This window comes from Paramacrobiotus metropolitanus, unplaced genomic scaffold (genome assembly GCF_019649055.1).
Source record: "Paramacrobiotus metropolitanus isolate TYO unplaced genomic scaffold, Prichtersi_v1.0 Parri_scaffold0000114, whole genome shotgun sequence".
In the NCBI taxonomy this organism is placed as follows: Eukaryota; Metazoa; Tardigrada; class Eutardigrada; order Parachela; family Macrobiotidae; genus Paramacrobiotus; species Paramacrobiotus metropolitanus.
In genome coordinates this window covers 24,497-165,762 of record NW_026570334.1, presented here as the reverse complement: position 1 = coordinate 165,762, position 141,266 = coordinate 24,497, and the positions used below count along the sequence as shown (strand labels likewise).

General features: G+C 42.6%; 13 protein-coding genes and 1 long non-coding RNA gene across 18 annotated transcripts; 7 read left to right on the top strand and 7 right to left on the bottom strand.

The window, feature by feature from the left end:
* Positions 1 to 14,232: 14,232 nt before the first annotated feature.
* LOC129598110 (uncharacterized) lies at positions 14,233 to 16,212 on the bottom strand. The gene is made up of 3 exons (XM_055495863.1): positions 16,000 to 16,212; positions 15,113 to 15,877; positions 14,233 to 14,422 (listed from the first exon to the last, which is right to left on the bottom strand). Exons 1-3 carry the CDS (start codon positions 16,119 to 16,121, stop codon positions 14,233 to 14,235), a joined length of 1,077 nt encoding a protein of 358 aa, XP_055351838.1. The 5' UTR covers positions 16,122 to 16,212.
* Positions 16,213 to 20,038: 3,826 nt separating this feature from the next.
* LOC129598104 (papain inhibitor-like) lies at positions 20,039 to 20,621 on the bottom strand. The gene has a single exon (XM_055495859.1). The coding sequence runs from the start codon at positions 20,560 to 20,562 to the stop codon at positions 20,188 to 20,190; it is 375 nt and encodes a 124-aa protein (XP_055351834.1). The 5' UTR covers positions 20,563 to 20,621; the 3' UTR covers positions 20,039 to 20,187.
* Positions 20,622 to 26,968: 6,347 nt separating this feature from the next.
* Positions 26,969 to 28,738, top strand: LOC129598109 (uncharacterized). Its single transcript, XM_055495862.1, has 5 exons — positions 26,969 to 27,009; positions 27,090 to 27,267; positions 27,444 to 28,133; positions 28,356 to 28,514; positions 28,586 to 28,738. Exons 3-5 carry the CDS (start codon positions 27,615 to 27,617, stop codon positions 28,736 to 28,738), a joined length of 831 nt encoding a protein of 276 aa, XP_055351837.1. The 5' UTR covers positions 26,969 to 27,009; positions 27,090 to 27,267; positions 27,444 to 27,614.
* Positions 28,739 to 30,130: 1,392 nt separating this feature from the next.
* Positions 30,131 to 35,304, bottom strand: LOC129598097 (uncharacterized). The gene is made up of 11 exons (XM_055495849.1): positions 35,055 to 35,304; positions 34,524 to 34,958; positions 33,527 to 33,894; positions 32,472 to 32,989; positions 32,015 to 32,046; positions 31,861 to 31,910; positions 31,721 to 31,777; positions 31,499 to 31,620; positions 31,273 to 31,354; positions 30,895 to 30,986; positions 30,131 to 30,553 (listed from the first exon to the last, which is right to left on the bottom strand). The coding sequence occupies exons 2-11, from the start codon at positions 34,934 to 34,936 to the stop codon at positions 30,458 to 30,460; spliced, it is 1,830 nt and encodes a 609-aa protein (XP_055351824.1). The 5' UTR covers positions 34,937 to 34,958; positions 35,055 to 35,304; the 3' UTR covers positions 30,131 to 30,457.
* Positions 35,305 to 37,756: 2,452 nt separating this feature from the next.
* LOC129598105 (uncharacterized) lies at positions 37,757 to 39,254 on the bottom strand. The gene is made up of 3 exons (XR_008691647.1): positions 38,774 to 39,254; positions 38,584 to 38,709; positions 37,757 to 38,319 (listed from the first exon to the last, which is right to left on the bottom strand). It is a non-coding gene; the product is annotated as an uncharacterized LOC129598105 (long non-coding RNA).
* A 5,721-nt stretch (positions 39,255 to 44,975) lies between these two features.
* Positions 44,976 to 46,224, bottom strand: LOC129598100 (uncharacterized protein DDB_G0288805-like). The gene is made up of 2 exons (XM_055495852.1): positions 46,088 to 46,224; positions 44,976 to 46,013 (listed from the first exon to the last, which is right to left on the bottom strand). The coding sequence occupies exons 1-2, from the start codon at positions 46,143 to 46,145 to the stop codon at positions 45,319 to 45,321; spliced, it is 753 nt and encodes a 250-aa protein (XP_055351827.1). The 5' UTR covers positions 46,146 to 46,224; the 3' UTR covers positions 44,976 to 45,318.
* A 9,733-nt stretch (positions 46,225 to 55,957) lies between these two features.
* On the top strand, positions 55,958 to 57,442 carry LOC129598106 (uncharacterized). The gene is made up of 3 exons (XM_055495860.1): positions 55,958 to 56,436; positions 56,506 to 56,746; positions 57,158 to 57,442. Exons 1-3 carry the CDS (start codon positions 56,042 to 56,044, stop codon positions 57,179 to 57,181), a joined length of 660 nt encoding a protein of 219 aa, XP_055351835.1. The 5' UTR covers positions 55,958 to 56,041; the 3' UTR covers positions 57,182 to 57,442.
* Positions 57,443 to 65,842: 8,400 nt separating this feature from the next.
* LOC129598102 (uncharacterized) lies at positions 65,843 to 67,656 on the top strand. 2 transcript variants are annotated; one of them, XM_055495857.1, is made up of 4 exons: positions 65,843 to 66,383; positions 66,818 to 67,061; positions 67,178 to 67,236; positions 67,370 to 67,656. In XM_055495857.1, exons 1-3 carry the CDS (start codon positions 65,947 to 65,949, stop codon positions 67,199 to 67,201), a joined length of 705 nt encoding a protein of 234 aa, XP_055351832.1. In that variant the 5' UTR covers positions 65,843 to 65,946; the 3' UTR covers positions 67,202 to 67,236; positions 67,370 to 67,656. The 2 variants fall into 2 exon arrangements, with proteins under 2 accessions (XP_055351832.1, XP_055351831.1); XM_055495856.1 differs by having other exon boundaries at positions 67,178 to 67,656.
* A 111-nt stretch (positions 67,657 to 67,767) lies between these two features.
* Positions 67,768 to 70,553, bottom strand: LOC129598103 (uncharacterized). The gene is made up of 4 exons (XM_055495858.1): positions 69,876 to 70,553; positions 69,552 to 69,695; positions 69,107 to 69,347; positions 67,768 to 68,405 (listed from the first exon to the last, which is right to left on the bottom strand). The coding sequence occupies exons 1-4, from the start codon at positions 70,172 to 70,174 to the stop codon at positions 67,842 to 67,844; spliced, it is 1,248 nt and encodes a 415-aa protein (XP_055351833.1). The 5' UTR covers positions 70,175 to 70,553; the 3' UTR covers positions 67,768 to 67,841.
* Positions 70,554 to 72,431: 1,878 nt separating this feature from the next.
* On the top strand, positions 72,432 to 75,223 carry LOC129598094 (uncharacterized). Its single transcript, XM_055495846.1, has 3 exons — positions 72,432 to 72,746; positions 72,905 to 73,015; positions 74,673 to 75,223. Exons 1-3 carry the CDS (start codon positions 72,671 to 72,673, stop codon positions 74,909 to 74,911), a joined length of 426 nt encoding a protein of 141 aa, XP_055351821.1. The 5' UTR covers positions 72,432 to 72,670; the 3' UTR covers positions 74,912 to 75,223.
* Positions 75,224 to 79,248: 4,025 nt separating this feature from the next.
* Positions 79,249 to 86,442, top strand: LOC129598087 (uncharacterized). Its single transcript, XM_055495836.1, has 7 exons — positions 79,249 to 79,431; positions 79,906 to 80,241; positions 80,955 to 81,332; positions 82,258 to 82,635; positions 83,458 to 83,823; positions 84,500 to 84,961; positions 85,979 to 86,442. The coding sequence occupies exons 1-6, from the start codon at positions 79,396 to 79,398 to the stop codon at positions 84,953 to 84,955; spliced, it is 1,950 nt and encodes a 649-aa protein (XP_055351811.1). The 5' UTR covers positions 79,249 to 79,395; the 3' UTR covers positions 84,956 to 84,961; positions 85,979 to 86,442.
* Positions 86,443 to 86,727: 285 nt separating this feature from the next.
* LOC129598089 (cytosolic-abundant heat soluble protein 94205-like) lies at positions 86,728 to 88,617 on the bottom strand. Its single transcript, XM_055495839.1, has 3 exons — positions 88,299 to 88,617; positions 87,362 to 87,793; positions 86,728 to 87,030 (listed from the first exon to the last, which is right to left on the bottom strand). Exons 1-3 carry the CDS (start codon positions 88,483 to 88,485, stop codon positions 86,951 to 86,953), a joined length of 699 nt encoding a protein of 232 aa, XP_055351814.1. The 5' UTR covers positions 88,486 to 88,617; the 3' UTR covers positions 86,728 to 86,950.
* A 2,663-nt stretch (positions 88,618 to 91,280) lies between these two features.
* Positions 91,281 to 127,079, top strand: LOC129598084 (diacylglycerol kinase beta-like). Of its 4 annotated transcripts, none has more exons than XM_055495832.1 (16): positions 91,281 to 91,668; positions 108,378 to 108,470; positions 108,685 to 108,967; positions 109,023 to 109,056; positions 109,712 to 109,791; positions 110,492 to 110,725; positions 112,218 to 112,797; positions 113,637 to 113,788; positions 115,589 to 115,783; positions 115,868 to 115,987; positions 120,263 to 120,818; positions 123,703 to 124,412; positions 125,107 to 125,332; positions 125,497 to 125,617; positions 125,763 to 125,823; positions 125,945 to 127,079. In XM_055495832.1, the coding sequence occupies exons 3-16, from the start codon at positions 108,815 to 108,817 to the stop codon at positions 126,155 to 126,157; spliced, it is 3,435 nt and encodes a 1,144-aa protein (XP_055351807.1). In that variant the 5' UTR covers positions 91,281 to 91,668; positions 108,378 to 108,470; positions 108,685 to 108,814; the 3' UTR covers positions 126,158 to 127,079. The 4 variants fall into 4 exon arrangements, with proteins under 4 accessions (XP_055351807.1, XP_055351806.1, XP_055351809.1 ...); XM_055495831.1 differs by lacking the exon at positions 91,281 to 91,668 and adding an exon at positions 98,136 to 98,681; XM_055495833.1 differs by lacking the exon at positions 91,281 to 91,668 and adding an exon at positions 108,182 to 108,252.
* A 984-nt stretch (positions 127,080 to 128,063) lies between these two features.
* Positions 128,064 to 131,690, top strand: LOC129598096 (uncharacterized). The gene is made up of 4 exons (XM_055495848.1): positions 128,064 to 128,459; positions 129,294 to 129,455; positions 129,525 to 129,642; positions 130,871 to 131,690. The coding sequence occupies exons 1-4, from the start codon at positions 128,193 to 128,195 to the stop codon at positions 131,590 to 131,592; spliced, it is 1,269 nt and encodes a 422-aa protein (XP_055351823.1). The 5' UTR covers positions 128,064 to 128,192; the 3' UTR covers positions 131,593 to 131,690.
* The last annotated feature ends 9,576 nt before the right edge of the window (positions 131,691 to 141,266 follow it).

Sequence of the window (141,266 nt, the reverse complement as noted above, 5' to 3'; positions counted from 1 at the left end):
GTACAGATAGGTATTAGCGTAGCCGTGCATTAGTCGAAGTATTCACGCTCTGATCCGTGCAGGCTTGTTCGTTGCAAGAGCAGCTTTTCGAAACCGGAACCCATTTTTACGGAACACCGTTGCAAGCCAAATTCGATTGCTTGATGGATCGGAATGCTGTGCATGACTCCGCCATCAGCATCGGTGGATTTTTCCGGATTGACAAACAGTTTGTGCCAGCGGTACGTGAATGTTAATGTTAAATAGCCCATCAGAAAACTCACATAAGTTTATTCCCATTTGCGAAATAGCTGGCCGGGATCATCCTGGGCTACGGCATCCTCATCTATCAAACGCACGATACGAAAACGGATATGCACACCTTAGTTTCTCGAGCCGAATTCACCGCTCTGGCTTCGCGACTGGGACACTGTCTCGTCGTGAATTTCACGGTGCCTGGATAGTGTCCAAGTATGCACCCACGACCTTTCTCTATCGTAGACCTCTTTTTCTTTCTTTACTGAATATCGATTGTAATGTGATGCTGTTCGGATATTGGCTTTCGTTGTCTTTGTTTTCCCGGAAGAAAAAGGAGGAAAGCCCGAAGGTGAATTAAAGTAATGCAAGTCGCATTCTGTTTCCACAATCTTCGATTTATTACCATGCACTCCAGACCGCTTGTTAGTTGTCTAGTAATGCCGGACCGCGTGACCTGATACGCGTTTCAAGCTGTCCAATTACACATGAGACAGCATCACTCTCAGTACTACAGTACTCTCAGTACTATCACTCTCCCGTCTCTCCGTATATCTCTCTGGTATCTGTTACCCAGGAACGAGCACGAACCGATATTGTCTGCCCATCCGTTCCCTGTTAGACAATGTTGAGTAATTAAAAGCCACGTTTGTAATCTGCCCATGGTAAATAAATGTACAACATAAAAGTCATGTTGACACTGGACATCCGAGAACGAGCGCAAACGGCCTCATGCTTATGCAGTGAATTCAACCTGCGATGCGCTTCCCTAAAACCAGCGCTAAAAGAAAGGCTTGAGTACGCTTTGTTATTCGATACCATGCGCGATTCCCGTATGAAATGTTCTGGTAGGCGAAGGGCAACGATTTCGTTTTCTTACTGTTCTGGTTTGACGAATTAAAGTTTACGTTGCACTGCAAAACTTCTTTGATTCCAGGCTGCTAGAAATATAGTCAATACACTTGTCACGGTAAGAAACATGTCGTATGTGCAGTGGCGGTTTCGCATCTTGCAGCTGACCGGCGTGTTTCCTTATAAGGAAGGCAGGCAATAATAAGGAAGTAGGAAGCCAATAATTATTGCCTTCCTTCGCTCCAAGACAGTAGTAAACCATGCTGCACAACCACACGCAGCCGTTGGCTAATCTTTCTGTCTGTGCTCCTTGTCCATGACTCCGGTGATCAACACCATATTCATCTACACCGACAATAACCGAGCTGATCTACAAACGCTGGAGTTTTTTACGCTCATCCGCATGATCTTCGTGCTCAATGTGTTCTTGCCACCGGCGCTGATCATTATCACGCTGAATTTCAACTTGAAGAAAATGTTTAAGCTGTACTACAAACTGAACTCGCAAAGGTCGTCTATGGCTCCATTATATCACGGAAAAAAGTGCAGCACGCGCTGTAGTGTTTTACTATGGACATGGAGTGGTTTGTACATCACCGCATTTTTACTGACGCTCTACGCGATAAATAGCGCCGTCATCCAGATCAACCCCGGTGCAAAGTGGTATGACCCGATAACATTTTTTAAGGTAGCCCGTTACAGATGTACCAAGGCGTTATCATTATGCTTTGTGCTATTGGACTGGCGGCCATCAGTGAAATGGCTCCGGAGATTATTTTAATGGAACTTTTGTTAAGTGTTCGCCGATCATTCCGTCGACTGCGAGACAAAATGTCTCAGTTAGACCAGCAATCGGATACTAAGGTTACTTTGGCTGTGGATGATATCGAACTGGAATATCGAAAACTGCGTTTGCTGTTAACTAGTACAGATCAAGCGTTTTCTGGTTTTCTTTTGCTAACCTTTGTGAAAGATTTGGTGTGTGGGCTGGCTGTATTCGGATATCTGTTTACGCTGCTGGATTCCGGGAAAAAAACCCTAAGCGAGGTTGTGGATCAGAAAATGGCACAAACTGTGGACGGCGCTGGGATCTTGAACGCCTGCATAAAATACTGGACTGGATTTCTGTGTAGTGCAGAGGTAAAATTGAAATTTTTCTCGAAAAGTTTTTCTGGCAAGGAGCTATATACGTGACTTTTGTTATATAAATTTTGCATAAAATTTAGATACTCTTAAGTAGGAGTAAACTTCTTCCTAAACCGTTTATTTGACCGGTCCAGACTATCCAGTATTCTGTTAACATGCTTCTTTTTGGTTCGTAACGCTGTTCCTAACTTCATTTATGAAAAAAACTATGTTTTCTTAGAAAGTCACGATTCTGGCTGACTGGATAATAAAATCGTATAGTGGTCATTGACTGGTCACCTTCTGCTCCTAGTTAGGAGGAGAATATACCGATATGCATGTTTTTTTATATTGCTGTACTGCATTCCCAATTTGCGGTTTTCAATGCAGGCAAGCTCGTTGCAAGAGCAATTTTTTGAAACTGCAACCCATTTTTGCGGTACATCGTTTCAAGCAAAATTTGATCGCCTTATGGAATTCTGTCGTGTACACAATCGCGCCGTCACAATCGGGGGATTTTTCAACATCGAAAAACAGTTGGTACCAGCGGTAGGTATTTGTCCTGAAAAGTCCACCAGCCGATCGTCACGTACTGTCAATTATTCGCTTATTTGCCTTAGCTCGCCGGCATCATCCTGGGCTATGGGATCCTTATTTATCAGACGCATGATACGAAAATGGATTTGCGAACTTTAGTTTCTAAAGCTGACTTCGCCGCGTTGGTTTCACGAATGGGACACTGCCTCGCGGGAAATTTCACTCTGCCTTCATAGAATTCCTTGCAACTGCGTTACAAAGAATTCCAGGCGGGTTTGACTTCATTCGCTGTGGGACTTATCGGTGTCCCCGAAAAGTGAAGTAAATAAGGCCCGAAAAACTGAGAGCCCGGAACTCTGGCACTTGATTGTTTAAGGTTAATTTCTGCATTAGAATTATTACTTGGTAATTTGTATTACATTTTATATGTATGAACAAATGCTAATATATAATTTCAATCAAGTACATAAGATCTAGCGCTCAAGGTGGCTACTTGCTAACGATACCTCAAATCTTTGCAAAGTATAATTATTATTACTCTCTTTATTTGCAGTTGCTAACAAGAAGGTCGTGTCAAAAACGCAATAACTTCCGAACATCCGTGCTGTTATTAGCCGGACACTAAAAACAGTGATGCGCTATGCATGGCTTATCGCTCAAGATCGAAATGTTCTGAAGATGCCAGTAATGAAAATTAATGTCTTAAGGTAGCGAATAAATCAGTGTGATGTACACAGATGGCACAAGTAAATGTGATGACCTTGCTGAAATCCAGTGACAAAATCGACAACGTATACATTCGCCTGGTAAATTGTTACCCAGCAGTCATATATGGAATCAATAAAATGCACGGCCGGCTAAGTTATATTTGCACTCACTTTACCTAATAGAAAATGACCGGATCGATTCAGATTCAGCTCTGCCTATCCAGCAGCGAAAAACAAACAGATACTGCTCTGCTTTCTAGAGCGAAGCTACGTGGCAAGTAATGCAAGATGTGGTAGTTTCGGTGTGTTCTTCGGATATACGACATCTGGCTACTTTATTCCCTACTTTCGTGAAGGCACATCTGTATAATATTTATCACACAAATGTTTTTCTTCCGGGTGTTGTTTCGCCCGATGCAGCTTTTGGGATTATTTCCTTATCACTTAAATCCGCTTCATCTTAACCCCAAACGAAGTCGTTTATTGACTCTGTGGTCGATCGGCCTGGGTTGCATTTCCCTCGCTCCCTTGGCCAACACTATCGGTGTGTACACTAGCTTCAACAGGAACGATTTGATTAGACTGGAGTTTTTCACACTAATCCGAATGACATTCATGGTTAATATGTATCTGCAGCCAGCGCTCCTTGTTGCTTTATTCAATTTCTCTTCCGCTAAACTAGTGGTCGTTTGCCAAAGACTAATGACACAACAGACAGCCGCTACGTGGGTGGCAATTTCTGGCAGACGCGTTCGTTTACTGCTGAGCTGGATTGTGCTATTCGTTGCGGTTTCCGGAGTGGCTGTTTACGCTATGTTTAGCACGATTGTCACGTTTAACGGAATTCGCTGGACTTCACCACTAAGGCTGACGCTGTTTACTGCTGTGGATATGCCGATTTATGCCGGGTGCAGTCTTTACATGTTGGCAGCGGTCTTTGCGGCCACTTGCGAAATCATCCCGCAGACAATTTTAATAGCCATTCTTCTGGATATTCGCGCAGCATTTCGTCAATTACGACAGCAACTCCGTCGGCTGGAGAAGGAGACAAGCGACAGTGAAAAGGTTGTAGTGCAGCTGTCGGATGTAGAACTGCAGTATCGACGGTTGCGCTGGGTAATCAGTGACATGGATAAAGGATTTTCGGGATTCCTGCTGTTACTTTTCGTCAAAGAATTAGTGGCGTTTGCGGCGTTAATGGGTTACTTGTTTACGCTGTTGGATGCACGGAAGAAGGGTATTACGGAGGCGGTGGATGAAAATGTTGTGCGCATCGCCGGCAGCGCGATGTTGTTGAATGCCGTCATGAAATACTGGATCGGTATCCGGTGCAACGAAGAGGTGCTGGCGCAACGTACAGTGATTTCGACAAAGTGTTTTGTAAAACTTTGATCCAACTTTTTATCTTGCATGATTTCTTCTGTGCAATGTATTGATTCCTTCCCTTTAGGTTGTATCGCTGCGACAGCAACTTTTCCATACCGGAACGCATTTTTACGGCACTTCTCTGCAAGCCAAATTTGACCGGTTGTTGTCGTTATGTAGCGAGCACGATTGCGCGCTGACGATTGGAGGATTCTTCAGCCTTGATAAACGTTTTGTGCCGGCAGTAAGAAGGCCGTCTGGATCGGTTTTAGATTATATTAACGGTCGGATATAAGTTCGAGTATATAAGATAATAATTCAAAACACTAAGGCACGCTATCTGTCAGATGCACGCAGGTTTCCATCGGCATAACGTATAAATTGGCTTTCTTTATCTTTGTTTTTACAGGTTGCCGGTCTGGTTCTGGGTTATGGAATTCTTATCTACCAGACACACGATATGAAAATGGATATGCGCATGCTACTCTCCAGTGCTGACTTTACAGCATTTGTATCCCGACTAGGACACTGTCTACCTGGAAACCTTACCGTAGATCAAGTTTATTAATGCTGTAGTTGTAATTTATCGTCGGTAATTTTTTTGCAGATTAACATTATAGTCGACGCGTTTAATGAAACTTAATCAAAGCAGTTAAGTTATTAGACAGCATTCGCGTTTTGTTTGCGGGTTGTGTGACTGTGTCGAGTCTTGAGGCCTCGCAAACATAATGCTTTTGCTCCGGAATGGCTAACAAATGTCTGCAATGTGTGGCGATTCTAGTATTCTACTACTTCTTTCGGTATTAATGTGGCGTTTGCGTTAAATATGTCAGGTCGTCTCCTTTGCAGGTCGTGCTCGAAACAATGCGCATTTCAAATAATACTTTTTAGTTTCGGGCATAAAAAGCCTACCACGAGAAAGCAACAGTAAACAGTTTTGCCGATATACAGAGTATAAATTCACAATACTCCGCTAGCACTTTATATTTCTTATAATCATGTATAAAAAAAACGACAGCTTTACGTCAGGTAGTTGCGCACGTGTAATAGAAATGCACAATACTGTACTAAAAAAATGGAAGAATTGTGCAAGTAAGTATTTAATGTACCAACAAACCACACCAATCAGTGTTCAGCTTCACATTAGACTGCTAGAAACACGATCGCTAACCAATCCTTGCGACAACACTCCATACGTACAAAAATTTCGAAGACCATCACTTAACAAACGAACAGAATCGCTACCATTGCCGCAATACTTATCTTGCAAACCCAAAACAACGGGGGTCAGCTTCATCTTAAGCGTCGCTCTATATATCTTAAGCTTCGTCGTCGTCGATTAACCAGGAGTAGTCGCTCTATATTATATTATGTAGCTCAGAATTCCGGTTCTTCCGTATTATCGCACTCATACTATCTTTTCTTGGCCACTTGGTTTCTTTTTCGCTGCAGGAGAGTTTCAAATCACGCACAACGACGCGCAGCCGATGGCCTAATGTCTGGCCCTTCTATTTCCGCTATGTATTTACACTTCGATGTATTAAACGATGACTTAATAATAATTAATATGTATCCATGACTTACCGGTACGTAGCGTCAAAAATGGGATATTTTCGGGTTCGCCCACTCCGAATCACTTTTTTGTAATACTTTATGTCATTCTAAAGCTAAATGATTTGTATCTGTATACATTGTTCTGGAGACCGTTTCTGCGCGCAACATCCAGTTGCGCTACTGTGCAGTATCAATAATGTTAACTGATCTTCCCATGCTTCCCACTGTTTTTACCGCACAAACGTATTTGTAACGTCTCTGTAGAGCGCCCAGTGTTGTTTTTTTTTACGAGCAATTCCCACCGCCTAATACTGATCTACAAAGGACATTCCAAAAATAATTTTCCCTGTTTTACCTCTCCGTCAGTTGACACAATACAGAAATGATATATTTTTTCTTGGATAAACCATTATGTAACCTATCCGAGGAACCGACAATTAAAAGTTTCCGTGAAGAACAGGGAAAACGAAAACCCGAAAACCTTGAGGTACGTTTGCAGTTTTTTCAGGTCCTTTTTTGAAAATCATTCTTTTTATTGCCAGTTTCGTCTTTGAAATTATTTCGACGATTACTTTTAAGTATCAACCGCAAATAGTGTTAGTGTTATTACGAAGTTAGCAAAACGCTTTGAAAACCTCCGAGATTAAGGTAAACTTTAATTTTTTGTAGGAGACCCAAGTTCTCGGTTTTCAGCCTTCTCGCTTCCGTGAATACATCGTTTTATGTATTAAAAGAAAACGCATTTTATGGCCACTCGTGCGCACTTAAGTTACTAAAGAATTTTAATTTTCACCGGCAACAATGAATTTTTTATTGAATTTTGTCACTTTTTTACCGTAAGGATGCTAAGAAGCTTTCTGGTTTTGGCGCCTACTCCCAGACACTTTCAATTTTCCCTCACAAGCGGATTGAGCACATCATTTTGTTTTAAAATTTCTTTTGCTAGAGGAAAGAATTTCTAACGTTACCACATTTTGTGTTTCTCAAAAAGTTAGCGAGGCGATTGAGAAAAATTGCAAAATAAGTCCGTGGAAATCACGAGAAAAAGTGCGTAAGACCCTTTATGGTTTCCTCCGCAGATTTTTTCTGTTTTAGTGGAGTTTACTGGAGTTATGTTTTCTTTCGGTTCCTTAGTGAAGGACGTTTCTAACAATATGGCTAATAAAAGCTGAATGCATTTTTGAAGGGAGATACAAATTAGGGAAAATTATTTTTGGAATGTCCTTTGTATAATTACTCGTACACAACTGTTATCTATACGAGCTATTAATTACTGTCTTAACACAACTGCATTATAATTTCGATGAGAGGCTCGGGTCGTCACCTGCCAGACTTAGTGTCTTATTATTCAGATTCAGACTTTGGGATTCAGATTCAGAGTTCCAGGAATCAGAATCAGGCTTTTAGTATTCAGACTCGGACTTTTAGCATTCAGAATCAGATTCAGACTTTCAGCGCAGGCCCCGCTTGGCCTGCCAAAAGTGCAGCAAGTGCAACGTGAAATGCGTACAGTTTATCGGACGAGTGCGCAGTGAAAGTTTTGAGAAGGGATATTTTGAGAAGTTTTGAGAAGCATCGTCTGTTTTCTGTGTTTTTTTTCATGTCGTTGTGGTCAAAATACATGCAAACAGGTTTTGACAGTTTTTAACTTTCTGCTGACCGGTGTACGAAGTGCTGGATACTTAGAAGTTAGAACTACTGCTTGAAACATTTTTGTGCTATTTAATGAAGTTATTGCTTTAACGTAAATAATGGTCGCGCACATATTAAAAAAGTAAACGTGTTGTAGTTGCTCAGGCAGGCACACCTTGCACTTGCTCCCGTCACCTCAGTGGAGGTTTACGTTGTGGCTGAACATGGTGCTTATGTACCGGCAGTTTCGCGCCTGATTTTCTCTAATCTATTAAGCGGCTGATGGAGGAACGCGACCGCCTCCAAATCGCTCTCATTGGTCAGAACCAAAACACATACTAAACAAAGTGAACCTACTGAACATTTTTAGTAAACAAGCTGAATCCGCTGAACGTCCTTCTTAAACAAGGTGAACGTGCTGAACAGAATTACTAAACGAACAAAAGATACTGTACCAACTTATTAAGCTAACCAAATTTACTAAACAAACTGAACTCGCTGGACCAACTTACTGAAACACACACTTTACACTGAACGTAACCACAAGAGGGTGAGCGGCGCAACGTAACCACAAGAGAGTAGGCGGCGCAATGTGAGCACAGGAAAATGAGCGATGTATAGTATCCACAAGAGAGTAAGTAACCACAAGAGGGTGAGCGGCGTAACGTCACCACAAGAGAGTGCGCGGCGCAACGTAACCACAAGAGAGCCAGCGGCACAAAGTAACCACAAAAAATTGAGCGCCGTAACGTAACCACAAGAGAGTAAGCAGCGCAAAGTAACCACAAGAGAGTAGGCGGCGCAACGTGAGCATAGGCAAAGCGATGTATAGTAACCACAAGAGAGTGAGCGGCACAAAGTAACCATAAGAGCGTCAGCGGCGCAAAGTAACCACAAGAAATTGAGCGGCGTAACGTAACCACAAGAGAGTAAGCAGCGCAAAGTATCCAGAAGAGAGTAAGCGGCGTACCGAGAGCAAGCGAGAATTAGCGGCTTAACATAACCAAGCGAGACTAAGAGCTTTAACGCAAGCGTGCGAAAGTTAGCTGCGCAACGTTACCACGCGACAGCAAGGAACCACACAAGAGTAAAGTCGGCACCGCAACCTTCGGTGGATGCCGCGGCGCGTAGCGCCGCGGTCGTTTCTAGTACCATATTACTGCCTAAACGTCACAGTCCAGCCGGCTAACGGCAGCATATACTGGCAGTGCAGTTTATTTAACAGTTTGAAGAATAACTGTCTTCCGTTTTAATTTTTGGAATGTGACGTTGTGCTTTGCCATGTGACGCAATGCCATCAACGAAGGCCGTACAGGGTGTTAAACCGTGTACTCGGGTTCGAATAAGATTACAACGATAAAATCATCCGGCCGGAAATTTGGCCCTCAAACGAACGCCTTAGGTTTGGGTTTACTCGGCAGTATCGCGCCTGCTGCTTACGGTAGCACGACAACTCTATGACCTTCATTTCGCTGACCGACAATTTGATGACCGACTTTGTTGCTGACTACCACAACTTGCTGACCGACAAATCGCTTACCGACAGTTCGCTTTTTCACAAACTGGCTGACCGACATCTTGCTGAAACTAATTTGCTGAACGACAGCTTACTTGTCGGTCAGCGAAATGTCGGAAATCGACAACTCGCTGACCGACAACTTGTAGAAGACGAAAACTTGCTGACCGACAATTTGCTGACCAGTTCAACGCACATTAGCGATATTTACGCCAGAACTAGAATCTTCGTTGGTTTCATAAAAAGGAAGCAATACTATGACAGTTATGATTGAAATATAGCTTTTGCCATTTATTACCCCGTATTAAGTTCACGAGTATGTCATTGTCTCATCCAATATTAATTATTTATTATTAACTGTTAAAAATGTTTTAATAATTACACCGGTTTCTCAGGTTTCTTAGGTTTCTTAGTTTTCTTAGGTTTTTTAGGTTTCTTAGGTTTCTTAGGTTTCTTAGTTTTCTTTGGTTTCATAGATGTTTTATGAAATTCACTCGTACGCGCTTGCAGAAAAAAAGGAGAAATGGACGACTGGAATTATCAGATCGCTGCATTGGCCGGCAGCTGTTAATAGCAGGAGAAGTGGTTATGGTATCCGATCATAATCACCCAAATTGAGGGTACCGTTGAAAGAGCGGAAATTTTTACTGAACGTTTGTTTCTTTAAATGTTCTTAAAACGTAGTTAGGTGAAGTTTTGAAAAAAAACGCGTGATAAAAAAATTGTGTTTATCAAGGATTTGATGGGTAAGGGAATAAATTTGTGGTCAGCGAGTTGTCGGTATTTTCATTAAACTTCCGTCAGTAAAATGTCGGTCAACAGTTTAGTAAGTAAGCAAATTGTCGGGTAAGCATTCTGTCAGTCAGCAAAATGTCGTTCAGCGATTTGTTGTTTCAACAAACTGTCGGGTCAACATTTTGTCGGTCAGCAAGATGACCGTCAGCGAGTTGTCGGTGTGCCGCTGCTTACTGCTTCATTTTGTTGTTTATTGTGACACTCTTGGTACATTTTCCAGTACATGATGTGAATTCCAGATTCTGTCAGAAGTCCGAATATTATTGTTGGGCCGCGTGTGGTAATATTACCGCTTCTGTTGAAAACATGAAACCGAATCAGGCATTAAATATTCTAGTTGTCATGCGGCAAAGCAGCTGCCTAAGCATCAAAAGCGATATGGTTTTTGCTGCTGCTGTTGGGTATCAGCACCAGTCGATCGTGGAAATGTGGACGTTTTATAGTTTTCGTATTTGTTGAAATCAGCCAGCAGTCAGCTCAAGAACAACCGCTTATATCATGGTACCGGCTGTCCTCTACAAATTCTCACCTCCGTGTTGACAATAACCGAATTCTTTAACAACCACAAATATGTCGTTGTTCCGGGTGTTGTTCCGCTGGATGCAGGTACTCGGACTGTTTCCATATCGCTTGCACTCGCTTCGAATGTATGCCAAACGAAATCTCCTACTGACTCTGTGGGCGATCAGCCTGGGCTGCATTTCCCTCGCTCCTGTTGTGAACAGCATCAGTGCGTACATTCGCTTCAGCGGGAACGATTTGGCCAGGCTGGAGTTCTTCACTCTAATCCGCATGATCTTCATGGTTAACTGTTATATGCAGCCTGTGCTCTTTGTTCTTATTTTCAATCTCTCATCGACTCACTTGATGGTGGTTTACCAGCAACTCATGACACCGACAACAGATCCTAGGTGGCTGGCAGTCCCTTTCAGTCGCTTCAGACGTTTACTGGTCATCTGGAATGTGTTGTTGTTCTTGGTTTCCTTTGTGGCTGTTTATGCTTTGTTTGGTACTATCGCCACTATATATGGATCTAACTGGGCCAAACCAATACCGCTGACGCTGTTCAGGGCTGTGGAGATTCCGATATATGCGGGATGGATTCTCTTCATGTTGGCAGCGGGATATTCAGTGTGCTGCGAAATCATCCCGCAGACGATTTTGCTAGCCATTCTTCAGGATGTTCACGCGAGATTTTGCAACTTAGGACAGCAAATCCAGCTCATGGAGCAGGAGATACCGGAAAGGGAAAAGGTCACAGTGCAGTTGGCAAACATTGAACCGCAGTATCGCAGGTTGCGGATGTTAATAACGGATGTTGATAAGGCATTTTCGAGCTTTTTGTTGGTGGTCTTTGTGAAAGAGTTGATCGCGTTTGCGGCGTTGGTGGGCTATTTGTTTACCCTTTTGGATGCCGAGCAGATGAACATGACGGAGGCGGTGGATGAGAATGTGGTGCGTATTGTCGGCAGCGCCGTGATTCTGAATGCCTTCCTGAAATACTGGATCGTGATTGGATGCCATGAAGAGGTACAAGCAACGCGCAGAATATTTATCTGTAGTAACACGTTCAGCACCTTGTCATACATAGTTTATTCTGTGGGTCAATGGGTGTAATAATAACCAAACATACCGATAACGCTCAATTTTATCGAATGTTCCTTCTTTTAGGTAATATTGTTGCGACAGCACGTTTTTCGTACTGGGACCCACTTTTACGGAACTTCTCTGCAAGGGACCTTTGACCGGCTGCTGTTACTTTGCAGCGAGCATGACTGCGTTGTGACAATTGGAGGATTTTTCAGCATTGACAAGCAGTTTGTGCCAATGGTAGGTTTGCAAACAGCGTAATCCGGACCGTGGAAGAACAGGAAGGTCAAACATAACTGAACTTGTAATACTTGGCCTGATGCAGGTTGCCGGACTCCTTCTGGGCTACGGAATTCTCATCTACCAGACGCATGATATGAAAGCGGATATGCGGGCGCTGCTTTCCAGCGCTGACTTCACAGCGTTCGTATCACGTCTAGGAAATTCTACTGTGGCTAACGCTTTATAAAAATATTATGATGGAACCGTTATCGTTATTGTGACTCGATCTGCGCCGGATGCTAACCTGGAACGGTAGGACTTTCCCATATCAGATTAAAACACATAACTTTGATAGTTCGTATACATATTAAGCACTAAATTTCGTTTTCTAATTTAATGTCTGCACCATTGTCGAATCTTCCACAATTCTGCCCTTCAGTCTAACTAACTAACTGTATTTTCAAATAATAATGTCATGCATCGTTCAGAATTGTTGGGAACCTACTGATTCAAGCAAGCAGCTGTTCTGACCATGATAGGGAGGAACATTGAATTTGCGCGACAGCAGGTTACTGTTAAAAATCCAGTCCGAGGTACAAAGATGGCACAAGCACATTATGATGGTATTGCCGAAGCATACAATTGCCTGGCCGATGGCTACCCAGCAAAGAAGTACTGAAATCAATAGAATGTACGGTTAGTTATCTTTACACTCACTTTAGCTAATCGAAAAAGATCGGATCGATTCGCATTCATGCGGCCTCTGCCTGTCGTTCAGCGAAAAACAAACAGATCCTGTTCCCCTTCCTAGAGCGGCGCTAACTTGGCAGGCAACGCAAGATGCGGTAACTTTCGTGCGTTCTTCGGATATAGTATTATAGGAGGGTTTGCTGCTTGAATCTTTACTTCGAGAAGGCGCATCCGGATTATATACATATTAACCGCACAAATGTCGTTCTTCCGGGTGTTATTCCGCGCGATGCAACTTCTGGGACTATTTCCATATCGTTTAGATCCACTTTAACGTAACCCGACACGAAGTCGTTTACTGACTCTGTGGTCGATCGGCCTGGGTGGCATCTTCCTCGCTCCCTTGGCCAATACCATCAGTGTGTACACTAGCTTCAACAGGAACGATTTAAGTAGGCTGGAATTCTTCACGCTAATCCGAATGGTGTTCATGGTTAATACAAACCTGTAAGCAGCGCTTCTCGTTGTAGTCTTTAATATCTCTTTGGCTAAGTGATGGGTATTTACCGAAGACTAATCGCACAACAGGAAAGTGCTGCATGGGTCGCAATTTCTGGCAGACACGCTCGTTTACTGTTGAGTTGGATTGTGCTTTTTGTTACGGTTTCTGTTTACGCTATGTTTAGCACGATTGTCGCAATTAACGGAATTTGCTGGACTTCACCGATAACACTGACGCTTTTCACCGCTATGGAGATGCCGATATATGCCGGGCGCTGTTTTTACATGCTGGCAGCGGTCTTTGCGGTCTCCTGCCAAATCATCCCGCAGACAATTTTCATTGTCATTCTTTTGGATATTCGCGCAGCATTTGGCCAGTTACGAGAGCAACTCCGTCGACTGGAAAAGGATACGACGGCGGAAAGTGAAAAGGTTACAGTGCAGTTGATGGACGTAGAACTGAAGTATCGCCGGTTGCGCTGGATAATCAGTGACATGGATAAGGTATTTTCGGGATTTCTTACAATAATCCAGTTGCATTTGGGATTTCCTTGAAGTAACATTAAAGAAATGGCAGATTTCAGACAAGTAGCTGTGTAGTGCGTAAGTGTGATAAAAACACACAGCAATCTACTGAAAAGAAAAGATTATACAAATAGTGTACCAATCAACCAATCGGCGTTCAGCTTTGCTTTAGAACGCTAAAAAAGCAATCGCTCACTTGTCCTTGCGGCAATACTCCATGCATACACAAATCCATAAAAACGAAAATTCATACGTTCAAAAATCCATACAAACTAAAGACATGCAAAAAATACTTTAAAGGTCATTATTTTAAAAAACGAACCAAATTGCTGCCATTACCGCAATACTTATTTTGCAAAACCATAGCAACTGCGGTACGCCTAATCTTTAGGCGTACCAGGAGCAGTCGCTATATGTAGTAGCAATCGGAACTATTCCAATGGAAGGATTCTTCAGCAGCTCAACCACTAGCTGACGCAACCATTTCGGGAGCGAAAGAATATCGTTCAGCGTCAGTCCCAAGGAGCCAAGCGTAGATGCTGCGCACACGCCAACAATCCCGGGCAAACTAACCCACCTATAGCACACACAGTCAGTGTTGTTTGTTAGCTTTATTTATCGACTAAGCGTACATGTATAGCGCGCAGATACTGTCTTTGCCCTATGCATGACAGAGCGCAAAGTCCGTAACAGTTACGCAGTAATAATTATTCTAAGCTTCTCCTGTCCAGTGATACAAACATAAAATGTTTCTGCATTTGTAACTGCTTGTATTACTTGTCTAATGGCGTCATAACGAAGTGAGGCGACGGGACCAGTCTAGCCTGTTCTCCGTGGACAAGATTAATGAGAGCCCCTTTACGCTGGCTACGGATAAACGTAACCAAGCAGTTAACTGAAGTCAGGGCAGATTCTATCCGCTGCATATCATTTAAGCGCAACAAAGCTTTACAAAGCAGAAACGTGCAAAATCGGTGTTCTGAGTAGGGACCGAGAAAATAAAATTTTATCGTATCATCGAGGTGCTTCTTGGATACCCATTAACATGATGATCACCTGGATACTGCTTAGAACTCTGTTAGAGGGCCCGAACCGCCCGATGGAAAGAGAATGTTTTACTTTCTAGTAGTAGTGACGATCTCCTAACAGATTTTGGTTGTACCACTGTCATCCAGGACCGAACCGTTACACTTCGACTTATAATTAAGTGAACAAATTTTCTAGTAAGATAATCTCAAATTTCTTGATAATCTAGAAACGCGAGTACCTTCCGAAGTAAGATGCTAGCGTTGCACCCACGGGATCGTCCGACAACAGCTTCGCGCTGATGAAGTCCTTTTCGGCATTCGAAAAATCAGCTGGCAAGAATCGCTCAAAAAACGCGAAGGAGTGTTTTGGTACGTTGCCCAGGAGATCCCGTAGCCGTATATCAAACGGCCAGCTACCATTCTCCGGCAAAATCACGGCTTTCTCCACAGCGACCTCGAGAACCACTTGGGGCGGAGACTGATAACCAAACCGTCCCGTCGAAAAGTGGCAGCGCATTGTCACATTCTCCATTCGAACGGCGGTGATGGTGAACGGCAGCCGGGCAAAGTGCCACCCCAGATCGCGCAACGAGTCCGCACAGAGATGGACATTCTGCAGCGTCAATACCACATCCCGCCGCGGCTTCTGCGGCTCGGGCTGCGGCAGATCTCGATCAGCCCGGGAACACAAGCCGATGGAGCAGTCGCCCAGTACTCTGCCCAGCTCCTCTCCGACATCCGACCATCGATAATCCCAACAGGAGGCCCATGCGATCTCGGTTAGGGCCCAGTCAGCACGAGGTGGCGGTGAGCCGGCTGGTCGACGTACGATCAGACAGCGGGTTCTTCGCGTCAGGAAGCGCTGAAGCAGTGCTATATGGTGTTTCCAAATGTCCCCCATTGTAAGTTCCCGAGGGCGGTAAGTGGCCCATTTCTGCAGGTCGACGATGGTGGATTTCTGCTGTATATCGGTCTCCGTGATACGCTTCCATCGTCGACAGACCCTGTGGTGAAGATAACCAATTTAAATCTCGTAAGGCCAAATAAAGCGTACGCGAAGCTTACAAAACCTTGCGATCAACATTAAATGTGAGCTTGAAAACCAGAACAAAAAGGTGCTACTTACACTGAACAGTTTGTGACATCAAGGACGTCCAGGAACGAGAAAATATGCAGCACTGATTCCTGGGGAAGAGCGTGAAAGTAGCAGGGAACTTCGACAAAACGGTTCGCTGGTTTTTCAGCCATTTTAATGAACGAAGTGACTGAATCAATCTCAGAGCTGCGAAAGCGTTGTTTGACAAAACGAAGAAGAGTTAACGTGGTCTCAGTCAAATAAGAAAACATGGACTGCAAGGAGCCAAACAAACCAGAAAGCATCTCGCATTTTACACTTTACAGTACTTTCTCGTCATGCGCTTTCAAACCAAATGTACCGCCGCCCCTTGGTAAGTAACGCTACACCTTAGCAACGGGCGGTGATTATTCCAACACGACGTCAAGAATAGATGAAGGCTGTTGTTTGGCTCTGCCGCACTACGGTCAAACATTCTTTAGCTCACAGCGTTATTCTGATCTGCTTCGATACCGTGTATTCAACCCGAACAAATGTCAAATGCCTAAAGTGTTTTTTAAAGTGAACCTACAAAGGGCGATCCGCTGCAGCGGCAAGACGAAGCAGACGCTTCGTTTCCATTTTTCCATTACTTGGAAGGGAACATCTACACATTTCCCATTGACACTTCTCTGTAGTAAAAATTTGTTCAACTTCGATTACTGCAAAGAGCTTGAATGCAGTATGGCAATCAGAGGATGTTTCAGCGTCGACAAGCACTTCGTAAATTAACTAACCTAAATAACCAGCGGTACATATCGATTCTACCATACACACACAAGTGAGACAACTACCGCCAGAAGATTTTGAGAAACAATGACAAAATCGTTTCCAGCGAATTGCGCGCCATTTTGTTCGCCGCTGTTACGACCAGTCTACAGAGTAGTGAGCTGCCTCAGTGCTCTCTCAGAATTGACATTTGTAGTGGCACCTAACCAATACCAAAGTTTAGTATGCCATATCATATTATGGACGCAGGCGGGAATATTTACCCACGCCGGACGACTAGTGTTAAATCCACTGGGCAGCGTTCAGGTTATGGAGCAGTCATTTACTAAAGTTTCATTGCAAGTCATCTCAGCAGACATTTGGACATTTGTTAAATAAATACGCAGTTAAATACACCATATTTGTTTTATGTGATAGGAGAGATCGGAACGAGGAAGTTCGTAAGCACATAACAAGCGCTTCTCTGCATGCAGCCTTCCGAGCATCAGACACAGAGAAGGAGAACCGTTTTACAGAACTTCGTAGGAGGAAGCATATTATTTTCATGGCTTTGACGTTCCTCCTTATCATTCTTTCATTCAAGTTTTTTTCCTGGCAGGAAGTTGTTGCAGATGCGATTGGTGTGCAACTAATGAATTTTTTTAAACGAGGGCTTATTTTCTGCTGACTTACTTGCCAGACACCGAAACGGCCTGCAAAAGGTTACCGCAAAGCATTTGGGTTCTGCGATAAACGGCCAGAATGTCATTCTTGCGGTTGCTCTATCGCTGGATGCAAATATCTGGGTTGTTTCCTTATCGATTTAGCGTCGTTCAAGAAGGAGGCACAATCTGTAAAATAGAAAGAAGTCGCCTTCTGATCCTCTGGTCCATTTTCTTGTGCTGTGTGTCGCTGACATTGGTCATCAATACCATTCTGGCATATACCACGAACAATCAACGAAATCTACAAAACTTGGAATTCTTCACGTTGATTCGCATAATATTTATGGTTAATGTGTTTTTACAACCAGTGCTCCTTACCACCGTATTGAACTTTGGCTCTAAAAAACTGATGAAGCTGGGTCAGAAGCTCTGCGCGCACGCGCCCACTGCCTTCTCGTCGGAGTTGTCAGACCGATTTCGCTTAGCAAACGTTTTCTTATTTATCTGGAACTTGTTGTACATTACGGCATTTTTTGTGACGGCTTACATTATGAACGTCCGCATTATTCACTTGAAACAAGACAATGACTGGTTCACCATAGTGCCGTTTTTTGGCGTTGCAAGTCTGCAGATTTATCAGGTCGCTGTCACTATGTTTATCGCTATGGGACTGGCAGCCAACGCGGAAATCGTCGCGCAGAGCCTGTTATTACGGATTTTGCTCCATGTTCGACGGTTATTACTTCGATTACGGAAGGGCATTCGTCAGTTAGTCAAAGGCTCCGACGATCATGCTGTAGTAGAACTGGATAAAATCGAGTTGGAATACCGGCGCCTGCAGCTACTGTTGAACGCTACAGATAAAGCTTTCGCCGGGTTCCTGCTAATAACATTCATTAAAGATATCGTAAGTCTGGAAGCTATTTTTGGCTACTTATTTACGCTGTTTGATGCCGACACGCGGAGCTTGACCGAAGTTATCGATCAGAGTGTCGTGCAGATTATCGGTGGGGTCGGAATTGCAATGCGATGGCAAAGTACTGGACTGGAATTTCTTGTCACGAAGAGGTAAAGCATCGCCAAAAGTGTTATATTAACGGGTGATTCAAGGGCTTTTACTTGTCAGCTTATTTTGCTAATACATATTTAGGGAGGAAGAATTAATTTACCGACATATGTATAAAGTTGTCAAGCACATATATGTATTTGACCACACTTATGTGTCTATACATAAATGTTTCCTCCCAAATTTAGATGACGTTACTCCAAAAGCAGCTTTTCAAGACCGGAACCCACTTCTACGGTAGGCCGCTGCAGGCCAAATTCGATCGTCTGAGGGAGATGTGCAGCGCTCATGATGGCGCCGTTACAATAGGAGGATTTCGAAGAATCGACAAGCTGTTCATACCCGCGGTATGTCTCAATCGAAAACTCTATACAACCGAAATATGTATGTATTAAATTGGATTCTTTGATATTGATTTGACTGTACTAGCTGGCCGGCATCGTTCTGGGTTATGGAGTGCTCATCTACCAGACGCACGATATGAAAGTGGATATGCAGACCCTGATGATCCAAATGAAATCCCTGTCTTCTGCGTCGCAATTGGCACAAGGCGTCGGTGCAAATCTCACCCTATCGGGACAGATATAGAACTATTGTTCTTTTATTGTACTGAAGATTCGTAATTCGTAACCTAATACTCTGTACATCCATGTAGCTACAGCGGTCATGCAGTACTGCTACTCATAATTTGCAATTTCACTATATTAGCTGCAGTTCGTGTAACAAATACAGAAAGGCTACTTAGTGTATTCGTACAAGAACGAATCAGCGCCTTCTCTTGTAACCTGAATGAAGGTTTATAGTACATGAAGTAATGTGTATCCTGCCCTTCCAATAATTTCCTTTTTTTGTCTTTTGTCATTGTCTTCTTATCAACCTTCTTCTGTTATCCATGTTCTCGCTAGTAACGATTCCTCAGCTTCCATGCAGCCAGTAGTTTTTTGACCAACAAGACACAATAAAGTTACGATAATATATTATACCAATGCTGTTTAATACATGGCATGCACACTGCACTACTTTCGTTTTCTTTGTTCTTTTATGCACTTTTTATAGCTTCCGTTGTTTTTACTATCGTTTGAACGAATTAATACGTAGCACTGCCTGCTTCGCGTCATGCAAGTAGACATTTACTATGCCCTTATTTGCATCATTAATTACAGCTCGACAGCATCGGTTTCTTTATGCTACTGCAAACCTCTAGCTTGTCATAGCTTCCGTGTCTGGGTTTTCTCTACTTTTGAAGGAAACACTAGTCACAATGTTTGCCTTGCGGCAGGAAAGTGGACATTTGGGCTGCTGAAAACTCTTGTTCGATTACATAGACCGTTGGTTGATACTGAGTTGACATCTTGCAGTTTAAACGTTTAACAGAATTATGTTTTCTGTCTTGCGCGTACCCTGAAGTTTACGTAAACCAATACTTAATATATCTCTAGTTTTTACCAGCCCAACAGCCTGGGTTTTTATTTGAATGCATCTTGGGGAGACACTTCTCTTTGCTACTTATTATGTTGGGTACTGGATACCTTGCCCGATAGAAGCATAAATGGAGGCGTTTCGTTTCTAATATTTTGTTACTGTTTGCCAGTTCTTAATCTTCGCATGCTATCTAGAATGCAAAAAATAAAAAAATTATAAGGGCGGAAAAACGGAAAAAGCGCTAGTATTAAAAGCGGCAGAGTAGCCACATTGGAACATAACACGCATCTAGCAGAAGAATAAAAAAACATGGAAGAAACGTGGCAAATCACAGCGAACCTAGCATTTCACGTAATTCCAGGTGACCTGGGTGACACCGAGGTCCTTGGGAGCCAGCGACTCAAAGGCAGCCGGGGACAGATCGATGGCGCCACTGGCACATCCCTCGCAGCGGTCGACCACCTTGACCTTGACCTGCTTTCCGGACTCCACATCTTTGACCAGGGCGCACTTGCCGCAGACGGGTGCCTTGTTGGGATTCTTGTGCTCTCCGTACTGATGCTTGCTGACGGCCATCACCATCTCGTCTTCGTGGTTGACCTTTCCGCAGGCTCCCATCGCCGGAAGGTAGAACGTCGCTTTACCCTGGAAACTCAGTGCAACCGCACACAAACCTGCAAACACAGCAACGGCGAAAAGAAAACGAGCGGCCATTTTAGAGAAAAAAAGGTTGAATATGGATAAAGTACAGAATCAATCGTGGGGCTTGTTAAAGCAGAACTTTTGTTACTGTTACTAAAGGAAAATATTGATGCTTATATAGCTTTTCAGATCGTAGATCTTGCAGTCATGACACTATTTCCTCAAACCACTCGAAATTCCCTCGAACCACTCGAAATATTTTCCGGTAAAATGCCTTATCCAGCTTAGTGCTTACTGAGAAGAATCGGTAATTTTTGTTGATTGAGCACGGTAGCATTGCACCGATATACCTTCTAAAAGCACTTGATATTTAACCTTCGCAGAAGAGCGGAATGGAAATGATTTCACTGGTAACACCACCTACAGGAATCACAAAAAATCTGCTTTTTGCTTGGACTGCAGCTTGCCGCCACCGACTGGAGTGGATTTCAATGTAGGCAGACGCGTTTTTGCCGGTAAACGCTCGACTCAAGCGTACCTTTCTGATGCTCACAATTAAAATTTTTCATGAATTGCTAGAAATCTTTTTTTGCTCAAACGTTGAAAACCTATTAGCGCAACGAATAATTTCAAATACAGTTCCCTTGGGTTGTAGAATTTAGGAGATTCCAATTATTTCATTGCCAATTCACTGGGTGCGAAAGCAATTTTATAGCGTAGCCAACAGAACATTTTTATATACCCTGTCTCGGACAGTAATTGTGGCAAAAGGTTAGGCCACCTCAAGTTTTGATTTAACAACTTAATACGGAAACATTTCCTGCATTTTTCGTGTATGACACTGATGATAATAAGGTAGTTATAGCGCATAAAGCCAGAAAAATAACGCGTAATATGTTTCATTAGCCCTCGTCAATAACAAGACCAATATGACTATAATCCGAATCATGTTGTTCGAAGCATTGTCTGATATCCCTCGTGCAACTTAAATTTCAAACTGCGCTTGCGGTGCGATGCGCTTGTGGTTAACAGTTCTGTTCCTCAACCACATTATTCTCTCCACGAGTTTAAATGGTCGTTTATGACAGAATGCTGTACATAATTCGGCCGTCTAGAATGAGTATGGCAGCTGAACATAATTAAATATATCTGAGCATTAAAGTGTAGCACTGGACGCTAGCACTAGATAATGGACAGAATACAGATGAGTCATCTACAGTACACTTCCACAGTTCCACTTATACGTAACTCAATTTCTTGCTGTCATGACTCCCGAACCGGATGTTGCGCGCACAAACGATTTTCACGCTAATGTATACAAATCATCTACAGTAGCTGCAGAATGTCATCTACATATTTGTGCATGTATCTGTACACGAATTTGGTACCGTGTACCGGGATACTTTCCTTAAGTGAGCATGTAGAACATGAAAGAATAAACTACCGTGAAAGAACTGGTGGCTCGAAAGAAATGTCTACGTTTCCAGTATCGATATGTACATATTCAACAGAAGTAGCAAAACACCAAATCGGTTTCATGATGTTTATGCAGTTCGCTGCCGGCATGGCAGTTAGAGTGGTTGATGCCATGGTTCGGTATTCAGTTTCGTATTCTGGGCAGAAACACGTAACGCACGCGGTCGACCAATAATATTTCAGTGACAGTCTGTTGACAGTGTTTGTTATAGAATCCCCATCGTTATACTGGAAATGTACCAGCATGTCGTCACAGTTAACGCATGGCCAAGGTTCAATTCTCTACATTTGCGTGACCTTGGAAATTGTTAAATGGGAGTGCTAATTTTGCATGTCTTGTGTTTTGTAACGTCTTTCAAGTACTTACAGAGTACTGTAGCAAAAAATCATTTACAATATGGATGCATCATGCTTGACCTTTCTATTGAGATTAGAAGGTATCAGGGACGCATCTTCTACAAAAGCCAGTGATTATCTGACGTACGGCAATATTCAACGACCGAATTGATCAACGGATGAAATCACCTCGCGGAAGGCTATTAAGTACAGTATATCTATGCAGCTTTCCGTCATATTGTTTACTTGACAGGTGATATTGTATATATAAACGCGTTGCTATTGTTGTCTGGATTTGCTTCGGATGTATGACAACCACCTGCCCACCGGATCTCCTGCAGGTATTCACATCCATGTAAACTAGGGAATTTTACTGTTAGTCTGAAACGGCAACTTCCTGTTGAGTCGGTGTTAACCAGTCGATAATCGAACGGCCACAATAATGTCGTTATTCCGGGCGTTGTTTCGTTGGATGCAGCTTGTCGGATTGTTTCCATATCGCTTGCACTCGCTTCGACTAAATGCTAAACGAAGCCGCCTGCTGACTCTGTGGTCGATCGGCCTGGGCTGCATTTCCCTCGCTCCCTTGATCAATAGCATCAGTGTGTGCATTAGCTTCAGCGGGAGCGATTTGGCCACGCTGGAGTTCTTTACACTGATCCGCATGATCTTCATGCTTAGCCTGTACCTTCAGCCTGCGCTCCTTGTTGTTGTCTTTAATCTCTCTTCTACTCAGCTGATGGTTTTTTACCAAAACCTGATGACACCGAGAACAGCTGCTGGCTGGGTGGCAGTTCCTGTTAGCCGCTACCGCTTACTGTTCATCTGGGATGGGTTGTTGGTACTGGTTTCCTTTGGGGCTGTTCATGCTTTGTTTAGTACTATCGTCAGTTTTAACAGATTTAGCTGGGCCTCACCTATAACGCTCACACTGTTTACTCCTCTGGAAATTCCGCCATATGCAGGATGCGCTCTGTACATGGTGGCAGCGGGATATGCATCCTGCTGCGAAATTATCCCACAGACAATTTTGCTAGCGGTTCTTCAGGACGTTCGCGCGGGATTTTGCACGTTAAGACATCAACTCCAACGCATGGTGCAGGAGAAAACGGACACAGAAAAAGTCACAGTTCAGTTGATAGATGTGGAACTAGAGTATCGCCGGTTGCAGTTACTAATAACGGACGCTGATAAGGCATTTTCGGGATTTTTGTTGTTGGTCTTTGTGAAAGAACTGGTCGCGTTTGCGGCATTGATGGGCTACTTGTTCACGCTGCTGGATGTCGGACAGAAGACCATGACGGAGGCGGTGGATGAGAATGTCGTGCGCATTGTGGGCAGCGTTGTGATTTTGAATGCCTTCCTGAAATACTGGACCGTCATTCGGTGCAATGAAGAGGTATCTACAGTAACATTTTCAGTGTTTTTTAGTAGTGTATGCTGTGACCGCTGACTGTTACGATAAGCAACCAAAACTGACTATTAAATTTTTCCGAATTCTCCGCCATCCAGGTAATATTGCTGCGACAACAACTTTTCGCAGTGGAACTCATTTTCACCAATTTTACGGAACTTCTCTGCAAGGGAAATTTGACCGGCTGCTGTCACTGTGCACCGAGCATGATTGCGTTATAACAACTGGAGGATTTTTCAGCATTGACAAACAGTTTGTGCCAACGGTAAGCGTGCAAACGAGTTCATCCTGGACCACGGAGACACAGTAAAATAAAATAGAACTGAATTTGTCTTGTATTACTTGGTGTGTAGGTTGCCGGGCTCCTTCTGGGCTACGGAATTCTCATCTATCAGACGCATGATATGAAAGCGGATATGCGGGCGTTGCTTTCCAGCGCTGATTTCACAGCGTTCGTATCACGGCTAGGAAATCTTACCGTGGTTAGCGCTTTATAAAATTAGTATGACGGACATCGCTATCGTCGGCGTGATTCGATTTGTGCCGGACATTTTAAACTGGAGCAGAAGCCCTTTCCCACATTAGATCGAATACATAGTTTTGATAGTTCGTATACGTATTAGGCATTACGTTATGTTTTCTGGTTTCATATTTTCACCATTGCCTCTTCCACAATCCCGCCAATCGGTCTAACTAATTTCTAGAAACAATGCCAGGCACTGTTCAGTACTGATACCATCAAGCAGCTGTTATGACAAAGATAGGGACAGCGAATCACACTGAATAATTTGCGCTACAGCCGGTTATCGTTGAAAATAACCAAGCTTTAAACTCCTGAATTTGCAGTATGAACTAGAAACAACAGAAACAGGAAGCCGCATCTCTGCTGAGTATAGAATTTCTGCATCAAAGATACGTCGCAGTGTCTCCAAGTTTGACACTGGCAGTTTCTTGCCGCTAATGTCGATCAGTTGGTTTCGATTTCGTATTATGGACACAGGCGGTAATAGGAACTGACGTGCGCCAACCAGAGAGCTTTAACAGCTGCTCGGTTGCGCTTTTGCTGCTTTTTCTCGCATCTGTTTCCGTGCTGGTAAACGACGATGTCGCCGCTATGATCAGCCATGTGTCCGCTACAAAAGGTTTTTCCGGGGTCGCCGGTTCTACAGATTATCTATCAACTTTTTTTCGCTTTGGGTAGTCGAACGCGGTGCCGTTTGTCAGATTATCTATCATCACCGTTGGATAGTCGAAAGCGTTGCTGGATGTGCACTCGTTTATCTAGTGGACCGTAACGCTCCGTGGCTAAAAGAGATCATTAGCGATTTCACCAAGCAAATCAACAGCAAGAAATACGAAGAGTTAGCAAAAGTACCATTGACCTTTTGAATCAAACGTGCCTTTTACCTAACCATGGTGCTCTTTATTTCCCTACGCTATTTTTGGTTCCGAGTGTTAGGCCTTAACCGTGATAACGAGGATTTAGAACGGTATGCAAGTATTACGCTAAAACCATTTCATGTGCCGCAATGGATAATGCCGGTAAGAACAAGATCGCCTCTGGCATAATCATCGCATTTCCTTCGTACACCTCCGGGAAATTTCTGCAGATTGCATCGATAGCTGTTATCTGCAGGGTGCGTGTGGTATACCGTATACGCACTCACTACCGCTCTTCAGTGCTGCGTTAAGCGTGGACAATGCTGTTGGGGAACTAGAAAAGAAACGTCTGATATCATCACCATATGCGGAGAAGATTTGGAAATTTCGCGAGCTGCGCACACGGATATGCAGTGCATTCAGTGAATACAACAATACGGTTATCATTTTGTTCTGGCGTACGTTCCTTGCATGTGATATCTTGGTGCACTTGGCTAACATATGTGGGACGCTTCGAAGAGTTGATTCGTGCCTGCATGTATGAAGTTCACGGGTTTATATGGGATCTCATATTATTAATCTCCACTTACGATTACAGTAACTAAAACGGTACTTTTTTACGCATACTGCTGTACTGATAAATTTCTAAATGGATACAGATAAAATTTGTACATGTACTTTGGCATTGCGAAACAGCTTTAAATTCGGTTTTAGGCTGACAAGCTGTGCAGGTGCATGAAGAATTACTCGTGGCCTACTGCAACGTCCTAGACAGTTACTGTGAAAGAGCATTTCAATATTTGAATGACCTCAACCAATAATACATAAACCAGCTATTCTGTCACACAGATTCTGCTAAGCTGCAGTGGATTTATTGTCTTCCTTTACGAGCTAGAAAGAAATTAGCCGTTGACTGCATTGTCTGCCCAATAACGTAACCTATGTGTTTGTGAAATAACGAACGATTTTGACTCTTAAGATGTCGGAATATGCCGATTTGGTTGGTGTTCGAGTAGGATGCGCAGTATTATTATCAAACCATCAACGTCTACAGTTACCACAGCACATTGCATTACACCAACATAGCACCAACAAGAGCGACCTGACTACACTGAAATTTTTTACTGCATTCAGCGTGATCCTTGTAGTGCATGACTCTTATGGTTTCCTTCGGATAAACTGATGATAATATGTCAAAAAGAACTGTTTCGAAGACAATTACCGCCTGGGTGACAATTAGCTTCTGCCAGCGCTAAGTTCACATACCGAGTATAAGTACTGCCGGTACCGTGAAAAGAGCCGGCTGATGGAAAACCGACAGTGCTGTTAAAAATAAAGAAGCTGCAAAAAATGCCTGCATTTTCACTATTGATTGGTGCATAATCCACAGCAGCAACGAGAAACCGTATCGTTTTTATAATTTTATGCAGTGCTCTGCCGCCCTTTTCCACCGAGATTGACATTGCCAACTACAGTAATCGATGCGACGATGTCATGAATACTTAATCATTTCTGGTTCCGGATAGAAGCAGTAAGATTCTCGAGAAAAGCGGTAAGTAGAGGAAGTTTTCCGTGCAATACAAAAACGCAGCTGTCATGACAAAGTTACAGACAGCCAATCAAAAATAATCTCCTCGACAGCCGGCTCAATCGGGTCTGCCGGCTGTCGAGCAGTTAAGCAGTACGAAAGCAGGATCTCGCCCACAAGTACACTCTCACCATGGTCAGTATCAACTAGTAACGAGAAATTTCATGTATCGCTCTATTACGGTCTGCAGTATATGTCGCAGTGTTCAGCCAAGATTGACATTGGCAGCTAATTGCTGCTAATATCGATCAGTTTCGATAAGCATTCGATTTCTCATATTATGGACACAGGCGGTCGCCATTTATTGACGTGCGTCGCATGACAGGTATTTAATATTGCATGAAGTACTTAATCTGCGCAAACGTTACCGCTTATTATCGTAGTGAATTACAAAGTATTTTGCAGGGTTGCTTTGCGGCATTATTAGCAACACACTGAAACCTGTTTCAGTAGTCGAGGACTTCGTTAGCAGAAGTGCTGTACTTGAAGAAAATGCCGTTCTTGAAGCTTTTCTTCCGCTGGATGCAAGTGTCGGGATTGTTTCCATATCTCTTCGGTGATCTTCAAAAAGACGTCCCACTCTGTAAGATCAAGAGAAGCCGCTTTCTGGTCTGCTGGTCCCTTTGCTTGTGTTGCGTCCCACTTATATGGGTTGTCAACACCATTGTGGCGTATACCACTAACAATAGCAGCGATCTGCGAGACCTGGAATTCTTCACGTTGATTCGCGTAATATTTATGGTTAACTTGTTTCTTCAGCCCGTGCTCTTGATCATCGTACTGAACCGCAACTCGAGAAAAACAGCCAAACTGCAGCAGAAACTCCTTCCACTGGCGTCTTATTTTTCAGACCGCAAACTCAGCTTAGGAAACGTTATTTTGATTACATGGAATGTGCTGTACATAGCTGCGTTTATCGTAACAGTTTATATGATGAACACCCATCTTATGCGTTTGAAACGCGACTATGATTGGTCCACCACATCGACGATGTTATCGGTTGTGCGTCTGAAGAATTATCAAGTCACTGCCACGATGTTCGCCGCTATGGCATTGGCAGCCAATGCGGAAATTGTCCCGCAAAGCTTGTTTTTGGCCACTCTGTTGCGCGTTCGACGACTGTTCCATCGACTACGGAAGGAGGTGCGCCAGTTAGCCCAACGAGCCGATAACACCTTAACGGGACTGGATAATATCGAGTTGAAATATCGACACCTGCAGCTACTAATCAGCGCCACTGACAGAGCATTTTCCTGGTTTCTGTTGATCACTTTCATTAAGGAACTCATTAGTGTGGCGGCTGTATTTGGCTACTTAGTCACGCTTTTGGATACCGGGAAACGGAGTCTAACCGAAATCGTCGATGAAAGTGTCGTGCACATTGTAGGCGGCGTCGGGGTTGCCAACGCCATTATGAAGTACTGGATCGGGATTTCTTGTAGCGAAGAGGTATGATGTATGACAACGTAATAATACTCGTATATCTGAAAGGTCGCCGCAAAGAGCGATTTTATCGTGATCGAAGTACAGATTTACCACTCGTTTATGATGAGGTAGTCTGGTGTATATGAACTATGTGACGCCTAACGAACAGATTCGTGGTGTAAATGTGCAAGCTGAAGTGCCAGTGAAATATGTCTTGACGATCGCATATTTTCTTTGGAAATGTAGGCATCGTTATTTCAAGAGCAGCTTTTCGAGACCGGGACCCATTTCTACGGTAAACCATTGCAAGCCAAATTTGATCGTCTGCTGGAGCTATGCAGCATGCACGATCGCGCCGTTACCATCGGCGGATTTTTGCGAATCGACAAGCAATTTGTACCCGCGGTAAGTAACGTGCATAACTCTCCAATGAGGAAATTAATGGATGTCGTCATTTGGTCACATGATATTATTAGTTGGCCGGAATCGCTTTGGGTTATGGAGTGCTCATCTACCAGACGCACGATATGAAAATAGATATGGAGACGCTGATGTTCAAAGTCGAAACTCTGACATCTACTTCGCAAATTACATATGGTGATGCAACAAATCTCACCTTACCTGGATAGATGCAGAATTGTAATTATGCCCGGCGGCGATGCTTGCTTTCAACCTGCTGCAGTGGTTATGCCTATCCTTATAATTATAGTATATCTGTATTTTCATAGGGCTGTAACCTATAATAATGCAGGAAACAGCTTCGGCTTCTCCTCCCCGTTTCTTGTGGTATGCGGTTACATACGTTTCAGATTTATGACTTCGAGCGTAATCGGCAAGTAGTGATGGTAGCTGATTGTTTCAATCTGTATGTGAATGTTCAGTCATTCCCATAATTATTTATATCAATACTAAACATCTCTAGCAGGTGTTCGGCCTCTCTTCATTGTCCCGCCTCATTTCAGCTCCTACTAATCCGATTTTCCTGCTTCAAAATATTTTAGAATCCTCTCAGGGCGGCGGGTGTTGTGAAACTAATAACCTTTTGCTGTCTTAAGAATCCTGTGGCTAGTGGTCACTCAAAATCTTGTTACCATGGATGTCATAAGGCTAACATGGGCTGGTTTGTTACCACGGTCACACTGTACTTGCTATACTCTCTCGTACTGTGACAAGACACAGCTTGTTAGAGTACGAGCTTTTTGCCCTTTATTTGATACAGTAAAGTGAGTTGCAACTACAGTCTTTGGAAAAAGTAATAAATTGGCGCGGCATTTACTGGCGGCAAATTTGACAGTTAAGCTCTAGATTATTAGAAGGGCGGAAAACAATTCATTGGGGAAGCTGCAAAATACCATTTCCGTTTAAAATTAAACTTTTCTCCGAAATCACAAATTGATCCGGCACAGATGCAGCAAAATAATGCATAACAATGCATAAGAAAACGCATAATAATGCATAAGAAAACGCAAAAGCAAACCAAATGCTAATAGTCGTAAGCCGATATTCATCCGTGCTCAGCTTTATATATACATTCTTACCGTGCTTCTGCTTTCGAAATTCAAAGAAACAGCGGCATGATCAGAAATCTGATCACCGCAATCTGCTAGAGTTATACTGATTTTATAAAGGTTGCGCTTGCCCGCTCCTTCACCAATTATCTTTAAGGACGTGTCTAATTCTAACCCGGGACGCCCATACTGGACGCATGGGTGTTCCGCGATTATTCAGGGATAGCTAAGGATGTGCATATATATGCTGCGTTCAGTTTTCATCACCAAACATCGTTGGATCAAAGAAGCGGTACAGTACGGCGCCTCGTAGTTCTCTGTAAAACCACTTCTAATGGCTCCAAGGCAGTAATTAGTTGGCGAGCTATGACATGACAGACTAATCATGTTTAGCGCGCCACGCACAGCATCACAGCTGAAGTACGGTACTCAGAATGCCATATAAGTAAATACAGGAATTACGAATCGAATGTAATCGTATATGGAGGACTGTTATTCGACAGCGTTGTTAATCAGATATTGTGTTCCGCACTCGAACGCGGAGAGAGACAGAATCTTCTGTATTTAAAACTTACATATTAGTCAGATTACTAACACTGGTTTCTTTAGCCGCAAAATCAGGTGGTCCAAAAGTCAAAACGTTCATATCAGCTTTTACGAGTATTACGACGGGGTGCAAGAAATAAGCATACGTTTTTTCGGCAGTCTACCATCTTCGTTGTGCGTATGAACTGTACATGCACGGCGGGTTATTCCATTAGTCAAATTTAGGTTTATCGTTACATATAGTGTGATTCGGAGCACATATAAATAAATCTCCACTCGATCCGCCGCTTCGATTCATCTTTCTCGGTAAGTGCAAAAACCCTCCTTCTCAGTATCGAAGTGAAGATCTTCTTTTCCAGTCAGCCAGTAAGTCTTCATTACATTTTTTCCCTGTAAAGAAAGAAAAAGTTTTGAAGAGTGAAAACAATTTTAGGTCTTGACAATTTAAATCTAAGCCTCCGAGAGGTTCGCTACAGTCTGAGCGCCGCGAGTGTGACAAGCTTGCATGCGACGCGCATAGTCAAATGCGACTATCTGTACATTATACTTTCTTCGTGCATTTATGCTTTCTTCGTAAGCATAAAATAAGAACTGGGGTGCTACTTGCTTCAATTCATATGCTCACAACGACTGAAAGGAAACGCTGCTTCCTTCTGTCAGATAATGAACGCGTAAGAGAGAAAAAATTGAATATATATCAACTTCAGTCTTCAGGTAATTAACATTGATACCTTAACTTGCGTTTCCCCTCTGTACTCCACGTAGTAGCCGCCCAGTTCATCTAGCAGTACCTTCGAAGCTTCGCTCAGATGAATTTTCAGCTCTGCGGAGAATAACCGGAAAATGTGAACTCTGACATTAGTCACCAAGTACGCCAGATAATGGTGTAGGGTGGTCTTAACTATTCAGTTAAAACCATTATTTAGTGAAAAATTACATATATTAACGCACAGCGACTGAGAAAATTCATGTTGGTCTCGAGAGATGACCGGTAGCAATTTATGACTATAAATCTTCAATATCGAGCTGGATGCAAAATAATTTATGGCAAATGCATTCAAAAAAATTAACAGGAATATTAGCTAGATGGCAACATTCACTACGAGTACCTTCTCCCGTAGACTCCATTCTGCTGGCCGTATTCACAGCGTCCCCAAATAAACAATACCGCGGCATCTTCAACCCCACAACCTGGAACGTCATTCACAAGTTTTCTCAACTTTAAAGTAGTGGCTGATTGGAGCGAAACGAAGGTCAACAAATGACACTCTGTGGACCAAGGCGTGACCGAGGCAGCCTATAAGGACGTGATCGGATAAAGAAACATTACCGTACCCCCGCCATCACCATCCCCGAATGGAATCCTATCCGTAGCAGTAATTTTTGACCAGGCATATGGGGAATTTGAAAATCCCAAACAAGGTGCTGAAAATCCAGTGCTAACGTGGCGATTTCTCCTATAAAGCACAGCACTCGTACAGTCGTACTGAAAGCTGGCAATTGGTTCAGATCGATACATGTATATCTTGGTTTTAAAAAGTACGAATTCTTGCTTACCGGCATGTCGTCGGCCATTGCGCCTTGGAAGACCCGATACCAACATGTACGCATCACCTGCATTAGACAACGACATAATAATGTCAATAGAATGTGAGCATCCATATATTCCATATTCCATATTCAAACAATGAGGTTACCTATTGTTTCCACTTTGTACACGTCGTAGAAATCAATTCTGTTGTCAAACCTAGAGAGCTCAACGCTAGTTACAGTTCATGTCTTTGCTGAATGTCTCAACATATGGTTCTGCTAAATCAGCCTACAGTTACACCGCACGACGAGATTGCTTACTTTGTGTACAGTGCGTTCAGGAAAGCCACCACCTGAAATACATTACAGCAATCTCGTTTCTGCTTTTATGTAAGCATGGTCAAAATTCCAGTTCCGTGACTCCAATTATCACCAGAAGCTGATCCGTAAGTATTCCGACGTTTTTCTCATTCCGGACATTTTCTCAGTTTTGAATTCGTGCACCGGTACCAGCGACACGGAGTTCTATGCGTTGTTCCACATTAGAAAACTTGATAATTTTTTATTAATCTACTGTTGTACAAGCTTACATAAAAACGGTGAAATTATTATCAGGTAATTAATTTTTGAAAAAAAATGCCATGGGGAACAACGCGGAGAATACCGTGTTCGGAATCCATGCAATCCATATTGTGAAAATGCCCGGATGCCAAAAACGTCGTGTCCTTTATAAAAAATGTTTTCAGTTTCTGTTGTTTATTGTCCAACTGTCTCTAACCTCAAGCGGAGTTGATATTGCTGATATCTGTTCTTTGAAACCGACAATATCGGAGAAATAAACCGTAACCGAGTCGAATGTTTCCGGTTGAATGGGGATGAATTTGATCAAACTCTGCGCTACGGACTCCGGATAAAGCTTCAAGAGCAGGTTGTCCGCGCACATCTTCTCCGCCTTCAAGGCTCGCCGGGAAGCGATTGCCTCTTGGAGCTGGTTTGTTAATTTAACGGTCTCCTCTCGCAAGCGTTTCCAGTTCCAATAGGACAGCACCGGAAGAAGAATCAGAAGTACCATCACGAGGATAATGATGCGCACGGCACTACCACCGGACGACAGTCTGGCGCCTTCCAGTTGCTGAAGTTGGCAAAACAGCAAATGCCCTTCCCGAGACTGGACTGCCAGCAACCGAGCGGATAAGCGGCTGAAGTATTCAGGACTGGTGGAACTGGGCGGTAGATCAAATACAGATGCGTTGTGCAAGAGCAGTTCCGTGTGCTCCCTTGTTACCGTTAGGTGCTCTACAAGTCAGGAGATCGATATATTGAAAAATTTTGTTCAGTCAAACAGCTCTACCGCGAAAATACAGTTTCCTCTGATCAAACTCGTTTGCAGACATAAAATTTGCATTTTGCTCGGGACGTTACGTGACCGGCAACGCTAAATTGATATCTAAAGCAAGCACTTAATTAACAAAAAATGCAGTCAAAAGCTGCATTTGTCAAGTAAGTCCTTTAATATGGAATCAATTTCGTTTACCAAATCCTTCTTTAACAGTAAAGTCTCTATATTTCATCTATTGATCGAAAAATCAGCTTTCCGGTCCTTCATGTCATGGTGAGAGGTGACACGGCAAGAACGTTTCCCCCGAACGTTTTTGATTAGCAGATACTTCAGTTAAACTAACTGCAGTTAGCAGAAAGCTTTTATAAAATGAAGCCCTCGCAATTTGTAACCATGAATTGCTCCACAAAAGTTGAAAGCGCCGAGCAGTGGGCACCTTCAACTTAATCACATGGGCAATGCCTTGGCACGTTATCAGGGGGATTTCAGCTTACCCAGCACAGCATCGAACGAACTTGACCAATCTCGGTATTGTGCAGTGCAAACTCCCGTCAGATGGAACATCTGCGATGAATTCTGCACCTGGAAGTCTATCCGTAAGTATCGCGCAGTGCAATCCCAAAGCCGTAAAAGGTCAGCATTAATCGGTGGTGGAGTTGTGCTGTAGTTGCCATTTTGCGGTACTAGGTACGGTTTTGCGGTATTAGGTACAGTCCGATGTACCGGGCCGCATGTTTCCGTGAAAGCTTGAAGAGATTCAGTAAACGACGATGGACAGCTGTTTAGTGTCTCCGAACGGTTTGAATGGGGTCCATGTAATCCAGGATTAGCTACTGAACGGGAACCATCGGCACCGCTAGGTCTGCAATGTTACAGATTACTCGAAATAATTCTCGGCAGTGGTACGAATTCAAATACAAATTATTTGAATTCAAACTTTTAGCTTGTTTTCTGTTTATGATATTAAACATATGTTAGTGAGTTTTTTACGGGCTAGCCTTGAGGCACGAATTTACACGCAATTTGGAGCTGGCATTTCTGTACCTGCAATTTGCAAGGTGTACAGTATGCTGCATAAGCATGCAATAGAAATTATACAGTGCAGACTGGATTCAGTACCAGCAACTATAAATTACCCGTACCTTATAAAACAAGACAACACTTATGAGATACCGTATAATTAAAGTCTATTTGACACTCCTAATACCGATGCAGCTGATCGGAATTAAAAGCCTCGAAATAAGCCTCATCAGTGGTTACGTTACGCAATGTCGTGCATGCAGTGCTGTCAACGATCGGAACAAAATTAATTTATATTTATACCGTGAAAGTAAAAAACGTTTAGCTGAAGTGCAAACGGTACGTTAAGCGGTACGTTAAACCTTTAGTCAAATCGATGGACAGAAAGGAATTTTGAAATGCTAACAATTACGTCCTACCAGATACGCCTTTATGTTCTGACAGTTCTGTTACTTAATTTTTATTTTTCACCTTGTGAAATGGAGGTGGAACGCTTTGACCTGATTTTTATCAGATGCGCCTGCCAGATTCCACTGCCCAGCCATCGTGGCTAAATATCCCAGTAATTCCATTCTTTCGCAGTGACTGTATTGCACCGTCGTCGCTTTACGTAGCGTAACCTTTTTGGCTTTTTCCGAATCGGCAATCACAAAGGCCATCTCCAGCATCACAACTATTGCGATCAGGGCCAGAGCGCCGAGAAAAAGGAAATATCGATGTTTCCAGAACCGCCAGTTATTAGGGTGTAATCGTGGGAAAGCACCTGGAAAACACCGGGCGGGGGCCGTTGTGACTGTTGACGGTGTGGGTACGGGCTTAACATCATTCTGGGATCCGAGTGTCCACGTACGGCGACGGACCGAAGAATTGAAAGGTTTCTCCATTTGTCAACCTGACCAATCGGAACTGCGTGGGTCAGTCAAAGAGCATTTAAATGTTAACGTATGTACAGATAGGTGTTATTTATGACAGTTCAGTGCATAGATGACTGTAAATACGTACTTCTCAACCTGACAATGTGCTTATCCTCCAATACTGTTTCCAACAACTGCACCACATAAGCTCATGTCCAAGGTGGCAAATAATAAATGGCGAAAATCAATGGCATCCGTGTCGACGTATTTTCTCATCGGTATTACCAACAACACAAACTTTCAGCTAACGAACTTTGTTGGCGAGGCAGTTGCATTAAAGCACTCCGTCCTCGTGCTTACAAATTGTTAGGAATATCTCAGCATTAAGACCACAACCAGGTACAAACGAAGGTACACACTACTACCATCTGTGAGTCTTGGAAATATCACAGGCAGCTGCTGAGCCACAAGCGCAGTATGTCAATATTACTTTTGTATTCTGCCAAGTTTTGCGGGAAGATGGATATGTCAAAGAGCAAGATGATTCCTGAGCAAGGTTGATCAGTACTTCGCTGTTGACATTTGCATCGATAAACCCTGTGACGGCGTCGCTGAAGGTATTTGTCGGAAAGCAACACGGCAGGACAGCTAAAGGTAGGACAAATAATTTGTATTGATCTATTGACACGGAGGTCAAAAGCTACACTATCGGGACTGCAGTAGTTGTTTCCAATGCACACAGCACTTGATCACTCATTGATGCACGAGTCACAAATACGTACTACGGCAAAGGTGGGTTTTCTACACTACAGCCCAGCGAATCACGATAAGTTCCAGCAGCTGTAGCCTGCAATTTGCCGATTCATCGATATTGCAACATCGAACAATTGACTAAGCAATCTTTAATTGAGCGACTGCTCTAAGTATAAATGGTAAGTATAGACTGTACAGCTAATCGAAGCAACACATATCTCGTGGTAATAAAATGACTGCACAGTTGATTATTCCCGATACTTGACGAAAAATATCATTTTTGTGCAATTGTTTACTTAACTTTTACCATAAGTTGAAAAAATTGCGGCTCATATTGCGCAATTTGAGTGGCGGATTAACGTGCTGCACACCATGGGGGCCAGGCAACATGGTACAGTACAGGACTTAGCTTTTCTGGTCAGTTGAACTTTACGTAAGAATGATAATGTTGACTAATCAGGTGCGACTCTACTGCTCGGTTTTCAATAACACCGCAACAACCGTTCGCCTCCTTATCAGGCCTGGTAATCCGTTTGTCGCCCGGAACCAGCGTGACAACTGGCAAGAATGCTTGGATTGGGGCTGGTCCACAGCGATATGCTGAGGTACACAATGCCTTGTTGAGCGAATACCGACTGTGCGCTCGGGAGAAAGTAGATCCGCGTATTCACTTTTGCATCATCCGCCTGATGTTTAACATTACCCATTAGAACAGTCGCCAAACCGGCTGCCGTTTCGATAGGCATATTTTGACGTTTTACCAATCCAAACATTATCGTTATTTTCTGTACACCGACGGCAGCCCGTTGCCGAACGTGTTTTGGACCTGACTGTTACTGTTGACCTGCACGTTTCCTACGCTGGATGCTGCTCCAGCACCGTAAACGAAGCCGTGGCTTATTTGACCTATGCGAAACGTTGGTTTTGATTATAAATAAGCAGTCAACACAGAAGGATCCCTTATCAGTTTACCCACATGTTACCTTGGACGAAATGAGAATAAGCAAGAAGGACTATAAGAAAATCAGCAAGGTGGACCATGGTACTGGATTGTTAGATACAACAAATAAAAAACTCAAATGATGATGGTGATCGCTCAGGACAGTTGTGTAGAGTGAACGCCCGCTGCTGCAGTTGTTCTTATTTTGGCCAGGATTGTTCAGTCGCACCATGGCATACTAAACTGAGACATGGCAAACTTGTTAGGCAACTTCGGTTCATTTGGATGCAAAAGGAAATGTGTACGACAATTTTCATTGCGGGCATAAATTACATTTCAAACTGCCTAGTAATTAGGTATGTGTACTTAATTATGCTCTAGTCCACATCCACTTCCTTGTATCGCACGCAATGTTAAAATATTAAGTACTGCGTCTTACTAGCATCCTCTAATGCGTATATCTTTGACCAGGTAAAAAATCATCTTGAATAAAAAAATGCGTTTGTAATTGTGTGTACTCGTACTGAGGTAATTGCGTACACAGAGGCACTCGATTGTGCAAATGACAGGCTTCCGTCGCTGTGTTTTTATTTTTATACGTGATTTTCGGCTCTTATGCTGGTCATTTTTTAAAAGTAAAATTTAGGTCTCAGACTATGTGAGGTCGCCTGTTTTTAACGGTGAAAAATGGATAAAAAAAACAAAAACATTTAAAAGCCAGAGAAAAATTGTGGAATCTGAGAATGTCATTGACCTTGTCGTCAAGGATGTTTTAATGTTTTGAGCATTTGTATAAGAAATGGTTTTTATGAAGCACAATCTGTATGGATAGCGAAGGAAGTATGGATCGCATTGGCAGTAAGATTGCTTTTATAATTACAGCGCTTCTCATTAATAGCTTAATAAAACACTTAAATTGTACGACTGTTTTTTAGTTGCACTAAATACTTCCGCTTCAGTGCGCACACTGCCATATGATTCACATAAAGCCAAATAGCCAATACAGTACAATGAAGGATGAACCAATATAAAAAAAAATCTGCTATATAACAATATATAAATCGAGAATAGCAGTTAATGAAACATAGTAGTTTTGTTCTGATATTCAGTACAACTCTGTAATTCTTCAACCTTTTTTGCGCGCTGTGAGATATTACAATTATACAATAATTTGTATACCTATCTACTAGAACTACTTCCATTGCCAATGCATTCCATACTTCCTTCATTCAACAAACAAGATGTGTTCCGTAAATTAAATGAATGTATTTTATTGTGTAACTACCAAAATTATGTTTTCATACAGGCCAACGAGGAAGCAACGGCTGTTTCTGGATTAAAAATAGTTTTTATATTACCAAAAACCATGCAGATAACTTTTTTATTGATTTCGTTTTTCTGCGCAATCAGAATCGCCATGTATCCAACCTCCAGCGGAGGTTGAATGAGAAATGGGCGTAGTTCTCCCCAATCCGCTCGACAGGGCCAGACGCACTCTGAGCCCACCGGCATCCCCTCCAACAGCGCCATGATTGCTACTGAGCGCCTCCTCCAACGCCGTGGCCAGTTCGGTTGGTAAAGCGCCATCGTCGCGTGTAGCAGATACGAAGGCCAGGCCGACGTTCGTCACACCATTTTCGGGGGAAAAGCTGCTGGGGTTACACGACCCGGGACTATACTGGCCTGCTGATAAGCCGGATTTGTTCAGTAATTGCTCCATCTGAAATGCTACATGATGATCACAAGGCACCTTCGCTCACGTACCATATACACTATAGTACTCGTGCAGCTGCATTCTGTTCATTTACAGTATTTTATTTCGACATTTATCTGTTTTCTCGGCATGACTTTTTTGTTACCAATAATTCTGCAAGGTGATGGCAAAGGTCTGGCTTATTGTTTAATATGCATGTTATTGTATAAAATAACGGAATGTAAATATACGGGTATATATACATATACAGCCATAATGTTCTGCACTTACTTCATTGCACACAATAACCGCTAACTCTTGAGTGACTGGTTGAGAAATTTGACATGTAAGACTGGAATAAAAACGGTTTCCCGCACAATCCAGAAATAGTTAGTCCAAGGCTTTGCTGGACGGATGCTAAACATATACGTTGAAAATTAAATGCTGACTTGACTTTGTTTGTGTAATAGTGTAAGCCCACCTTGACATTTTTCTGTAATAGATGTGCGAGTTGAACCCGGCAGACAATCACATCGGCCCGCCACACTATTGCACCGTTCCGTTGCATTAACATCACAGTTGTTATCACATCTCTTAATATTTTGCTGCAGACTGGTGTAGGCCTTCCTGAATAACTCCGGGAAGCAACTGTACATCGTTACAAAGGGGATGCCGGGGTTGCCGCTGACCCCCTGGTTGCTGGTGTTCCGCTGCTGCGGATCCACGTTGACACCGCTGTTGGCTTGGCCGCTGATGGAGATACTCATTAGCAAAATGAGAAAAACCCTCCGTTGCATTTCTTTGTTTGCGAACACGTGGAAGTCTGGTACTGTACCGTAAAAAGCCTGCGTTCAGTAGCTGGATGCGTAAAAACATAAATTTTATATCCGTTAAGCCATTTTATGGCACTATCTTTATACTGCATGGCTGTGCATGCAATGCTATATGCATTACATGCATTGAAGCGGAAGTGTATAGTGCACCAGTATACCAAAAAAATAATGATCGCAGCATTAAGTGTCACATAAGTACCCAGTAATAAGAAGTGATCTACTCATAAACCGGACTGTCAAGGCAATCAGATTCTATACTTCCTTATTTAAGTGCGCAGTTATGTTTTGTAAAAACTGGTTTGAGGATGCATGGACGCATAGGCACAAAAATCATCCGAAAAGAAATTACAGTTCTTTAGTTTCTTTGGATTCTGAATTTGCAATTACTCAATTATTCTCACAATCAGTCTAAGTAAGAAAAAGGACACTCAAGAAAGCTTATAAAGTTCTCACAGAAAACTACATGAAGTCGCTCAAACGTCGCAGGAAAAGTTGCTCAAAACATGTCACCTGCCTCCCTTTAATGCCGGTTTTCTTGGAGCGAGTAATGCTAATCAAAGTTTATTTGCTGTATTTGCGCGATGTTTCTTATTGAACGTACAATTTAGTGTAGCTGTGTAATGGAAGTGAATAAAACACTTATTTGGCGCGGGAAACATGCCAGCAATCAATTTGTTTAAGCCGAATTCATTCATATACAGTGTACGAAAAACAGCCTCGGCTTCGCCTCCGCGTTTCTTGGGTTCTAAACTCCTTGGCCAGTTTACGGATTGTTAACTTAGAACGGATAAATCTGAAGAGCCCGATAACAAAAATTTTATAAAAAAATGGATGTTTTGGTTTCGTGCAGTCGAACGCAATTACTTTGACTTTACAGATCATTTTTTGTTAAATTTTCTTAGCGAAAAACCATCCGAATCTAATCATCCACGAGAGTATCACATTACAAACTAAAAGGACGCTAAGACTGGACAGTGGTGCTAGATAGGTCACCCATTAAGAACTTAGCAGGCGCTGCTCTATTTTGCTCAGTAATATTGCAGTTTGGTCATACGTTCACCTAACGGGCTCTGTGCACTGGATAGCTTTGGTAGCTCGGTCACCCACCTACCTAACGGGATCTATGCAAAGGACAGTACTGGTAACTCGGTCACTAGATCACTTAACGGAGTTTATGCGCTGGACAGTAGTGCTAGCTCGCTCATTAGATCACTTAACGGAGTTCGTGCACTGGACAGTAGTGGTAGCTCGGTCACGCGTTCACCTAACGGTCTCTGTGCACTGGACAGTATTGGTAGCTTGGTCACCCATCTACCTAACGGGATCTGTGCACTGGACAGTAGTGGTAGCTCGGTCACTAGATCACTTAACGGAGTTTGTGCACTGGACAGTAGTGGTATCTCGGTACTCTTTCACCTAACGGGTTCTGGGCACTGGACAGTGGTGATAGCTCGGTCACGTACTCACCTAGCGATTTTTTGACGCACTCAATCACTAGGTGAGCGACTGACCGAGCTCAACCTGTCCAGTAAGAAATATCGCTAAGTAAGGAGAAAAATCGCTAGGTGAGGATGTGACCCTGCTACAACTACTGTCCAGTGCACAGAGCCCGTTAGGTGAGCAAGAGCAAAGCCCGCTCGATGACTCACTCACCTAGAAATTTCGCTCAGTGGGCAGTGAAGGTGTTTCGGTCACTCACTTGTCTAGTGATTTTTCTTACTGGTCAGTGGTGGTAGCTCGGTCACCCACTCATCTAGAGATTCCGCTCGGTGATAGTGATAGTGGTAGTGATTCGGTGATAGTGTTTCGGTCACTCACTCGTCCAGTGATTTTTCGTATTGATTTTATATTTGATATTTTTACATTTTATATCGGTTGGTTTTAAACGTGTTTCGAGCTCGGCAACACCGGCAGCAGTGTTTGAATAACGCGAGTGTTTGAATAAGTACAATAATTTATTTATTTTTCGGTTTAATTAGTGTGATAATTATGTCAATTGGTATTTTGTATTGTATCTGGGCAAATATTTCTAAGTTTCAAGGTGACCTTTATGATGGGTTGATCAATCTGGTCTTGATGCCGGCTTGATACCGGCTCGATATTTTCATAAAAAAAAAACACATGCCGGCCACTTCTGAACTATCCCGGATCTAATGGCGTTGTCCGTTTTTCCAGAAGTTTTATGGTTATGGAGATCTCAAAACTATGGGGCGCGTAGTATAGATCTTGTACTTAATATATGAGTGGGGTTCCTTATGACCTCTAAATCTAACGCTCTGAAGGGTACGTACCAGCCACCAGATATTATTAGGAATGATAATACAGAAATATGACATCCAGCCACCGGCAGCCGGAAGACACCCACGTCATGGCGGCTTGAACAGTATTGTGTGCCGGTTAATAATGTCAGCCGGCATCCCTGCTAAGTTGGAGTCCAGGGGAACGTCCCACACATCAGATCGTCGCCCCGATTGATGTATGACCTGCGCCTGGAAACGCGATCTGGGCTTGGCATGGGACCTGTGTACAGTAGGTAGATGCTGTCGCCCTGTCTCAGTACAAATCTACGTCAGTTACAGTCGGACCCGCCGCAACTCAGTCCCAAGATAAAAAAGCGCGACGGTACTCGTGCCTGGTGGGTACAGGTACTTCTCTGCACATAACTTTCGAAACACTCGGACCACGGTAAAAGTCAGCTACCGCCTTAGTGAAAGAAATCGGTAAGCGACCTCACCTGCATACTGCTGAGCCGTGTTCTCATGGTTTCCTCCGCCAACGGTTATCGATGGAAATTCAGGAGCGACAGTTTTAAATGAATTTTATTGTCCGTGATTAACTGTGCTTGATCTGTTAAGTACCCATAATTTTTGAAATAAAAGACATGGCGTTACAACTTTGCTCCATCAACTGCTTTGGAAAATAAGTCGGACAATTAGAAACAAATTAATGATAAGCCCGGCCGGTCCCGTCGTCGAATTTGTTGTTAGACACCTGCTCAATCGGAAGCTCTGCGCCTGCGGCTAACTTTAAAAACGAACGGTGCAGTGACTATAACGAAGAAACAGTTTTCGGTACGACGCTGACCTCTTTACAAGTACTTATACGGCATTGTGGAACCACCGACAAAGTTCGTTCCCTTGTGTAATACTCCATTTTATTAGGACACAGTCGCATAGTTTTGGTGATTGTTGGGAAGGCGGTTAGTAACACGTAATGCAAGATCAGAATATCAATGTTGCCACAAACTACAGTTTCAAAAAACGCATACCACAAAATCACGCTACACTCGTCTCCTCACATTTCCAGGCAAAGGGGATGGCACAACAAGAGACTGCGATGAGTGCGATCTCAACTGCCCACGTGATCGTTGCAGTGTATTCGAAAGAATGTTCCGCTCTCGTGCTCGCTGTACAGACGACATTCGGCTCTTCACCGCAGCCAGTTTTGGTCCGCTGCTGACACTCGGCGCATTGTTTGATGCCTCAGTGTCAAGCGGGCACGCACAAAAGCAACCCGAATAAAAACACGGAGAAGAACATGGAGGAAGTGTGTCGCATGTCCTTTGCATCGACGTTGTAACCTCGTATTGGATGGCGTTGGAATCGACGTGGTTGCTGATGCTGACACCGGTGCCGTTGCCGGTGATCTCCGAATTGCCGCTGACGATCAGTCCGTAAGTGTTGTCAGAGCTGCTGTGGTCGCCGGTGGCAACGTTACCGTTGGAGCTGGCGGTGCTGTAGCCGTTGACCACCTGGAAGCCGTTGGCATGTTTCTGTTGCTGCTGCAACTGCTGGTCCACGTTGACGCCGCTGTTGGCCTGGCCGCTGATGGAGAGGCCGCTGCCGCCCGCGTTATTCATCGACTGGCTGTACGTCGATGACAGACCGCTGAGGTACGTTTGACTGGCTCTGACTGCTCACCTGTGCGTTTCCCACACCGGACGCTGCACCATTCCCGTTAACGTAAATGAAGTGCCACCCGAAGAGCCTTAAGGGATTTGGCCCGGTACATAGCACCAAATTCGTGTACATACACGGGAATATTCGCTTTCGCGCACTTCCAAACGCTTTTTTGGGTTGCTTTTTGACATTGTGTAGCCAAATGATTTGTATACATAGGCGTGAAATTGCGCGCAACATCCGGTTTGGGAGTTATGGCTGTCAGAAAACTCCAATAAGTTTAAATGCATTCAGGTGTACCAAAAGTCTCATTATGGACCGTTCCGTTTCAAATTTTGCACGTAAATGCACATAACCATGAAAATCGTTCTTACACGGATCCAGACTTCCACGATTTTTTTCGAATTTTAAAATGAATTTTAAAATTTTTGAAATTCATTTTAAAATTTGAAAAGCATGCTAGAACATCGGATCGGTGTAAGAACGATCTTCATGGTCATGCGCATTTACCTGCAAAATTTGAAAGGGATCGGTCCATAATGAAACTTTTGGTACACCTGAATGCATTTAAACTTTTTGGAATTCTCTAACAGCCATAACTCCCGAACCGGATGTTGCGCGCAAAAACGGATTTCACGCCTATGTATACAAATCATTTGGCTACACAATGTCAAAAAGCAACCCAAAAAAGTGTTTGGGAGTGCGCGACAGCAAAAGTTCCCGTGTATGTACACGAATTTGGTGCTATATACCGGGCCAAATCCCTTAATCTATGAGATGAAAGTAGGTCTGGGAAAACACGAATAAGTTTAAAACAGCTGAAAGATCACTGTTTCCATTGTTCTGTCTGCATGCGCAAAGGGTTTGGCTATACAATGGTGTGCTGCGATCTTGTCTGCGCTCTCTCTAGACAGAGCTATTCAAGAAACAAAGAAAAAACTTTGGAATCAAAAGTTGAATGAGAAAGTTTTCTCGAATTAGATGCAATACACATCATTGGATGTGTTTTAGCCTGAAAAGCTTATATTCTCCAACATGCTAATAAAAAATGTTGTTAACTTAAAAAAAAACTGAGAAAAACACTTTTGAAAAGTGTTTTTTGGAGTTTATTCAAACATGCTTTGTTGGACTATAGCGGAGTGTCGGTATATAAGCTTTCTAGAAAATAACACATTAGCTGATGCCCATTTTGAAAGTGTAGCAAGTTTTACAATGAAGTTATCGATTTTTAAAGCCCTTTAACTAGTTTTTGGAAAACGGCAGCTGAATGGAGGGCTTGTGGACTGACCGGCAGCAATGTGTGCCAGAGCCGGCTACCCATGCCCGCGCTTGCAGAAAGAGATCAGACAGGACATAGCTTGAGAGGGAAGAATGGGTATGCTCCGGCCACAGGACAGCATCAGGTGTTCTGTCTGAGATCTTCTGTGGCATATCTGCCATGTGACTGGCCATGGCTAGCCGATAGCATCACTGCATTTACTGCGCCGCTGCTGACCCAGCCTTGTTTTTTTACTTATAACTTGTGATCACAGTTTACTGTGCCGTATCGGGACACACTCTCTGGAAGCCCGAAAAATTTCCTACAAGCTGATGTTAAAATTGGAAACATATTTAAACGCAAAGTCATCTCATAGTGGTCCCCTTAAGTTAAGCACACAGTTGCAGTAATAAAATAATCGATAGAATTCATCAATGAGACCATCTTATTAAGCACTACTGTACTAACCTTGAACAACTGCGGTGGTGCAGAACAGTGACAAAATAATTTGTAAAATTCGTTGCATTTCTATATCATGTACGTATGGATAGGTATGCAGACACTGATTTTTAAGGCCAGTTTTCTTGCGAGTGATACATTGCGACGTGCATAGCAGTGCAGACTGCATACCCACCGTCGCCGGCTTCCCGGCCTTGAATTTGTTTAATTAATTTTATTCGGGCAGTGGCCGAACAACATAACAAAGGGCCCTGCGCTTATTGACAGTCGACACTAAAAATTTTAATTTTATAATTATACACATTGATGAAAACCAACAAAACTGCTACTGCTATTTTCCGACAATTAGGCTTTCCATTCTGCTATTTCCGACATTTAAATTCAAAACGATTCCGGTTTAAAATTAAGACCGTGAGATACAGAACAACTTGCCGGCGGATGAAAGCTCTACAAGGTTTTCGTCGGAGAATAACGTTGCCAGGAAATCCGAAATTAAGACTGGAATATCGCTGGAAAGGTGTGGAAATTTGGGATGTGCCACAAATCACAGTTTGGAAAATACAAGTACCGAATACCCCTAAACTCGTCTTCTCAGATTCGCCGGTAAAGCGGATAGCAACACAACAGATTGCGATTTCTGCTGTCCCCGTGATCGCTGAAGCGAATTTCTCGGTATGTTCCGCTCACGTGCTCGCTGAACAGAGGACGCTCTGCTCTTCACTGAAGCCAGTTTCGGTCCACTACTCGCACTCGGTGCACTATTCGATGCCGCAGTATCAAGCGGGCAGGCACATAAGCAACCCGAAGAAAAACACCCAGGCGGACAAGGCGGAATTACGTCACACGTCATGGGTGTGGTCGTCGTTATCGGGTACTTGTTGACATTGGAATTAACATTGTTGCTGATGCTGACGCCGGTGCCGTTGCCAGTGATTTGCGAGTTGCCGTTGACGGTCAGTCCGTTGGAATTGTCGGAGTTGCTGTGGTCGAGGTTGTTGAGTGAGCCGGTGGCGGCGTTGCCGTTGGAGTTGGCGTTGCTGTTGCCGCTGACCACCTGGTTGCTGGTGTCCTGCTGCTGCGGATCCACGTTGACGCCGCTGTTGGCTTGGCCACTGATGGAAATGCCGCTGCCACCGGCGTTGTTCATCGACTGGCTGTACGTTGAAGGAAGACCGTTGCTCCACGTCGACTGGCTCTGACTATTCACCTGCGCGTTTCCCACACCGGAAGCCGCTCCATTCCCGTACACGTAACCGTTGCTTCCGGGTTGACCTATTCGAAAAGCGCATGTTTATCATTACAGTCAAATAGACGAAGAACAACACCCTCCTCCTGGTCGAATCTACCTTGGACTAGATGAGGGTACGCGAGAAGGGCGGCAATCAAACTGGCGACTAACATCATGGTCAACCGTGCAGTAACAACTTGCTAAGCTCAACAAAAGCGCGACCGTTGTGAAAAGTGAATACCCGCTGCTGCGCTTGTTCTTATTGTGGGCAGGGTACGCTCGGTAGCGCTGTTGGGCAACCGGGGTTCATTTGTATGCAAACGGAAATGTGTTCGACAGTTTCACTTAACGCATAAATTATGTAGTTGTCAAACTGTCTAATGTGTGTGTAAATGTTCTAGTTCATATCCTTGCGCCCACTTCCTTGTTCTGCGCTGTAAACAACAACAAACTGTCAACGAGAGATACATACAGACTCAATTTTTTTATGTTACCGCCAATTGCCTTCAAGCTATCTGCCGGGATAGCAAGATCAAATTATTTGACGTTGACCACTCCATTGTGTATTTAAATGTGTATTGAATTTGTCCAGATATCTATAGACGTATAGACGTCTATATATCATAATTATGTCTGTATATCCAGATATCCGTCTGGATATCATGGTGTGGCCGGAGTTGCTCTTGTCAACAGGTTCCTATCGGGTATCACTTTTTCGTTTCCACGTTCTTTTGGCGCTCTAAGCTTTTCAAAATTCAAATTCATTAATTTATCTTTGAGAAGTTATAAATGTAAAGCTTTTCGAGTGTACAAATTTTTTTGTGCTGAAAATGATAGAAGAAACGCAGATTCAGAATCCAAATAAAGTAAAGAACTCTATTTTTTTCTAATGATCTTTTACCTGTGTTTCCATCATCAAACAGGTTTTTACAGACCATAACCGCACAGCTTACAGAGGAAGTATGGACTGCATTGGCAGTCCGGTTGCATTTCTAATTAGAACACTTCTCATTAATGGGTGCTTAATTAGACACTTAATATTGTGAATGTGGTTTTTAGTTATACTGCCTACTGGTGCACTAAAAACTTCCGCTTCGGTGCATGTTATGAATGCAGTATAAAGCCAATGCCGTATGATGGACAAAAACCAATGTAAAAACATCTGTCTATTTAAAAGTCGAGTTACTGATCGCAGACTTTTGACGAAACCACACCCAGGATGTCCGTATATCTGTACCTCTGTAAAAATGCAGCGTAAAATTGTCTTTTTGCTTTGTCCTTTTGCTAATCTGCGCAACCGCCGTTCTTCGGGGTTCGTAGTGCGATTTCCTATTTCTTTGTGCATTTCAAACAGTGTATAAAATATTGCTCACCGGGTCAACCAGGAAGCAATGGCAACGTGTACGGGAGTGGAGCGGCGTCTGGTGTGGGAAACGCGCAGGTGAACAGTCAGAGCCAGTCGACCTGGATCAACGGTCTGCCGTCAACTTACAGCCAGTCGATGAAAAACGTCGGTGGCAGCGGCATCTCCATCAGCGGCCAAGCCAACAGCGGCGTCAACGTGGATCCACAGCAACAGGACACCGGCAACCAGGTGGTCAGCGGCAACAGCAACGCCAACTCCAACGGCAACGCCGCCACCGGATCACTCAACAATAACGATCACTGTAACTCCGATAATTCCAACGGGGTTGACCGTTAACGGCAACTCGCAAATCACTTGGCAACGTCACCGGTGTCAGCATTAGCAACAGTGTCAATTCCAACGTCAACAAGTACCCGATAACAACGACCACGCCGTATAGTTGTGACCGTGTTCCTATTGCCTGCCCGGCATATTGCTGCTTTTCGAGATGCGGCTGTGCCAGCCCGATTAACGCTCCGGGAGCTGTAGCGATAGCTGCAGGAGTGCCCCAGAGCGGGCCCAAAGGGACATCGTTGGTCAATGGTAAAACGCCACTGCAGCGAAGCAGACAGCGCGGAAATATGGTGCAGCGGTCGCGTGCTATGTTGTTACCGCGTGACGTTAATCGTGCAGCTGTTTCAAAGATGACAAATTCGAGGAAGCGCTCATAATTTTTATTCTTCTGGATTCTGATCACTGCAGAGATATTATTCATTTTATGACGGCTAATATTAGAATTTTGTCACGTTTTCCAGTAGGAATTCCCGTTGTCTGTGCAACTGTCTGTGATGCATCACAATAATAATATCATAACGTGGTAAAGTAGAGATATAATATATTGGTTTTTTTGCGATCGAACCTTAGAGCAGAGTTCCTTCATCTGAGAACTACCAGCTCTCTTATGTAATAATAAAACGTTTTACGATTTATTCAATATCGGGGTCTATCGTTCTGTGCCGTACTAACTTTATTACTTATGCATGTGGTCCTTTTTAATTTTTATAAATAAGATACTGCAGCCAAGTAACACAATACAGACTTATGTTAAAAATTGCCAGCAACCGGCTAATTCCTTTCTAGCTCGTAAAGGAAGACAATAAATCCGGTGCAACTTAGCAGAATCTGCAATAATTTAAACGACTTTGTAAAACCCAATTAGAAATCTACGGTAGTTCGCGCTTGGAAGAGGATAACCGTTACACACTGCACACGAACCCGTTACTGGTGTTGGCCAATCGGTGTCTGACCTGTTTTTTTCATACATACCGATATCAAATGCGACATTCTCATCGCCCCCAACTTTCCGACGTAAGCAGCCGGCGTTTCCAGTGAGCTGGTGTCCAACCAATTTTGTACGCAAAAGTTATTGTTAACAGCCGTGAGGAAATTATTGTCAGTATCAGGCAGCTCTTCCGACCATTTAGAATTCGTTGCTGGCTTCAGTAGCGCCTTGCTGCGGCTCTGCAAATTGATGCTGTATGTCTATTGCGCTGATTTAAACGCTACTGTAAGTTTCTGCTAAAGTAGAATTTGTAGGACTTTACAGCTAGTTTGATATAGTACGAGTATATACTGGCTGAGGTCATATAAGTAGTGAAATATTTTGCCCTTACACAGTCACTGCCGAGGACGTTGCAATAGGCCACGAGTAATTCTTTCATGCACCTGTGCAGTTTGTCAGCCTGTAACGAAAAGTTGTTTCGCAATGGCAAAGTTTAACAGTTCAGTATTTCCGTAGAAATTAGCAGTACTGGCACGAAAAAACATCCAAATAAACCGCGGGTGCTGTCAGCTTTGTTAAGTGTCAACTAATATAAGCAGAAACAATCTTTAGTTATTCATATGATCATATCAATAGTTTATAAAATAAATAATAGTTCATAATATTCAATACAAATATGCGTTACAATGTACCTCTTTAGTCGATCGTAAATGCACTGCAATCAATATGATATCCCATATAAACCCGTGAACTTCATACATGCAGGTACGGATAAGTTCATCCGAAGTTAAAAGCGAAGGATCCATTATCCACGTAACGTCAGCCAAGTACACCAAGATATCGCAAGCAAGGAACGCAAGAACAAAATCGGAACCGTATCTGTTGTAATCTCTGTATACACTGCATATCCAGCTGCACAGCTCACGAAACTGCCGAATCTGTTCGACATATGCTGCTGGTAGTAAACGTTTATTTTCTAGTTCGCACAACAACAGTTGTCCACGCTCAACACAGCAGTGAAGAGCGGCAGTGAGCGCGTATACCACAGTGCAGATAATAGCCATTGACACAGTTTGCATAAATTTCCCGGATGTGTATGAAGGAAATCCGACGAAAAAATGGTAGGCCAATGGAGACCGTGTCCTTACCGGCATCATCCACTGCGGCGTTGGAAATGTTTTTAGCGTAAGATTGGCATTTCGTGTTAAATCCTCATTATCGCGAATACAACCTCGCACTCGGATCAAAAATTCAGGGAAGAAAATAAACAGCGCCATGCTGATGTAAAAGGGACGTTGCATCCGAAAGGTCAGTGGCGCTGTTGTCAACTCTGCCCATTTCTTGCTGTCGATTTGTCTGGTGAAATCGCTAATGATCTGTTTTAGCCGCGGACCGTTGCGATAGGTTAAATAAACGAGTGAAGAGACCGCAACGCGTTCAACTATCCAACGGAGATGATAGATAATCTGTAGGACGGCGATACTGGATAAACCTCTGGTAGCTGACACATGGCTGATCATAGCGGCGACATCGTCATTTACGAGCACGGACACAGATGCGAGAAAAAGCAGTAAAAGCACAAACTGAGCTACAGTCAAAGCTTTCTGTTTGACTGCCGTTTTTTCTTCTGGATGATCGGTTAACGGGATCAGTTCAAAGATTTTCCATACCAACAGAAAAAATTGCAAGCTTTGCTGCAGGTTTGTCGTGCTGCTTGCCTGCATGTTTGCCAGCAGCCAGCAGGTAAAGACAATGCTGCTCAATACTAAATACACATGTTTTGGATGTTTTTGGTCAAACTGCCGCCATTAAATGGATAAAACTGTCTTGCAGTTTCTTTCGCTGTAGTACGCGCGTAGAATGCAAGGTAATTCCGAATATCCGCAATAATACGCTGCTCGGGACGAGAGGGTCCCACAAGTATACAGTTTTGTTGTATTAGGGATACCAGAAACGTTAGAAAATCGTCAAACGTAACGTCAGCTAACAGCTGAAATGCAGTAAGATAAATAACAACTCTACCGGTTCGCCATTTGATAATACCTCTGTATGAACGCACGGGTGGGATTTAGCACTGTAGGCACCTAATGCCGAACATAGTGGTATTACGCTGCCACCTCTTGGTGCAGCCCGTATACTCGATTGCAGTACATACGTTATTCACACAACAGCACTTTTCCGGGAAATTGGAATAAACGGTTGTAAGGGCGAAACCGCGTACTACAGATATCATCACCTCCTTGATATTGGTAACAAAGGCAGTCTCAGAACAACCATTAGTATTTTGCAAAACTGACAAAACAAAAAACAGGCCCACGAAACTCAGTACGTTTAAATGAAGCCCCAGACGTCGACGCCCTTTAAGTACTTACCATAATTACCGTGCGATTACATACTGTACATACGAATTCCTCATACACGATTATACTCATATCGTGTCCATTACATCACGATGCCTCATACATTAAATCTATTCGACTGCCCAACGAAAACATCTTACGGCTAACGTTGTAAATTTTTCCACATGCAATGATTCCGTTTTCTGTTAAGAAAACTGTAAACACGAATTCATACGTTTCGCCTACCGTCGCCGGCACAAAATGTTTGTCAAGAATAAAAAAATCTTCCAACCATAACCGAACCGTAGGTTGCATAAGGACAGCAACCGGCTAATTTAGGTTGCAGAGAAGTGCTACCGTTCAAAGTAATGGATCCATTATCCAGGTAAAGTCAGCTAAGTACACCAAAATAACACGTACAAAAAACTGCAAAACAAAAGCAGAACAGTATTTCTTGTATTCGCTATCTGTACTTCGAAAATCGCGATCTTGCCGTTTTGTCTTTGAAATAATACAAGCATGTCAAGGCAAATATACAATCGAAAATACAAGCATGTCAAGGCAATACGCATACTTACCCATTATGGGAATGTCTGAAAATTTAAATGAGAGAGCAACTAGCTACAGAGTAGATCCCTCACTATTTGACGGGGACATTCGAAATCAAAATACTAAAACGGCATAGGTATTATGGCAAAGACTGCAAATCCAAATAAAAGCAACTGACTACATGTAGATTGCAGATCACTAACTAGTAAACTACGTACTTGACGGTCATTGAAAGAAACGTGGTAGCGATGCAGAAGCTATTCTTTGAACGTAAATTTTACAGTTTTTGAACAGCGTTTGAAAACACAAATATTATAAGAAGGTAGAACTAGAGATATGGTGCATAACCGCTATGCCGCTATGGCTAAATAAAGAACCACATAACAGTTACAGTTCCAACGCATCATCCATCCATCCATAATCGAAGCATCCGTAAGAGATGCATTGCCATAATTACAGTTCTGCTTCTATCCAGGTAAGGTCAGATTTGCTACGACACCATATGTAATTTGCGAAGTAGATGCCAGAGTTTCAACTTTGAACATTAGCGTATCCATAACCACTTTGATATCGTGCTTCTGATAGATGAGCACTCCATAACCCAAAGCGATTCCAGCCAGCTAATAATATAATATTACCAAATTACAACGTTGATTAATTTTTTTAGGGTCGTGCACGATACTTACCGCGGGTACGAATTGCTTGTCGATTCGTAGAAATCCGCCGATGGTAACGGCGCGATCGTGCATGCTGCACAGCTCCAGCAGACGATCGAATTTGGCTTGCAAATATAATAAATTAAATAATTAGAGCTGGGCGCAGGGCAGGGATCCTGTCCCTGCAGGACAGTTTCAGGGTAAAATGCTGCCCTGAAATCTGCCACAGGTTCAGGTTCAGGGCAATTAAACTTCCTGAAAGTTCAGGGACAGGGCGTAACTCAGTCCTGCAGGAACCTGAATTTTTTAAAGAAAATCAAAGTTATCGGAATTTCAGTTTTGTGGAAGACAAACATGGCACCCGCAAGTTGACAATTTTGCGGGTGATGGCCCCAAGAAGTGCATCACGCGCTAAAAAGTGCATAAAAACACACTACCTCAGTACGTTACAGTAAAAATGCGCGCGCTACGCGCGCGTTAGCTCGTTTCGCTACTGTCTGCTCATCGACTTTCCAATGTGAAAATGCGGAAAAAATTTTATTACTAAAATTTAATTTCAACACGCTCAGGTTTCCAGGTCAGGCTCAGGGTGAAGGGCATGAGGTTCAGGACAGGTTCAGGTTGATCGACACGGTGAGTTTCAGGGACAGGACAGGTTCAGGGAGAGAAAAATTAAAAAGTACGGGTTCAGGGCAATGTAGCCGTCCTGTTCCCAGCCTACTTGCAATGGTTTGCCGTAGAAATGGGTTCCAGCTTCGAAAAGGTGCTCCCGAAATAACCGTGCCTACGTTTCGAAAAAAATTAGGTGATCGTCAAAATACGAGTACATTTCACTGGCACTTCAGTTTGCAAAATTCACTACACTACCTCCGTTTCGATAGGCATTAATTACTGTAGTTCCTGTACACCAGATCGCCTGATCTGGCTGATCATGAAATGAGTGGAAAATCCTCACCTTTACTTCGGTCAGACGATAAATTAGGCTTTTGCAGCGACCATTCAGAAATATTAGCACATTGCCATAAATCATACCTCTTCGCTACAAGAAATCCCGATCCAGTACTTTATAATGGCGTTGGCAATCCCGATGCCGCCCACAATGTGCACGACACTTTCATCGACGATTTCGGTCAGATTCCGTTTCCCGGCATCCAAAAGCGTAAATAAGTAGCCAAATACAGCCGCCACACCAATGAGTTCTTTAATGAAAGTGATCAACAAGAACCAGGAAAACGCCCTATCAGTGGCGCTTATTAATAGTTGCAGGCTTCGATATTGCTGCTCGATATTATCCAGTCTCGCTACAGAATTATCGGCTCTTTGAGCTAACTGGCGGACCTCCTTTCGTAGTGCATGGAACATTCGTCGAACGCGTAGCACAATTCCCAACAACAGGCTTTGCGGGACAATTTCCGCATTGGCTGCCAGTGCCATAGCGGCGATCATCGTGGCAGTGACCTGATATTTCTTGAGACGTACCGATAACAGCGTGACTGTAGTGGAAAAATCCTTTCAAACGCATAAGGTGCATGTTTATAATGTAAAGTGTGACGATAAACGCCACTATGTACAGCACATTCCAGGTTAGCAACACAACGCTTTCTAAATTGTATTTCCGGTCTGATAAACAAGGTGCCATTAGAAGGAGTTTCTGATGCAGTCTGATCATCTTTTTCGAGTTGCGATTCAGCACAATGATCAGGAGCGCTGGCTGAAGAAACACATTAACCATAAAGACCACGCGAATCAACGTGAAGAATTCCAGATTTTGCAGATCGCTGCGATTGTTATTGGTATACGCCAAAATTGTACTGACGACCCATGTCACTGACACGCAACACAAGCAAACGGACCAGAAAACCAGAAAGCGACTTCTCTTGATCTTGCAGATCGTATCTCCGTTTTGAAGGTCAGGAACAGATATGGAAACTGACCGGATACTTGCATCCAGCGGAAGAGCATCCTCAAGAATGACATCTCTCCAAGTACCATACTAACAGTGTCCTTTGACTATTGAGAATGGTTTCAGTATGTTGCTAATAATGCAACAAAGCAGCCCTGTGAAAAACTCTGCATCTCACTACGGCAATAAGCCATAACCTTCGCGCTGCCAACAGATTAAGTACTTAATACATTATTAAATACCTGTTATGCGAGTGCGACGTACATCAGTACATGCGACCGCCTGTGTCCATAACACGAAATTGAATACTTATCGAAAATGATCGATATTAGCAGCAATTATCTGTCAATGTCAATCTTGGCGGAACACTGCGACATATCACTGCAGACCGTCATAGAGCGATAGAATTTCTTTTTACTGTTGTCGTCAGTCGATATCGAGAATGTGCTGAACTTACTCGTAGACATGTTGTATCTTTCGTACCCCTAAACTGCAGCCGGATGTCGAGCAGATCAGATTTGGTTTGCTGCCGGTTACTTTGTCATGACAGCTGCTTCTTTGTATCTGTAAGTGTAGTCACAGAAGTGTTTGTGCGATGCCCGACATTGCTTTAATTAGACTGGATGCCGGAATTGCGGAAGAATTATGCAAACATGAAACTCAGCCGAGGGTAATGAGACTAATGACATTGTATGATATTACATCATATCGAACATACTATGTTCGATCTAATGCGGGAAAGAGCTACTGATTCAGGGTAGCTTCCAGTGCAAATTGTGTTACATCGTCGCTAACGACGCCTGTCATTGATACACTTTCATGGCCGCTCAACTCGTGAGTGCAGTGCATCAGATTGCAGTGTAATCCTTAATAGAAATAAAACTTATGCCAATCCAAGTATTGTAGTCATTTTTAATGTTTATTACGATAAAAATGCGTAGAAAACTCGTATATGGGCTACCTACACTCGAATATTACGGCCTTTTTTCATATAACGCATCTACGTTTTAAGTAATACTTGAAACACCCTGGTAAAGGTTTGTACGAGTACTTCCACAAAACGTAGCGGGTTCTACGACGAAACGGCACTCATACTGTTATAATACTCGTACGTTCCAACAATAATATTAAAATATCACCGTTTTCGTTGCTGTTTTTACTCCTCGAAGGAAGCATGAAGAAAGTAACGATGCCGTCGATGCGTGCCTTCGTAACAGGTAAACATGGCTACTGCATTTGGCTGGTGCGATATTCTGCTCACTGTTGCCTAATCACATGCGATTGATGCAAAGGTCCTGATGGTAATATACTAGTGGCCACTGCGCTTCCGCTTTCAGGTCCGTACTTGTTTCATCGAGCAACGTCTACAGGAGCAGGGATACCACCCACTCTGTTTTAATGTTTAATCGGGTTTCACTTTGGCGTTAGTGGTGTGATAGCGCATAGTAAAGCTGCTGCAGTATCGACTGCAGAGCTGTCTCGCTCTTTGCGGTTAACTCGATTTAATCCAGAATAGGGTAGATGCACCCGTTATCCTTGTCTTTGTACCATATATAAAGATAGTGCCCTTTCTCCTGGGTTCGGGGTCGGCCCACTACAGTATTCCTTTGCCGTTCTTTTGCTTTTTCCGTTTCAGTGTTACTTACGCATCGTCCATGAATTTGTTGGTGATAGTTGATCACATTGGAGAATATCAGGATTCATGAATCACGATGTACATCGTATAATAAATGAGATGTTAGTGAATGCGGGCAAGGGCAAATATCACTAGAAGTATATCAGTAGAATGCAGCTGAATAAGACTGTAAACAATTTACACCGTTTGGCGCGCCATACTCGTATGCAGCGCTTGAGCATTCAGAAATTCGAAAGCAAGCGCATCTCGTAGTCACGCGACAGTCCTCTACACAGGTTTTTGTTTACTTACTGAGATTTGTGAGTTTTCAATTTCGTTTGCGGAAAGAGAAAGATTCCCAGAATTGTCTTTTCAAAATAAAAATGGCATTTTTAAATCGTGATGCTCATCTTTTCGATTCCGGCAGAAGCTCTTCGACGATGAGGGAAGCATTGGTGCCAAAAGTGCGTGCCGTCGTGGAGGAATCGCAGGAACTGGTTCCTCAGGCAGCAGTGCATTTCCAGCTGCGATGGCGCTACAAAAACTTTCCAGCCTACCGTGACGAGATGCGAGAAGGAGAAACAACCTTCTCCGATGGCATCACGATGACGGAACTCGGCGTGAAGACCTTCAAGGGACGCTGTCGCCTGCGCATCACACCTACCGATCGCGGACTTTACGGTCCCGTAGTACGTGCTACCGTGTGCTTCACGGATGAAGAGCTGCATTCCACCCGCTACACCGGAGAACAGACCATCCATGTGAAATACAAACTGACGTTAGTTTTTCCACTGGTTAGTCATTTCTACCCAGGTTTATCCTAAACCTGTTCGTGTTATGTGTGTAGGATTGGCACGGATACACAATCAGTTGCGCGCGGTCATTATGTGAATGGACAGTGGTCGGAAATGCAGATAGTATCCAAGCACACTCAACATGACGCGACTAATTCATCTGGTGCGGCTAGTGCAGCAGCCTGTGACCATTCGGAATTAAAAGGCGACTGTGTGACTATTGTGGCCGATGCCATTGTGTATCCTAGACCAGAGAAGGTGCATAAGGTCTCCAAAACCACTGACTCGATTCGGGTAGGTCTTGACATTCAGGTTTTTGCATCCTTGCCGTAGCGAGTAGGTTGTGATACTGATAGCTGATACTTAATCATATTGTTCTTCCTTTGACGTTTATCGCGTTTCGGAGACTTTAACAGCACGAATTCCAGCGCACCAGAGAATGCTGTGTCTTCTGCGTTGCTCAAAGTTAGAAAGCCAGAGGAGTTTTGTTAATCTCGTGTACAAGCTCGAATAAACTATTACATAATAAGTTTTCGAAAAGTTTTTGTCCTGTGAAACAACACAGAGAATACACCGTCGTTGATTCCCCGGACGTGAATAAATGTCCAGCATGGTACGAATGGTATCAGGTTATCAACTATGAGTGCAAGAAGCAGTCAGTTAGTTCGTACACGACAATTGACGAAATCTTTGCTTTACACACAGGACAATCAGGGCCATGCGGCCTGAATTCTGTTGGAATGGTTGCACCACTGGACTGGGGAATATGGAATACAAAGAGTTGTCGAGGCGTTGACACATTTCCAGTACAAGTACTCATCATGTTCTGCATTACCGCTTAGCCAGTATCAGCATTTGCCAATATCAAAATCAGTTAGCGTCTTTGGAAACTGTATGCGTTGCTTTCATTGTTTTCTATATTCGTTCTTCTCATTATTTTGTATTTCTTCTGTCTCATTAATGGATTCTTACCTATGTTTTGATTTACGTTTACGGCTTTCGAGATCATCAGTGACTATGCTGTGGTTTACCGAATAAAATAATTATTTTGTTATGGGCGTTTTGTGCTTTTTGAAAATGGAGTAAATAAAATAATAATTTACGGTTAGTGCAGTAGAAGTACCTATAGAGTGCGTGGCAGAGCAAGTAGTCGCTATATCTTACGAGCCAGAATATCACGCGAACTGCATGCAAGTTAATCGCACCACTAAGAGCATAACATAATGTATGATTCAGCAGCCGGCTATATGTCGTAACGAAATAAATCCGCAATAGTATTCCGCACTTTGCTGCTCCCAAAATTCGAGGAAATCGCCCTGGTTCACCGGCGATACCAGCTCGTCGCGCTGCTATCCGACTCGTGGCGGCCATCGCTACCACATCATCGCTTTCCGCCAGGAGCGAGCCAGACTGAAAAAGCGTTTACGAAACTGTTTGTGTGTGATGAAAAACAGCAGAAAGGTCCGGGAATGATTGGCGTACAGCGACACATTGCACCAATACACAACGCAACCATCTACACAACAACTGTTGTAGGAGCTTCAGTTATTTACAGGAAGAATGTGCATGCAACAATTACAAAAGAACTATGATGGGTTGCCGGTTTATAGCCAGATTAGGTACCACGTTGCGCATCATCTGCGATGGCAAGAAAATATTTCTTCCCTTTACTTCTATTCAGGTAAAGTGAGATTGTTATCAAGCCATGTCCAAACTGCCGGACAGATGTCAAAAAGCCCATTCCAACGCCTGCATATCCATTTTCGTTTCCGGTTTTCCAAAATCCTCCGATAGGTAAGGTTGCGATTGTTAATGCTGCAAAGCTGAATCTGATCAGGATGCAAAGCAGATCCCATTGGCCTTGTAATGACCTACCGTAGAAGCGGGTTTTATTCAGCCGCTTTCGAAATAATGACACCTTCATTTGAAAGGAGAAGGATTATTTATCGGCATGCACAGTAACTTCAACAACGTTAAATGCTTGCTGCTTGTTGCATATAATACATAATTGAGTAAATGTCCTTATATGTATCAGCACATAGTATCAATTTACGACTACCATCCACAATCTGGAAACAGGCACCTTTATGGATTTGCCGCTTCTAGGTAATTGCCCCTACGCTACCAGCACGATACCAGCACGATATTACCGTGACTGACGTTTGCCCGATATTTGACCAACGCGAAATTTTTTATTCCGTGTACATTGTAGCTGCTAGGTCGCCCAGTTTCGACGCCGATGGAATAATACCTAAATCTGCATTGAAGTTCTCAAGTGTATTCTCTTTTCGGCGTTCGGGAAAATCCCGCTATTGCATTACAAAAGAGACACCGCATGCGCCCACGAATATGCGAAGAACTTTTGGACAAGACTCTAACTGATTTTAACCACACCAAGTTTTCTTTAACAGTGTGTGCAAGTGTTATTCGTCGTTGCGCTGAAACCGTATTTGTGCTAGAGGTTCAGTTCGCAATTTCTTAAAACAGTGCGTGTTGCAGTTGCACAACCTTGTATACCGTAATAAACACTTCCAACTGGAACCACGGCACATATGTCAACAACATGCACATAAACGGGAACCGCGGGACACACAACACGTGCTGATTTTACTTCGAAGAATCCACATTAACGAAGGTAAGTTAAATTACAAATAGCAAAGGATATTGATTGTGACGCAAATAGCAAATGACACTTTAAAATCAAGACTTATGAAGAAAGTTTCTAAGAGAATTATCACCAATCAAAGTCCAAAGCACACAATACGCCAAGCCAATCATAAATCGTTAGTTCTACGAGTACTTTAGCGCATATTTGAGGTTTATTCGGCCGACCCGGTCTCTCAGGCTTTACGAGCCTTTTGTCCCTTTCCATCACACCCATCGTAAAGGCCGAACGCTCTTTCCCCCGGCCTATTATTGTACGATTTGCAGGGTGATTCTGTAACTGGTCTATAACGACCACCGGCACGACGTGCGCGCTTCAGTGCTCCAGTCTTCGCCTGGTTTTCGGGGGAGGTTGTGTCGTTGGTGATGGCGAGTTGGACTGCAACGGTAGCATTGCTTGCATGCGCGGATACAAGCCCGGTATCCGCGTTCGCCTTGGCCGGATAAGCCTGCAACAGATTACCCGCGTTGGCATATTTTCGCAACTGGAGCCAGTTCGCAGGTTGAACTCCGTTAACACAAAATTACCCGGTCTTACTAATAATTTTACGACTGTGAAGATGAGTCAGCATTGCTTAAGAAAACAACAAAAAAGATGGGCTTCCAAAGATCTAAAGTTCTTCAAAAATTACACCTCCTTAGACTTATGACGAATTTCCCGTTATCTGAAGTTTAAACAGTATAGAATGTCGTTAGATGTGTCGTTCACTGTCGCAGTGAAAGATGAAAGTTTCTCCTACACTATACACAACGGAGAATACTGTGGAATCTGTAGTAACTGTACACGCTCATGACAGATACTAATTTCTCAATCACAACTTCAGCATAGCGCTGAGAAATAATCACAGAGAACAGATGTCTTTAGACACAGATAACTACATGAAGATAGTTCACAACAATTGCATAAACACATGTGTTATACGCTAATGAGTGCTACTGTAGACGTACGTGGCTACCCGTTACATAACAGTAATACCTGAAGGTGAATTCCAGAACAAAACGGAACATTTAATTTTTATTTAAAACAAAACAATATTTAATTTTTATTTAGAAATGTGCCCATTAAACATAACTCGCCCTCCTTAAAAAGCTATAAGTGCACTGAATCCAAGATTCCTGCTTAAAATTACGAACTCACCAACTCACCAGCTCACCAGCAAAACCGCTGCAGCGGAAACAATGGGGTAACAGAAAATTTGCTCATGATCCCACGTTCACGGAGTGTTTGTTTTACTTGTCGAAGAAAACTGTCGCAAACTTTTAGTAAATGAAAATTGTTATGCTGCGGAATACGAACTTATTCCTTTTCCGGTATGGTTTTATATACGAAAGTTCAGGCTGTTTCGATATTTGCCATATCCGATGCTTCAGCGGTTTTCGAGTGTTCCAGAAAGTACGGGTATGCAGCTTTTACCGGGGCTGTTTGTGGAAATTTGTTCTGTCATAAAACAGCCATTCTTTTAACAGGTACCGATCTCTCAAATCATCTTCCGGGTATTAATAGCACCTTGCAGTCCTTTATGCTATGCTATTCGGAGTATACCTCGCAAAATTCTGACATCTGCAAAAACTGGAGCACATGCATGTAGTCGTAAGCTGACTTAGCGCGTAGTTGTACTTTTTTCTTGAAAGTCAGCCTGAGAGTGATTCACTTAATGCTGCATATTACGATACATAGTAAAAATGCTAACAATTGTGATTAAAATTATTCTTTGCTTCAACGAGCGTTGTCTTGCTATCTACTTGCCGGCATTACGTCCTAAATAGTTAGCAACCTTTACAGCGGAAAATGTTACGATTTGAGGTTCTTTCTCCAAGCGTAACGAAGAGTATTATTGTAAGCAGATGCAACTTGTTCGGGACAAAATGCCGAAACCAGGAAACCCCGAGGCTTCCAAACGTAAAATATGTAAAAAATAGGGTTAAAAATTGTAGTTTTTTGTCTGATTAAAAACTAACTTATGTCTGTTGTGTGCTGTAATGGGCCAACGATACACTTTTTATTCAGGGAAAGAATCCTGCGTTGAGAGATTACAAGGTGAATAACGTCGTACACAGAATAGGTCAATAACGTCGTATTGTACACAGAATAATCGGTATCGGTATTTGTATCAGCTTTTCCAAGCGTTTTGACTACGTAATAATATCAAGGACCCCAGCAGCATTTATTATCATAAGGCACTGCTTAAAACGTTTAGAAGGGCGAAGACAAGAAATAAATCAGAATTCTACAAAAAAACGAACATGATTAACATGGTAAGAGTAACACAAGCTCAATAATTTTGCGTTTCTGTAGTTCTCCATTGAACCTTTTAATATCTATATTTGATATTACAGTAGCTTATAAAAATAAGTTGTGTGGCTAAATATTATGGCTTTTATATGCTTAAAGTGGCACGGAAATAAAACAGGGAAATGCGCTTCTGCAATGAAGGATATTTAAATGATTGTAACATTTTCCTATTTAAACTAACTATTCATTACGTTACGCCTGTACAGCAGAGAGCAAAACAACGCTTGTTGACCCTCCAGCGGGCAGTACCCAAAGGAGTGTGAGTATCTTTTGAAAATCGGGATTTCCCGGTACAACAACCAGCAAAAGAGAAATTTTTGTGAGCTTGTGCTGATTATAGGTTATGACAAGATGACCAGACTGTTTGCCGACACCAATGTGCATGGACGCTCTAAAGCATAAAAATATTCAATTTTGTAATAATTAGGCGAACATGAATTACGTAAAAACAATACGTAAGTACTGTATCACAAAACTGAAAACATTTTTTTTTCAAAAAGTTGGTACTAGTCAGCAAAATTTAAAAAATGGTAAATGTATTAGTGGCCGCTAGAACTTTCTGGAGCGTATTAGCGGCCGGAAGTAATCCGTAAGGCTACCGCAAAGGTCAACCTCATCAAGGTGCAATAATAATGAATCAATGTAGTTTACAATCGCTAGAGGCTGATCAAATTTCCAAATTTAAATGTTTCTCAATACTGCGCTGCTCCGTCGCTTTGTTAGCCCAATCCATGCACCGATATCACAGGTACGTAGAAACGCTGCAGAGCGCACAGTATTTTGCCGCCCTTTCACACTATATTTCAATGGCCCTAACCGGTAGGCCGCGTTCGGCTTCCCTAAACGTTTTGTTTTCCGAAAGCAGACAACTTTTGAAACGATTTTGCTTTTTTTGCGACCGCCCAGAATATTGATCAGCAACAGCGCTGTTGCCAGCTTCCGACAACCGGAACCGCGTCTTCTAGTTCTGGTGCTCAACTTACAGAACCTGCGTTAACCGCTTTTGGGTAAAGCGTTTTCTATGGTACTTCGCTGATTTATCTCCAGTTTAATTATTCATCCTATAAATAGTTAATTAGCAAAAACTACGAGTTCAGGAAGATCGATATTCGATATTAGCCATTTTCGCGCACCTTCCGTTAACAGTTAACCTAACATGCCAGTTTAAATTATCACTTTATTTCGGTTTTAAAGTCCCTTATTGGAAGTTATTGCTAATTATGCTAAAAGATATATGTTCGCGATAACTGGACAAAAATTTTAGACACCATGTTGTGCCTGACACCAGTGTCCGCCAGTGGGTTAAAGCAAAGATTAATTCTTAGTATTTCTTACTAATATGGAGGAACCAATTGAGTCAGCTCTCTGGCCGCCGTTCAAGTGAAAAGTACGTACAACTATGCGCTAAGTCAGCTTACGACTACATGCATGTGCTCCAGTTTTTTGCAGATGTCACAATTTTGTGAGGTATACTCCGAAGCGTAGCATAAAGGAATGCAAGATGCTATTAATACCCGGAAGATGATTTGAGAGATCGGTACCTGTTAACAGAATGGCTGTTGTATGTCAGAACAAATTTCCACAAACGGCCCCGGTAAAAGCTGCATACTTTCTGGAACACTCGAAAACCGCTGAAGCATCGCATATGGCAAAATATATTGAAACAGCCTGGGCTTTGGTATATAAAACCATGCCGGAAGAGGAACAACTTCGTACTCTGCAACAAAAAGTTTTCGTATACATAAAGTTTTCTACAGTTTTCTTCGACAAGAAAACACTTCGTGAACGGTAGATCATGAGTCAAATTTTGTCCTACCGCATTGTTTTCGCCGCAGCGGTTTTGCTGTCATTGGTGAGTTCGTAATTTTAACAGTAGTCTTGGATTCAGTGCATTTATAGCATTTTAAGAACTGCTAATAATGTTTAATGGACACATTTCAAACTAAAAATTAAATATTGTTCCGTTTTGTACTGGGATTCAAATTCAGGTGTTACTATTATGTGATGGGTAGCCACGCATGTACTGTACACAGTGGCACTCGCCAGCGTAAACAAATGTTTAACTGTTTATGCAATTGCTGTATATTAGCTGCAGGTACATTAGTGATCTGTGTCTAAAGGCGTCTCTTTTCTATGCTTATTTCTCAGCGCTATGCTGAAGTTGTGATTGAGCTCAACGATTATCTGTCATGAGCGAAATAACGAATACAGGATTCGACAGTATTCTACGTTGTGTATAACGTAGGAGAAACTTTCATTTTTCATTATGACAGTAAATGACACTTCTGACGACATTCTATACTGTTCAGACTTCAGATAACGGGAAATTCGTCATAAGTCTAAGGAGGAGAAACTTTAGCTCTTTGGAAGTCCATCTTTTGCGTTTTTTCCTAAGCAATGCTGACTCATCTTCACAGCCGTAAAATTATTAGTATTAATCTTTTGTTAGCGATGTTACTGTATATGAGTTCAATCTGCGAATTGGCTCCAGTTGCGGAAATATGCCAAAGCCGGTAATCTGTTGCAGGCTTATCCGGCCAAGGCCAGCGCGGATACCAGGCTTGTATCCGCGCATGCAAGCAATGCTACCGTTGCAGTCCAATCCGCCATCACCAACGACACCACCGCCCCCGAAAACCAGGCGAAGACTGGAGCCCTAAAGCGCGCACGTCGGGCCGGTGGTCTTTATAGACCAGTTACAGAATCACCCTGCAAATCGTACAATAACAGGCCGGGGGAAAGGGCGTTGGGCCTTTACGATGGGTGTGACGGAAAGGGACAAAAGGCTCGCAAAGCCTGAGAGACCGGCTCAGCCAAATTAACCTCAGTAGAAACTAGCGATTTATGGATTGGCTTGGCGTATTGTACATTTCGCACTTTGATTTGTCATAATAATTATTCTCTTAAGAACTTTCTTCATAAGTCTTATTTAAAGCGTATTTGCTATTTGCGCCACAGTTAGTTATCAGTTGTTGTTGTAATCTAATGTGAATTCTGCGAAGAATTGAATCATGTAATTGCAGGACATCAGTTTGTGTCAACGTCACTTGATCAGAAGACATACCATACTGTACCTACCATAGTCGAATGCATAAGACTCCTTTTTTCTTGTTTTGTGTGTTTATTTCGAAACGGCTCTTTAACATCGGAAGTTGAATCGGAACCCCGCTTTTACGGTAGGCAATTGCAAGGCCGTTTCGCATTCGCATTTCGATCTGATGGAACCTGTACAACATTGACGATCGCACCATGACTAATGGAGTTGTTCTGTTTACTTGTAATGTGTTGAACACGTTGGCGTTTATCGTAACAGAATACATAATGAGCAGCAATATACATAATGACCATTTTACCACCAATCTTATACGTTTGACGCGCGGTTAATATTGTCGTGCACGTTGTGGGAGATGCGCTGTATCGGGGTTCCCGATCCACTTGTAAAGCACTGACTTCGAATTTCTTGTAGCGAAGAGGTCACACGACAAAGCCGTCTATTTCAGCATTCAATCGAAACCAGCTCCAATGTCATGATTAACTGTGTCGCACTACTGACTCTCCAGTGCGCAAGCTTTGTATGAGCGTAATGTATTAATACTTGGGTCACAGTTGAATGTACGTACTTTAAGTAACAATATGGGAGAGGGAATAGTAGTTATTGTCCCGATCCTATCATCGTGCCCCACTGGGAATGGCCTTTGCGTTGTACTTAAGGTCACAAAAACGTTAAATAATTTGTTCGAGGGTAATTGTATATTGCCTGTCGCATGCGCCGGTAAATCAAAATGAGTTCCTACATTCTGATTGCGCTGTGGGTGTGGTGATTCATTGCTGTTATCCGCAAGCGGGTTTTCGAGACCGAAACCCACTTCTACGGTAAACTAATCTTAGCCAAATTGGACCGTCTGTTGGGGCTGCGCACCACGCAGAATCGCGCCATGCAGGATCGCGAGGAAACACTGTGGTCCATCCTGTAAGTTCATAAGATGACATTTGTTACGCAGTTTGGACATACAAAGCAGATGTCGCAACAAATCTCATCATACCTGGATAAAAGTACAGCAATATCTATCTAAAGTACAATCTTGTCTTCCTGACCATCACAGATGATGCGCATCTTGTTATGTAGCAAAGCTGTAATATACTGTATCTTATTCAGATCGGTGACCAGTGCACCGTTTTTTACCCTATCATATCGCACTTGTTCGAATGTGTCGTATTAATGCGTGAGCAAAGACTTCATAACATAAATTCATAAATTTCCAAATTTTGCATAGTCGGTGTCTGCGTTTGCACCGTTCAGCGCATCACAGTTCACATTATCACTGCCAAAGCGCTCGCCAGGCTGAAGCTACCTGCAATGGTAGTGCATAAAGTACTCGTATAAACTGCATATGGACAGATGGCGTGTTTATCAATTGTGTCAGTTTCGTGAGTTTTCAACTCGAGCAGTCTGCGCATCGAGAACCACAACCGTCTGTGAAAACTTCTTCAGGTTGTCGTTGCAAGCCTTATTGATCCCGTCACAATATCTTCCACAATGAGTCAAATAAACGCGTCCGTGGTACGCGCCGTCGTGCAGGAATCGCAAAAAGTCATCCCCCAACCGTCCGTTCAATTCCAGTTGCAATGGACCTTCGAGAACTTCTCGGCCTACCGTCCCAAAGAGCAAGCCTACCGAGGCCAAGAGCGAACCTTTCGCGGCAGAGAGCAAGTCTACCGTGGACAAGAGCAGCCCTTAGGCGGGGAGATCTTCACCCATGGCATCACGATGACGGAACTCGGCGTGAAGACCTTCAAGGGCCGCTGTCGTCTGCGCATCGATCCCTGCTACAATGCTGTGCCGCTGGAGATGCGTCCATTCGTTCAGATTGGCTACGGTGGCATACTGCGTGTGATTTTGTGCTTCACGGATGAAGACCTGGATTCCACCAGCTACAGCGGAGAACAAGAAATCGACGTCCAATACAAGCTGACGTAAGTACCTTCTTCGCTGACAAGAACACTTTCCCCGGGTGTTCCTTAGTGGCTCTCAAGGCGGTAGCTCATCCCCTAACAGTATTGTTTATACGCTTTTAATATATTTTGACGTTTATCGCATGCGGGACACTTTCACTTTATGGGTTCACGTATCTGGCCACAACTCAACGGGTATTCTCTGCGTTGTGCCACATTTGGATAGGTTTTTTATCAGTCGGGTGTACAAGCTTGTATAAGAACATGAATATCACGTAATCAGTTTTTGAGAAGTTTTTTTATGTGGAAGAACGCGGAGAATACCAGTACCGTGTGTCTGGTGTCCCCTATGCGAATCCATAATGTAAAAATGCCGAAAATGCGAAAAACGTTGAGGTACAGACTGTCCGCAAATCCATCGGGTTTTCTGTTCTTTTCCATGTTATGTGCCACAGCATCGGTACGCGTGTGGATCCAAAATCCACTCTGTACGGCATTACTGTGGACCGACAATGGTCCGACGTGCAGGCAGTATCCAAAGAGTCCGCCGATAACGTTGGTGAAGCGCAAAGTTATTACACGAACTTGGTCGTGGATGGTGGCAAGATGGCCGATATGGTGACCATTCTGGCGGACGTCATTGTGTATCCTAAACCGGATACGGTGCACAAGATCTTCAAGAACATTGATCCGATTGAGGTACAGTAGATTGTTCGTCAGCGTTATTGTTTTTGCAATCGTATTAACGTAGTAACGTAGCTGGTTATTAATGTCAGCTACTAACGTGACTTACACGCAATCACTACGCATTGCAGGAGGACGATGGTGATGCGGCCTGAATCACGTTGGAATGATTGTGCTGCAAGCCTGTCCGGTAATTTCTGCCTGTTTCATACAGCGAAATTATTATACAAATTTACGTGTTACGCCAAACGTAGTGAAGTGGCCATCGTTTTAAGCGCAAACTTCGCGCTAGCTGTATCTTTACGACAGAAATTACCGGACAGGCTTGTATTCTGGATTGTGGAATAAGCGTGGCGGAATATGTCGAGAAGTTGACCAACGAGTTTTTCATTATTTGCAATTGCATAATCTGGTGATACCGTGATGGTATCGATATGAAGTTAAACTTCGATATAACTGGCTCCGTTTTTTCTTCATACGTAAGAAAAAGCACTTTTTTCTCATTTTTCTGTATCCATATGTGTCGTTTACAGACTGTAGTAGTAATATGGGATTCTTCATGACCTTTTGTTGAAAGTCGTGGCTTACGAAAATAACGAAAATAATACGTTTACTGTAACCAATCGCCATGCTTTACTTTGTCGAATAAAACATATGCGTACGTACACCATAATGATTACCCATAATTTATACGGTACAATAACAGAAACCAGAGTGCAGAATCTCCTACAAATTGCGTTGCATGCTGAGTTAGATAGTTCATTAATTGCGAGGTAACCCAGACTAAATTATAATTCAGGATGCTATGTGCCGTAAGGAAATTAAGTCCGCAATGTCTTTCCGCATTTTCCTACTCCCAAAGTGCGCGAAATGCGAGGAGAACGTACTGGTCCGCCGGCGATACCAACTCGTCGTGCTGCTATCCGAATCGCGGCGCCCGTTGAGCTGCCACACCATCGCTTCTCGCCAGGATCGAACCAGACCGAGAAAGCGTTTACGAAATTGTTTGTGGGTGGTGAAGAACAGCAGGAAGGTCAGGGAGTAATTGGCATACAGCGACACATTGACGAAGGGCGCAGCGAACTGTTGGGCCGATGGTTGGAAGTCATACAGGTGGTGGTCATCGGCGATAATCAGGCTATGGTACACGATGCTAGGGATCCGGGTCACCAGGAACAACATGGAGCTGCTGATCAGCACCAGGTTGCTGTAGCGGTGGCGGGCCGCGTTGGAACCGGAGCGGACAAACTGGTCCTGCCGCATTTTGGCTATGTCGGAGTGCTGTTTGCGGCTGATGAAGCCCATTAGCACGATGTTCTCCGTGGTGATCAGGAAGAAGATTAACAAGCTCATGCACACCTGTAACAGCAAGCGACAATATACGTTAAATTTTCAATTAAGACGACTGTGCCGAACACTGCACTACGGCACGGAAGCAGAGCCGCTGCGCAGCTGCTTGTGCTGATACAAAGTACAGGAAATTTAGTAAAAAAAACTTAAGATTTTGTTATAATTTTTGGAGACAGGTGGAAGTCGGAATCTTCATGTCTGGTGACTTCGCAAGCCAGGGAAAGTTTACGTATGGGTAGACAAAGAGTACAATAAAAAAAGAGAACTTCGACGCTTTTCGCATCGGATATTTTCAAAATATACAGTAAGTTCGCGTATGGCGTATCGGACACTAGAATCACGTCGACACATGACAAAAACTTCTCAAAAGTTGATTATGTAATAACCGTTGTTTTTATACAAGCTTGTACACGATATTAGTAAAATATTATCAAGTTCTCTAATGCGGAACAACGCAGTCTCTGGTGTCCGGTACGCAAAAAGCTTTGAAGCAGCAGTCAACGACTCAACGGTATCAGTGATGTGCTCCACTCTATTAGCACATACCGCTTTGTGCTGCCAGCATTCTGCTGCTTTGTGCTGATGCAGCTTTCAAGATTGTAAATTAATTAACTGTAAGGTATTTGTCGAAAAGCTGATAATACGCCACGCGTGATGGTCATAAGGTTTTGATAAGGCGTGGGTAGTTACAGCAGCGAATTAATCCTTACATCAGCCGGATCCTGCAAAGACTTCCAATCCAATAGCCATTGCGGGCGGGGACAGGTAATTTTCGCCGCATCGTTCTTGGAGCAGTAGACATTGGAGACGAGATCATACAGGCGGAACAGTCCCGACGAGATAATCAGTATAATCACCACCACACGCGCAACACACAGATGCTGGAGCCGTTCGAAGCGGAAGGGTCTGATAATGACTAAGAGACGTTCCAGCGAGAAGACGACCAGGATCCTAACATAAACCGACAATTTAAGCCTGTATACCATAATGGCCAAGATAATTAGTGTACAGCCACTGTATACTAATATATAACACTATTGAGTGTCTCGATTATTCTCGAAAATGACAGAAGCAGTTAATTGCTTATGTTCCTGCGCACGCTGCCACAGCTTCTGTGTCTAAGTACAGTAGTTTGGTTTATAATTGCGCTTTTACCAGTCGGCAAGATGGATGCTCGTCTCTTGTAGCCACAAGGCGGGGCCGCGAAGGTTAAGGGTAACGACACGGTTTTCCGGTGTATAATACGGTAATTTAAACGTGGAGCTCATGTTCCATAGGAATACCGGGAAGGCAGACCATCTAAAAACCGTTTACTCGTTTTTAATATACAGTGGACTTTTACCTATGCTGTATACGTGTAACCGTTTATCCGATAGAACCATAAAAAGAAAAATTATTTTACGTTTGTACTGTAACTTTATAAAATATACTTGTATAGCAAAACCATTTTTTTAAAAAATGTAGCGCTGATGTATTTACAGTATGGTTAGGTTGGCAATGGCGGCAGTAAACATGTAGCAGTGCACCGAGGATTTCCGCTTGTAAGAGAATATCACCATCAAGTTGAGGAAATTCCCGACGTTGCAGGATATGAGCAGGGTGAAATAGGCCACCACGTAGAAGGTATACGACAGGCGCAGCTGATCTTTGGTGTAGCTTCCTGAGCCGGCGACGGCAGCGCGCCAGGAATCGGCATCCGCTACATTGAGAGCTTGGTTAATGATAATCGGCGCCGAAGCATATAACGCGCTTTGGTTTATGAAATTATTCGTATTCATCCTTGCTATTCGCAAATGTGTATGTCATCAAAGTTACAAGACAATAAGCCGGTAATAAATAGCACACTTTTGGGAAATAAGGTTTAATCGGAAGGGGATCACCAAAACTTTTTTGAACGTGAATCGAAGTTAAAGGAGCAAAGATTATGAAATTCCAACCATACGCTAGCTGAAGATACTAGTATAAAAGGAGAAAATGTTGTCCATCTACGCATCAGTAAACGGGCGCATAATAAATCTTATGGAGATTGCATAACCATTTCCGGCTGAAATTAAGTGGATCCATTACACTCAAATCCATAATTACAAGCTGTTTCTGCAGAAATGTTTATATATGTATATAAGCGCGCACAACCAGCGTAATGCACAACAAGTGCATCGATCCCGCGATCTGCGCAAGACGCTTGTTGTGATGGTTAAAGACCATCGTTAGCGTTGATCCCCCATCTTCCCGCTACAGTATCCCGGTACTTACTCTGCTGCATTGCCGCCCGTATGCTGTCTACAGCATTAGTGATCCCTCTGACAAAACATTACCGGTTAAATGCACCGCTTGTGTATATGTACAGAGGACTGCGTATTCCCAAGAAACGCTTGGTCTCCGTGTTCAACAAGTAGTGTAAGTTAATGATGGGAGCATTCAAAACAACTTTTACGACACGGCACACAAGGAATCCGGAACTGGCGCGCGCGCTTGATGAATGATGCACTCCAACTCCCTTAAGTTGGCGCCCGTGTTCTCCGCGGGAGCATTAAAGACGGTCGAGCGTGCCGGATAAGTAATAATCAACGCCACCTTGATCCTGAATCCGAGGAGCGGGAATACTGTACCGCAATCAGCGTCAGCCGGCTCTGGTATCGTTTTTCCAATTTGCGCTGTACTTTCAGTAATTATACGTGACGGATTACGCTAGATGAAAGTGCGTGTAATTAAATGTGGAAGATTGCTTTGTAGAACGGTGGAAAAAGTGCTATGCCGGCTCTTAACGTTTAAAACCCGAATTATTGGGATTATTTCTTTAATATAATTATGACGTCAGTTTTGGCGCGTAACTGTCGTAGGTAAAGCAGAAGAAGACAGATTAACAGAGCGATCGATTGAAGGATGTTTAATGAACCCAAAAGCTGGTAAATTTTGGAAGGTAGTGGACGTGCCATTGTATTCAAATACTGTCATGTTTTCGCCTAAAATTAACGATGGCGTTCCTGTAATTTTACAGAGTTTGTCGGTTATCTAGCTATTCTAATCGGTAGCGTTGGGTATTTCGTAATGAATTAAATGAATACAGTAAAAATACAACAGCAGAAAACATATACTGTAGTTCATGATCTTCTTGTTTGTTTGTTTGTTTGTTTAATCAGCTTAACGTCTACCACATCAGGTAAACACCTGCACGAGGTTGCAGACAAACGCTCAAGATCAGCTGTCACAAAAAATGACAGCCCCTTTCAAAAAGTCTTCGAGCTACCGTAATCACAACGCATAGTACACAAAGTTATTTCAGCATGTAACATAAAAAAAACAAAAGATATCACAATAGTCAACAAGATCAATCAGTACACCCATTCTCGCACAAAAACGTTCTTACTTAAGTAACGTACGTATCTGTTTGTAATAAATAAGTACCCGTAATACTTATTATAAACACAGTAAGCCCATTTTTATTGGGTTAATTTAGCATTAATTAAACACAAAATTATGCGCCAAATTATCGTAGTACGTAATGAAACAATACACAAAACATTAATTAAACATTAATTTAGCGGTAAAAATGCAGTGGCACATAATTTTATTTTTAAACGTTTTTTAATTCGTTCCATGTAGAGGATTTTTACTCTAAGTAAACCATTTTGCCAATCTCATTGAGTCACGTATATCATTGCACAAATATATATGAGTACTCTGTACTTCTGAAGTACAGTTGATACTTGTACCGTTGTACGTCGACTTCAAAAGTGTTTCCAGTTTTTTTACATTGTGCTTGTATTATTGAGGAAGCGTGTTTATTACGCTTAGAATTCATTTTACGAAATTCTTTCGCATTAATAATGCCTAAGAATTTCTCTTGATGTACTTTGAAAGATTACTAATTAGGTACAGTAATTTCTAATGTGTATTATGGATGTACATTGTACAGTACTTCTACATAAAGTGCCGTCGCCTGACTGTATCAGAATACCGGTTATACCAGCCGGTTTTGGTTTTTGATTTCCTTTGGGTATGTCTCTGATCGAAATTCACAATTAGCTTTGCAGAACTGAGTTTCAAATGCAATTATCGGTTACGAGGTAAATATTTTGCAGCCGCGGTTAAGGAGATTCTGGAAATAACAGCAGTAACTGCGGTAGTTACCGACTTACCGCTTACCTCACTACCGCGTAGCTGCATTCAGTCTCGAGAGCAGTTTATGTGAGCGGCCTATATCTTGTGAAGACGTGGTAATATGTGTACACGTGGTAATATTAATATTTTAATAATTTACACCACGAATAACTATGTTAATTTCCATATTATTGGGTGTATCCCTCCTCATCCTCGGCGCCAGCGGAGCCACGACAAAACCGGCAAAAGGTAAACGTAGTGCAGATTCAAGCACATGTAGTACGGAATATTCAGATACAAGTGGCACCTAACTCATTAATGCAGCTGATATGAAATAGCCTGCAAATTTGTAAAGCTATTTTTGTTGGGGAAGCTAAGTATTTCCAGTACGTGCCATTTTCGTGTAGATGCTAAAGAAAAACAACTCACTGCGAATCCCTTGGAAATAACTTATGAAAATGCCCAGGTGCTGGATCAAAGAAAGCAAGCAGTTCTGCAACGATGGAAGAAAGTCATGGGTAAAGCAACGGCAGATAGTAGCTCTATAAAATCAATATTATTTTAATATATCGTATACCGTAATTATCGGATTTGGGCCCCCCCCCCGCAATAAGAGCCCCCCCCCGTAATAAACCCCCCTCCCCGACCCTGTTTGAAAAATAAGACCACCCCCCGAAATTACACCCCAGGGGGCCGTTAATAAATGTCGAGCGCCGCAAAATGATTGGTATACCGCAAAATTTAGCCGCAAAAGTTGTTGTAATTTAATGAGAAACAGTTAACGGACATCAATATAATGCGGTGTTCGTTGGCAAACAGATGTATAAAGAGGTATACACTCCAAAATGTTGCTCCTAAGGTAGTGCAGTTGCATATACCGCCGATAATACCGGTAACTACTGCGTTCAGTTTCGCTAAAACACGATGCGCAGTTGTTTGAAAAATAATGCCCCTTTCCAAAATGTACCGTTTGAAAAATAATGCCACCCCCCGAAATTGCGCCCCCTCCCCGAAATAAGCCCCCCTCCGCCATGGCATTCGAACTATTTGCACCCCAGGGCCACAAATTCGATAATTACGGTATATAGATAACAGATATGCACATATATATCGCAATTGTTAGAATTTTCTGAATGTACGAATATGATTTAACATACAGGTAAATATTGCAGATGCGTTTGCTGCCGATACTGTATATTGCTAACAGAAGCATTTTTATGGTGGTTAATAACTTTTGTACTTCGATGTTGTATAAATTTTTAAGAGTATGTAAACTTATTTATTATTTTTATAGTACTCGTACATCAGCAGGCCATAGGTACAATTTTTGCATGACTTCAAAATAATAACCTCCAAACTCCAGTGCTTGAAATCAGGTACATAATTTCGATAAGCAGTGTACGTCAAGCAGCTTTGGGCCTCTGGTCCATAATTTTTCTAGCTAATGGTTGCCAAAATGTTCGACAGTACGAGTATAAAAGAAGGAAACCGTTACAGGCGCCCCTCGCACCCCCGTTTATTATAGGCACCCCTTTTCGGACCAGTTAATAATGATATAGGCATTAGTCACCCGTATTTTTAATGAGTGCAAATCGGTGAAATACTGGACTGCTGTCACACTTCAAGACGTCTACAAGTACAATCATCCCGTATTTGTTTCCGGTTGGTACCGACTGAGTCTACTGGAAACAACGATACAGGTCAACCATTTTAGTCAGCCTGGCGAAAACCGATTAGAGTGTCGCTTTTAGAGATACATAAAAGAAACCAGGTTCGGTAAATTTTATGGTTTTAATTTTATTGTGTTTAAAAAAAACATGTTTATTAGGAATAAAAAATTGAGAAACACTTGAAAATGATACTAAACGAACGAACGCTTTATCCGGTACTTACGAGTATTTAGCCAGCTATATGAGTCACGTGAACGATCGAAGCCACCACTCTACGAAAACGCCGTAGATTTTGTCCTGCGTTGCAATATATCAAGTGCAATAGAGCAAGCACAGGGCAATTGCAATCAAGAGCACACATAGATCTGCAAATACTCTACGCAGTTTGAGTTTTAGTTCTCGTTCAAAATTGACTCTAATCTTAAATTAAACCATATAGTAAGAAAGCTGAACACAAATTTGCAGTTTAGCAGTCTGTGGAAACGCGTGTTGCGTGGTGTTGTAGGTGACCTCGGTGGCGGCGCAACGGGTATTAAAATAACCAAGGATACCGCCAGTAAAGCATCCCATACGATCAACTACGACGTCACGTACACCGTCAGTGATGCCGGCAAATTCAACGCCAAAGATGCCGTTAGTCAGTTCGACGCCAGCCTACAAAAAGATCCCATTGCCGGTGTCAAGAGCTCCATGACCCTCGTAATGAGGCCGGAAAGCGTCAGTGCGGATGTGGTGCTGGATTAGCTCTATATTACAACTGCATTCTCAGCGAGTCAATAATTAATAATTATTGTAATACGTAGTTCAGTTGGCTGTTAAAATTCCTGTTCAAATTGCGATGATTGCTGCTATCTACTTTACTATATGTTTTTATGTGTAGAACGGTTTTGACCATTTTGCTCACATACCAAGACAGTTTGGCTTTTTTCGTAAATAATGAATTACGCGTATCTGTACAAGTCCATTTTGCTAGTTTTAGCTTTTTCTCAGTCACGTTTTAGCTATAAAGAAATTAGGCGATGGCCGATGGTGTATAAATAAAATTACTTGTATTGATCTTTTATTTACTTGTGTTGTCCAGAAATTATCCGACGACTTTTAAACTCGGTGGGCCGTTGATGACCTTAAAATTGAGCCGGATTAAGACGCCGTCCACATGTCCCTTTTTCGCTGGTTCGGTCTCAAAATCGTCTTTTAATTTCGTGAGAATACCGTATATAGAAACAAGCCCGAACTCCTGATGATAAAAAACTGCACAATGAAATCTTATTTATTCCTGAACGTGTCCGCTAATTTTTGGATAATTTATTACTGAAAAATTAGGGAAACTATTAGAAAACGACAACGTTATTACACAGTGAAACGTTTTAATTTCTAACAGGGTGCATTGATTATCACTGTGAATACTTATAGGCGCGTACACTACACTGCCACTACTCTACCCTATCTTCCCGTGATACGTGCAATTTGTGCAGTAGGAAGCAATGTACCCTGTATTTAGACGGGCGCACGATATCATCCTAAAACATTTTTCTGAAGGTTTAAACTTTAAAGAATACATTGACTTACGCTTAAAATTTTAAATGACAATTTCGCGTGACATTAACGTTACATTACCAACATTAACCCATTTAACGTTACTTACTTTTCGCACTATAAATCAGCGATAAATTTTGCTTCGCTTTAAACCTAGCCGGGCACCACTGACTGGGGTTCTTTAAACGTTGACAAAAATTTAAGAACACAAATAAAAAAATTGGAAATAAAACAGTACGATTGCACAATGCACGGCTCTGCGTGTGCGATCCGAATTGGAGCAAAATCGTCTTTGTAACAATTTCATATAATCTTTCTATAATTACAGTGTAGTTAAATAAAAAGACCTATTTCGCGGAATGGCTATATATTTTTCAATTTTAAAATAATTCTTAAAGAACGTTTATTACCTGCAACCTTGCACGTGCTAATTTTTAATTCGCCATCACACTTCAGTTTTTCGATAAAGTAAGTAATGCGTCACTCCGTTCGCTCTCATACACCGAAAACTGAACTAATTTCCAATTTTTCAAAAAATTGTAAGAAAAGTCACCTATATTTTTGTGAACATACCGCACGGTTTGCCAATGATACAGAAATCACCAGGCAGTGAAATTACATATATGTAACTATAACAAATTTCGCATATAAACACCGATGCCGTTACAAGAACTTCACAAATAAGTACTTAAGTTCTTAAATAAAGAAATATATTGCAAATTATATTGCAAAATATATATTATTACATGAGGTTAAGGTCATCGCACGAATTCAATACTAGCGTCTTCGTATTCACATATCGGACCGGCAGATATTTTTTTCATTAAGTATACTTATGTACAAATACGCATTTTATTAATTTTATATTTAATAAACAGTAAGTTATAACAGAATAAAACGATGATATCGTTCAGTTATGTATCTGTATTTGGAGACATTATGGACGCGCTGCTTCTTATACAATATGTGCAATACAACATCATTAGCTAATAGTTACAGTAAGTACATAATTTCCTGACTGCTGAGGTATAACCACCAGCACGCACCGTGTGATTGTACCGTAGTGTAGTGGCAGAATAAAGAAACGAAAAATGTGGGTTTGCACTATTGCAAAAATATTTAAAAAGTAAAATAATCGCATATCGGCGTGACGCAAAAGTGCAAAATTTCCTATACTGTATGCGTAAGCCGTAATCTAAAAACTCGCAATAGTCATGTGCACATCTCATTTTTACTTTGGATTCCGATTTAATTCTTTTAATAATATCAGTAAACGGGTTTGTACGTCCAGTATGTAGCCACGTCCAATGTATTGTACACTGAAAATTAATTACGTAATGCAACATCACGCGTATTTTTGCACGTAAAGCCGCCACTGGAGCGCATCGCAACAATGGCATAATCCATACAATTGCGCTGCATTTGCGCAAATACAGTTTATAAAGCAATGCTTGCATATTGAAATGATAGACAATGCACAATTTAAATTTTCATCCGTTACAATATAAAAAATTTTAGCTACGTTAAACGATGCGCTCACGTTTAATGCGCCGTTCACTGTAAGAATTTACGGCGTATTTAAACCGCACTGGCGAAGCTTGCCGCACGCCAGTTATATATGCCATCCATATCCGGTGTGGAATATCCAGCGGATCCAGCGTTCGGCTATTGCACCCGGCATTTTATTTCAGTACTATAAATATTTTTTTACTATTTATTTATTTGTACTTTTCTATTTATTTCTATTTATTCATTTTACCACCATGCACTTCATTCCTTTCCTTCCGGTTGTCGTGCTGCTCTTCGCCGGTGTCCAGGGTCTGGACGACTTCCCTCCCGGAGGCGGCAGTGACCTTCCAACACCGGCAACATCGCCCCTGCAGAAACAGTGCCATTGGCGCGGGGATGCCCCCTTCTGCGATCTGACCGCCGCCTGCCAGGAGGGCGAGTACGAGGCGGAGCGGGATGCGGCGGGCGACGGGAAGGTGTGCTGGACGGGCTACAAGCAGAAGTGCTGCCGGGAGGTGGACGCCGGCAAGCTCCTGCATTCACGCCGCTGCCGCACCGTGGGTAGTGTCCCGTTCTGCATGGCGGAGTGTGCCGCCGGGGAGTTCCAGAAGGGCCGCGCTGCGGAGGGCTGCTGGACCGGGACGCGACCGGTGTGCTGCGTGAACTGATCGACCGGTCGGCCGAAAATTATTTTTAATTGGTCTGGGTGATGCGATTTATTCCTTTCATGTTGTCAGTGGATTTTAATGTGCAGTTTATTAACTTGGATTTGTTCCTCTTGGTGCTGGTTAATTATTTAAGATTATTATTTGGCAATTGGCAAATATAATAATATTAATATTTGCTACTGTTTGTGCTGGAGCCGGCAAACTTTTCTTTTACTTTGATACGAATAAAAATGTTAATATAAAATCAAAACGAATGCATTGATTCGTAAAAAATGACAAACTATATTTTTATTAAACTTTGTGCGATACCTGTTACTTCTGCCATATAGCAACAACCGCGTCAGCTAACTGAAGCCACCACACTACGATTACGCTATACATTCCGTTCTACGCTGTAGAGTAACTGCCCAATGTGCAATGTGTCAATAATAAAAAATTTAGCGCACAATTAAACGCCCGCTGAACTTAACACGTCATTAACAAATACGTATAAATTCTACGCACGTACATATTTGTAGGATATTTATCGCGTGCGCAACGCTCTCCACCTCCAGCATAAGCAACCCCTCTAGCGCGCCGTTACGTGAACAACGACAGCTGACGGAAGTCAGCTAGCAATCAATATCGTCAATATTTACAATTTTACACAAATTTTTCTATTTATTCCGTTGTTCTTGAACTGGAATAACAACTTTCTCAACGGTTACAAATCATTAAATAAAAATCGTTAAATCATTAAATACGGTGATAAATAATTGAATGGCGTGGTTGTACTTACAATACGTTACGATTAACTGCCAGCGTTTGCTTCACAAGTTGAGAGCTACGAAAGATATAATAACTGGTAACGAACCGGCAATTTTTAATGAATTATTTACCGTACTGGAGAAAATCAGTACTCGTAGACATGTAAATAACACAAAAAATCATCCAGTACTGTGCATGTGCTTTATAAGTAAATAAACACAGTTTTGAGCAGAATAACATTATAACAGCAATAATTTAAATAACAGAAATAATTTAAGAAATTATGCATTCCTAATATGCCTTTTCACGGAGAAGAGTAGATCACAATTTCAATAAGCGCCGAATAAACTTTTTCACACATCGCCGGAAACGCGGTAAGTCTGAGACAGAACAGTAATAAAAGTTACCCGCCCACTTCCGCTAACTGGCCCCACCCGCATCATCGCTGCGAGATTATCCCGCCATTCAGCGGCGCTATAATTTATTCCAATTCTGATTGGCTGCCCAGGCGCATGGACCAATCAGGCCAATTTTGGCCTAATCGCTTGGTGGCAATCAAACAGCATACAGACAAGAAAGCGCGCTGGGTCGGTTCTCTCATTCAAAACAATCCACGCTGATTTCTAACCGCGTTCCACACTGTGGCAGACACGCTGCAGCGAGTTCTTGGTATTCTGTGATTTACTGATAAGCAAATCTTCCATCCCTTCCTAATATTTGTTTTGAATGATATTCTTCAATAATCTGTCCTGCTGTTAATTGAAGAAGATGCAGGCTAGCCAGCCTATTCAGGCCAAACCACAGGTTCGTTCTGCTGCAGATGTAGAAAATCAGAAAAATGTTAAATTTCGTATTTCATGTTGTCTAGTTTAATCCCAAAGCACTGCTTATAAGAAAATCAAAAATGATAAAATTTTATCCTCTATAAATTGTGAAACTATGGGGTGTGATTTAGAATGGTATCCGTAATTGAAAACATGATTTTAGTCAAATAGAAAGGCTTTTCGCAGATCCTCGCTGTGATGCAGTGAAAATAAAGAATTTCTCGGCTGTACTGCGCGGCGTGTCCGTATGCGCCTTTAGCACTACCAGAACCGTGTACAGGGAAATTACACTCACTTTTGACTTTTCACGCCTAGTTCGTGATTATGCATCGTTTCTTTGTTTTTTCCCTATGTCATCTCGAAAAAATATTTTTCTTATACCGTCCCCATTACAGTCCAGATTTACACTATGAACAAAAACCAAACTTTTGGCTGATGAGATGGTGCTTTGCAGGTGAGCAATGGTCCGGTGGCGGCCGGAGGACCGGTGACGACGCCGTCGACATCCGCGGCCATCCCCACCCCGCCGCCGCCTGGCCCGGTGGTCACCCCGCTGAAACCGATTATCAGCACGGTGGGCAATGCCCCGGTGGGCAGCAAGGGCGTCTCGGTGGTGACGCTGAGCGCGGAACGGCCCAGGAACCCCGGCGGCCAAGTCAGCCCGCTGACGGCCTTCGTCACGAAAACAGGCGCGGGCGTGGCGCGCGTCACGACGCCTCACGGCATAGTAGGGCCCACGGGGGGACAGATCCGGCCGGGGATCACCACCAAGGTCCAGTTCCCGCAAAAGGTACGGTGCGCAGGTTGTGCGGAATTTTTTATGGATTTTTCGCGTGATTTTTCCTATTTTTTGCTGCTGATTTTTCCTTTTATCTCGATGCATTAATTTTCTTCTCCATGAAATTTATAATTAATGTTCAGTTATTGGCTTATGTAAGCTGAATTAGAATTAAGTCAGTCTTTGTGAAAGTTGGTTTTGAAAGAAAAGTACGGCAGTTCTAGCGACAAAAATTTTTTCGGTAATTATATCCAATTTTTATCGTGATTATTCCTGCTGGTGCAGTATTCCCTTTTTGTTTCGATGCTTTGGTTTTCTCTCGATGCTGATTTAGTGTTAATGTTCGTTAATGACATCTGTACGCTAAATCAAAATTTATTGATCCCAAATCTTGCGTTTTAAAAAGCGCGACATTTATGACGAAGAAATAATAATTCCATAATAATTATTCAGTAATTAAATTCGATTTTCTCTTGATTTTGACCATACCTACTGCGTTAACGTTTTCCTAAGTAAGGTAATAATTTCCCTTACAACTCCTAAAAAGCAAGAACGCGATTTACATTTTCCAGTGCAGTTTCTCATTCATTGTTTTTTTCATATTTCTTAAAAACAAAATGCTGAAAACTTCCTCATTCATATTTTTTAAAAACAAAATGCTGAAAACTTCCTCGTTTTCGTCCATTTTTTCCGTTTTTCGTTGTACATTTTGCCCCTGTGTCCAGGTTTTGAATTTATCCGGCGCCACCTTCCCCGCTGGCTACAAGCTGTCCCCCCTGACCTTCAATATCGCCACTAGCGCCAACGGGAAGAGCGGCGTGGTCCCGCTGGTCCTGGCCACCTCCTCCTCCGGGAACACCGTCTCCCTGGTCCCCGCGGGGAGTGCCGCCGCCTTAACCGCGGCGGGCGATGAGCCAGCGAAAAAGCGGCCGCGTCTGGAAGGCCCCATCGCCACGCTGCGCACGACCGCCGGCGGGACGGTGGGCAAGGCGCCCGATCCCAATAGTGCGGCGGCCAAACGCCGACGGCGCACCACCGAGGACGGCGTCAAAGGGCTGCGGTATTTTGCCACCAAAGTCTGTGATAAAGTCCGCGAGAAAAATGTAAGGAGAAAATCTTTCGCTTTTTGTGGGACTAATGTGTAGGGAAAAAATGTAGGGAGAAAATTTAGGGGAAAAATAAAAGAAATAAAAATTAAAAAAGATTAAAAATTGGTAAGTATCTGTTTTAAAATGTAGAGAGCAACTTTGTCGCTTTTTTGTTGGAACAATTTGTCAAGTCCAGTATTTTGCGGCCTCGTATTTAAAATAGCTACCAATGAAGTGGTTTGTGGCCTTTAAAACGAGTTTTCTTCGTTTAATTTATAGGAAGTGTACATAGACTTGAACAAAATTGAAAATGCTTCTAACAGTGTAATTGTAATAATTGTTGACGGAAAAGTTTTAAATAAGTACTTACTTAATCACTCTGTTTTTGGTTTGTATTATTTTCGTTGCTGATTTTTCTTAAATTTGCTGTGGTACATGAAATCGCTTTTTTAGGGATTTATTTGTAAAACATTTTGGCCTTGATTTGATATTCATTGCTGTAAAAAATTACAAATCTCATGCTCTTAAAGTTTTTATTTGTTTTTGCATGTGAGATTTTTTTCGTAATTTTTGACACCTCTTACTAGCAAAGCAAATTATTGGTTGTGTCCGAGAGAGTTCAGGACGACATGCTGAGCTTTAATAAAAGGAAGCGAACTTTTTTTATTGATTTATTATATTAAAATGCATGGCCAAAAGAAATCTGGGGCGAAAAGTTAGTGTACCTTGCTTTGCGCCCGTCGAATGCACGGCTAATGTATTAATGCTGTGGTACATAGTGTAGTGGCTAGTGCCCATATCCAGGAAACACCGCTGTTGATGGTACGAGTAGAAATGAAATATAACTTTGATTGCTGACTGACCGTTTTAAATCATTTCAGTTTTTCCCTAAGACAACAGAAGATTTTATTCTGACAAGATTTTTTTTTAAAAATGACAGCTGACCACGTACAATTCCGTGGCGGAGGATCTCGTGCAGGAGTATTCGGATCCCAATCCGACATCGAAGTCGCGCGACGAGATCGCCTGCGAGCAGAAGAACATTCGCCGGCGGGTGTACGACGCCCTGAACGTCCTGATGGCCATCAACGTCATCCAGAAGGAGCGCAAGCAGATCCGCTGGGTGGGCTTGCCGCGCTCGTTGAGTGAGGCCGGGGTGCTGAAGAAGGACAGTCTGACGGAGCGGCGCCGGCAGCTGGGACATTTGCGACAGCGTCTCTTCCAGTCCTCCCTGCAGTATGTGGCGTTGAAGGAGCTGGCCGAGTCCAATAAACGCCAGAAGGAGGAGAAACTGGCCCGGCTCATCCAGGAACAGAAGGTAGGATCTTTTCGGCGATTTTATTTCCGTTTTTATTATCGCGGTCTATAATACCGTATATTTCATTCTTTTATTTTTTCATTCTTTTCTTTGTCTATACCTTTTTACTATTATTAATTTTACTGATATACTGTATTGATATTCGTATTAATTTTTTATTGTTTATGTGTGTTTTGTAAGATATGGGATTTTTCCCAACTTTTCGGCTATTTCTCTGAAATTTTTATCTTTGCGATATATTTTTATCGATTTTTTTAGTCTTATTATGAGTTAGCTATTTGTTGGTATTCGAATTATTGTTTTTGTTAATTTGTAGAACGTATAGCTTTCCAGATTTGTCTGTTTGTGTTAATTTTTGTTATTACCGTCAGTTTTTCTTAGTTTAATGATTGTTTTTATTATTTCTTGGTATGCGTATAATTTTTGCTTATTTTTTATGATTTGTAACTTAATTGTAGTGCTTGGATAATATCGTCATGACACTGTTTTGTAGTTTTGGGTGTTCGTTCGTTAACATTATTGCCGAATTAATTTTGCTTTGCTTTGGCTCATTTTCGTTTTTCTGAATTAAGATTTCAAATTAAAGAAAAATTATTGTAAATGCTTTCATGCTTTAGCTTCGCTTGTTTTCAAAAATTTGTTGCTTAAGCTGTGCTTCATTAAGGGTACTTGGAAACATCTTTTAATTTTTTTTAATGCGCTCTGTTTTGATTATTGTCGAAATATATATAACGCTGTAAAATCCACGTTATTTTTTACTGTTAGGGATTTCGCTGTGCGTTACGCAAAAAGAAATCTGAAAATTCCGATTTTATTTTGCAGGCGCAGCCGAATAACCGGCGCCTGGCCGTGACGCCTGAGCTGCTGGCGCTGGAGGATCCCACGCAGCGCATCGAGCTGCCGTTCCTCTTCCTGACGTGCGGCTCGAAATGCGACATTGAGTGCTCGGTGAGCGGGGACGCCAAGGAGTACGAGCTGCGCTTCTCCGAGCCCTTCCAGATTATCGAGGACGCCGAGATTATCCGTCATTCGCCTCTGATCAAGGCCGTTGACAGCGGCACGCACAACGCGGCACAACTGCAGCACACCATCGAACAGCTGCCCGAGTTTATGCGCCCGCGCTTCGCCGCGCTTTTATCTGAGCATCGCGAGCGGGTGCGGAAGCTAGAGGACACGAAGAAGGCTCAGGTACAGTGATTCTAACGGAACAGGAAAAATGGCGGGGTGTGGTGTTTCAAGCCGAATTTTATTTTGATTTTATATTTGGAATTGTATACGGTGTTTCACTTGATCCGTATTTTGGTTCGTTCTCGTTCCGCCATGAATAATTATACAACAGTAGGTTTACGTACTTTTTAATCGTTTAGGTCTCGGTAAACTACTAAACGTAATAACAAATAATTTATTTCTTATAAAAATTAATACAATTTTAATTTACGGTAAATTCGGATGGATCTTTTTCGCTGGATGATTTTTTTTTATGTATTTGCGCATCTCGATTGGATTCAAGGAGTTGATGCCACAGTTCTACAGTAATTTACGGTTGTTAGCGTATACTTAACGTTTCCGTCATAATGATGATTTTAAAACGGTATTCTTTGATAAACTATGTTTGATTTCGTAGACAATATCCGTTTTGCAAAAACAATCAAATAAAAAATTTGTCCCAGTTAACGAGAGACGGGGCTGCATAATTTACATACATTCGTACAGAATTATGAACATTTACTCATTGTTTATCAGTTGTTATCGCGCTTGTAAAAACTTGGCCATCGATTTAAAAAAACCAAAATAAAATTTTCAGTTCGAAAAATACCGGTAACTCCAGTAAATGTCCAGTGAAAATAATTGGCGGTTTATTTAGCTGGCCATAAAAGCCGCGGCGGAAGCGGAGCGCGCCCGTCACGAGGCGGAGCGCCGGCGTCAAGCGTTGTTGCGCGCCGCCACCACCGTCCCGCCGCCGTCCAACTCCTTCCTGGCCCTGGCAGCGGCGCCCTCCGCGTCCGGGTCACTGCTGCGCGCCGCCACGGTCGTCCCGGCCCCTATCGCCCCGGCTCCCAGTGCGGCGCCCGAGGGGGCGGCGGCCCCGGAGGAGGCCGTCCCGGAGGCGCAATCCGCGCAGGTGGCGGCCCTGCACAGCGGCTCCCCGGTGTGCCTCAAGTCCAAGTACTACATGGAGGTCTCGGCGGCCCCCCTGCCCCCCGACATGAACACCTTCATGGCCGCGCCCGCCCTGGCGCCTCTCCCGGAGACGGCCACGTTGAGCACGGTGGAGACGGAGACGGGGATTCTGAGTATTAGCGCCGTGGAGTGCACCTGAGCGCCGGTGAGAGATGAATTGCAAATTTTGTTAATTAAGATGGACTGGGAATCGATTGGTTAGTACTAGTTTAAATCATTGCTGATTTTCGACTTTTTGTTCAAATTGTTAATAGGTAAATACGTTTATTGTGAATTGCGACCTTGGAAATAAAACGTTCCCTGTTTTCGAGTTTCCCAATTTTTGTTATTTCCGATTTCATCGGATCAATGCTGATGTCGATTTGGTGATTCGTTTAATCGAAATTCCATTTATTTTTTAATTGGTTTATTGATAATTTTAGCTTTTTTAAGGTGGAATTTCTTCTTTAAATTTCCGTTTAATTGCTGATCATTTGGTTTTAATTCTGATAATTTTATTTATTTGGGTAATGGTCTCAGTTCTTATTTTAATTGTTAGTCGCTTAATTCTTAGTGTGTTAATTGCTGTTTTCCGTTTCTCCGCGACCTAATACGTATGCGATTCCGTATCGGCGACATACAGCTGTTAGTTTTATTTGGAAATGTGTCGTTCTTCAATTGTTGCCGGTCAAATACGGTCTGTAATAAATACTTCCCGATACGAAAATGCCACATGGCAGTTTTTTTGAATGAATCCTTCTGTTTGTCGTGAACGTTGTCGTTTAATTGTCGGAATTGTAGGTTTTCTGTGGGTAGTGAATAGTCGGGGTTTTTCCCGCCCGATAGCATCCAGTTGTATGTTCAAAACGCGGACGCTGATGTAGAGATGTGGCGCCCAAGAGAATTGCGCTTGTCCACAATTCCTATTAGGCGCAGCATGTTAATATTTGTGCATTCTTGGCGTTCGTAGTATGTATGTAAATCTTATAATTTTTTTTCTTAGTTTGATATTTTTGTACATTAATATTTCTAATGTAATTTATAACTTTTTTAAAGTTTAAATTAATAATAGCTGGATATTTTTTGATCATTTAATTTTTCTGATTAATAAAAGTTTCAGCTGGATCGCGTTGATTAATACCAGGTTGTTTATGCGGATTTTACGATTTAACCGTCTTTGCAGGTGTGGCGATGACGTTTTAAGCGGAGCTCCACGAATGATCTTCCCGTAGTCTACACAAAGCATTTTTTTTCGCGGACGGCCGGCATTTTGGCGAAGATAAATTTTGATGTTAATTTGGTCTGATGTTTTTCTGGGTATTCGTTGCGAAGATGTTCAAGAATTTACTAGATAACGTTGTTTTTCTGTTTGTGCGATGTTGTGCTCTGTTTTCTGATTGTTTCTGTTTTCTGGTTGTGTATCTCACGGCGGAAAGGTTACTGGATGTCGCCTGTGTTTATTAACGCATTTTTCATCCGTTTGTTGCTGCCCATTACTTCGTTAACATTGGTGTGTGATTTTCGCCGAATTTCTGCTGGGAGACTGCCGGTTGGATGTTTTTCCAGGTTATTTGTTTCTCTTTTTCATCATTAGAGTATTTTTCTTCGGTCTGATGTTGAACTGTTGTAATAAAGCGGATGCGTCTGGATTATCCAGCAAAAATGGAAAAAATAGTATTTATGTTAAATATCTTTAAATCTATTAGAATTTCATTAATACTAATAAATCGTTATTAAATCTTATTTTTTAAACTTGAATTATTTCAATTATTACTCATATTATTTAGTTAATTAGTACATAATAGAAATTTATTATTATTTTATTTTAGCGCTTGTTAATTTGCTTTATATATTTTTGTTGAAATGTGATTTGTACGTATTATTTTTATTTTGGATTTTCTATTGTTTGATTTCAATTTTGCTAGTCGAATATCAAAGCGCGCTTTTTAATCACCAAATATTGGAGGAGTATTTGACATCGCGATGCAATTTTAATTTTAGCATAAAATATTTACGGTTTATTAAGCATAATGATCAGAAGAGAACAGCGGAGAATCGACATTTTTGGCGTTCAGCGGCGAAAAATCCCGATGAGAAACTGAAGCGCATTCAAAAAAAAGCTGCATCTATACAATCGGGCGTTTATATAGAGGGATTAGTGGCCGGTTTTGCGGACGTCCCGTGTTACTGACTCGGATTCCGACACGGTCGTTCCCACGGAAGCGGTGTGGCCCACTGCAAGAAAAATACCACTTTCATTAAAACTATTATTTCTCAAAACAGCGGCGAAAATATAATTATTTATCAACATATTTACCACGAAAAACAAATTTATTTCCTCAATAAATTTGAATAAGACTTAATTAAAATAAGAATGTTAAATAAAAACAGATTCAATTAATTAAAACAATAAAATTTTAAAAAATTATTTGATTATTTAAATAAATAATTAGAATTAGTTAATTTAATTACATAGTAAACAGATCATGTTACATATATAAAATTGATTGGAAATTAATATATAGTTAATTAAGGAATCAATGGTGATTTCTGTATTTCTTCGTACCGGCACTGTCGAAGTTGACCTCGACGTTGGTGGCCAGCTTGGAGCGCTCGAGGGCCTCCTTGGCCAGCTGGGCCTCCCGCTCCAGCTCGCGCTTAGCCATTTTGGCTTCCAGTTCCACTTCGCGTTTCTGGCGTTCGATGGCGCTGTCAATGAGACCCTTGCGGAATTCAATATCCCGTTCGTGCTGCTTCTCCAGCTCCTTGCGGATCTTCTCCGCCTCGGCCTCGGCCTCCTTGCGGTACTGCTCGGTCTTCTTCTCCAGTTCGCGCTCGTGCGCTTTGGCGATGGCTTCGGATTCGCGGCTGTGCGCGGCGGAGTCGCGGGCGGCCTCCTGCAGGAGGCGCTCACTGGGCTGGATGTTCAGCTCGCCAGTGGTGGCCGTGTAGCGGGCCGCGCTCCCGGTGAACCCGCCCACTAATTCTTCGGCCATTCCTGTAGGGAAAATCCCGTATAAAAATTCCCGGAACATAAAAGGCTTTTTATTTGAATTTTCTGAAGTTTTTAAACCGGTAAATTCTTATAAAAGTTAGAAACTTTAGAATAAAATACTTTATATAGATTTTTTCTTTAAAAATTCAGTCATTTTAATTTTTTGGTGAAATCTATCGTTTCAGTTTTTCTCTATAATGCTTTAAAAATTCGTAAGTCGGTATTATAAAATTCCGAATAAATTTCCAACATCAGTGTACGCAGTTCGCTGGGGAATTTTTTTTGCCCATGTACTGTAGAATATTTTGTAATATATATGTCGGTGGTGCATTAGTAGTATGTAAAACTATCGGATTTATAGATGGACAGCGAATGTACCGATATAACAGAAACATCATTCGAAATTTGAGATTTTTTGCAAAGGTCACGGTGTATGTATTTAATTTTCATATGCATATATAAGAAAAAAGCTGTATAATACCAAAAAACTATTAATAAATGGACTTACTGGGCGTCTGGATGATGGGCGGGGCCGGGGCGACGAGGGGCGCGGTGACCTGGGTGTGGGTATAGCCGGTGTGGACGGTGTGCTCCTTCTCGGCATGCTGGGTCTGGGTGGCGCCGGAGCCCTCCTTGCGCACCTCCTGATGATGCTCGATATGGGCTTCGCTGCGTTGGCTCTGGCTGGACGACATTTTTATTTCCGAAATAACTAACTTAACACACAGTTAACAGGAATAATCCAAAACACTTGAAAGATCAAGGAAATTTGAGAGAGATTTTTAAAGTTTGCAATTTGCGAATTGAGTTGCTGTTGAAGTGTTTACGATGGCGCTTATATAGTCTTGTTTACACCGATTGAAAATCCACGCAAAGCCACGGATTTTCTCGACTCCGCTGGAAACACGGTAAAAACGGTGAAAACCAAGACGGGGCGGGTCCTTCTTAATCGACCTTAAATCCGGCGCAACGGCTAAATTCCCGGTGCAAGCTATAGTATGTCTATGGGCGCGTACAGGGATTAACTGCAGTAGCGCTGCGCTTTTTGCACGCGGTCATACTGCCCCGGGGGCACCGTGTGCCGACCGACGCCCGGGGGCTGGAGCGGTGTTTATGAGGCGGTGTGGCAGCTGTGGAAACTACCCGGCGTTTGGTAACTGCCTCAACCGGCCTGATTGGTCCATTACACAATCAGGAAGCGCACTGACAATGTAAACAACAATTACATGTTGTCATGTATTTTGTCATACAGTGGATACAACACGCGGATTTTTGATGAATAATTTTTTGGTGTCATTTTTAGATGAATGATACAGCAGGATAATTCACTAATCAGCCATGTTAAAATGACATGAGCAGTTTTGTCACGTTTTACACAAATCAGCAGCAACCGTGGATATATTTAAAATTATTATAATATTATTATTATTATGTACTGGCATCATAATAGTACATAATATTATGTACTGGCATCAGTTATGTAGTTAGCAAAAATGCCCAGAATCAAATTTAAGAAATATGTTTTTGCATTATGCTCGTATATTATATTACCGTGATATTAAAATAACTCACCGCATCCATCGACTTTTTTTTAGTGCTGGTGCTAATAATTCTTCAATCCATTATTAATTAGTTTATTAAATTCAGTTAAAACACAACTGGCTTAATAACTGAGTGCCTCCGGCTCCGGGTGAAGCAAAGATTAATTAATCCTAATAAAATTATTTTTTAATTAAATTAATTTTATTATCTTTTTAAGAATGTTATAAATTTTTTAAATTAAATAGTTTTCGGTTCACCCTGCAGAAACTGTGGCATGTTTCCAGGCTTCGTCCGGTATTTTAGACCAGTAATTCTGCTTCTTTGTAAAAACTGAATTAAAAACAAATTGTTTGCATCGAGCGCAGCGAGATGCTACTATTAAGCCTTCGTCAAGAGCACAAAATTTGTCTGACGCCACGAAGAGCGTACGTCACGCTTTTCCAATTCCACAAATCCAATACCATTACCCAGTGGTACTGGAGTTCGCGCTCGTGCAATGATGTGGTTAAACAACCACCACTAGATTTTAATCAATTTGTTCAAGAAAATACTGGATTTCCATCATTATTGGGAGCCCCGAGGATCCAAAAAAATGATGCTGTTAAAGTTTTGCGTTTTATTTGATACCCCACTATAGTGTGGCTGTGGCCAAGGATCTCGCAGTACGTACATACAAACAGTCTGCACGTCGCCACTATACTACGATATTACCGACAACTTCTGACTGAAATGTCATTTTCAAACTTGTCAAAAATTCATCACACGTACACAGCAAAACATAAAATGAAACCGAAATGTGTGCCATAAGTAATTTAATATTTTACGTTAATATTTTCTTACGACTCCATTACACTGGCACGGATTACATTAATAGTGCAGCACTTTATATACTTTGCACCGTATGGCTCCGTAATAGTCACTTAAGCAGCCACAACAATATGCAATCAGTTTGCATTTTTATGCCGCAATCAGTGCGGCATTATTGTTTGTTAAGCGATACCGATTCCAAAGTGTCTCTGATATTATTAATCATTATTAATTCTTCTACTATCTGTTAGTCTGTCGGCGTAGCTCATAACATTCCCGCTGCGAATTTCATGACCATTAATTATGTACTCGTATATATGAATATACCCAATTAGAAATTTGTCCAACGCTCTGGCCAACAAAAAGTACAGCGCTTCTTGCAGACAGTAAGTCGCAGTTTTCCCGCTTAATTTTATTTATCCGATTTTTATTTATAATTAGTCCATTTTATATTGTGTATTTTTTTATGTTTAATTACTTATACGTATCCGGTATCATGTATGGGATTATTTTATTTATATTTTTTAACACATTTATTTACTGTATATTTATCCATGTCTGGTTGATTTATCTACATTTAGTTCGTTTTGTTTACTGTGTGTTTATTTATTTTATTTATGTATGGGATTTCTGTATATATTTGAGTCTCATTTGCTGGTTTAATTTTATTTATTTTTTTTTATTTATTCGGTTTTATTTCTGTAATTATTTTTACATTTATTGGGCTGTTTATATTTGGTCCATTTTACTTACTGGATTTTATTTTATTGGAGACAAAAGACTGCCGAATCAGCACGAATTTAACCGCACCGGAAGTACGACAACAATGCTCTGCGATAGTTTACCGGTGTTCCCGTAAAGTGCGCACAATACCGGTGCGTGTTGCGATCAAGTGGCCAAACCGGTCTCCTGCATATGTACACCGGCAAATACACGCATATATACGTATTAAGTACCTGTGTAATTCCGCGCAGGTGCAAAGAAAAAAAACCACCCCGTAGTATCTCGTGCGTGTAGTGTACATACATATACCTGTTTCGTCGTTTTGCCGGGCCACCGGAAATCACTGCGTTCCTTGATTGACAACCGCAACGCCGGCGACAACCGCCGCCAAACCGGACGTATTGTTGAGAAAATCACACTGACTTCCGTCGCGTTGGTTTTTGCGTTGTATACTGTTGCTGAAAGCGTGCATCTACAGCAGTAATTTTTATGAAGTACCAGCTTGCTTTATTTCAACAGAAAAAATTCCATTAAATTTTCGCCGTCACACATTTAATTCACTGGAACCCGAAATACCGGAGATATATTAAAATTACTTTCCTGCGTTTTATAATGATGCTACCCAGATTTTTCGCTGTATTTATTTTTGAAATTTAACTGTGTATTTACGCCGCGAATTCGAAGACTCAGCGCTCAACGAGACCTGCTGATTTTTTCTCGCATCCATCGTTCGATATTGCGTGGATATTTGGATATATTATTGCTTGATACATTTAATCCCCGTTGTCCCGGAATTTTAGCCGCCGGTAAGTGTTGCAATATAAACCATTTAAGACATACGTGGTTTCTGCAATTTTCGAAATTGCTTTGCACAGTGGTGTGGGTTTTATATGTGTCTGTGTATTTCTGATTGGCAATTTGGCACCATGTACGATGCATATTGTTCGTTCGAAATTTTTCAAAAAAAACCTCTATGGCGAATTAATTATCGCTATATTCATGGAACGTTAATTTTGATGTAAAAGATCGCATAAAGCACTTCCGGAAACTAACGAGCAATTCCTGCGCAGTTTAACACTGAGTCATGTTGTTTATGCTTTGCAACAGCGTGTTTATTTCTGCTTTGATTTTCGAATACAAAAAAAAAATGGAAAATGCTTAACCTTCCATATAAATAAATGCCCGTAAACTAAAGACCAAATTAATCTGATTTTATGAAAATAAATTCGCATGCCCTGCCAACTATCTGTATCTGTAAAAGCGTGAATAATCAGCAACCTGCGCCAGCATACGTAATTAAATCCCGCAGTGATGCTTGTCGTCACGCCCCGCCTCAAATTTACTGTATATGTCATTGTAAAATCATACAATCTACAGATCACATAAGAATATTCTGCTTTCTGCTATGCTTTAAAAGTATTAACGTAACAAAAAAAATGAAAAAATATAATTATAATATTTTTTTCTTTTTAATAAAATAATAAAATATCGTATTTAATAATAAGCGGGTATTTTATAAGAATTAAACAGAACACATTACGAGAAATAAATTTTTCACAGCTGGTTTTATTAATATTCTTACTAGTAGAAATGTTTTCTAATAACTCTGTAGTCTGTATCCAGAGAAATTTAGCACTTCTTTGTTACCAATTGCGTACACGTTGACAATGAAAAAAAATGAATAATGCTAAATTTTGCATTTTTTTTACCGATATACATGTAGTACTGGCCGTTGATCGATCTTCGCACGCTGGGAACAGCCACTGCACTACAAACTGACTGATTTTGTCACTATTAAAATCTGGTTGTATATATACGTATATGTACTTAATTCAGTGAGCGACGATCGTACACTTGTACTGTGTACACATGTGGGCCTATTTGAGAAATTATTCTAATTTCATGTACTCTCTAAATGCATATCTGTACCGCATATGTATATCGGTACAGTATAATGGATGACCATAATTTCCTAATTTTTTATTGTAATGTATGTGGGTGTCTTTCTGTTATGCGCAATGTACACTGTACAGTAAACGATACCTTGTGGACCGAGCGCGGCGCCGGCATGATCCCAGCCGGAAGTGTATTCGTCTTAATACAGGATTAAATACGTTTTCACCGTTCATTGCTTTCTAATTGATTAGAAGAGCATGTTAGCAAAAGGGGATAAAGAGCCCGATTTCCGGGACTGCTATCTTGTTATTTTTGCTCAGCCGCATTATCCAGCGCTCCCGGCGATATTCCGGTCAAGCAGGCACGATTACACGGCAATATGTACAAAAATATGTTGATGAATAATCCGATCGTCTGAGCTATCTTTTTCGCGAAATATATATTTATATATACATATATTTTTTTTCCATACATATTTATTTATTTTTATATGTGTATGTTTCTTTAATTTAAAATTTAGATTTTTTAAAAAATTTTGAGATATGTATATTTTTGTCGACAATTTGTACGTCTCTTATATAATTATTCAATATATTTTTCATACTTTTGTATTTATTTCCTACGGATATCTATTCTGTACCGCAAATTTTAATAAAACTATTTGCGTATGCAGTATTTTAATATTCTCATGTATGTTGCTCTTGATGTTCCGGGCGACATTGCATGATCGTCTATGACATTCTTTCCTCGATACATTTTTATTTGCTTTGTATTTATTTTTCACGAGAGTTTAATGCCGGTTTTATTATTTTACTGTACTTTATCGGCACATTTTTGTCCCGCGTTAAAATACTTTTGTATCGTTCGATTATTTATCAACCCGTTATTTATCACGAACGCCATGACGCAACTTCATCTCACATTCCGTTTTTTAATTGGCCGTAAACATTTGTAACCGGGGCGCGGTAGATCGTATTCCCCCGTATTAAAGCGTCGGCTAACCAATACTTTTACAATCCGCCACCGGTCTTTTTACAACGTCCCTGACAGTCTTCCCGCGGTGTGTCGCTGTACCGGCAAACAGATTGGCGCCGCGTGCATCCGCTAGTAAATAAAAGTTTCCAATTATCCAGCGGCACCGGTCATAAAAAAACCCGGGCATCACCGGATCGATCTACCGGTCGGGGCTTGACAACAATATACAAAATGCCGGGATATATTGATTTCCGGTCCGCCCAGTGTACAAACAATAATGCCCGGTTTCTATTGATTGATTTTTTTCCATAAAATATTTATGCTAATTTTTATATTTGGACAACCGCCGCTTATTCCTTCGTACATACGTGCAACGACTGTATGTTTATATTTAGAATAAGCAAGTCATCCGAAATATATATTAATATATGTAAGTCCAAATATCCAAAATAAATATTAGTATATATAGTTTCACCGTTAACATTGTAAATGGTTTCATATTTTATATGAATTTTCTTTATATATTTTATATCTCTATATAATTTTATATTTATTTTATATATTTATATAAAATGTCTATATCATTTTATATATGATTTTTCAAATAAATTTCTTATTTTGTGTAAACTTTATCTTATACCAAGGATACCGTTGCACAAAAAGTATTACCTTACCAAATTTAACCGAAAAACTTTCAATACCCTGATCCCTGGTTGGATATTTCCGTTAACGGGGTTTGGTTGCAGTAGGTCGATACAAGTAACAAATATTACGTAGTATAACAGTTATTAATACAGAGCAGAGTACTTCCCATTTTATTCCAATTTTTGTTGCCCTTGGGTAGCCTTAAAATCAAGGGTTGTCCCAAAAACTATATCGAAGTGTGAAAATCTTCAGCACACCAGATCAAAATTCACCTAACTCGCTAAATTAACTTAACTCTAAATAAATTCACTCAACTCTATATAACCGCAAGACTGGTTTGAGGAAAAAGTTGTAGTGTGGTGGCGTGTGCTCAACCACATCTAGAGCAGCGCTCATATTGTCAAAACAGATTCAATCTTGCACATGGAAAAAGTCGCATAACATTTTGTTAACATATAATTTTTTTTATCGAAAATACATCATATAAATCCTGACCCGTCTCTTTCTTGAACTTATTTCGATACAAAAAGTAAGCGCTAGCTGTATAAAAAAGATTAAACCAGCAAGCGGATCACAGGAAAACAGAGAATGAGCGTCCTTGTAGAACGCCCTTTGCATATATGTAAAACTACTGATTTATACCTTGGCCGGGAAAAATTGCCTGTGGAGAAAAAACCATGTATGCAGCCGGTACCCGGGAAAAAAAATCATTACTGATTGTCAGATAGAAGTATAGTTGGCAGCAGGCTTACCCGGCGCAATGACGCACATGCACGTCCTGTGGGAACGATAATACAGGAAGCCATTTGTGCAACTGCGCCCGGGCCGCTGCTATATAACGAAATTGACCATTTAACCATTTCCTTCACGCGCTGCCGCGGTACATGCCATTACTGGGCCCGGCCGGCGACGCGCTCACCGTGGCTCTCTGTACAGTCGGTCGGGGATAATCTCATTATCTGGGGGCCCGGTATTTCCTGCTTTTATTTTGTTAATTATGAATTATTAATTGTTCGTGCGCGCATGCGGGACCGTGCCGGCATTTGACATTTTGGAGGCTGTAAATTAAATTCACCGAAAATTGGCTTGTGCGCGGAGGAAACAGAGCCACGGAGGAATTTATATTTATTCTTATTAGAATTTTCTGCATTAGAAACATTTTTTTCCTACCCGTATACGAGTATATGTGCCTTGACAAAATACAAACACATTTTCCCGCACTGGTCCATATCTGAAAAATTAATTAATTTTCTATGATTATGATTTGTGAAAGTACAAATAATACAGATACAAATAATATTTGTACGAGCTTAATTCCCGAACAGTGACCACAAGCATACTTGTACAGTAAAAACTGACACACTAAATTTTTTTTTTAATAAAAATATCATTTTCAAATGCAGCTGCTGAGCGTTGACTTCCGTCAGCTGTTGTTATTCACGTAGCTGCGCGCTGGAAGTGTAAGATATTTCAATGAGGCGATGTTATATTATACTGTGGATAAATCCGGTGCCGGCATTTCGTAGTAATATTTTTTACTGTAATATTTTAACAGTTTTTCGGAATAATATTTTCAATTTCGTGCTAATATTTTAACAGTTTTTCGGACTTTTTAGAATTGACTCCGCGTTGTACCAACTTTTACACTCACCGGGCTCTTCTATGGTTATTTTCCAATTATTTTTTATTATCTTTCTTTTGATTATTTTCTTGATTATTTTTGAATTGCTTACGATCAATTCCTAAGTATTTATATTTTTTTTAAAAACCATGTTTCAGCCTTTTTACACGGTGTCCTGCACGCTTGCATACGCTAAAGATGCGCACATATTTAATAATTATGGAATTTTCCTGGATTCCTACGTGTAGATTGCTTTATAAAAAATAACAGACGCGTAGAACGGAATTGGATCCACACATTTATAACGCATATCTCCCTGCCGAGCAGCCACAACCGCTCTAATCGAACCAGCACCATGTAATACACCCGATGTCTTAATACGCTGTCGTGTATGTGTATCCCGGGCTTAATGCGTATAGCCAGTGAGTTGTGCTTACATTCGGCGATGTATACGCCGCTGGTGGAATCTATCGGCATGTCGTCCTTGTTTGTGGCACACACGGGGGGCTGATCGGGCCGATTGAGTGTATCGTGAGATTAAGATGTTTTACTTGAGGAATATCATTTCCGGCTGGCCGTTAGCTATTGCCGGTCGGCACAGCGCACACGCCGGCAATATCTACGCGGCATCCGCCGCGATGCCTGGCACTGTACGCGTATTTGTCAGCGCCCGAATGTAGAAGAAAAAATCGACGCACGTCACACATATATTCATCAGCCCGGAGATTGTGCGCCAGTGATAAGGAAATTAAAATAATGAAGAACGCGCAACGGGCAATAGCAACGTATGGGACGTTCTGTGCATATATGATGGTAACTTAAGCGTATTATACGCGTGTTTTCCACTGTAGTAGAAATTATTTGGAATAATACTGCTAATAAATATCAAGAAAAGACATATTTTAATTTAGAATTTAAAATTATTTAAAATTATAGTTGAATGTGCTTGTATTTTGGCTGAAATATATATGTATGTATGTTGTGTATGTCGTACTATATATATGTATGTCGTACTATGGTCAACACTTTAATTATTGCCTCACGATGGGATTGTTTGCCGGGATGCTGCGGGTGCCGTGCTGTGCCGAATGGATCGCATTTCCAGTTTTATAATTAAGAAAGATCCTGCGTAATCTTCAACGCTGATATCGTCTAATTAAAATGCCCTGAATTTCCGGAAAAGTAGCCGTTACCTACTTTTCCACAGGAAATTACGTCCAAAAATACGCGCACCATCGTCGAGCAGTACATGATTAAATTATACAGGACATGGAAAAAAGCACAAATACCAGAATAACATGTTAATTATTCCGGTTGTACCTCGCCCCCGGATATGGTGCGCTCACCGCGTTTGTGTTATTTCAATATACCTATAATAAACTTTATCATACATTATGAACTTTTATCTACATTATACATATATAAACATAAAAAATATATAAAATCTGCAAATAAAATCTGTATATAAACAGAAATACATATAAAAATAAATAAATGAAAAAACGTAAAAAAGTATATACATATATAAAGATACCGATGTATAAGTACTTCGGTATCTGAAAAAAACTCGGCCGGTGCCCGCGTGATAGGCCGTTCGGGCCAATTGCACATCCGTCTACACTGTACGCACCCGGGTCGGGTGGGTATATCGGTGGGGTATCTCGTTTCCGGCTGAAAATAGATCCAGCCGGCCCCACCCACCGCGGTGCATGACAAGTAGCCGGTTGTGTCTATACACTCGGCTACTTTTTCCCATCGCTGAACCAAGCGTCCACATGGCGCGTACACACTCTACAGCATTCCAGCGCATATCTGTACGAGTTGCCAAACCGTCGAAAGAGAAGCGGAAAAGCTTTCAAACATCTCCTAACATATATATCCCCAATGTATCGGATGTCAGAGAGAGGGAGAGAGAGAGAGAGAAAGGGAAACCAATTAAACTTACAACATACTTGCCGCGAACTTGTAAACTCCCATCGATTGGACGTGCCAGAACCCGCGCGCGTCGCGTACGTACACTACACACGTGGCAGCGTTTCATTAAGGAACGTATATACAGTTGACCGGAAGTGTGCAAGCTCTTGCGCGCGCGCGTCGCGAGCCCTGCCATGCCTAATTAGATTGGTAATGAAGCCGGGGACGGACGGATGAGGCTGGTGTGTGTATCAGTATCTCTGTGTTCCAGCACGATATATTGTCCGTAATGTGCTATCACCGTGGGGCAAATTCGGGGCGTCTGTACAATGTATTAATCGGAGCTTGTCGTCTTGTACACTAGTGCGCGCGCGCGTCGACTGCATCCGATTTATTTGGGACTTGACAGAGAGGGAGAACGCGCAACGTCTCGACTGACTGTCTCCTGATATCTCTCCACATTCATCCCCGCTTTGAATCCAGCAAGGACCGCTTTAAAAAAATCACCACCCGGCATATTTCTACCGCACTTGTTGTGTTTTTGCTCGATGATGTTGTTGATGAGGATGATGATGATGATGATGTTAATGCTGGCGGAGACACTGTCATCTCCCATTCGCGCGCCAACCGACATGTAATCCAATTATTCTCCCTGACATCTTTGTCACCACGCGCGCCAGTGTATTGTCTGCCTGTTCGATCCTATGTGTCTTTAATCCGCCATCACCACGGGATACAATTCGTGGAGCGTGTGATATACATTTTATTGTGAGTGACTATTTTCGGTAATGTGAGGCGCAGGGTGTATATATAGAAATATGGGAAGCGATACAAATCCACGCCTGAATGACTTTTAAAGCGGTGTGTGTATGTGTACGTAACGGTGTGTTCATTCATAAACTGCTGGCACGATCCACCAGGTATATTAGGTCATATGCGTCTATTTCCGTACGGTGTTGATAGAACCGCATTAACCTCCCGCGAAATGTCGCACACCAGCAGAAAAAATCACGGTGTTGACGGGTCAGGGAAAAACGCTGATCGCCTGTTGAAAAAAACATTAATGGATATTATATTGCGCAGATATATGTATCCGTGATTAGTGTGTGTTAGTAGTATTATAAACGCGGGCCCGGGTCTCATCTGTCGCAGCTCCCATGAAAACACTCTTGACTATCTGTGTTTTTTCCGGTGTGCTCTCTCTCTCCCGTCTATTTTCTCCTCTTCTCTCTCTACTTGTGTGATGGAGGCTATTGTTGACAGTTTAAACTGGCGGGTGCATTAAGCCGGGCCACGGTGAATGATGAGTGCCAGTCGAATATATAGCGTGTTGTATATATATATATAGCACATTGCGTATATGTCGCGTTTCCCCGGGAATTTATTGGGACAAACTTACTCCGCAATTGTCCGCGTCGAGTGGGCATTCCCATCCGCCTGTGTATGCCGAGGGAAAGAGAGGGGGGAGCTCTTTAGCGGCGCACACCGACTATCGTCCTGTCATAGATGCCCTTCCGTTCTATTATCATCAGCTGGGGCTCCTCAGCTGCCACAACCGATCCCCGGAATACCCGGGATACTTTAAGAGGAACGGTGTTAATTGTGTGGACAGATAATATACCGCACAGAAGTTGGAGTCCCGTTAATCGGATTGATGTAATAATAATAATAATAATGATGATAATAATAATAAGGGCAAATTTCCAACGCTATTGATGCTCATTTAGTCAGTTGTAGACTGCGACAGCTCTTTCTCAAAAACGACAGGAAAGGTTGGCAGTTTACAAGATGTTGTACATTGAAAGTTTATTTTACAGTTTTGCATTTTATTTTGTAAAGTGATAAAGGCTGCCTCATTTAGTGATGTCCTCTCGAAATTTCTTCGGTTGGCAGACTTTCAACGTAAATAATATATTTTCAAATTAAAATAATATATGCAACGCCGACAGGTTAAAATTAGCGGAGTACAAACAGAAATTTCTTGAAAGGTCCCTTTATCTCACATTTTTATCTCTTATTTTTCCGTTCTATAACCAAGTAAATTCAATTTGAGGAAAAATTTGTTGTTCAATGTTATATAATTTACAATGAATAATCAATTTATTTAGTGTAAATCGGCGCAGGCTTATTGTCATTGTGTGCTGGCTGACTAGCCGAACAAAAAAGTTGGAATATATACAATAAATGATAAGTACGGTAACATGTTTTCACACAGGAATGTTAAACATTTACGAACTTCCATTTGTTTGTCGATGACATGGCCACTGTACTACGATCTACCGATTTTCTAAATTAGGTTTTTTGTGTATCATCTCAACCAGTACAATGCAATCGAAATGCTACAACGCGTATCTTCACAGCTGTATCTCCAGTGATGGTCGCTACCGGCGAAATTTTTCAATAAATTTGCATTTTTTTTGCCGCACAACAAACAAATAATTCTTTACGCCGTTATTGCATGCGTGCATTTGCACGTGACCTTTCTCGTTAGGCCTTCAACAGCAGAAAACAAACGCTCTATTAGCACACAATTTGTGCGAGTTTTTTTGCGAGTAGCACCGCTCAATACAAACGCCGACGCGCCACAAATCATCCGGGAGATGTACTGTACTGTACCGGAATTGTCTATGCAAAGTATATGTGCAGTGCGATATTGGCACGGTGGAAAATGCGTTTTGGCAGGGTGTCCATAGTCATTTGTGTCATTATCGATTGGGGATAAATTGTAGCATATTAGCATACATATATTTCTTTTCTCCGCGTTGTTTGGTCGAGTGCCATGAAAACTCGGCCAGGGTGAATGCGGGGTGAAAACGGCCAAAATGTTGACGTGGCCCGCGTAACACACATATAGATAAATGTATAGAAAATATTTCCATCGGAAATGTCAGGAGCACGTCGGCGTAATACACAGCTGACCGCAAACTATCATTTCTCACGCGTGACTTTCTTTCCGCTTGTCCCGACGACTTTGTGCTCGTTGGCGCTGGAACGTTTTCTCGTTTAAGGACATTACTCACGTTTTGTAGTCATTTTTCACCACGGCATGACAGCGCAATCGTGGATGTATGCCAAATATTTTGCTTCTTTCCTAGTTCAGTTTTTTAGTATATTCCTATTAAATTTTGCTGGAAAAGCATTGAATTTCAGAAATATATGCAGCTGGATCATCTTCCGATTTTTTACGGAAAAAAACATCAATCCAGATTTGTCGGTGTTTAAGAGGGATTAAGACAGCAACTGATTTATCAAGAAAATTGTAGAACGGTGGCACAGTATGAGCGACTTCCAACCCGATTCCTGTTAAAAATAAACAAGGAAACATTGCATGAGATTAATTACAAGTTGTTGATTTTTTCTATCGAAAATTATTGTAAGGCCACAAAAGTAATATAGTTGGCTCTTTTTACAGTATTCTGTAATTTTAAAATTAACTCAGAGTTATTGGTGCATAAGAACGATCTGAGTGTCGAATTGGTTTATCGAAAAAATTGTAGTGTGGTGGCGGATTGTTTTCAGTACGAAACCGTGAGCGCGGCAAATAAATTGTTACACGCTAAAAAAAACATTAAATTTTCTTGACAACTTTTTTTAACATTAAAATGTTTTAACAGTCACTAGACGTGGCTATTATTTTTTTAACTGCGCTAATTACAGAAAAATTATACGAAATTTTACCAAGAAAGATTTCGCTCCGGTTTGTGTAGCACACGCTTGCCCACTTAAGCCAGCTGAGGAAGAATGCATAATAGACGCGCGCCAGCCAAATGACTGGCGTGGCGGTGATTTCTCTGGAGAAATCCCACCGCACAAGCAATGTTGCATTACACCGGCAACACGGGGCAAATGTAGTGCGCATGACCTTTGTCATGCGACTTAATTCCCCCATGTACAGTTCCCATCCTCCTGTACAAACGCCGCTGCATATCGGTACATACAGATATATCGTATCTATACGCCGACATAAATCTCATGCAATTTTCCCCTCGATTCTACCAGGGGATTTCGCAGCCCGTTCGCGCCGGCGATTTCCATGGGATTGCAGTTTAGTGGGCGGCGCCTTTTGGCCGTTTCCTGGTTATGTTATTTGGTCCTCGTGTTTTTTCAAATTTTTAATTTCATAAACGGTTTTTGCTTACCAAACTGACGATAAACAATAATTGCAATTTTAGCGGCATCTTCCAAAATATTTTGGAAATCGTTTGCCAGTTTTTTTCGTACATATACAGAGAATTTGTTTTACATGCAAGTCCCGATTTTTTTCGGTGTATAAAAACATATTAAGGATGGAATTAAATTATCAACAAATTGTAGTATGGTGGCATTGCATGCAGCTAACTTGCGCGCTAACAGATGCAATATTACGCTTGATAAGCAATGCTAATAATCTTTTCAACAACCATTGTTTTTCTAAAGAAATAAAAATTTTTTAATATCTTAAATTAATCGTCTGTGGTACAAAACAATTCGCTCGCCATACTTATTCTCTCGTATTTTTACCATTTTTTAACTAAAAAAACCAACACTTGGTCTCTTTTTAATTAAATGTTTCTGTCTCAAAATAAAATATTGTGTGTATAAAAAAATCGGTTTGCTGAAACCGTTCTCCCAATTTTTCATGCAACACTCCGGTTCCGTACGAAGCTTTGTAGGGAACATTAGGAGGCGATTCTGTCAAGGACCGCTGGGAAAACGCGCTCAGCAATGACCGGCATTGCAACGCACACAAAACGAGGAATAGCGTTGTGTTGCATTTCAACACACACTCTCCACTCTCCAGCGTGTAAGGCTGGAGTTTGCTTAATTTCGACAGTGTTTGCATTGAAAAGACTGTTTGTTTATGCACGATTTTCTTGACAGCAGTCTCACAGCCATTATGCAAAGAGTGAGTGCACCGCGGCAAGGAAGGACGCGAAATTGCGCCCAGAGTGAAAAGCCATAATAACACACCAGCCACAAGAGTAGCATACACATCCGCATCCGCCGCATCCTATAAACGTCCAATTTAAACCGCAATAATTTCAAAAAAATATTTTGTAGAAACAATATTTTTTCGACAAAAAAAATTTATTTACTAGAAAATAATTTTCTAAAAACACCGCAGATTTATTTTTCAGCAAACGCGGCAAGTTTTTACCGAGTTTAAAATAGTGCCGTGACAATTTAAAAAAGTTCTTATAAGAAAAAGTTTCTTTCCTTACAAAAATGTTTTTTCTATTGAAAAATATTTTTTCTAAAAATCTGTCGGTTTATTTTCGGACAAGCGCGGCAAGTTTTACCCGAGTTTAAAATATTGATGCGCCGATATATTGATTGGTTGGGCGATTTTGAGGGAACGATTGACAAAAGGGACGAGAAATTATTGGTATGTTTCCACACGGTTAACTCGCACATAGAACGTTACGGCTATATACAGAAACATATACAGCTTTGACACAAAAAAAAGCCTTGGCGTCATTTTCTCCTCGCGGGCGGTATCGTACACGTTGTGCCATCCCAGTGAAAAATGTCGCCGATCAGCGCGGAAATCAGCTCATTAGGCTGGAGCTGTGAAAGAGGAGAGAGCGGCCAGAGAGGAAAAAACATATAGCCGATCGGGTTTAGAGTTTAGACTGACTATATTGTGTGCTGGATATATATATCGGTGGCGCGTTGCATTTATAGCCGATGGAGCTATACATAATGCAGCACGCCCGGCTGCCACTGCAACCGATATGAATCGACAGCTGGATCATCCCTTTGATTGCCACCGGGACACTGGACTCCGCCAGTGTGTACTGTTTTCCCGGCGTGCACGTCTGCGTTTCCTATCGATAGAAGAAATTCGCTTGTACATTGTAGGACTGACAAAGATGCCTCGTTTTAACGGTTTAACGCAAAACAGCAATTCTCTGTTCAAACCAGTGCTAGAGATTTATGAGCGTTTGAGGACGTTGTTATTAAATTTTTGATCTGCGGATCAACTGCTCGATTTCCAGTTTTTACATTGTATCCTAGCTCGACCTCTCACGGTGGCAGTTGCATGCATGAAATTGTACGCTACGTTTTTCTAAACTCTAAATTAAGCTCTGATTTAAAAGTTCCGTTCTGAGCAAATGACAAAAAGCGGTTGTGCTTTGTGGTACAGCCGTGTGCAGTGCGGACCAATCAGAAACGAAATACTCGTGCAAAAATTGTCGTACGTTGTATCACCGCTTACTTTCACACACTCACCTGCTAATTTATTTTCTTTTTTTAAAAACATGTAAACTGTTGTAGAAAACGGCAACAAATCTCCATAAATCAGAACACAGCGGGGAATTGTATCTGTAAAAAGAAAATCACGGCCGGAAATCGATACTACTCGAAGCCCATCGATTCCGCTGATTTCCCTATCTTGACGGATTTTTAAGCGGTTTAGCGTTTTGTTTCAAATATTGCAGTTTAAGGAGCTTTATGTGTTACTATAGAAATAAATTAAGCCTTTTCGGCATGCACGACGCACACAGCGACACCAACAAGCGAATAATTAAGGTATGGTACAAAGTACAAACGTACAAGCGCCTGAAAAGTCCCGTAGTCTGGGGAATTGGCGCGTTCCAGTAACGCTGTGCAGCATGTCAAACGCGGCCTCGTTGTTCCCGACTTAAACGCAATTCCCTGACAAACCGCCACTTGCGTGTGTATGCACTACAAATGACGCAATTCATACCACCGATATATGGAGATGGCCCGTGTGTCTCCCCCGAAAAACTCCATAAACGGACAAAAACGGCAAATGGGCTTTATGGATCCGCGCATCGATTGCAGCGACATGCGCACTGTCTCGTGCAGCGCGCGATGTGTAATGAGGAAATTGGTAGTTGGGTAAATTTAGGACACTCTGCCGTTTCTCATTATCGAACGCGCTCTCGTGCTGTTTGATGCGCGGCCATAAAAAGGGAACGGGAAGAGGAGGAAAACATGTAAAAAAGGCCGTTTTTTTAATGATCCTGCGATGTAGGCCGCACACATGGCCGCGCGCGCTGAAGGAAACGGCGCGGCCATTATTCCAGCGCGGACCATTTACGGTGCGCAGGATCCCCGATATTACGGCCGCCGTGGTGCCATTACGCGGCGTTACGCAATACACGCTCCATTAACATCCAGCGTATTTAGCATATTTTCCGGGGATCGCGCAATAATTACACCCGCGGCAACGCGGGTTTTATGGGCCCCACATGCGCGCCCCCCGTCGCGCTGACGTCACGCGGCCGCGGCTAATTAATTCTTGACGAGCTGTGTGTGTGCGTCTTTGCGCGCGCGAGTGTGTGAAGAGAAACAAATCACCGGCAAATTGCGCTCTTAATTAAATCCCCCTTTGCCACAGCGCTATAAGTGTTAAGGCTAAACCAACGACCCGGCTTTTGTCTGCCCGTGTGGTGGGGATAGTACAAAGCCGGGTGCTGACGAAGCGCGCGGTTGAAGTACCGGCAAGTGTGTTGCCTTGCGCAAATTAAACGTGGACGAGGAGGGTTTATGCCCGTATTCAGTCCTGTTGTGGAGTCCCGAACGGCTATTGAGCCGGTCACGTCTGAGAAAGAATTGGTGGAGGTTTAATAGTTGTGCTGTGGAGCGGCACTAAGAGACGCCACGGCGTGTCCCGTACACGGCTCATTACTGTTGGCAAATGGTTGGTGTAGTCTTGGTTAAGTTCGTCCGTTAGGCGACGTACATGAAGGGATACAAAACAGGAATCGGACAAGGCTCAGAAATTTTATAATAAAATTTATACGATGCAAACGCATTCGTACTCGTACAAACGCATCCGATGCGCATAAATTGCCAGCACGAACAGAGAAGTGCCTGTTTGTGCAATATACATTAAAAAGAGACGTCTAACTTTTTCGTACCACGGTGTATACGCGAATATTGTATTATTTGCATAGAACTATACATTCGTATAGTACAGAAGTATACGTTTTTCGCCTTCCGGAAACTTTGACAATATCGTGTCGCGTACCGGACACCAGAAACACGCCATTCTAAGCACTGTTCCACCTGAGAAAATTGGATATTTAATTCTTTATTAATCTCGTGTATAAACTGATATAAAAACACAAATTACCATGGAATCGATTTCCGAAAAAGTTTCTGTCATGTGGACTACGCGGAGAATACCGTACGCATTTCCAGTGTCCCGATACGCGATTCCATACTAAGAAAATGTTTAAATGTTCGGAATACGAAAAATGTCGAACTGTACATCGTGAGGTAACTACATAAGGTTGGAATGGAAAAAAGCAAATCGACCAGTCGGTTCGCGTTTGACAAAATGAATAATAAAATTAACGAAGTTCGCAAAAGATCACGTCCATTGCGTATAAATAGCCTTTACTGGGTTCGAACAGAAAAGCGCTTGTTTGCGCCAAATGCATTAAAATGAAGCGTTTATTTTTGTATTCCTACATTCTATTCTCCGCGGGGTTGGTCATTTTTACCGGGTAAAAAGCATTTGATTTTAAGTACCCTGTCTCTGTTTGTCACTTGATCGGTGCCTTCTTAAGAGCGCGCACGCTCCGTGCTATTCTCCCATCGCTCGCTCTCTCTCTTCCCCATCTCAATTCGTCATTAATCCGCTTTTAACGGATCAGACCGACCGGGAGAAGTACCCGCTTTAGGATAAAACACATACGAGCAACCCTGACGCGCAGAGAGAAACCTCGTAGAAAAATGATTATCCCCTAAGTGTTTTTCGCCCGGGTCTGATATATCACTGGCTCGCGGCGATTATATTAAACTGTTTCGCACGGGAAACCTGTAAAATACCCTGACCTTTCCAACCGGGCTTTTCATTTCCGCCGCCGTGTGCGCGCGCGCCGCGTAACGAAGACGATCGGGGACAGTACGCTTGATTAGCAGTTTAACCCCGGACCCGGGTAGCCCTTGACAGGTCGATAGCAGTCCCGGTCCAACGGCTGGCTAATGGCTACTGAATTATGCATCATATTGGTTATGGCGCATTATTAGTGTATAGGCTACGCTTTCGTCAATCGCGCGCTGCACTATCTCAACCAGGGATAGCTGCACGCTCCGGCACTTGTCGCAATTTCCCGTTGCGGCAGCACACGTGATGCCCGCGTCCGCCGGGAGATGCGGACTGACGTCAGCCGGATAATGCATAGCCTGTGTGTGCGGGAGGGAGACCAAGTGTTTACTGATTATTGGGAAATTTTTCTGCTTAGGTTTTCATTAGACCAACTTGCTGTCCTAATCAACCGGCACATACAGTCGATACACGCGGTCACGTGCGCCCATCCAGGCCCGCGCTCTATATTTACACGGCCGCGCGTCACCCGCTGCACCGTTGGAACAATAGCTGCATGACCTTTCCGGCATAATTGCCGCTGTATGCGGTGTTTCCGCGACGCGCGCGTGTTTTGCCGGAACTGTTAATTGTATTATGCATCGATCATGTGTAATTGTGTAATATCAACGGTTGCCGGTATGTGACATTTTCCCAGGTTGGTGTTTATTCAAATACGCGTAATTATTCTCCGGGATCGCAGCAATGTCCTGTTGGGATATTTATACGCGCTGTGGATTGTAATTGCCGGGGTGGTATAAATATATTCGAGAAAATGCCAGAGCGCGGAGATATTCTCCGCGTCAGAGATTAATCCGTGGGAAGGGTCGTTGGCTCACGGTGCTGCCAAGTCGTGCCGGTACCGGTGTGTATAAGTGTGCGGCGCGACGCGTGGGTGACTGGCAATGTCAATAGCATTCTGTGGTTATTTTTGCCTGTCTTAATCATCCGGAATTTTGCGTCGGTAACCGAGCGTGAGTTATGCACGAGAGAAAAACGCTTTTTAGTTTCTGTTCCCGGCGCTCACGGGGTCTCCATGCGAAAGACCAGAAAATCCTAAAACGGGGAAATTCCCGGAAAACTGTGTGTGAGGATCGTGTTGCAGGATTTTCTATAGATAATATTATATTGTCTTGGGGGAGCGCGCGTGCATGTGTGACAGTGTGTAACGTGAGCAGCGTGACAGTAAAAAACTTGGGCGTCGGCTCCCCGGGTTGGGTGACGTCCGACCCGGCCCACCCGACGTCACACGGTCGGCCGAAATCGCTCTCTCGTGCGCTGTGTGTGTGAATGCCGCGTTTCTTCTCTTTCTCTCTCTCGTTCTCTGTGTGCCGGCTGATTGTCTCTTTCGGCGTTTCGGGGACATAGCGCGCACGCCCGACACGTGGAGCCGGCGCGCACAATACCGGCGGATTGAGCTATAGAGTAATATTTATCGGCAAACAGCTCCCACTCGAGTTTTTTCCCCGCCAGCCGTTCGCGTGCGCCAGCATTCTTCCTATAAACGTATAGTGTGTATGGTGAAGTAGTCTTGTGTTCGTTATCGGAATTAATTAGACAACCCCAGCGATTTCCCGCCGGCTGAGTAGATTTTCCGGTAAACGTGCGTAGATGGTTATAATCTGTGCTGGCCGTTGCAGAGAGCGACTGGGAGACGGATATATATTTATGGGGGATTTATGCCAACTGATCCCGGATATGGACATCCGCTGGCGGACGTAGCGACGTGCAGGGTACAGTAAAAAACTGTGATACTGCAGTTTAGCGCTTAATTTGACGTTTTTCTCATTCCGGACATTTTCACGATACGAATTTGCGTATAAGTAAAAACATCAAAGTGCTTGTTACGCACAGTTTTCTTATGTTTTCTTATGTTTCTTAATAACCGGTGAACTTATTAATCAATTTTTGAAACGCGGAAGGACTGGACAATTCCCGCTTTTGCAGCCATTCATTGGATAGCAGTCGCGGGATACGCGCAAAGTCCATATGCGGGACGTAACCGGCGAGGGTGTTGGTTCCGTGCGATGTTGTTGTTGTTGTCGTTGTGCGCTGCCCTTCGCATCCCCCTGCTGCTATGAAGAGCCGCAAATCTCTCACCACACCGACATCCGGCGCGCCCGCCCTCGTCCCGGAGACCGGCGGCTCGGTGACGCCCACCTCCGCCACTGCCGTCAGCGCCCAGTCCTCGTCGGCGCTCGGCTCGCTGCGCTGGCAGAAACTCTCGCCGGTAAATTATTGCCCACCGTGTTTGTGCACAGAACTACATTAACATTTTCTTCCAGGCCGAGTTTCAACAGCTCCAAGAGTATCAATCATGTAAGTGAAGCCAGCTTCGAAACTATCTTTTGCAACTGGCAGTGGCGTCGTTTTACGTATTTTAGTTTCAAGCAATATTTTTCGTTTGAAAACTGATTGTTTGTTAGAATTCTGCAGATATCGATCGGTAAAAAACTCGTATTACAGTACACAGATATAGATGTACATTTGCTTCTTGATAACGTCTTGCAAATTAAATTCGCCAACTGAAATACTCGTATAATCTATCAGATCAATCGAATAAAAAAGAAAACCCGGCCGCGTCAGTTTTATTTTATTACTGTAGCAATAATATTATGTGTGATTTTGTTACATAAACGATACAAAGTTGTCTATGTCTTGTTCGTTTTCAAAATTATAAGCATTAATAACTGGTACAATTTAATTGAAAAGCAAATTTGATTTTGTCGCGTATCAAAATTATTATTTGAATAACATGATAACAGAGCCAGCATAGTCATTACCAATCACGAAACTGCACGGGGAAGACCAATTCCGATGGTGTCTATTTTTATACAATATCAGTTATATTCTGCTGCATCGAATTCCTCATAAACACCGGCGTAATTTCCCGCAAACATTACCTAATTTCAGCCAGTTTAATGCGTTTAATGAAATATGTACTGATGAATCCAGTAACCGTTATTCTCCGCAGACTCCCCCAAAAAGCTCAAAGATGTTCTAGAGGAATTCAACGAAAACGGCGTCCTTGCCAAATACAAGAACGTCGATGAGGTAAGCCCCGCTGTGGTGGTCGGTGTGTGTTATCATAATTTGATAAATGTCAAATATCCGTGAAATCACCTGATGTGAAGAGCACCTGCACCATTTACGTCCAATACGCACTTAATCACACACCACACACTCTTCATTAAGAGTCTCATTGGGCCAATACAATACCGTGCCTAATGAGTGGTCAAGCAGCCGGATATCTTTGTACGTCATCACGCTGGGTGATTGGTCAGCACCCGGATATACATGGGCACGCGCGTACGTAAAGCCGCGGAATGATTGGTCAGCCTGTGGATTTTGCGTTAAATAAATCCCCCACTGCACGCTGCACACCACCCCCTTGTAAAAAAACGAATCCTTGCACTTATGCGCTGTGATGATTGCCTGGGTTATTAACGTTAGTATTGAGAGTGATTATGGCTTGATCTATGGCTGATTGACTGGATAAATCGTCGCGATATCTATCACAGAAAAAAACCCTGCGCTTGTGTGCCCCCACTAATGCCCGATCAATCAGCCGATATCTATAACTCTTGGCTTGTTTGCACTCTCTGCCGTTTCCCCCCGTTAATTTTCTTTTCGGTTATGGGTGAATAATGGTTGTTAATGTGATATGACAGTGTGTTGAATGTGTTGACTGGGGTTTGTGTGTTGTTGTGCCTAATTCTCTCTTCTCGCGCGCCTTGTCATGTGTATTTTCTAGCGCCTTGATCCTCTGGCCAGCGGCTCACTACTTCCGGTGCTGAAGGAGAATGTGATAAATGGCCTGCATACGGATGAGCATGATATGAGCTGCAGTACTGTGACTGGCGGCTGCGAGGCGGCTGACAGTGAGACGCATGCTGCTACACTGTCAACAGCACCCTCACGATACGCCCGTACACCGTCCCACAGCAGTATCCCCATCACTGACACCATCGACTTCCTCAATGAGATCGTATGTATGGCTTCGTTCTTTTCCCCGTTTTCTTGTGCTACGTGGTGTGTGTTTGTGTTTCCGTTCCAACAGCAATCGGTTTTCTCTAAGAGTTAAGACAATATACAATCTCATATCATATGACACCACGTTACTGTGCTGTTAAACACAAGAATCTGAGCGAGGTTCGGTTGGATTCAAGTTTCAATCTGGCATATACAGAACTGTGCTGAACACTTCGGATAGAGCAAAAGGGCAGAAGCTTGCTTGATTTTGATTTTCAGTACGAATACAGGCCGTGAAAACGTGACCTATCGATTCCTTAGACTTCTAGAGTAAGAACCGGTGGGATGCAACCTGGTATATACGGTACAGGCAAACCTACAACGAGAACCGAGACTGCGCGTAGAGCAAAGAGGCAAAAACTTGATAGAATTTGATTTTCAGTACTAATACATACCGCAAAAGCGTGACCTATCGATTCTTTTGACTTATAGAGTGGAGTTTATAACTTGCAGAGAACCAGAGTCTTGTGTACGAGCTACAACTCAATGGCACCGCCGGTCACCTCATAATTTGTTGCAAAATGTTCGCCGGGCTCGCTCAGATTCTTGTTAAGTATGCCATGATGACCTTTTCTAAGCACAGGATACAAACCTAAGGATTAATCAGGAATCGAGGCATAATTAAAATGAATAATGATATTTTCGTACCTACGTTGAGCGTGTTATTGAATTCCATGTATATTACACTGGCATCATGACCGTCAAGATTTGTACATTAAACCCGAAAATGAGGAAAACACGTAATTCAATCACGCCAACCAATGGCAATTTCGCCGTATCCGCTGACGTCTGTCTATCAGCAGGCCTGAAACGGAATGCGGTTGACCTTTTGCACGTGAATGTCATGGTGATTATATGCTACTTGGCCGGAAGAGTGTGCATGGTAAACATGACCGCATGGGCCGGTGTATGCGCGATTACTGTATAGCATTCAATCAGCGAAGGTTTACTGTACGCTGTAAGCACAAGTCGGACAAAACCGAAAATGTTTGCAAAAGAACCTTGATACATATTATTCGACTATGCACTGGTCAGCCGAAAAGGCCAAAAAATGCTGTTGAAAAAGCTACTTTCGATATACGTATGTATTTTCATTAGAAACGCTTCTGCTTCACGTTGGTATATAAGAAACATTACACTGTTCTAGCACGCATTCTTCAGAAACTCAAATGACAGCTGCATTTACAACCTTTTTACTTAAAAATAAATTTACTGTTTTTGCTGTACTCTGTGAACTGGTTTAACATTTTATCGGGGTACAACTTTTTTTTGAAAGCTGTAATGTTTCGAATAAATATAAATTTCGTGCCGAAATTCGCGTGGCAAAAGCGTTTCCACTACAAATTTACCGAAACCTGCAAAATAAATAAAATTCCACTTCCTCGTTTTTAAACTATCTATGCGCTACGAGTCAAATCATATATATTTCACGTGCCGGCACTTAACAGACCATCGACTACGACGGCTTCCAGCTGTTCATGAACACCTACCTGGACATTGAGGTCCCAGAGGAGCTATGCCGGCACCTCTTCCTCTCCTTCGTCCGGCGGCCCATGCCGGTACTCCCCTCCCAGAGTAGCCTACAGACCCCCTCCTACACCTTCCCCTTCATCAAACCAAAATCCCTCTCCATCACCCCCGAACAGAAGCTCATCAAGGAAGCCTACTCCCTGCCCGCTGGCTCCAGCGGCGGCGCCAACTCCGCCCAGCGCTCCTCGCAGGGCTCCATCTCCGTGCAGTCCCCGGGGCAGGAGGAGGCCGCCGGGACTAGTGCGGGAGGCAGCGGGAAGTGGCACGATCTGGCCAGTAAGATGCACGGGTTGGCGGAGCGACTGCAGAGCAACTTCCACCGGGGCTCGGTGCAGAGCGCCTCGGATGATGCGCGGATCCGGGCGGGCAGTGTCGGGTCGCATCCCTCGGTGACGATTACCCTGCCGGAGAACGAGGCGGATAGTCGGACGTCCGGTGCGCAGAGTCCGACGAGGAATGCGCATCCGCTCAATAAGAAGACCGGCTCACGACAGAACAGTATGTGTTGACCTTTAGTTGATACCTGCTGTAACTGTACAGACACTAATAAAGACTGCTTTTACGAAAATTAATGTACAGTATCTGCAGTGATAAACTTCTAAGGAACTAATACAGATACACAGCTTGCATAAATTAAAACAAATAAAAGTAACGACTGAGAATATTGAATATGTGAAGATATATATACATAAATCAACATCTACAAGCAGATGAAATAAAATATAAATGAAAAATAATCATTGAACAGAATGACTTAAGATTATAAATAAAAAACTTTGAACAGATCAAAACACAAAAAACCCTAACAAAAAAATAATAAAAATTACGATTATGAAAGAGGAAGTTTTCTATAGTAATACGGATTTAAAACGGATATTTCAATAGTATTTTGTTCTAACAAATGACACTGTAATACCGCTGAAAGCAGTTTCATTAAAATTGGAATGCCGATAACTTGCATTTCTGTAAAAGGTTTGCGTTATATTTTTTGCGTTGAATTGTTTTCCAATGCAATCAATCCAATGCTGTACAGGTACTATATACTGTAGTACCGAATGGATTACTGTATAAGTTTTATTTAATGATCATTTTCTGTGTCATTGTCTCTTTAATAAAAAAAATCATTTGTAAGTTAACACCACATCCGCTGACCTCTGACGTATTGACGTCAAAAGGTCAGGTAATCATGTTAAAGGTTGAGCGTTAAAGGTCAACCGGGCTTTATTGCGTAAAACCTTTGCAGCGCTTTGCAGTCGGTTTACGGGACATTTTGTCACCCTGGACGCGTTAAAATATGTTTGTTACATGTCTGCTAATTAGATACTCGTATTGTAAAGGTCTGGACCACGATAAACTGATGCTGGAGCATCCCCGGCTGAGTCAAGTCCGCCAGTCCATAACGGGGCTCCTCTTCAAATCCCATGCCGTACAAGGCAGTCGGCTGTCCATCTCCAGCTTCCAGCAGACGATCGATATACATTCCGTCAAGGTACAGTGGGAAAAAATATATTTAGTTGCTAATTTAATATTTTGTTATACATGCTTTAAAAATTAAAACATAGTTAAAAATAATAATATTAAATTAGCAATGCATTCGTAATTTCGTATAAAACTTCTTCTGTCGCTTTTTCTAGCTAGTGATTCATAACATTAACAACGGTTATAAATTGACTTTGATTAAAAATACTGTAGAAAAATAAAATGTATAAAGGAATTACTATTTTAAAATTAGAATCAGTATTCATTTACTAAATACTAAATTTGAAAAAAATATTCCTTCTTACGAACGTTTTAAATCAGCATTCGGCATTTTCAAATCCGGGAAATTTTTTAAAATATTTTCTAAACCAGTGCATGAATTAAACAAGCAGGTATCCGTTACTAAAGAATCAGAAAACGATTAACAAAAAATTAAAATCTTATCTATTAATCGCCCACGGTGATGGGTCATGTGATGAATCACATGCAACACGTTTGATCAGCGATACAACCCGATCAAAATCACACGCCAGCAAAAACGCGCGATGACTATATCAGTGTTTTCCTATCCACTTCCGGTGGCCACTCACCGCCCCGTCCCGCTGGTACAGTCCATGAGAAATAATTTCGTAACTAGCATATGCGCCGTATATATCGCTTTCTATCTGTCAACAAATTAGCGCAAATTCTCCAGTGCGACTACAACGCTACAATCGCCGGGCAAACTGGCCGATAAGTGGTTCGTAAAACGTTTTATGTAAACGGGCGCTTAATGGAGTGGTCGAAACGGGAGGACGCATGATTATTTGCACAGGCGCAGTAAGAAAATACCGGTTGTCATCCCCGTGTTATTCCGAAAATTATATTAATCAGCCGGCAAGTCTAAAAGTAGCAACTATTGTTAGACACCGCGAGTGTATCGATATATACAGTACCGGTGTATTTTAACGGGGAACGGTGGGTGACAACGAGTGCTTGTCGGACCGTGGCAGACGTGCCCAAGTGCTGATTCAACCCAAGCGCTATACGCGCTTTTCAAGGATGTTGTTGTGAAAATTTATTCTCTCTTTTTCCATTAAAATTTTCTGTATGCTATATATAACTTTTATATAGTAGATTTATTCAGAGATTTTATTTTTGGACCGGATACATACAGGATTGTTGACCAGAATGGTAGCGGTTTCCGGTCGAGGCGAAGTATGCTTTTTTGTATTTAGGCGCACTAATTCGTTGCTTTCGGGAGTCGTTCGTATTTATTGCAGTAAATGTTTATCTGTACCGTAATTTTTTATTATTTTTTCACAACATGTACGTAAGAATGCATGTACGTATGTGAACGGTACATTTGTTTTATATTTTGTACATGTTGTTTTTTGTAACTATATTATTTTATGTACGTCTTTTATAATTATGTACGTATATATTTTATTTTTATTATTTTATTATATTTATTTTATGTTTAAATTTTATACGTATACATAAGCTGTTCAGAATGTGTCTTTTATACGTATATCTATATATATGTATACGATTTACTTGTACATATGTACAGTATATTATATGTTTTATGTAGTTTTCTGCGTGTATGTTTTTTTTATTATACGAATCAAGTAATATACTGTAGGCAATTTTGCCTATTTTTGATTTACATACATACCAGTCACCAGAATATAATTTAACAATTTTTTTGGGCCGGTCGAATTATTCTTTATTAATTTTGAATTTTGCATTGCCGGTCGAATGTTCATAATATTCTGATTTGAATACGCTTTGTTTTCCGGAGTTAATTAGTTGAACAATTGTATTTCAGGTCTCACTAAAAGATATCGTGTGCTACCTGTCGCTGCTGGAAGGCGGACGACCGGAAGACAAACTGGAGTTCATGTTCCGCCTGTACGACAGCGACGGCAACGGTGTACTGGACAATCACGAGCTGGAATGCATCGTCAACCAGATGATGACCGTCGCCGAATACCTGGGCTGGGACGTCACCGAATTACGACCGGTAGGACGAAATTGACCGTTTGCTCTATTAGTACTTAGTATTACGTTCAGCTACATCGATGGATATATTGTAATATTATTTCAGATTCTGAAAGAAATGATGGTGGAAATCGACTACGATGGGGATGGGTCGGTCTCGCTGGATGAATGGAAACGCGGCGGCCTGACGACCATTCCGCTCCTGGTGTTGCTCGGACTGGACACGGTAAGGAGAACCGGAAAACACTGTTTTGCAACGTATTATTTACTATTATTACGATCGTATTATAGCAGCATTAGGCTAAAAATTATATACAAACAAGAATTTCCTGTGGTTCGCGTATGTGGGTCAACGCAATCAAAGCAGATTCCTCTCAAAACCATTACTTTAATATGTATACAGTCAAATAAAGATTAAAATTTACAACAAAGTATATACAGTACGAGTATAAACTACAATGTACTATACAACACGTACGTACTATTAATTATTAGATTATGTACACGTATACGTACACGTATACACGTATACTGGGTAAACAAAGCATTTTGTATGCATATATTTTTGATATTCTATTTGTAACATACTTTAGCATTTCCAAATACCTTTTTATTACTGTTGCATCACTTGCATGTTCGATAAAAGTTAATGACAAGTCTAGAGCAATATTTCGAATAGGAATTTCCTATATTGATATTAAAGAGCCCGATCATGAAAGCAGTTCATCTTAGAAAAATGTAATAATTTATTATTAATAAAATTTATTATTAATAAATTATTATTAAATTTAATTTTATTAGATTTTTTGTTATATGTAATATAATTCAAAATTAATAGTAAATGTGGGGCAATATTTCAAAACAAGGAATTCCCTGTATTGATATTGACGAGCCCGATAAAAGCGGAGCATCTTAGAAAAATATCCACGGCTGCCAGTCAGCGCGCTGGGTAATCGCGGCTGGACGTCACGGCGGTCGGGGATGTACGCAAACCGGCATGTCGTAACGCGGCGGTAACGTCAGTCATCCAGCCGGCATGAATTGGCGGACATTTTTCCCAAGTACAACATAAACAATACACCATGCACGATATTCTACAGAAAATAAACCAATACGGCACATTATGAAACCCGGTAATTGTCCGCAGTAATCGAGGCAGACTGGGTACTCGAAGAAATTCGCCAACCACCTGGAAAGCATGAATATTTCCTCGTAACGCACATGTAGCAGAAAATTATACACTGTGCGGTTTTAAGCGGTAGACTAATATTCGCGTCGCCGGCGTCATTTAGCCGGCAAATTTTACGAAGCAGTCGTGCGACTTCCAAAAAGTCGGTGACGCCGGAAAAACACAAGAGAGTGATTTTATCGGAAGGCTTTACGCTGTAGAGTGGCCGCAGGGTGGATCTCTGTATGCCGGGCGGGTTTTTTTATAAATACCCGGCTAATCTTTATTATCCACGCGCGCAGTAATTCCTTCTGTATCCGGTTCAGTCCGGTTTCTGCGCGAGTTTTTTTAGTAAATTTTTAAGCGTTGTGGAAGTTTAAGCATCAGAACATTTCTAATTTTTTTATGCATGTCGGACTACACATTCGCATTTATGGTTGCCATTATGCGCAAAAAGGTATGTTTATTTAACAAATTTTTGAGACGTCATCTTAAGCAACTGACGAAAAATACAGAAAGGTTTTTTAATATTTGCTAGAATTTTTAATTGTTATTAGAATTTATAATCGTGCATTGCAGTTTTTATCACTCTTTTTTCGAACGTTAAAAATAAATAATAAATAATTTATTATATATTTGTCATGCATATATGATATTTATGTATTTTATATAGTATATACTGTACTTAATATTTTTAAATTTTTAATGTTTACTTTTCCGGATTTATCATTTTTCAAGGTTTTGTTCTGCGAGAAAATCAATTAAATATTTTTTTAAAAAAGCATATTATTTTGTTTTTTTTAAAAATTGACGTCAATGTTTTTGTACTGCGCTCAGTATTCGTAATTACGCGCTGACATAAGTCACTGTCGATATTATACGCCAGCATTCATTATTGCGATTATCTTTTAATGATTTTTTCAATCGATTTACGTACAATAACTGGCTCTGGCATTGATCAAAATTACGCGCATGAAGAACAGTCTCCAGTGTGTTTTAACAATGAATAGATAACGCATTTAACTAGGCCATAAATAATATCTAATCAGCGTCAATACAGATAAGTTAAACACCCCGACCACCTGACGAAAATACCCATCTGTACAAGAGTACCTATAATACCGTCCCATCAGTGCAAATAGCCGTCATTAACCGTGCATTCGCGTTTGACAGTGAAAAATCCAGGTTTATATATATGTACGTATCGGTACAATCAGTACCAGCTGATTTTCTTTGCAAATACGCACAAAATTCTCTTGATTAATAATTCGCGAAAACCGGTTTGTCATCTACACAAGGCGCGTTGGAGTGGCCGGCCACCGCGCGCTGACTGGTCTTTACCACAGAGAAATATTTTTCTGTTCGCGTGTGTGACGCGGACGTTCGTCAGCTTTTTGGTGAGGTTGGGGTGATTTTTGTCGGTGCGGACTTCATTCAGAAAAGCACATTTTTACTACCAAAGAATTGTTGACAACGCGCGAGGGGAATATTAAATATGGGGAATTCGCTGTGCTGCAGTGCACGCGCCTCCAGTACGTCCAGTAATCAGAATTTACCGGCGTACATTCTGCATGATGCTGATGTTGATGTCGAGGACGGTCCGCGCGAAGTATGTACCGGAAACAAAATTATTTTTAGTGTTTAAAAATTCCTCCTAATAGTTCTTCGTCCGATTTTCTCGTATTGTTCCTGCTTCTGTACAGATAATTACTGTAAATTGCGAGGACTTAAATTACTATATTTTTTTTATTTCTGCTGGCAGTGCACGCACACTGTGCAATATCGAATTTGTCTATAAATTTAATTTTATAACCGTTTGGCAATAATTTACTAATTTTCAATGTCAAACCAAACCGCCTAGAAACTAAATAATTCCGTGATTTTTCATTGATTGCGATTAATTTATATTCAACATCGGTAAATCCTTTTAATTTTGAATTTTTGAATTGCTATCGATTTTAAATATGTATGTCTGTAGTGGTAAATTATTGAGAGTCTGGAAAATAAATAGAATGTAATAAAAATTAAAAAAAGATACCAATAAAAATAAATCAGTTTGATAAATAGACAACAAATGAATAAAATAATAAATTGATAATAAATGGGTATTAAAAGCAACTAAAAAGATGATAAAATTTCTGTTTCTAATTACAATTTCCTTGTGTTGTGGACTGTATTGAGAATTGGATAAAGAGACAGCATTACTTGTTTTCGGAAATAAATGACCGTTTTTTTTCTCAATATATTTGGTAAGCCAGTTTAAGTTCAACACTTTTGCCAACCGCCCGGAAGTGTGGAGAAAGGTTTCCATCCGGATAAATTATCGCATCAACAAATATTGGTCTCCCTGTCTATTTTTACCCATAATCCAGCCTGCCATTTCCCACCACTATATCCGTTTATATTTTGGTCCGGGGATCATGTTTCCCAGCACCCTCGCGCACTTCGCCGTATACGCGCCGATTCGATCAGAACTTACTCGCGCGCGCAAATCAGGTTTCACGTTTTTCCCGTGACAGCGTAATTTGCACACGCCAGCGCGTTTTTTCCGGGCTACCTTGGCGAATTCTCCAATGTTGACACATTATGACACACACACACAGAGTGCGACAGAAACATGCGCCGTCCTGTGTAGTAATTGGTTTCGGAAATCTTCCACCTGCTCCACCAGTTTATTCAGAAACATTTTAGCATTTCTGTGCCGCCGTCGCCACTCCACGCACGTCACATCACGGCGCGTGCCCCGCCCATCCACTCACTTATGTAAATGCCCAGCGACATTTGCAGCTAAAAGCCACATCACACAGGCACATGCGTCCGCCACTCTGACAGCCTGATTACGTTAGCAAACCTTGACCTTCAACCCGCCACACATGTGCCACACGGGGAAATTAATGCTGCTTCGAAAAGTTCCCTGTAAAAATCTGGCGACCGGACGGGGAGGCGTCACAGAAAAACTCTGTCATGCGCGCGCGTTTTAACACGCAGAGCATTTTTCAAATTAAACCCAGACAACATTGACGATTTCCTGTATGATCTGCGTGCAATCGTATTAAACTATACAGGGAATTATGTGTTTGGTTTTAATGTGACCAAAATTAGCGCGCTTTGACGTGCAAAGCGTTTTGTAAGATAAATCCTAATAGCATATTGTTTCCCTGTACGAGCTCAGGGTATTGCATTATAAGCTACAGGGAAATACTGTACTATGTCGCTATTAGATCTGCAATTTCAATAAATTTCGCGGATTGGGTTAAAAAACTGTAGTCGAAACGCCCGTTCCGTAGTATAGTACAGAAAAGTGGATGGCTAGCATGTCGTTTATTTTTGCAGAATGTGAAGGAGGACGGTGTGCATGGGTGGCGGCTGAAGCACTTTAGCAAACCCGCCTACTGCAATCTGTGCCTGACGATGCTGGTGGGATTAGGCAAGCAGGGACTGTGCTGTACATTCTGCAAGTACACCGTCCACGAGCGCTGCGCCGCACGGGCCCCCACCAACTGCATCTCCACCTACGTCAAGAGCAAGAAGATGGCCAACGAGATGCTGCACCACTGGGTGGAGGGCAATTGTCCGGACAAGTGTGCCCGCTGTCGCAAGAACGTCAAGACCTACAACGGCATCACCGGACTGCACTGTCGCTGGTGCCAGATCACCCTGCATAATAAGTGCGCGGCACACTACAAGACGGAGTGCGATCTGGGCAATCTGTATGATCATGTGCTGCCGCCGGTGGCCATCTGTCCGGCGGTGCTGGAGCGGCAGCGCTCGGTCCCGCCCGCGCCCATTAAGGATAAGAAATTGCACTCGGTCCGCTCGGATTCGGTGCTGCTGCACGGGAGTGGCGGCGCGGGAGGAGTGCACACCGGCTCAACGCACGGATCTCAAGGTGAGCGCGCTAAAATATTTTTCAAGTCATAAAATATCAAAAGTATTTTTAGCTATGTTTTAAAATTATTTCCAAATATTTTTCTGTTTTTTATAATCCTTAAGGATTTAAAGTTAAGTGTTGAAAGTGGGAATGGGAAAATTTACCCGGTTAATTTCACCGAACTTCACACTAAGTTATTGTGTAGGTTGTGTGAGATCGTAGTGCAGTGACTGCAATTTGTCAAGTAACAGCAGGCGGGCTTTAATCGTAATTCGTAAGATCGAACAGAATGCAATACTGAATAACAACATTTACAGTACAGTGAATAATTATGAAATTTTGTGTTTTTATTATGTGCCGTTATATAAAGCATTATTCAACAACGTTTTGAGAAGAATTTAGGATTTAATAATTTACCGGCAAATTGTGCGCACACGTGAAACAGCTTCCGGTTTGTTCCAATTTTATTTCTAAATAATTTAATTAATTCTAACTAGTTTTTATAATTTATTTCTAGGCTTGGCTTCTAGGTTCTGTTTAAAATTTTTTAACCAGTGCATTTTTTCGTGTTTTCATTGCGTTATTGAATCGGAGTTTTAATTTCTGTGGCTGGTTAGATTTAGAATTAGCAGATATAGTGAAGCGTCAACCGCCGTAATAAGTACTTTCTTGTCTGAATGCGTCGTTTTATCGGCTACACGTACGCATGTATCCGGTGCCGATAATTACTGTTTACAGCGCAATAACGCACCCGCAACCTTATGTAAGATTATGCTGATTATAGTATAATTTCCCCGGTTATTTACACGTTATGCAATTAGTTTATACGGGCGCGTTATGTGAGATGTTTGTTGCGTCGCCGGGCGGCAGATCAGTTGCAACTGCGACATGTTTAAGATGTACCGCAGCGCGAGAGAAAAGTGCATCAACTTCCGCACGCAACTAATCACTGCCGCACTGCGTGTGGTACGCAAATAACGCCATACAAATCAGTCCCGGCGCGTTCGATCTTGATCAACCGCGACAGCCAATTAGCCAACGGTCTGTCAGAAGGATTGCATTTCACAACATGATAATTGACAGCTAATTCCCTTCCGGTATTCAAAGCATGTCTCCCGCAGCAGTGGCCATTCGCAGTCGCTGCTGAATTAAATATGTATACGCTCCAACAAGCGTCGTCTTTATGCGAACTTATACGTTTTTATTTTATGGATTTTATTCTATTTTTTATCAGTCATCTTTGGAGAACGCCTTATAAAAATTTAATATGGAGTTTTTGTAGTATATTGAAAAAATAAATAGAAATCTTTTTTTTTAAAAACTGAACTTTATAAAAAAACGTTGTTAAATTTCGAGACATTTTATGAAAATACTCGTAGAAATTCAGGAAACTGCAAATTAAAGTTTAGTAATTCGGCAGAATTTTCACAATTCAATTTACAATTTTATTTGAGCACTATTTCGGTTTTTTTTACGATGCACCGTGTAAAATAAACATCATAAGAAAATTCTAAAATTTCTTGTAAAATCAGCTGGATGGATATATTTCTTGTATTTTGCTTCGTTTGGGCGAGATTTCGCGCGCGCGAGTTGTGAAAGAGAATTTGCGCTGCCGGCGACGCTGTTTACGTTGTCGTTCAAAAAACAGCTCCAGGCCGACATGTTCACAACGCACACCAAAACCTTCTTCATTCACCGGTGCAAAATCTCGTTGATAAATTTTTTTATAACGAGCACTCTCCCCACTATAATCAGCGTTTTGACTCTGTTTCGCTCGCACCGGCCGCAGCGCCATAATAAGCACTAAAACATTCTCCGAAATAATAATTCTTACACCAACGACAGCATTGTAATACCGCGGTAAACACCACCCCCCAAATTCTCCGCCGCACGGAAAACACCGATGTTTATTTTGACTCGTGACTGTGTAGAAAATATTTTATTAACTTCGCGCGTGACCTCTTAATACGCTGCACTTTATCCACATATTTTCTCAACGGAAATCCGCCTGTCTTGTTGTATTGTCCAATTATCTGTTTTTCTGTACGAGGGGTAACTTATACGCGTACATCGACGCATGCTGATGGAATTCACGTACAGGATACGCCGCTTGGCGACATGGGGCAGCCGACCAGGTAGCTACTAAGTACTCGATCCATGCGGTTGCAGAATGCTTAATCAGGTTTGAGGCAAACGTTATCAGTGTTGACTTTGAGTCAACACGCTGACAACAGGAGCGATCTAGGTCTGTGTCGCGTGTTTGTACCGGATAGTAAACCGGTCAAAGGTTTGGCAGTGTGGACCGTTCATCCCGGATATTTTTCTCCCATGATAAACGATAAGCCCCTCATTACCGCCATGTCTGTCGTCATTGCGAAAGACATTAGGGCTGTTATTAGCGTAGTCAATGACCGCGACCGTATTATTATTATCACGGATTTCTTGGCGGAGAAATACCGAACTTAGAAAGCATAGAAATTGCTATGTACTAAATGGCTATGTAAATTCACTAAATTGCTATGTACAATATGTACAGAGTATGTACACTACCGTTCGTAAGATTACAGCTGCTTGAAGATCTCGATCGTTCTGCGAAAGAATTCGTGCACGATTTTTTTTATTTCGTAAATACTTTGTAATTATCTATATATGCAGCTTAAAAATAGAAAATAAATCGGGTTGCATAATTATAAATGCTCGACTCATTAACAAATACCAGAAATAATAAGTCAGGAATAATTATACAAAACAGATTTAAATAAAAAAATATAAATGATGTAATTTTAGAAAATATAGAACATAAAAATGAGACATCAGATGAGCATACAATAAATATAAATGTAAACAGCAATATTAAAAATAAGTTAGCGGCAGCCTTAATTAACGGTATGGGGTTTTGCAGCATCCCACAACGAAACTTCCGCTCACAACGGCTCAACCGGCGCCCCGACCTCCTTCCAGATCAGCCCCCTGCCCGGCACCCACCCCCTGCTGGTCTTTGTCAACCGGAAATCCGGCGGGAAACAGGGCGAACGGATCCTGCGCAAATTCCAGTACCTGCTCAATCCCCGCCAAGTGTACGACCTGGGTCGCGGCGGCCCCACTGCCGGCCTTCAGTTCTTCCGGGACGTCCCCAACTTCCGGGTGCTCTGCTGCGGAGGCGACGGTACCGTCGGCTGGCTATTAGACGCCATCGACAAACTCCACCTGAACTACAAACCCCCGCTGGCGGTCCTCCCGTTGGGGACCGGCAATGATCTGGCGCGGTGTCTGCGGTGGGGTGGTGGGTACGAGGGGGAGAGTTTATTGAAGATCCTGCATAAGATTGAGAAGAGCAACGTGGTGGCCATGGATCGCTGGCATATTGAGTTCAGCCCGCCGAGTGACAGCACGGATGAGGAACCCGGAGACCCCATACCCTATAACATCATCAACAATTATTTCTCCATTGGGGTGGACGCCTCTATTGCCCACCGCTTCCACATGATGCGGGAGAAACATCCGGAGCGGTTTAACAGCCGGATGAAGAATAAGCTGTGGTATTTTGAGTTCGGCACGTCGGAGACCTTCAGCGCCACCTGCAAGCATCTCCATGAGGATATCGATATTATGGTAAAAACGGTGATTTGATAATACGTACCAATATTCCGTACAGATTGCTATGAAGATGAACATACGAAATTCTATCAACGGTCGTTGGAACGTTGTACGCCTTTTTTAAAATAACATAGTTTCTATAAAATGGCAGTGACAGTGCTATATAAGGTGCAGCGGTATTTTACGTATTGGTTAAGAGCAATGCTTGTCGGCGAAGGCTAAAACGGATCATATTTTGATCTACTCGCCTTCGGGAAGGTCTGAGACTAGGGTCGCTACATTTCCTCGACGGAAATGCTTCGAGAGAAGCAGCAGCTGACCAGAAATTCATTATCACACAACCACTTGGTAAGCGATTGGCCGTTTTGGCCATGATACCGGTTGTTGATAAGGTGGGAAAGGCTGTGACCGGCTAACGTAGCACAATCGACAAGGCGGTATAGCAATGTACCGTAACTCAATTCAGACTACTCTGCCCATAACCAACCATTTTTTTGCTAAAGCTAAACAAACAGAGCAACTGTAGAATCGTGTAGATACATTTAACTATTCGTTTAATATAAATTTTATTTAAAATATTCTGTTGAAGAAAGTACTTAGGCTAGCGATGCAGAGCTGAGCAATCGTTTTTAGAATGTTGTTGTTTCGCATATTATGTATTAAGTATTAGGTATTAGTAGAAGCGTATAAAAGCGACCGACATTTGCAGTGCGATGGTGTGGCTCTGGATCTGGCCAATGGGCCGCCGCTCGAAGGCATCGCACTCCTCAACATTCCCTCCATCCACGGTGGCTCGAATTTATGGGGCGAGAATACGCCCGTTAAGAAATCCCTCAAGAAATCCCCCATGGCCAACCGCAAAGGGAAGCTGGGCGTTAATGAGCAGGGCTCATCGTTAAGTCTTTCCTCCATGGATCTCCATTTTGCCATTCAAGGTGTGTATAGATACTGTGTACAACTGCATACTCGTACATAATACGAGAACTACTGTATGTTTAAATTACATACTCGTATTATCATACACCTGCAGTATCCATAGGCATCTCCATTAAGCTCACGTATTACCGGCATTATTTTAACGGTGACCTTTTGCTTGCAGATATCGGGGATAAGATGATCGAAGTTGTGGGCATGGAGAGCGCCATGCATGCCGGGCAGGTGCGCGCTGGTCTGCGTTCCTCCGGGCGGCGATTGTCGCAGTGTTCCTCGGTGGTCATCAGGTACAGCAATCGTTTATTTTACCAATTAAATTTTGTTCTACTACTGTACATCTACATTTCGATAGCAAAATCACTTAAATTAAGCAATGTATCGCATACAGTATATTCTTAAAGAAGTTTATTTCACTGCAATTTATTTTTGCAGGACAAGGAAACGCTTTCCTATGCAGATTGATGGGGAACCTTGGATGCAGCCACCTTGCACAGTACGTCCGCTACTTTTAACTTTTTATTAAGTACTCTGATCAACATGTAATTAATTAGGTTTTTAAATACTTTATGGTGTTAGTGAGTATACTAAAAATAACTTCTTTGCTTTCCTTACAGATTAATATAACGCATAAGAACCAAGTTCCCATGCTGATCGGGCCGCCACCCAGCAGCAAGATGAGTTTCCTCAACATCTTCAAATCCCGCGACAAATCCACCGCTCTGATGGCCGCCCCGGCCCTGGACACCGCCGCCCCGGCCACCACCGTCATCTCCATCCCCGTCCCATCCAGTAAAGCCTCCTCGGAGCATCTCCCGGTCAAACGATGACCCGAAGCACCCCGCGGGATCCTCTAGTCCCCCGACCACCGCACCGGGCGGTCGGGACGGCAGTGACTCGCTTCTCGTCTTTCACATACACTGAACTCACACCGCAGCCCCCCAACGGGCGGACGGCGCAGCAGCTCTCCTTGTCACTGTACTGTTTTTTTGATACAAATTTTCAAAGCGACGGATCTTTTCTTCGGCGAACCCTGGTGTGTCTCTCACGTGGACGATGTGTTACTTCGTTGTGTTTTTTTTTCTGTTCGTTTGCCAAAACCCTCTCTGATACAGGCCATGGCAGCCAGCCATGATTCGGTGATGTTCCTATAATTATGTTATTGATAATTATACCCAGATTTGTATATCTCTCCCTCAACTCAACCGGGGACACCCCGCTGTCCCCCGCCCACCGGGAGGTAGGCGCGCTCGGACACACCCCCCGACCGGCATTTTTGTCAAGGAAGTAACCAAGGACATTTTTTTGATACAGATATTTTTCAAGAGTTTATTCTTTATTTCCTCGGTGAGCGAATTTTATTAATTATTGACTTGGGAGAGTGACCTTTCTCAAGTCCGGTGGTTGCGTATTGTAACACAACATTTGTGTTTGTTTTTTTTCGGTTGGTTTAGTGGCGTACGGGTATTATTTTGTTTTTGTCGAACATGTTGTCTGTGGTAGTGTACTGCTTTGACATTTCTGTTGGCTGCATCAGCCGTCCTTTCGATGTTCTCGGTTTCGTTGTGTCGACGCGGTGTTGTAACGTGTTAATTACGGTGTTTCTGTTAATTTAGGCAGCTCTATCTTTTGACCTTTTTGATTACTCGTAAAGGTGTCTGTGATCCACGTGATTTCCGTGTTTGTATTCCGGCGTCAGCGGAAATTGTCACAACGCTAACAAAAATGTATTAAAATTACCTGCAATCCGAATTATTCTGGTGACTCAAAATAAACCTATGTACTTCGCAACGTAAGAAATCGTTAATAAGCGTTAATATAGGGATACCTATTTTTTCATTTCATTATTTTACTAAGAACGAGCGCGCAGCTAGACACTCTAAACTGTCAACGTGTTTTGTAGAAAATCGCGTTTTCAAAGTGGCAAAAAATGTCGTAGAACTCGAACCTGCCGATTTTCGGCATTCCAGACAATAAGGTTATGCTTCGATTTATGACGAGCTGGCTAAAATGAAACACGTGACAGAAATGATATAAATTATGAATGAATTGTTGATGATTATTAATATTATTAATTATCATAATGAAATAAAAACTGGTAAGTTCTATTTGTCATAATATAAAAAACATTTGCGAGGTCACGGAAAATTGTCAAAAACTTTGAATAGAAAACCTCGAAATCTCCGTGGTTTTCAAGTAACTGCCAACTCATGCCGTGCGCGTGGTTTTTGGCTGACATTTGAAATGCTTGTTAAAATTAATTAAACTGCTACTTTAAGTGTCGCATAAACTTGATCAAAGCTGTCCTGTCAACAGCTTAAATCCGCCATCACCCAAAGCTGATCAGTCGCGCGAGATTTTCTCCATCGTTTCTCACGCTTTATAGAGCATCTATGTGTTGCGTGTATAGTACTGTATACTCGTGTACCGGAAGGATGGCACGACTGTTTGTGTGCACGTCGAGTGTCGGATTAATCTGTCCCGGTATATATTGCATCACCGACACCGCGATAAAAACACACATACGCAGTGTTATCGCTTTGATATGATCCGATCGGTACACATCCGATCTGCCAGCGCAGACCGCTCCAATCCACCAATCCGCAGCGGTAACTGTAAATAAATTATAATGACTCACCGCGACGCATCTCCACTTTCTCAGCTTACCTGTTGATGGTGATGGAAAAACGCTAATACAAACACGTCCACTCAGCACAACGGACAATACACCACCGTCGTCGCCGCGTATTTAGATAAGCGCCTTACCCGTCTGGGACCCCGGGTACGGTTTAATGCCGCTGTTTTTTTCTAATTGCTTCTATATTCTTTTCTCTATCGTACACGTACACGGTTTAATCAGCTATCATGGGAATATGGATGGTGTTGATTTGTTTAGCGGGGATTGGATTAATCCACGGGCAGGAGTTACTGCCGCACCAGATGGTGCTGCTGGGCCGGCCGGATGCCGGGTTGCTGGTGCTGCGCTGGCGGGCCAACGCGACGGATGTGGCCATTGAGCTGGAGGGGATGACGCGCGGCTGGCTGGCCATTGGCCGCTCACCCGACGGCCGTATGGACAAATCGGATATCCTCTTTGCCTGGGTGGACGCCAGCGGCACGGTTTACGCGCAGGTACGAGTATATCCGTTAAAGCCGTAGATCTTATCGCGGTTAATCGCTATCAGCTCTAACGTGATTAAGCATGTTACGCAAAATCTAAAAATCGGCTGACAAGCGAGGCAATCCGTGGTGTGCCTTGTGCCTGTTATACTTTTAAACACTACGCTTGAAATGAAGATTAATTTACTGCTAAAAGATTAATGGAAAAAAAATCATCAACGCTGATACTAGCGAAAATTAATTATAAGCCGTCAAAGTCGTAAGGAATAGTGTGCCAAATTTTCATAAGCGTGTAATTTCGCCATTCGGCGCCACTGCACTACCATATCTCTCCTCGGCAATATTGTGCAGGCAGAGACGGTGTGTGCATTGCACAACATGAGCATTTGCATACGATAATCGCCACGAAGCCGCTCCATGTTTTGTTGCACACAAAAGTTACATACTGCTGCTAACTTTTTCCAAAGTCAGACAGCCATGACTGAATATTCGTGTTCAGTCTAGCCAAAACAGTGTATATCGAGCACAGCATTGAATTTTTTTGATTACACACCTATAGGCTATAAGTATTGGCATTTGACCAGCTGCATGCGTTAATCCTTTTTTCTATTGCTCTTTGTAGAATATTACAATAAATATATTGTACATATGTGTTACCGTATTAATCAGTCAATTGAAATTAATTTTTAGATGTAATTTTTAGCCTTCGCAGCAATCGCTATAATTCGCATTAGCCAAGCAGTAAAGCACTGGGTAATTGCAATTTCCTGGGTTGTTTACAACCGCGAAACTCGAGCAGAAGGAATTTGCGGAACAGAATATGTTGTTAACCCTTGACCGTTTCAGGATCGCTTTATCGTGGCCGACCAGAACACGATGACGGTTAACCTAACGTTGGACAAACAGCAGAACTGGGCGTTACTCGCCGGGAAACAGAACGGAACACACACTGTTATCCGCGCCATGCGCAAACTGGTATCCCCTGATCCCAGCGACTATCCTTTCACCGTACGACATTATCAGCGCGATTTCCTTACCAACACATTCACGAAGAATCTCTTGATTTTTTTTTCACAGGACAACTTCCATCTGGTGTATTCCATCGGCGATACGCCACCGGATCGGCGTACCGGCGAGATTAAGATGCACTCATCACGCGGCACACGGATGTTCGCGGGATTCACGCAGATGACGCGTAAGTGTCACCAGCAGCAGCGACAACAGCATGTGCTGCGTAACGCTGCTCGTACTGGCACAGAAGATATGGTTACTGTATAGTGTACACAGTATTCTGTTTCTCACCAATATTGACATTAGCCATTGTGTAACTTCAGAATGGCATGTAAATGCGTTTAACGGCTTTGTAAGCAGTTTCTCTGGAAGAGTACCAGAATATAAACATTACGCTAGGGAGAATGGTTACTTGTCATTCTCCAGTTACACTATTAGTTTTGTACTGCCCATCTTTCGTTCTGCATGTACTTTTGTATAATGGGCATTTATAACAACAATGTAGATCTGCAATACAATAACTATGCGTCTACAATAATGATAAAAACTCGTCATATAGGTACTTAATCTACCACATAGCATACGTTGTGTAAAGCTTAGTTAGAATTTTAAACGTAAAGATTTTTTGTTAAATTTGAAGCTTCTTACATTGACGGTATGTCAACAACACTATTGTACAGTGTACACACTGCTGTATTAAGTCCGAATTCTTGTAACATAGACACAGAATTACTTTTTAATCAGCATAACTATAATATTACTGATCGTAAAATTTATTTATTTGCCCCATATTATTCCATTTGCACGCAAAGCAAGCTTAAAATGAAACTAATTTGTTACACATTTATTATAAGAAAAAATTAACAAACGCTGAATTAATCGAAATCAGGTGTATCTTTTAAGCAGCCGGAGCGATTAATTTTCAAATTAAGTTATTGTTCTAGCCTCTAGGCGTTGCCACTGAACTACCATATTTCACATCTGGTGCAGGTGGAGGCGCGTAGTAGTTACAGATTAAATTTACAACTTCGACTGCAACAAATTAAACATTGTTTTAAGACTGTTGCCACATGTTTGTATTGCCCTTTGCTCAGTATAGCTAACCGGTCATGACGAATGTTAACCTTTATCTGTTCAGTTTTACGTAATTTAACCATATGTTGAGTACCTCTCGTCTTAAAAAATACCGATTCGTACATTACAATTTACAAACATAGTTTTTCCGGCAGTTTACAGATACATCCGTGTCTCTGCACGCGGCCGTATGTATACCGCTTGCTCATGCAATTTATGGTGCAATTTTATGAGTGTCAGATTATGAAAACCAGCGCTTAACCAGAGTAAATTTTTAGCACAATTTCTATATGAATTTTGAAGACAGAAAATGTAAACAAGTGTCACCGTCATTTCAGCTGGACCGATCAACACCGCTGCCCTATCCTCCTTCGCCACACCCTCCTCGCACAACGAACCCCAAGCCGACTCCCACGCGCATCCCCTCCCGGCCATCTCCGTCAACCACGACAGTGCTAAAGCCCTGCAGAACCCTCGCAACCCCGCCCCGCACCCCGAAATGGATACCACGCCCTCGGCGGACGCCCCCTACGACGCCGAGGCCACCACGGACAGCCTGGACACATCCCACCCCGACATTACCGACGAACCCATCACCGACGAGCCCTTCCTTCCCCAAACCCTCCCCTCCACCCCCCGCCGCAATGTCTTCAACGCGCTGCGTCCTAACCCCGTCCCGCCCATCAACAACAACCACCCGCCGATGATGGGCAATCACGGCACGACGTCCCGGAATCAGGGGAACCCCGACGGGACGTCCGGTCATACGCTGGCGGCCTCCAGCCACGGGAGCGCGATGACCCCGGGACCTTCTGGCTCCCCGACAGACGGCAGCAGCGAGCCGGCCAATAACCTCCTGTCGGTGATGACCCAGGGGAATAACATCTCCGGGAATCTCTTCGGGTTCCCGTTATCCTGGAGTCCGGACGGTGTGGCCCTGCCCAAGAGCCAAAAGTTGTCGGACACGGTGACGTCAGTGATGAATGCGTTGGAGCAGATATGGAGTCTCATTGGCCAGTTAACCGGGAACACGCCCACGACACCCACACCCGCGCCCTGATTTTGGAGCACAATACAATGTTCTTCTGGTTTCTTTCTTAAAACAATCTCTGTTAATTTATACCGAAGAAAATGTACAGTCACGGTACAATAAAAATTGAAAGGTAACAAATCCTGGAAAAAAAGAAATCTGTGACACAGAACAAAAATAATTTAAGTTTTTCCTAAACCAAGTTTTCCAATATGCAGTAGTTAATGGATCATTTTAATAGGCTGCTCTGCGGTACGGCGGTTAAGTTTGCGGGAATGCCTACTTTTATGCAGCACGATGCAGTACTTTATAATTTACTCCGCGCCGTGCACGGTTATAAAGCTAGTAGAGTCATAAGGAGGTCATAAGTTTATAAGAATAATATGTGTCATAATAATATGTGTCATAATGTCAATAATATGACCGAAACTACATACTGAAATCTGCCGAAGAATTCATGCCGGAGTACTACAAGTTTGTGTGGCAGTGTTATGGTGAACCATCGATACTGTTACACGGCAAGTACAGTATCTCTTCACAGGCGGGCATCCAGCAGGGTGACCCCCTCGGCCCACTACTGTACTGCCTCGCAACTATCGGACCACACAAACGCCTTAAGTCAAAGTTGAAAGAGAGCTTTCTGGATGATGATGCGCTTGGCGGAGACCCTGAGGATGTGTTCGACGACCTCTGCTCCCTTCAGGAAGCGCTTCGAGAACGCGGGCTAGCGCTCAATATAGCGAAATGCGAGCTGATGGTGATCGGAGGCTCAGAAGAAGAACGCCAAACTGTGTATGACGCATTTCCCCATGCGTATCCAGACCTGCAGTGTCCCCAGCTGAAGGATCTGCATTACCTCGGTGCACCACTTCACGATGATGCGGTTGCGGGCGCACTCGTCAGTGCTACGGAGCTAATCGCTCGGTTGACGGAGCGCCTAAATCTAATACCGGCCCATCAGGCCCTGTATCTGCTGAGATGCAGCATGGGCACGGTAAGGCTGAGCTACAAGTTGCGCGCAAGCCGATGCTATCAACAAAGGATGTTATTAAGCAAGTTTGATGATATGATACGCCAAAGTCTCACCTCTATTACCAACGTCAACATCACTGATGACATGTGGTCGCAGGCATCGCTTCCGATTGTAGATGGCGGTCTCGGAATTCGAAGCGTCGAAAAGCTTGCCCTCCCGGCCTTTCTGGCCTCAGCTTACTCGGTAGCTCTACTAACATCGGAAATTACTGAATTCGTACCGGACGTCTACTGTCGTGATGCTATTGCAGAATGGCTCCAAACAACCCAACACGACCTCCCACCCTCGGACGCGCGACCAGTCCAGAAAGTTTGGGACGATCCCATAATCCACGACACCGCTGATCGACTACGAACGGCAGCCGGGAGTGACATCTCCGAGCAGGCGAGGCTGCGAGGTGTGAGCACGAAAGAAAATGGGGCATGGTTGGGAGCGCTTCCAGTTGCCTCACTTGGCAACCTTCTTACGGACTCCGCGGTAAGAATCGCCGTTGGATTGCGTCTGGGGGCACCGGTCATTACCCCACACCGCTGTGTTTGCGGTGAGTGGGCGGATGCTCGAGGCTACCATGGCCTAAGCTGCAAGAAAAGCCGCGGACGAATCCCTACACATAAATGTCTGAACGCCATTGTGAAGCGCAGCCTCGCATCTGCTGGTTTCGAAAGCGAACTGGAACCGCAAGGCATCTTTCCAACAGACAGTAAGCGGCCAGACGGTGTTACCTTAACACCTTGGGAGAGAGGACGAATGCTGGCATGGGACGCTACTTGCGTCAACACAATGGCCATATCGCATATTATTGCGACATCCGCACGAGCAGGAGCAGCAGCAGCACAGGCCGAGCAGGGCAAGATCGAAAAATATCGTGATATCGGCCAGGACTACGTGTTTCGCGCTCTTGGTTTTGAAACGCTCGGACCGCCGGGACCGGATGCTGCCCGCACGATAACGGAATTCGGACAGATGATACGACAGGAAACCGGCGAAAAACGAGCCACAGAATATCTTCGCCAGCGGATTAGCATCGAAATTCAACGAGGAAATGCGGCATCGATCTTGGGGACAGCGCCGATTGGGGCAAATTTAGATCAAATTTTCTCTGTGATTAGGCCGCCTCTGTCGATTGATGCTTAATGTGATTGTTTCTGAAGTTGTTGTGAAATTTTTCTGTGAACAATTGTTTTGTAATACCTATCATAGTATGTCACTTGGTAGACGAACAACTTCTATCGGGGAATATGTGTCATACATCGCCACGTATTTTAGTAATTACAATCGACAGATTCGACACCAGTATTTGCAATTTTCTGGAGCTTCTCTATGACCGGCTTATTTGCAAGCATATTAGTACCTATATATAAGGGATCACGTGACGGTTAGTGTAATTCGACAAGACAGCGGATTTGCCATTGCGGCATTTGGATATGTATACGCAATTCAGTTAACCGTAATAAATAAAATACACCATTTAGACAAAAATTCGTATTATGTATGCGTCTTATTCGCTAAGGACCTTACGTCTGCAAAACAGATGTGGTCATTTACTGGTTGCTTTTCCTGCGTTTTACTTAGCCTTTGCTGAGAAGCGCTGGAGAACATTACCGTAATCACCCTACGCTGCGCGTTCGACTATGTTCGACGGTGGCGAAACATACCTTTTCTCATCGAAAGGTATCCGTGCTGCTTTCGTGCCGGCAGGTGTATGTTTAGAAAGGATGTCGATTGACAGTTTTCCCATACACGTTATTGTGCGAGTAAGTTCGTTCTCGATGTGGCATCTCATACATTTTTCGAATAAAAATTTTTCGTACAAGAAAATCTAGACCTTGGTCCCGGGCCTAAAAGACACGATATCTTCATATCCCTTCCTTATAAAACCTGTTTTTACGGATTTCATTTGATCCAAGCAGCGTAATCTTTCGCGAGCTCCAGAACCCGGTAAAAGATATTGGTACTGGGAGCAATAGTTTTGGAAACGTTTGTGTATGTTCACTCTCTTCGATTATTCCAATATATACATAATTCATAATTATCTGTAGAAGTATCTATGATTAACTGTGAAATATACTTCAACCAGTCATACCCGTGACACTATGCACTTTTCCTTTAGGATATCCGAAACTACAGCATCAGTTTCGGTACGAGCAGAAGTTCTTCCGATTCACAGTGCCAACCCAGGCGTCATATAATGTTCGTCAGGACGCACAAACGCGGCAGCTCCAGCATCCAGACTCCAGAGTATCCTGATGCGCTATGGAAACCGCCACACCCTGACCTTTGTCATCCCCTGGTTCCCCAACAACCTCGGGGCCTTTGCCAACTTTGGCTGATTTCGTGAATTAATGGTCCTTGACCCTTGCTAATGATACCGTATGTACCCTTGCGGCCTTGCCAATGCCTCATGGTGGCGCAATGGCAACCCTATAAGGGGTGTTTATTTTAAGTCTGTGAAGTTTAACATTTTTTTCAAAAAGGCCCTCGAAATGTGCAGGGGAACTATGTTTACGATTTTCTGGGCGGCCATTTCTACAATTCTCTATGGTTCCCTGCAGAGTAGTCAATTTTTAAGCATGATTTTCTGATTCAAACTCTAAACTGTGTGTTGTAAGCTGATCTTGCCAGTTTAAAGTTGTGAATGTTTCTCGATTTAAACTGGACTGACAGATGTATCGAGAAAGAGGTACGATTTCAAAAAACTGAAAAACCGTCCTTTTTCATCGGAATCGAACTAACCACGGCTGGTGCAGCCCAAAGTCTGCGTGTGCGCGGCACGTTTCTCGCATGCACTGCCTTTGGTCTCGTAAGTCGTACACCGTGGAGCAATTGACAAATTCAAGAAATTTGTCGTGTAAGCCTTAAATCTTGGTTTAGCCGGCGTCTGTTTTTCCAGTTAACCCAGGGAAACCGGGTACTAGAAGGGATAGCACTACAGTTTTGAAAATTGGCAATCTGGGACAGAAAAATTCAATTAAGAAAAAAATAATTTTTTTGAAATTTTAGCGACCATAGGTCAAGCAGGAGATGACCATGTCGGCCTAACACGCATGGTAACCATGTTGGGCCGACATGTTATCCGTTGCCGTTTATAACAACTGATAAAAAAATCGCATAGAATATGTCAATAGCTCAAACGAAAGATCTCAATGAGTACTTTACGACAACTGCATTGTGATGGCCATTGGGATGACCAGTGGTCAAGAAAAATTTAAAAACGAAAAATCATTAAAATGCACCATTCCATAAGTGGTAGTTGGATATTTCGCAACAGTTGGTCACTTCTGCTTATGTTTGGGACAACTGGTCGTCGACCCTAATGTGGATCATAGTTTGAGTAACATGTGCAGTGGAAGCAATGCTATATCCGGCTATACAACTGAACCGGACAGCAGAGATAAAGAGCCGGGCTGGTTCCGGAATATGATCACCATCGTTAATATACCGGTGATCAATTCTTCAAATTGTTCTACAAGTGGCCAGTTGTTGAGAAATACGGGAATTTAGCACATCAAGGTCAGTAAAGTTCTGCCAAGCCTGTTATATATACTTGCGTCAGCACAGGTACAAAACAACAAATTTCGGTATTGAGAAAAGAAGACAAGACTTCTAAGTCACTTCAAATCTGCGTTATATTCTCAGCGTCGCACAGATTGATTTCTACAAGTTACAAGGCATGCCGTAATATGGGCGCCCATGGACCGGAAGGTCAAAATGTGTGCTTGATGCAAGGGCACAAGCGTCACTAGCCGAGTATTAACGCGAGATAAATAACTTTTACAGGACTTCTCAGTCCTTGCTACAGTTTAGTTAAGATAAAATTTGCAAAGAATATACGAATTGTTCGATGAACAATGGAGTAGCCAGCTCGAAGGACGAGGCATGTTGCCAATAATAGCACTCCGCACACAAGCAAACGCACAGTACAGCCAATGTAGCCGAAGCAGCCGTTCACGCAACTATTCCGATCCGACGTTCAGTCGTTTATGCGGTTATATTGTAGATAGTACGGGTCATAGCCATTTCGAAGATACCGAGGGCAGTCATTACAAAACTGTTTTGCATTTTTTTACATTTATTTTAATGGCGTTTAGTCAAAAATTACATTTTTCGGGTTTCCGGTCTGTGCTGACCAGTGGTCACTTCGCTGAACATTATGGTCCGGTCAGTTAATACAACAATTTATGGGCTTTCTTTTGATTGTTTATTGTACCGTCTACGATGCTTCTGTCAATTGATATGAATTTCTGAAGAATAATAATTATTTAGTACCGTGTCCAACCGTGTCAAAACCGACATGGTATTTTCAATTGACCAGCACAGACCACTGAACGTTTTTTCTCTGAACTATGCTTCAATTTTGTATAGAGCTTAGCAATTACTTCTTTCATAATTTTCCTGGGAATTATCTGATGTGGAGTTGGCTGTAAAGGGAAGCAGGACCTCAGAGAACTCCGTTTGGTCAGTTTTGACCATGTTTGGCCACTCCCTGGAACTTACGGACTGAGGGAGTTAACGGTTATACATTGCAAACTGTAGTTTAACATCTGTTCTTGGAAACAAAACCATTAAAATCAACCTATGACCATAGTTACGAATAAGAGAGAAGAAGTCCTCCACCATGTCGGTCTAACACGCATAGTGTGGAACGGGTTAAATAGACGTGAAATGATGTCAACAGCCAAAGGCATATCAGAGCTACATAAAAAGTCAAGTTAAAACAGTATTTTACAAACCTGTCAATTTCCAGTAATTCGTTCGTAAAATAGATGGAGCCCTCAACCTTCACATGGCATTATAGTAGAAGTTAGCATTTTTTTTACTTCAAAATTAAAAATTGCTGGGTTTCAGCTGAGTAAATTGCTGTGTGACGTGTACTGTTAGAAGCACGCTTGAAGTGCGAAATCAAATTTTGTGCTTTTTTCTTTCGCACCAAAAAGTGCGAGAGGTGCGAACTGGAGAAAAAGTTTTAAACAAAATTTTCCTAAAACATGAGCCCTCGCATTCCATCAAATCTCTTAAAGAACTGAGATTAGCTCCGCCTTGTGCAGAACTTAAGCGCAAAATTAACGGGTTTTCAAATCGAGAGGTCCTGCTTTTCGGATTCAGTTAATAACCGTGACCGGCCAAAATTTTTAAATATTATTTGGGGCAATGAGATAATCCTTAACAATACTTTCCAACCGAACTGAACTCTTTCCTTGGAAAATGCACCCAAACCTACTCTCTGCCCAAAAATCGTTTGTTGTTGACCTTTCTGCTGTCTATAGCGACTCTAGCGTTTTCATCTCCCGCCATTGCGCCAGAAGATCAGCACGAGAATTTCCTGTGCGAGACATTAATATTGTAACAGATGAGCACGAGGAGATCACGAGTGATGCTTTATTGACAAATAAAGGGGGAACAATGCTGCGTAATAGCAGGAAAGCAAGAACATAGCAGTGATGGCTAAATAGCAAGTGTGTGCTAGGAAGGTTCTTGAGCGTCTTCAAGGCGTGTAAAGAAGCAACTGGCGGCAAACACGTGCTGTGTGCCATCAGCTGTGTGATGATGCGCAGACTGGACTCTATCCAACGCGAGCGTATGAACGCTGAGTCATACTGCGAGAGAGGAACGAGAGAGCAAGTGTGGCTCAGTGTATGCGCTGCGTATATCCGCTTCAGCGGATGAGTGCAGTGCAGCAGCACACGTACGTACAGCGAGAGAGGTGGTAACGGCAAGCAATGGTGCAAGTACGTCCTGTGTGGACCGTACGCACCAGGCGCAGTCGTACGCCTCTGACATGCCTCTGGGCGGGAATCCGAGCTCCCGCGAAGGATGCTCCGACTCGGTACCGCACCAGTACCGCACAACTCTCCGGTCGGACCCATGTGGGGTCGCCGGTACGCGTCCTCTAGCAGTGGGAGTCCGGTGTCTGGTCGACCGTCCCTTCTTCACTTCCGAACCCATGAGTGGAAACCACTCACGGCCGGGAAATCCGGAAGCCGCTCGGGCGTTTCGTTGGACCGGTGATGCTTCTGTTGGCTTGGCTTCTTGCGTCTGTTGGCAGCGGAGAACAATGTAAAAAAAAGAAATGTGTAATGAAAGTTTATGCAGCGCGAAAGAAAGTAAATAGAGTTTAATCACAATTCCAGTGAGCAAAAGGGGTACAAAACAGATCTGTCAAAGAGATCGAACTAGAAAAATACAATTCCGTTTGTTAGGAAAAATGCTAAAAAAAATGCAAAAATCTGTCCGGGGGTCCTATTCCGACTAGGATGACGTCCACGGGGCAGTTGAGTCTCCACGGGGGTCTCCTGTCCACTTTCATCCGGTAAAGTTGGGTCCGGGGCATCGGTTCCCGGGTTACCCGTCGTAACCGGTTACATTCTCCGAAGTCGGGTAAGCACGGTTAAACACTTACTTCCGACTCGTATCCATCCGTTCGGGGTAGAGAGGCACTGTTGCGGTTGCAAATGCCGAGGCATCCTCTCTGAGTGGGGAATAGGATCGAGGTCAGTTTGACCGAGGTCGGCCTACCGATAAGTCGATCGGCGGCTAAAGGGAATTCGGCTATGTTCCGAATTCTTAAAGTTCAGGTCGGAAAAAGCTGTATGTAAGTCATGCGGCCTTTGTGGTCGTCATGTACAGCAGTTCCGTTTAAAAGTGGTCGGTTACAACCGTTTAATCTGCTACCACGAGCCTGGTTTGAGGAAATCCGAGTCGAACTGGCTCGAAGGTCCGATCGGGAATCATGGGTTTGTTCGATGGAAGTGTCCAGTCGACTTCCATCCGGTATATTCCGTTGTTATCCGACCTTCTGTCGAGGTCGGTCATCCTTTCCGTCGGTGGTCGACTAGGGTTAACCTGCAATACTATGCCCATGTGGGGCTAAACAAGTGCCTTCAGGTCGAATTCATCCACCACAAACAGTGATCAACCGTCTTCGGTCATGTTGACTGGGTTTCCGACTTCCGACTTGTGGTCGGTTATAGTCGGCTTCGGAAGGTCGGATGAACTGTGTGTTCATCCGTCCGAAGGCTAAGTTTCTCCGTTAGGAGGTCAGTTCTCGACTTCCAAATGGCTTTGCCGACTTGTTGTCGCGTCCTTCCGACTTCTGTTCGGTCACTTCCGACCTTCATTTGAGGTCGGCTAATTTCCGACTACTTCGAGTCGGATGAACTGTGTGTTCATCCGTCGAAAAAGCAAAATTCTTCGGCTAAGAGGTCGATTTTCTACTTCCGATGGATTTTCCGACCTGTTGTCGTATACTTCCGACCTCCATCTGATGACTTCCAACTTCCGTTCGAGATCGGTTATCCATGTCGGAATCCCAAGGTCGGCTGATTTCCGACTTCTTCGAAGCGGATGAACTGTGTGTTCGTCCGTCGAAGAGATAAATTTCTTCGGCTGGGAGGTCGATTTCCGACTTACAAGTTCTGTGCCTACGGCTACAGTTGACCGGGTCTCCGTTGTTCGGACATCCTTCGGTCAGTTTTGACTGGCAGAAGGATGTTCGGCAGCCCAACTCCGTTCCTTCTGTGATTCCTGACATGAACTCTGGGTCGGATCCCAGCTACTGTTGGCTGGTTTATCCGAGTGACTTGCCTCTGGGTCGCCGAGTCCTGCGAGGTAAAAGTTTCCTTGGCGTCTGTTGGCCGAGTGACTGGCGCTTCATCATGCAATCACGCTGGCTCACAACGCTAAGGGTCTTTGTGGCCCCGGTTGACAAGCCAAGCTCTTTGGTTTAAACTTGATGCGCATGCAAGTCCCTGAGGTCGTCAGATCCGATTCTTCCGTTCTGTTCTGTCGCGAACCTGAGACGCCTAGCCGCTTCTGTTGGGGGTAGACAACTCACGTCCACGGGGAAATTTTTCTTTGCCGCGAACGAAGGACTCTTGGCCGTTTCTGTTGCGGGCAAGAGTTCTTCGCCCACGGAGGTTCATCAAGGGGGTGCCGGCCGAGTATTCTAACTCGGTCTGCCTAGGATGTTCCATTGAAGACATGGGGAAGCAGGTCGCGGCGGAGTCGTTGGTGTGGTGGCCAAATCACCGTCGCTGTTCCTCTTCAGGTAATGGCAGCACGTTCGAGACGCGCGTAGTCGTGGTCACCGGTGAATTGGCTGGTTTACCCGATATCGTCCGGGGGAGACTGCGGTTGGACTCCAGGTACAAGTTCCTAGTTGAGTTCCTGTAGATCTGGGTTCAAACGGAGAATCCGGTTACGTTACCACATAACTACTGCTAGCTTCCGTCCATTCTTCATGATCGACTTCTGTTGGCCGTTATGGGCGACCTGTGTGGTCGGCCGTAATGTCGATTTCTCGTTAGTCAGCTACCATATACTTAGTCGATCTGTGTGATCGGCTGAGGTAGCGAGTCGTGGTTCGGCGATCTGCGTCGTTGCGGTTCCGATTTTAACTCTCTGAACAATTCGTTCCGAGTTTTCCAAAACCGATCTCGGTGATCGGCTTACACAACCAACCTTTGTGGTCGGTTAGTGCCACGATATCCGTTATGTCTCCAAGTTATGGGTGAGGTGCAAAGTTGACCTTTGTGGTCGACTCAAGTACATATAGTCGAATCCGAGTTTTTCTTGCGCTGTTGGCAACTCGGCCGAGGGATGTCCGCTTTTACACTGGTGAAGGCTGCTCGGCTACCCGGTTCCGAAGTTGGCCACGTGTGCTCGGCAAACATGG

Excerpts from the sequence above, each read along its gene's own strand:
- LOC129598110 (XM_055495863.1), bottom strand. The coding sequence starts at position 16,121 with ATGGCTGAAAAACCAGCGAACCGTTTTGTCGAAGTTCCCTGCTACTTT. Across the intron at positions 15,878-15,999 it reads GATGTCACAAACTGTTCAGT|GGTCTGTCGACGATGGAAGC; the intron begins GTAAGTAGCACC and ends TCTTCACCACAG. Across the intron at positions 14,423-15,112 it reads CTAGCATCTTACTTCGGAAG|GTGGGTTAGTTTGCCCGGGA; the intron begins GTACTCGCGTTT and ends TGTGTGCTATAG.
- LOC129598104 (XM_055495859.1), bottom strand. The coding sequence starts at position 20,562 with ATGGCCGCTCGTTTTCTTTTCGCCGTTGCTGTGTTTGCAGGTTTGTGT.
- LOC129598109 (XM_055495862.1), top strand. The coding sequence starts at position 27,615 with ATGATGAACACCCATCTTATGCGTTTGAAACGCGACTATGATTGGTCC. Across the intron at positions 28,134-28,355 it reads GGATTTCTTGTAGCGAAGAG|GCATCGTTATTTCAAGAGCA; the intron begins GTATGATGTATG and ends TTGGAAATGTAG. Across the intron at positions 28,515-28,585 it reads ACAAGCAATTTGTACCCGCG|TTGGCCGGAATCGCTTTGGG; the intron begins GTAAGTAACGTG and ends TGATATTATTAG.
- LOC129598097 (XM_055495849.1), bottom strand. The coding sequence starts at position 34,936 with ATGGAGAAACCTTTCAATTCTTCGGTCCGTCGCCGTACGTGGACACTC. Across the intron at positions 32,990-33,526 it reads TTCGTTCGATGCTGTGCTGG|AGCACCTAACGGTAACAAGG; the intron begins GTAAGCTGAAAT and ends CCTGACTTGTAG. Across the intron at positions 31,355-31,498 it reads CGGGGATGGTGATGGCGGGG|GTTGTGGGGTTGAAGATGCC; the intron begins GTACGGTAATGT and ends ATGACGTTCCAG.
- LOC129598100 (XM_055495852.1), bottom strand. The coding sequence starts at position 46,145 with ATGATGTTAGTCGCCAGTTTGATTGCCGCCCTTCTCGCGTACCCTCAT. Across the intron at positions 46,014-46,087 it reads GTACCCTCATCTAGTCCAAG|GTCAACCCGGAAGCAACGGT; the intron begins GTAGATTCGACC and ends CTTTTCGAATAG.
- LOC129598106 (XM_055495860.1), top strand. The coding sequence starts at position 56,042 with ATGGCATTTTTAAATCGTGATGCTCATCTTTTCGATTCCGGCAGAAGC. Across the intron at positions 56,437-56,505 it reads CATGTGAAATACAAACTGAC|GATTGGCACGGATACACAAT; the intron begins GTTAGTTTTTCC and ends TTATGTGTGTAG. Across the intron at positions 56,747-57,157 it reads AAACCACTGACTCGATTCGG|GACAATCAGGGCCATGCGGC; the intron begins GTAGGTCTTGAC and ends CTTTACACACAG.
- LOC129598102 (XM_055495857.1), top strand. The coding sequence starts at position 65,947 with ATGAGTCAAATAAACGCGTCCGTGGTACGCGCCGTCGTGCAGGAATCG. Across the intron at positions 66,384-66,817 it reads GACGTCCAATACAAGCTGAC|CATCGGTACGCGTGTGGATC; the intron begins GTAAGTACCTTC and ends TATGTGCCACAG. Across the intron at positions 67,062-67,177 it reads AGAACATTGATCCGATTGAG|GAGGACGATGGTGATGCGGC; the intron begins GTACAGTAGATT and ends TACGCATTGCAG.
- LOC129598103 (XM_055495858.1), bottom strand. The coding sequence starts at position 70,174 with ATGAATACGAATAATTTCATAAACCAAAGCGCGTTATATGCTTCGGCG. Across the intron at positions 69,696-69,875 it reads ATTGCCAACCTAACCATACT|ATGGTCTGCCTTCCCGGTAT; the intron begins GTAAATACATCA and ends AACGGTTTTTAG. Across the intron at positions 69,348-69,551 it reads AGCATCCATCTTGCCGACTG|GATCCTGGTCGTCTTCTCGC; the intron begins GTAAAAGCGCAA and ends GGTTTATGTTAG.
- LOC129598094 (XM_055495846.1), top strand. The coding sequence starts at position 72,671 with ATGTTAATTTCCATATTATTGGGTGTATCCCTCCTCATCCTCGGCGCC. Across the intron at positions 72,747-72,904 it reads CACGACAAAACCGGCAAAAG|ATGCTAAAGAAAAACAACTC; the intron begins GTAAACGTAGTG and ends ATTTTCGTGTAG. Across the intron at positions 73,016-74,672 it reads ACGATGGAAGAAAGTCATGG|GTGACCTCGGTGGCGGCGCA; the intron begins GTAAAGCAACGG and ends GTGGTGTTGTAG.
- LOC129598087 (XM_055495836.1), top strand. The coding sequence starts at position 79,396 with ATGCAGGCTAGCCAGCCTATTCAGGCCAAACCACAG. Across the intron at positions 80,242-80,954 it reads AGGTCCAGTTCCCGCAAAAG|GTTTTGAATTTATCCGGCGC; the intron begins GTACGGTGCGCA and ends CCCTGTGTCCAG. Across the intron at positions 81,333-82,257 it reads ATAAAGTCCGCGAGAAAAAT|CTGACCACGTACAATTCCGT; the intron begins GTAAGGAGAAAA and ends TAAAAATGACAG.
- LOC129598089 (XM_055495839.1), bottom strand. The coding sequence starts at position 88,485 with ATGTCGTCCAGCCAGAGCCAACGCAGCGAAGCCCATATCGAGCATCAT. Across the intron at positions 87,794-88,298 it reads GCCCATCATCCAGACGCCCA|GAATGGCCGAAGAATTAGTG; the intron begins GTAAGTCCATTT and ends TTTTCCCTACAG. Across the intron at positions 87,031-87,361 it reads GGTCAACTTCGACAGTGCCG|TGGGCCACACCGCTTCCGTG; the intron begins GTACGAAGAAAT and ends TTTTTCTTGCAG.
- LOC129598084 (XM_055495832.1), top strand. The coding sequence starts at position 108,815 with ATGAAGAGCCGCAAATCTCTCACCACACCGACATCCGGCGCGCCCGCC. Across the intron at positions 115,784-115,867 it reads ACGTCACCGAATTACGACCG|ATTCTGAAAGAAATGATGGT; the intron begins GTAGGACGAAAT and ends ATATTATTTCAG. Across the intron at positions 125,333-125,496 it reads TCTCCATTTTGCCATTCAAG|ATATCGGGGATAAGATGATC; the intron begins GTGTGTATAGAT and ends TTTTGCTTGCAG.
- LOC129598096 (XM_055495848.1), top strand. The coding sequence starts at position 128,193 with ATGGGAATATGGATGGTGTTGATTTGTTTAGCGGGGATTGGATTAATC. Across the intron at positions 128,460-129,293 it reads GCGGCACGGTTTACGCGCAG|GATCGCTTTATCGTGGCCGA; the intron begins GTACGAGTATAT and ends TGACCGTTTCAG. Across the intron at positions 129,643-130,870 it reads GGGATTCACGCAGATGACGC|CTGGACCGATCAACACCGCT; the intron begins GTAAGTGTCACC and ends CCGTCATTTCAG.